Below are 129,154 nucleotides of genomic sequence, written 5' to 3'. Positions count from 1 at the left end.
GTGCAAATAACAGTTACAAGACATTAAAATAGAAATAGAATAAAATTAGAATAAAAAGTATTAACATAAGTAGAATTATAAATAAATCAAGTAAAAGATAAAAATAGGAAATAAGATAAATAAAAATATAAAAAATATGTGGATATGATAAGTGAGATAAACTGTAGACTTAAAAATAAGTGGTTAACATAAAATATATATATATGTATATATAAAGAAGTATAATGTGCAAGGTTTATTACAGGTTGTTACGCAGTAACAATAGGAAAGTAAAGTGCAGTGCAATTGCAGTATGTGGATGTTAATGTTAAAAAACCGTATGTTTATGCGTGTGCGGGGTGAAGTGAAGTCACGTGACTGAGTTCAGGAGTCTGATGGCCTGGGGGAAGAAACTCCTCCTGAGTCTTTCAGTCTTTGCCATCAGGCTACGGAAGCGCTTACCAGATGGCAGCAGGGTGAAGTGAGAGTTTGCAGGGTGATTAATGTCTCTGATGATTTTAGTAGCTCTACCTCTGCAGCGTTTGGTGTAGATGTCCTGCAGAGACGGGAGAGCTGAGCCTGAGATGCGCTCGGATAAGCGCACCACTCTTTGCAGGGCTTTGCAGTCGTGACTGGTGCTGTTCCCGTACCACGCTGTGATGCACTGAGTCAGGACACTTTCTATCGCCCCTCGATAGAAAGTTTTCAGGATGGCTGGTGAAACCCTGAATTTCCTCAGCTGGCGCAGGTGGTACAGTCTTTGCCTGGCTTTTTTCACCTGTGTCTGGATGTGTGTAGTCCAGGTCAGATCCTCGGAGATGTTCACTCCCAGGTATTTGAAGCTGCTCACTCTCTCTACCGGTGTCCCGCTGATCATGAGAGGGGAGTATGACCGATGCTGTCTCTTCCTGAAGTCCACAATCAGTTCTTTGGTCTTGCTAACATTCAGAGAGAGACAGTTGTCCTGGCACCATGATGTCAGTTGCTCCACTTCGTCCAAGTATGCCGTCTCATTGTTGTTGGAGATGAGACCCAGGACAACAGTATCATCAGCAAACTTGATGATCGAGGTGGAGCTGTGTGTGGACAAACAGTCATGGGTGTAGAGAGAGTAGAGCAGGGGACTCAGCACACAGCCCTGTGGAGCTCCAACACTCAGGGTGATGGAGGTGGAGGTGAACTGGCCTATTCTCACCGCCTGGGGTCTGCCAGTGAGGAAATCTTCAATCCAGAGGCAGAGAGAAGAATTCAGGCCTAGATCCAGGAGTTTGTGTGTTAGCTTAATGGGAACTATGGTGTTAAAGGCTGAGCTATAGTCAATAAATAGCAGCCTGACATAGTTCCCACTTTTGCTGTCGATGTGAGTGAGGCAGGAGTGAAGGACGTGAGAAATGGCATCTTCAGTCGATCTATTGGGACGATAGGCAAACTGAAGAGGGTCCAAAGTGTCAGGAATGGAGGAGCAAATGTTGTTTTTAATGAGTCTCTCAAAGACCTTCATGACTAAAGATGTGAGAGCCACTGGACGATAGTCATTTAGGCAAGAGGGTTTACTGATCTTAGGTACAGGGATGATGGAGGATCGTTTGAAGGAGGTGGGGACAACAGATGTAGCAAGGGACTCGTTGAATATGGATGTAAAGAGCCCTGCGAGCTGATCAGCACAGGACCGCAGAACACGACCTGAAATACCATCCGGCCCAGCAGCTTTCCTGACATCCACACGTTTGAGTGCCCTCCGAACCTCTTCCTCCGAGACAGAGTTTAGCCACATAGACTGATGTGATCACTGAGTGAAGACAAAAAGTGAACAGTGAAAAAGTGATGAGGATTGAGAAATGTGTCCCAGCAAATGTAAAAAAAATAAATAAAAATAAAACTGTTGACATGTTTTAAATTGTTTTAAAAATTAAATTAAATATATTTTCATCTTATTAGAAGTGATATTTTCTTGGTGTTTAGCCCCACAGCTTTCTGCATATCGCTTTACGTTTTTTTTATTTATTGCATTGGCCAATACTAAATTGATATGTTAAAAACTGTGAATCATTTTTCATTGCTTTCACACAAAATGCATTCAATGACCACATTTTCCAAAATCCACGAACACTTTTGTTATTCGTACCTAACTATCTGCAAAACTATATATTTTTAGCACATTCTTTGAATGCTAACACACTGCTTTCAGAACTGATCAAACACATTCAAGTCAGAACGATGATCAACTCATTTTTGCAGGAATTATACTGAAATATAAAATCTTAAAATCCAAAGGGACCCACTTTATATTAGGTGGCCTTAACTACTATGTACTAACATTTTAATTATCCATTTGATACAATGCACTTATTGTGTACATACATGTCTTTACATTGTACTTACATTTTTAAATATTCCTGCATGTAATTACATCTGTAATTAATTTCTGTAGTTACATTTGTAATTACACTGTTGACACTTCCCTTACATCTAACCCTACCTTTAAACTTACCAATACAAGCACACCTGACCCTACCCGTATCCCACCTCAATATCAGCAAAAGTGTTTTGCAATACAATATGAACACAATAAGTACATTGTACCTATTTAAGTACATAGTAGTTAAGGCCCCCTAATATAAAGTGGGGCCATCTAAAGTCATAATTTATCATTGATTTGGCATAAAATACATTCAATGGCGACATCTTTCGATTTATAAGAATTATTTTCTCACTTCAACACAAACACCACCAAAACGTTATGAACTGTATAGGCCAATTTGAAAAATTTTTGATTCTCTTTTCAAAACTCCCTAACTTATGTTCAAAACTTAACTAAAATTAATTAAAAAAAACAAAACAATTTGCTACATTTCGGCAGTATTACCATATTGAAATATTGGGTGATTCTTTTGAATCCTCAGAATCCTTTTTGGTAGTTTTAGTGCATTTTGAACACTAAAATAACTGCTGTGCCAAGCTGAAATTCAGTTGTGTGAATTTGTGTGAAAAAGTGTGTGAAGAGTTTTAAAAAAGTGACCCAAGTATTGAAAAATGTGTCGTAGGGATTGGAAAAAGTGTACATTGATTTAATTTTCCCAGGTAAATCCCAGCGTTTTCTCTAGTTTGGATGAGAAGTTTGTGTCTGTGACATGGGTCTAACAGCTCTGTAAGGCCTCTTCCTCACCTGTGAGACAATGGCTTTGGCCTTTCCTGTATTCATATGTAAATGGAGTTTGGGGGATGTGTAAGCAAACAGATCTACACTAGGCTAAATACACGCATGAGTTTTTTTAGTTGTCTCTTGTGACTTTCTCACTGCAACCGAACATTACTTTGGAGTTTTTGCAGAAATATCTTTGCCATTGTGCCTGTTATTTCATAAAGAAACCTTACAGCAGCCATTTACAGCAGCCACAGTGCTGTAACACCACAGAATTCTGGGTCTTTGTTTGAGTCTGTTTGACGTCTATCTCTCAGCTACAATCGCTAGGACACCTTTCAAAGCAAAGCAGTTAATTTCACGCTCAAAATGTGCTAAAACTACCAAAACACTTAATTGATGTCTTAAATCAACTCATTCTTCCAGAACACAATGAGGATTCACCCAACATATACACTTTTAACTCATACAACAAAAAACACTAACAACAGTCAGCATTATAGTATATTTTTTTGCTGTTCACTTCAGTTTATGTCACATGGTCCAAGTTTACATTAAAGTACACACGTTTTCTCCTTTTGTAAACAATAGATTATTTTTGTAAAACAATAGATCTAAAGACTGATATTATACAGTGATCTCTTACTAATAGTGATATTACAGGGTTTTTTAAACATCTGCTAGGACACATTTCTGAATACTCATCACTTTTTCAAAACTCTTCACTCAGGGATCACATCAGCCTATGTGGCTAAACTGTGGATCATTTATTTGCTTTGGCACAAAATGCGTTCAATGACGACATCTTTCAATTTACATTCATTCTTTTCTCAATTAGATACAAACGCCAGCAAAACTTTATGAACTATAATGGCTAATTTGAAGGTTCACACTTTCTTTTTTAAACTGTTCAACTTATGTTCAAAATTTTAACACAAAAATAAATAACACAGAAATTTGAAACCCCTCTTTAAATGCTTGCTATGGATGCGAAAAATGCAGAAAACTGAACCTGATCAGATTTTTTTTTATGATGAAGGAAGGAAAGTTTCAGAGGCTGTGTGTAAACGTGCTTGATCTTTTTTTTAACGTGTGAAAATTTTGGTGTGCGAGGATATTTAGTCATTACCATCTATATAAAAGGGGAAAACTTAGGAACAATTTTATACTGTAATGTAAAACATGGACCATGTAACATAAACAATAATGAATAAGCAGTAGAGAGTCAAACTTGAGTCAAACTGTTTTGTAAATAAATTTAATATTTTTTATTTAAATTTAATATACACTGTATAATGATTTTGGAGGTCAAAACTCAGTTGTGTGTTGATTGTTGAGTTGAAAATCTTCGACTAAAGTGTCAATGTTAAAAGACATTCAGTTCACATAATTTAATTGAGACGGATGAAGATTTTCATGCAAGTCACCAAAAAATTTAGTTCTGACCTTCAAAATCTCTACAGTGTGTTTGTGATGGAGAGAAATGGCAAAGCAATCAAACAGGCGTCGTGTTTTACCATCCAACAGGGGACTTAAGTCAATTTAAGGAAATCATGTTCACTGTATAAAGTGTGACCTGCAATTGTTTCCTTAAAGAGTGATTTCTGCTTGATTTAAAACATAAAACACCAATACTTACCATAAAAATACACTATAATAAGATTTTGGAGGTCAAAACTCAGTTGTGTGTTGATTGCTGACTTGAAAATCATCAGTTGGTTAAACAACTAAAGTGTCAATGTTAAAAGTCATTCAGTTCACATAATTTAATTGAGACGGATAAACATTTTAATGCAAGTCACCATAAAATTGAGTTATCTCGATATATACAGTGAATATCTACAGTGTGTTTATGATGGCAAGAAATGACAAATTAAACACACTGGTGTCGTGATTTACTATCTAACAGGGGACAGAGTCATTGTGTTTAAAATAATCATTATTCAAAGAGGATCTGCAATTAATACATTAGAGAAATATTTCTGCTTGATTTAACTCTTAAAACTCAGTTATTGTTATAAAAACTCTAAATCTCTACAGTGTGTTTGAGATGGCAAGAAATGACAAATTAAACACACTGGTGTCGTGATTTACTATCTAACAGGGGACCGAGTCATTGTGTTTAACATAATCATTATTCAAAGATGATCTGCAATTTATACATTATAGAAATATTTCTGCTTGATTTAACTCTTAAAACTCAGTTATTGCTATAAAAACTCTAAATCTCCACAGTGTGTTTGAGATGGCAAGAAATGACAAATTAAACACACTGGTGTCATGATTTACTATCTAACAGGGGACAGAGTCATTCTGTTTAACATAATCATTATTCAAAGATGATCTGCAATTAATACATTAGAGAACTATTTCTGCTTGATTTAACTCTTAAAACTCAGTTATTGCTATAAAAACTCTAAATCTCTACAGTGTGTTTGAGATGGCAAGAAATGACAAATTAAACACACTGTTGTCGTGATTTACTATCTAACAGGGGACAGAGTCATTGTGTTTAACATAATCATTATTCAAAGATGATCTGCAATTAATACATTAGAGAACTATTGCTGCTTGATTTAACTCTTAAAACTCAGTTATTGCTATAAAAACTCTAAATCTCTACAGTGTGTTTGAGATGGCAAGAAATGACAACGCAAACAAACTGGTGTCGTGATTTACTATCTAACAGGGGACCGAGTCATTGTGTTTAACATAATCATTATTCAAAGATGATCTGCAATTAATACATTAGAGAACTATTTCTGCTTGATTTAACTCTTAAAACTCAGTTATTGCTATAAAAACTCTAAATCTCTACAGTGTGTTTATGGCAAGAAATGACAACGCAAACAAACTGGTGTCGTGATTTACTATCTAACAGGGGACAGAGTCATTGTGTTTAACATAATCATTATTAAAGATGATCAGCAATTAATAAATTAGAGAACTATTTCTGCTTGATTTAACTCTTAAAACTCAGTTATTGCTATAAAAACTCTAAATCTCTACAGTGTGTTTATGATGGCAAGAAATGACAAATTAAACACACTGGTGTCGTGATTTACTATCTAACAGGGGACCGAGTCATTGTGTAAATCATAATCATTATTCAAAGAGGATCTGCAATTAGTACATTAGAGAACTATTTCTGCTTGATTTAACTCTTAAAACTCAGTTATTGCTATAAAAACTCTAAATCTCTACAGTGTGTTTGAGATGGCAAGAAATGACAACGCTAACACACTGGTGTCGAGATTTACTATCTAACAGGGGACCGAGTCATTGTGTAAATCATAATCATTATTCAAAGATGATCTGCAATTAATACATTAGAGAAATATTTCTGCTTGATTTAACTCTTAAAACTCAGTTATTGCTATAAAAACTCTAAATCTCCACAGTGTGTTTGAGATGGCAAGAAATGACAAATTAAACACACTTGTGTCGTGATTTACTATCTAACAGGGGACCGAGTCATTGTGTTTAACATAATCATTATTCAAAGATGATCTGCAATTAATACATTAGAGAACTATTTCTGCTTGATTTAACTCTTAAAACTCAGTTATTGCTATAAAAACTCTAAATCTCTACAGTGTGTTTATGATGGCAAGAAATGACAAATTAAACACACTGGTGTCGTGATTTACTATCTAACAGGGGACCGAGTCATTGTGTTTAACATAATCATTATTCAAAGATGATCTGCAATTAATACATTAGAGAACTATTTCTGCTTGATTTAACTCTTAAAACTCAGTTATTGCTATAAAAACTCTAAATCTCTACAGTGTGTTTGAGATGGCAAGAAATGACAACGCTAACACACTGGTGTCGTGATTTACTATCTAACAGGGGACCGAGTCATTGTGTTTAACATAATCATTATTTACTATATAAAGTGATGACCTGTGATTATTACCTTAAAGAACAATTTCTGCTTGTCCAGTCCTATATATATATTTTTTTTTATTGGTGCAAGAAATCAAATCTCACTCTAAAAATCTCAAAAACAAAGGACATTATTTGGGATTTTAGAGAGCAGAAACTATGTTTTATTCAAAAATAAGTCACACATTGAAATACCTTTACTGTAAAAAAATGTGGGTCTCCAATTGAAAATTTTCTGTAAATTGATGCACTTTAATTCAATTAAAATTCAAGAAATTCAATTTGGCCAACTAAAAAATTTAGATGTGATCGGTCACTAGAAAATTTTCAATTGGAGACCTGATTTTTTTTTACAGTGTTGGTGTTCTTGAAAATAAGCTTAAATGAGAGATGTGGGCGGATCATAAACTGTAAGTATGAAGACACAACAGAGAATGAATTTCTTAAAGATAATTCTTAATTTTAAGAATTTTTTAATTTCTTAAATTCTTTTCTGTAATGTCCACAACATGGCTTTTTCTCCGTTGTGTGCTCATTGTGTTCCCTGATGCCTGTGTGAACATTATATAATTATATATATATATTAAATAATGAAGACAGACTTGACTGCCAGCTCTCTTCCCTTTCACACACACAGCTCCATTGCAGGCTATGGAGGTCCCCTGTTGGATAGGTAGACATCGGTCAGGTCCCCTCTTGGCATGTTTAAAAAATAAAAAATAAATGCTTATTTGAAGTTATATTATGAAAAAAGACCTTAAAACAAAATTTTGTATCTAAGTTTTGTTTCTTCAAAATTACTAGAAACACAGGTCCCCTCTTGGTCAGTGTGGAGTGATGGTCCCCTGTTGGTAATATAGACGTGTATGTGTGTGTGTGTGTGTGTGTGGGTAGGTTTAGGGGCAGGGGCAGTGTGTGTGTGTGTGTGTGTGTGTGTGTGTGTGTGATGGGTAGGTTTAGGGGCAGGGGCAGTGTAAGGGGATAGAAAATACGGTTTGTACGGTATAAAAACCATTACGCCTATGGAATGTCCCCACATCTCACAAAAACAAATGTGTGTGTGTGTGAGAGAGATTTAGTGTTTGTTTGATATTTTGCGAGTTCTCTGAGCATTTCCCCTAGACGATTCCTGGGACAGACGGTAGCTGAAGCTCATTAAATATGCAAATATTATCCAATCCTAGCCGTGGGCGTTTACTTTCAAGTCTTCAGTTCGACACGCCCATCAAATCCTAGTGTTTCTCAGAGAGCCTCAAAACCAAGGCAGAAAATAGCCTATTACTTATTCATTATGATGTTTCTGAATGTAAAAAACACATAAACGCCATAAGTTGACCTCAGATATCAGTATAAAAAAATTAAAAAAGCCAGTTCATGACCCCTTTAACTACTCCCCAACACTGATAATAAACTATACATGAAATAAAGCAAACAATTCAGTCAAACATTCAAAGTCAGCGCTAGTCGGCTACAACGGTAACGTAAAGCTAAATAGCCTAAAAATAAAAAAGTAAGGAAACTTCATTATTCGCATCATTCGTGTCCAGTATCAGACCTTCAGACTGTTCTGGCTCGAGTTTCTATATCTTTTCTAACTGATCGGACTTACGCTTTTCCTAAAAATGCTGATTAAAACTCTGAAAAACTCCCATAGACTTTCATTGATGGAATGTTCAGATTTTCAAACTGTCCAACTGTCAAAAATTCAAAACTAAACACTGAAGCCCAGACTCACTCCAACTGACAATCTATGAACTAAACCATAGAGACTCATTAAACTCTCTATCTATCTATCTATCTATCTATCTATCTATCTATCTATCTATCTATCTATCTATCTATCTATCTATCTATCTATCTATCTATCTATCTATCTATCTATCTATCTATCTATCTATCTATCTATCTATCTGTCTATCTATCTATCTATCCATCTATCTAACTCTCTATCTATCTATCTATCTATCTATCTATCTATCTATCTATCTATCTATCTATCTATCTATCTATCTATCTATCTATCTATCATAGCAACCACCCAGAACACCATAGCAACCACCCAGAATACCCTAGCAACAACAGAACATCCTAGCAACTGCATAGCAACCACCCAGAACACCATAGCTACCACACCAAGTGTACCCTAGCAACCACATAGCAAGACCGTAGCAACCACTCAGAATACCCTAGTGTAAGAAATTTGATTCCCTGTGTCTTTGTGTGTTTCAGTCTCTGCTCAGCAATCAGTTACAGCTTCAAGATCTTGGGAGAGTGCAAGTCAACGAACCACACGAATGAAGTCAATATGGTTTATTCAGAATGCAGCTCTCAGAGATACAGCAAAAAAACAGTGATATTTATACCATTCATCCACGCCCTTACAGTTAGGTGTGTGTGTCCGTTATAAGAACAGAAGAGTAGAGATAAGTTCAACGGTTGAACGTCCTTGGTAGTAGCAAAAAATAGGAACAGACTGGTCGCATAGAAATGATAACAGCTAGGTTTGTGCGTTTCTGTACACACGGCCTGATAATGGAATGTGCTTGCGCACACACCAAGAGCTGAGAAAACAGGAGACACCTGTTGCCTTTCTCATGCTCTTTTAAGCTGAAAGCTTAACGTTTAGCAATTGGTTCATAACGATGTGATGGTGTCAAGCTAGAGACAGTAGCGTACACTCGATTCATCAAACATTGCAGTAAGCATGGCCCAAAAATACAGACAGCCAGTAGAATCAGCAATATTGGCATTAACATAGTTACAAATGGCGTGACCCAACCAAATACGGAATGCAGGAAGCCCCAACCCCAATCCTTTTCTCTAGTTTCATCCTCATATAACTTCTTCGCTGTTTTTCTCATCTCTTCCACAGCATGGCCCACAGCTCCTTCAGCTTCATCCTCAGCTGGAACAAAGGTGCAGCACTGATCCCCCACCATGGCACAGACGCCCCCTTTATCAGCCAGGAGCATGTCCAATGCCAGGCGGTTTTGCATGGTCATCAGGCGCAGGGCACCTAGTTCTTTTCTCACCCCGGTCATACCATCAGTGGTGTCATTGACAAACTTTGCCAGTCGATAGTGAAGGACCTCGATGTGAACCCATTGATCTGCAGTTCCCTTTTGGGGGAACATGGAGGTCCACCAACGAGTCCAGTGGGAGGTCAGGCGGTGGTCTTTAGGGACTTCATCCATGGATACGTCCCTTCTCAGTCGACGATGCGTGGGCCTAGGCTGGTTAGTTTGCTGGAATATCTGGATTGGGTAGGATAACTGAAGTGGGGCACACAGACCGGACCAGTTTTCCGGTATATCTTTGAATAGGTCTCCTGGGCCACAATACCACCACCAATCAATGTGTAATCTGAAAGTAATATTACCATATGACTCAAGTACCTTTAATAATGTCTTTTTTATCGTGTTGACGTGTACGGTGGTGGCATTGAAAGAGGTCCAGAGTGGTTGTTCACTGATCACCTCTTTACACATCTCTCACCTAATCCGGCCCCTGGGGTCGGATGGATTGGTGCTAATACCTTGATAACATTTAGTAAATATAAAATTCTTTGGAAAGACGGGCCTGATTTTGATATGTTCAGGTAGGAAGGGGTGTTGGGGCCGGGAGCCATTCTGAGAGTGGTCCCTGCAGCGGGCTCGAGGGAGCCATGCATAATCTCTTCCTCCAGGCCATACGTACACATATGTGCATGAATGATCGTATAAAGATTGGTCTAGCACGGGCATAGAGATACCGATTACAGATGACATTATTTGTTGACATACGTAACATGATTCATCGGTGACGTCTCGAGCGACAGAACTAGCATATTGCCAAAATAAATTATCCGTTGGCTTTACAGCCAAGGTACATGTCATACAGAGAACAATTACATACACATAATACGGCTGCATTCTGAGAGTATGCTTAATATCAATACAACAATAATAACAATACGGAAAATAATGATGATGATGATGCTAAAATGGTACCAAAGCAAAAAATAAAATCAGAAAAGATATTGGTGCTGATGAGTGTTATTTCATGAGCAGCGCTGCGTGTTCAGCTCCTCTGCTATGCGATAACAGACAGTCAGCCAGCAAAGAATCGTGGTCAGTCCCAGTCAGTCCAGGTCACGCACAGCCCCAGCCTCTCCGCCCTTTGACGCAGTAGTGGTTTCTTCAAACCCTACCCAAGTGGCCCCTTGTTCAGGTATTGGACAGCTCTAGTAAACCTAGACAGACATGGTTATTCCCTACAATTATTGCTATTGCATTTCCATTAATGCACACGTCCTGGGACACCTGTAACACACAAAATTAGTTAGCAGTTTGTCCAGGGATTTTTTTCCATTCTCGTAGCATGGATCCACTGTAGAAAAGATTCAGTTAGTGCTGCAGTTCGAGTTACCGCCACAATTTTTGTCGGGGAGCTATACTTTGTAGTTTCAAAAGAATCCCCCATCTTTAAGAATTGTTTGACCATCACTTCGTCCCCAATTTTGAATGGGTGTGTTGGGTCTAATGGTAGTGGTGCAGAACTCGAATGCAGCTTCCTCCAGTTTTCATGGAGTACCTCACATAATAATCTAGCATATTCCCCCAGGGGCACATCACATCCAACACCTCCAAGAATCCCACCTCCTTTCCAGGGGGCGGGGAATGGACGACCCATCACCATTTCATATGGAGATAACCCTTTTAGACCCTTATGGGGTGCCATTCTCATTTCGGCTAGGACAACAGGTAACAATTTTGGCCAGTCACTATGACCAGCTGTGTGCATTGCTTTTCTCAATTTGTCCATTAGCAATTTTGCGATGAAAGCAGGGCCTTTGTCTGAGTCTATGGCGAGTGGTATGCCATATCTAGGTATAATTTCCTACATTAAATGTGTTACAACTGTCTTCGCATCCTCCTTAGCACACGGGAAAGCCTCAATCCACCTTGAAAACTTATCAATGAATACCAATAGGTATTTGTACGGACCTTTCTTAGGTAAATGTGTAAAGTCTACTTGCCATTGTTGTAATGGACTATCAGGTAGCGGTAAAATTTGATGTTTCGCTACTGGTTTCGTAGTTTTATTCATTGCACATGTCACACATCTCCCTAATGTGTCCTGTATTCTTGCTGCCAAATCTTGAATACATAAAAATTTAGACATATCCTCATATACCCCTCTTTGGCCGCGGTGTGTGACACCATGAAACTCCCAAATAAGGAAGTAAGCACATGAGGCTGGCACACAAACGCGGCCATGAGCGTCAATAATAACACCTAACGAATTTTCAACACCACCCATGTAGTCCCAATAAGCCCTGTCAGAGTCAGATGCCGAGGCCTGCATTGCTCTTAAGTCTGTATTTGGTATCATGCCACAGGTAAGGACCTGTGGGTCAGCTGATACAGCAGTTATGTTTAACCATGGAGGCATTTTTCCTGATAAAGCCCCCTCTTTTGCCATTTTGTCAGCTAAGGAGTTGCCTCTGGCTTCCTTCGTGTTATCATAAGAATGAACCTTTGTTCCCCCTTTTGGTCTCATCCAAATTTCGTTTCGCTAATAACAGCTGCCTACCTAATATTTTCAGCCAAATCACCTTTTCCTATTGTCTCATCTGACCAATTGTGTTGAATTTTTAATTCATTCCAACAATTTGTAATTCCTGCTCCCTCTTCTCTTCTCTTTTTTTTTTTTTTTTTTTTTAAACTGCACACCAGTGCAACCTGCCCTATATTTGACGCACCTGTGTCACCTAGTTTTTCTCTCTTTTATTCCTCAGACCTGTATACACCCAAGTATACTTAACCTTAATAACCTGTACACATCCAACACTTTGGTGCATTCTTGATACGCGTTGTCTGTCTTGATAGCAATGCTTCTAATACAATTTATTTATGATCTCTTCACACACACTCAATCACTCGGTTTTATTACATTCACTCTGACCCTCTTAGTTCAAGAGGTCTCATCAATCTCTCTTCCTCTCTGAGCTGCTCGAGTACTGCGTCCGTTCCTACCAGGTCACACTTAAGTGACGGTCCAGAGAAGGTGCGCAGCACTCAAACCTCTCAAATGCGGAATTATACACACACTTTGACACACTTTTGACACACACTGAGATCTTTGACTCCAGACATTTTTATCTTTCATTACGCCGGGGTTTACAGGATAAACAGAGTTTTTATAATACTTTCATCAAACCTGGTCAACTCTTTCCCAACATTGCCAGGTTTGTCGACCTATTTCGTCATTTTAAGTTTAACAACTGACCTGTTTTTGTAAGACCATAAACATTGGTACACAATCCCCCCTCAACCTGATTGTAAGAATTGAAGGGTAGATTTTTGGTATTTCTCTAGGTTTTTAGGAATTTGCAGAGGCGCAGACGTCGACGATTTCGAAACACACACTAAATTAGGCGGTGGAACATAAGGGGGAGGATTTTCCCGTGACAAGGCAAAATCTTCTGACTTATCAGCTGTAGGTTTTTTCTTTTTAAATTTCTCAGGGTTAGGAACAGTCTTTAAGACGGCTTTTGGGACATATGCTCGAGTTTTGTCTCGCCATACATCAGCCATTTTATACCACACGTCATATTCCCCTTTTATGTAGTCATAATCCCAATTTGGGTCGCCCTGTCGCCCATAAATTAGGTCGAACGCACTTCGTAGGAATCCAGGGTCGAAAGTTCCTTCCCTGGGATAACTACGCCATTGTGTACCCTCTGTCCAGCCGGCTAAATTATCCAAATATGGATTTGTGTAATATCCCCAACTATATCTTTCCATCCATCCCTTAGGGATTTCGCTTGGTTCTGGTTCTGGATATGTTTGACCCATTGTCCCAAATTAACTGGCCAGGCACTGACACACACAGTTTACTTAGTCTATAATTGTACGTGTAGAATTTATACAATTTTTCCCTTAAGTTTGAGATACAACCAGAACAGGTAAAAAATTAAATGTATCTCTTACCTGTCTGGATGTATCCCGGACGTAGCCCCCAGAACACTGTAAGAAATTTGATTCCCTGTGTCTTTGTGTGTTTCAGTCTCTGCTCAGCAATCAGTTACAGCTTCAAGATCTTGGGAGAGTGCAAGTCAACGAACCACACGAATGAAGTCAATATGGTTTATTCAGAATGCAGCTCTCAGAGATACAGCAAAAAAACAGTGATATTTATACCATTCATCCACGCCCTTACAGTTAGGTGTGTGTGTCCGTTATAAGAACAGAAGAGTAGAGATAAGTTCAACGGTTGAACGTCCTTGGTAGTAGCAAAAAATAGGAACAGACTGGTCGCATAGAAATGATAACAGCTAGGTTTGTGCGTTTCTGTACACACGGCCTGATAATGGAATGTGCTTGCGCACACACCAAGAGCTGAGAAAACAGGAGACACCTGTTGCCTTTCTCATGCTCAGAAAATGAAGTTTGCAGAAAACGTATACTCAGAATATATACACATATAATCTTTCACCTAGCAACCGCATAGCAACACCCTAGCAACCACCCTGAGTACCCTAGCAACCACATAGCAAGACCTTAGCAACCACCCAAGTACCCTAGCAACCACATAGCAAGACCCTAGCAACCACACAGAGTACCCTAGCAACCACCCCAAATACCTTAGCAACCGCATAGCAACCACCCTAGCAACCACACACACCCCAAGTACCTTAGCAACAGCATAGCAACCACCCTAGCAACCACATAGCAATACCTTATCAACCACCTTGAGTACCTTAGCAACCGTATAGCAACCGCACAGCAACCACCTGAGTACCCTAGCAACCACGTAGCAGGTCTAAACTACTAACTAATACTCAAACTATTTCAAACTTTAAACTTTTCAAACTATGTCAAACTTTAAACTATTTCAAACTTTTTCAAACTTTCTGGTCTGTCTTTTTCAAGCCAACTTAAAGTTTGTCTCGACTAACTTTTTTATCTAGTTGAATACTGATATTAAACCTGAAGCCTCAATCCATTCTGACAGAAACTGAGAGACCATTGTTATGATAGCAGGATTTATGTTTTATATTTACATTTCTGTTCATATTTCCTCCTGTAATCTGATGTTCTTCTCTTTGCAGCTCCGTTGACTCTAGATCCAAACACAGCAGATCCTCATCTCACACTCTCGTCTGATCTGACCAGTGTGTCGCTCAGTGATGAAGATAAAACACTTCCTGATAATCCAGAGAGGTTTGACTATTATCCATGTGTCCTGGGATCTGAGGGCTTTAACTCAGGAACACACTGCTGGGATGTGGAGGTTGGGGACAATACACGCTGGAGTCTTGGAATAACCACAGCATCAAACCAAAGGAAGGGAGAGGTTTTCTTTAAGTCTAATGTCTGGTGTGTGATGTACATGGACAGCAAATACGGCTCAGAATCCCCAGATCAATCCCTCACTGTCTTTCCTGTTAAAGTGAAGCTTCAGCGTGTGAGAGTTCAGCTGGACTATGGCAGAGGAACAGTGTCATTCTCTGATCCTGTCACTAACACACATTTACTCACATTCAGGACGTCCTTCACAGAGACTGTGTTTCCATTCTTATATAATCACTGCACAACTTCTCCTCTGAGGATCTTACCAGTTAAACTGATCATTACAGCAGAAAATCACAGTTAAATCTGATTCTGCTTCCAGATTAATTCAGTTTTGCAAAAAATGCTTCAATAACACTCTAATCAAAGTGTCTTATTCAATCAATTTTGGCACAAGTGTGTATGTTTGTGGGAATTTTCTCATTTCCTTTGATAAATATGTTTTACACTGGACACAGAAAAGAGTTACACTCATGAACTTAAAGGGCATATTGCAGGTTAATTTCTTTTTTTCAAAATGAATATAACCTTGTATGAAAATACCATATGAAAAATTATGCAGGATTTAAAATGTTTTCAAAAAGACATAAGGGCACAAATTTAGTAGATAAAGTGATTAGTTCATCAGAACAAATTTACAGAATTTGGAAAGATCTTTAGATTGTACAGTGTCTTCACTTTTATCTTTTTACACATTCATTTCCCACATATAATTGAATGAGGAAAGGAAAAACAACAAAAAACAGCCACAACAGACTAGCATGTTGACTATTTGAACTTAAATTTTGCTCTCCTTTCTTTCTGGCCAGCAAATTTCTCAATGACTCTCTGATTAGAGTCAGTCATCTCAGTAGAGTCATGACGTTTGCGTTGTTCAGTCAGATATTTGAGGTCTCTTACCCCCGTTGTTGTCCACAAAACTTCAGTACCGACACTTTGAATAAAAGACAGGGAAAGCAATAAAGGGCATTGCTAACAACACATCCAGCAGCCTCCTCCGTTTCTCATCACAAGCGTGTGGATCTCCGAGTGCAGCTCCTCTGACTCCGGCTGCTGCTGCTGGACCCGTTGGTCCGGTTCGGGATCCCTGTCTTCCCTATTTAATGTATCCCGGTAAATTCCACATCCTTTTCGGGAATTTAACGTAGTTTTTCTTTCTCCCAACTCTGCTTTTCCTCGTTCGATTTGCTGTATGTTTACATTCGCGAGGCCATCAACATGGCCGCCACGTCCCAGAATGCAACGCAACGCCCAAGCCCAATTATTGCAATAAATTGCAAAAAGCTTTCTAATATATGCACGGATTGATTCGGCGCCATCGGCTGGACACTATTCGCTTGTTAGTCAGGGTTCAAAGTCCAAAGGGCGGAAAAATCGACGCTAAAACGCACTCGTCAGTTGCCCGCTAACCTTTTTGTGAATGGATGGATTTGAGAATGCGCTATATGGTTTAGTGCGAATATATTGTCTGACGTGTTTTGGACAGAGTAGACAGCATAGCTTCCAGTTTCTCCCTTGAAATGATAAGTTGTGTAGCCTACATTTTGGAAGTTTTTATTTAGAAAATAAAAAGGTTCTTTCTACACAGTCGAATGGAATACAAAAAATAAAATTGTATTTCCGCCAAAATAAAAGCTCTGTTTAATGTTTGAAAGAAATCAACATTTCTTGTTTTTAAAATAAGTCTCTTCTTCTCACCAAGGCTGCATTTATTTGATTAAAAATACAGTAAAAACAGAAATATTGTAAAATAATCTTATAATGTAAAACAGCTGTTTTCTATGTGAGTGTATAGTAAAGTGTAATTTATTCCTGTGATCAAAGCTACATTTATCATCATGAGGCTACTCCAGTCTTCAGTGTCATATGTTTCTTCACAAATCATTCTAATATGATGATTTGATGCTCAACAAACATCTATGATTATCAGTGTTGAACAATGTTTTTAGGATGTTTTTGAAAGCTTTCTATTTCAGAGAAATGCTGTTCTTTTGAACCTTCTATTCATCAAATAATCCTGGGGAAAAGTGAGCATATTCAGCATAAGAGACTACTTAAAAAAAGTACATATCCCAGTGTAAACAATATTGTAAGACTTACTGTAAGACTTTGAATATTAACGCCTGATCAGTCTTGTGGGTTTGCTACTGTTACAATTAAAAACCGTATAAGGATAAAAACATGACAGGCAGACATGATGTAACCAACACAACTACAACTAATACAACTTATACTGGGTTTGCGAATTATCAAGAATTGACAATAGTCAATCGTATTGGTGGCACAGAGGGGCCCCCAAATAAAATTCTGCTTAGGGCCCCATAAGGGCTTGGGCCGGCCCTGAGCTGAAGTGAAATAAATGCAATATTTGGCAATACACGGATGTTTCAGAGACATTATTGTCATGTTATACTTTATATACTGCTTAATACAGCGTCTGTTTGTACAAGAATAAAGTTCAACATATAAGCCTACACTATCAATGAAGTGCGGTTTACATTTTTAATCAGTTTTATTTTGATAAACATGACAATATATCATCGCGACTACATAAAATGAGGTTTAACCGCTATAGCATTAGTGTATTAGCCGACTGCTCTCGAATCGCTCTCGCTGTACTTTGATGCCATACGTCACAGTCACGTGGCGTCAGCGCTGTCTCAAGTCAGACAACATTTCTAACCAGCATGCACTGCTTCAAGTCAGCCGCCGATCGATCTGCGCATCGCTGCATCAAGTCGAACAAGCCTAACTTCTTCTTGAGAGTGTGTATTCAATGAACACCACATGATACACCACAAATTTGATGAGCACTGCTCACCCAAGAAAAATTAAACATATGAGAAGTGTTTCGCTCACGCATTCAATCAAAGGGATACAGTTTTGACTCATTTTTGTCTGATCTGAAACTAAAGGCAAAAACATGCAACTTCAGCATCTTGACGGAATCAATGATCAGAGATCAAATCGTCTTTGGAATTCATGAGAGAAAGAGAAACTGAGCTGACATTAGACGGTGCAGTCAAGATTTGTCATGCGAGTTAACTTGCTTTATTGCACTCCAGAACTTTCAGTGATGAAGGAAACACTGTTACTGACAGTCCAGTAGTCGGCGCTGTTACCCACAGAATGAAAAGACAGAGTCAAAAGCTGCACCAAAACAGGCACAGATTCATTCAGCTGTAAAAGATGTGGCTTGAAGCATCAACCTAAACAATGCCCAGCATATGGAAAGCAATGTGCAAAATGCAAAGGCATGAACCACTTTGCTAAGCAGTGTTTTTCAAAGAATAAAACAAAGGCATCAACAAGTGTGCATGTTGCTGAAGAGACAGAATTGTCAGACGTGTTCTTTGTGGGCATGATCAATGGTGACACAGAGAGTATACAGCAAGAATATGAAGCAAATGGAAGAAATGACTCTGATGTAAACTGTGTGTCTAAGGACAAATGGATTGTGTCACTACAAGTCAATGGAATCATTGTCCCGCTTAAACTTGATACAGGAGCAAAGGCCAATCTCATAAGCATAAGTGACATAAAGGAAATGAAAATCAAGCCACAGATAAAAAGAAACCCTGTGTCGCTCAAAACCTACAACGGACAGGACATAAAGACTCCAGGTGTGTGCAGACTCAGAGTGTGTGTCAAGAACAAAACTCATCACCTGCTCTTTGTTGTTGTTGTCCCAGATGATCATCAGTCTCTCCTTGGTGACAAAGCCTGCCAGGAATTAGGACTGGTGAAAAGAGTGTATCTCAACAGGAAACTACAAATAACATTGTTTGCAAATTTGGTGATGTTTTCAAAGGACTGGGAGCTCTACCATTCATTTACAAAATTCAGCTCAAAGAAGATGCTCATCCTGTAGTCCACGCTCCAAGAAGGGTTTCCGTGCCACTGAAAGAGAAACTGAAAAAAGAACTTGATAAAAGGACAGCTCTAGGAGTAATTAAGAAAGTGGAGAAGCCTACAGACTGGGTCAATTCAATGGTCTGTGTTAAACAGAAAAATGGTGATCTGAGAGTATGCATGGATCCTCAAGACTTGAATGCAAACATAAAAAGGGAGCTCTACCAGATTCCAAAGCGTGAGGAGATCACAAGTGAAATGACTGGTGCACAGTATTTCAGCAATTTCGATGCTTCACAGGCATTCTGGCAATTGAAGCTTCATGAAGACAGTACAAAATACTGCACGTTCAATACACCATTTGGACGGTATTCATTTCTACGCCTAACCTTAATAGGCCTACGCATAATTTCAGCCTCAGAAATCTTTCATCGTGCCATGGAGCATATCATAGAAGGATTGCAGGGAGTTTGTGCATATGTTGATGACATAGTTCCATGGTTTGGGAATCATTATTGCAGGAACACAATCAGAGACTTTTCCAGCTTCTTCAAAGAGTTCGGAAATATGGACTAAAGTTAAACAGAGCTAAATGTCTGTTTGCTGTCTCTGAAATTACTTTTTTTAGGTGACAAGTTGTCTGGACGTGGTGTTGAACCTGACAAAAGCAAAATTCAGGCAATTCTGCCTATGCCGAGTCCAGTGGACAAAAAAAGTCTGCTGAGGATAATGGGAATGGTAAACTTCATTGGTAAATTCATTCCAAACCTCTCTGCAAAAACTACGAGCCTTAGAGAACTGTTGAATCATAGAAATGAGTTCAAGAGGACAAGTAAACATGAGCAAGAATGGAAATTGCTCAAGTCAACATTGGCAAATTAACCAGTTCTCACCTACTTTGATTCCTCTCATGCCTAGTTCAGACTGCCCGATTTTAGCCCCGATTTTGACTCACCGACAGGTTTTGCGAAATCGCAGAAAAATGGCCAAAATCATAGGCAAATCGGTGCTTGTGCACGTGAGTGACAATCACGCAGTGTGAATTATCAAAGACGCGATCAGAGAGAATCGCAGATGAGTCGCCGATGCCCGCAAGATATTTAACATGCTAAATATCTGGACCTGTCGGCATTTCAAACTCCTGCTGTGTGAAATGAGTTCTGACTGAAAAATACATCGCCAATGACCGACAGTAGGGCTGTGACGGTATGGGATTTTTTCTCACTGCGGTGACGAAGCAAATAATCTCGCGGTTTGGTTTTGTCATGTTCTAACCCTAAGCTAATTGCTATTAGCATGTAGCTATTCACTGCTAGCATGTGTAGCATGTTGAAAGTCCAGTTTGCTAGCATGAGCCAAAAGACCCAACCCCCATGTCTCTATGATGTTCTGATGCAGAGATATAGGTCTTGCTGAACGGTTGCTAGGGTACTCTGTTTGGTTGCTATGGATTGGCTTGGCAGCATCCAACTATAGATAGATAGAGAGTGATAGAGTGATAGATAGATAGAGTGATAGATAGAGTTGACAGAGTGATAGAGAGTGATTGTAAATATTAATAATTAACTATTAATTAGGCTAAACTTAAACAACCTTTTTTAAAATGCAATATAAAGAGCTAGCCTAGTAAGTGCTCGGCTGTTTGGCCGCTTAAGTGAACCGGCAAGTCTAAATCTAAGTCTTATCTTATCTTGATCATGTAAATGGGAAGCAGAAATTCAGAGCATTGATTGGCGTTTCCATATAAGTTTTGTTCAGTTATTCACAGGATTTTCAATTTTGTTATTTCGTTTCGTATTCGCCTTAAAACCCGCATCGGTTCGTGGGCGGGGCGGTTGACGGAAGTGGGGGTGTGTGTACTTTTATTTACTTTTGTTTTATACAAAATATTCAATCAACTATCACAAACTATGCATCATTTGAAAGCTAAAATACTCAAGATTCATGTTCTGAACTTGTTTTTGCAATAAATACACCAGAGAGGAAAGGGTTAAATGAAACGCTAAAGGACCGTCCATGTAAACATTAGCAAAATATTAGCGTTACTCATCTTTCATCTCCTGTCGTTCAGATCAGATCGGACGAATCCAATAAACACCCGCATACATCTCTGTGTAAGAGTCCACTCTTCAAAATGCATCCCACTTTTTAATCCAAAACAACGAAAAAATAGGGAAAAAACTAAAAATCCTCCGTTGTTTGCAAGAGAGTTTTGAGTTAGCGTGATCAATCATGTCCATTTTCAATGAAATATCGATTCTAATCCTTTTCTGGCAAACTCCCCCTGCTAGAAGAGCTTCTCCCACGTATTTTAAACCCTCCCTCGTCTCTCTCCTTCAATCAGAGACTCTTCTGGGATGCATCATATAGAGGAAGTGCCTTACAGGCTTGGTGAGCTGTCAATCATTGCGCCCATGGTTTTCGTTGGATAAAGGCACTCGGTGCCCAGCCAATGCCTTTCCAACAAAGGTTTGATTGATGGACTTAGTAACCAATCAAAAGGCATTATCTTGCGCAGTTTGCGTAAGTAGGCTTTGGTGAATACTGTTTGCGCGCTGGCTGCGCATTCTCCATGGCGCAACTGCAGTGGAGCGCGCAGTCTCTCACTGACGCTTCCCATCAGCTAAATGAGTTTTTTACACTTTGTAATCTCTGTAAATAGTTGCTTTAGTTTTTCAGTAACTGTTTATCCATTATAATTAGTAGTATATTGCAGTTTATTGCAGATTTATTTGAATGAAAAACTACTCTTTACAATTTGCAAATGTTCTGAAATAAATGGCCTTTTTGAAATGACGCCTAGACTTTTCTTGACATAAAAGCTCACAGAATCATGACATGAGCATGACATGATTAGACATTCAGTTTTATATTTAAGTTATTTTCAGGCTCTTAACATTAAATTATAATATTTTTTTCCCTAAGTGAAAACAAAAAACAAAAAACGTGAGTCACTTACATGTATATTTACATGTATATTACTCTGTTCCCATATTACTTTGAGTTATTATGACTCTTGGGTAGCAATATTTCAAGTGTCTAGTTTAAAATAAGACCAGGTTTATGAATATAGACCATAGGGTTTAAGAGCTGCAGACATTTTCATTTGGGTATATCGTTTTCAAAGAATTCTCAAAAATGGGGCGCTTGTTAAGAGGTTAAAAAAAAATCGAATTATTAACATAGGCTAGGCCGAATAGACATATTAACAACAATAATATTAAATAAAATTTATTTATATAACTTTGTTGTTTTTTCGATATCTTTTGAGTTTAATAGGAATAATGGAACAGTTTTTGTCATTGTTTGCAACCCATTTTTTGTAGAATAAATTATTCAAAGTTTCAACAAGTTGCGTTTGGACGAGTGTGTTTATATCCACAGACTTTTACCTGAAAAACAATGTCTAAAGAAATAAGAATCGAAGTTTAGCACAACTCACCAGAACTAAGCAATGTTAGGGCAGGTTGAGCTCGACTTTGTTCTTTCTGCAGCTTTCTCTTCTTTTCTCAACGGTACGGAATGGCGCCATTTCTTCAGCCAAATAGCGAGTCATGAATAATGTCGTCTGGTGCTAGTGCCGTCAACTATTGCCTAAACCGCATAAGAGAAGGATCGCCACTTGCAATTAAAATCTAACTCCAATTCTTTACGTTATGCTTTTGTCTTTTATGCCTGTGTTTGTATGTATTTAATTTAACATTATGTGTAAACATCACACGTAGCCTAGGGATGCTCATTCGGTTAATTTTCCCGACCGACAACCGCTGCTCATTATCCGATTATTAACCGTTAACTGATAAGAATTGGCATTAAATAAATATACAATTAATGAATGTCTGTGACCCGTTAAAAAGACGGGTGTATTTACTGTGCAAACAGCAGCATAGGCTACAGAACAGACTGAACAACAGAACCTGGATTCACATGTTCACGCACCTGCAGCGTTTCTGACAACAGAAATATTAATAAAAAGCATAAAATAAATAGGCATACACTAAATATTTTTTAGACATATCTAAATTTTGACAAAACGAAAATACACTGAATCCGTTTGAAGCTTTGAAGAACCGGAATAGTTTTTTTCCGTCAAATAAAAATAGCAGGCCTACCTCAATCCTCACCTTGTATGGTTTTTATTTTTTAAAAGTAGCATGTCTAAGTGATGTGGGTTAGTCTGGAGCACAGCCTGTTGACAGTTAGACCCGCGGCAGAAAACAGCCTCTCAAGCCTTGCTTACTTTCGTCTCGCTCCGCAGCGCAGGCGCCTTCTCTGAGAAAAATCTTACTTTCGGTTAACGTTAAACTGTCAATATGAGCATCCCTAATCACAAATACTGAAACCTAGCAGTTAATTAATAATAGGCTAATCAGACACACACACACAATAAATCCCCAATATGTTTAATGGACTGTCCCTCCCTTGCTCAGAAAGGTTTTGTTTTCTCCAGAAGCCCTTGAACATATAAAGAGCTCACGGAATACACTAAATTATAAGCAAAGATTATTGTGTTTATAGTTCATATCAAACACTATATATGCACTCCTGTAACTTTCACCACAGAAAAAAAATAAAAAAATTGGGTGATGACCTCACACCGCGGTAGGCATCTCATTCCCGCAATATTGTGGTGATGCGGTTATCATCACACCCCTAACCGACAGCCAATGAGAGAGCAAGATACAGGGCAGCTGGAGGTTCAGGGAGGAGTTATAGACCATAATATCAGTATTTAATAGATATATTTACAATTATATTAAACAGAAACAAAGCACAAACATTTGCTTTACCAGCCGCAACAGTAGCACATTGCAAAATGATTTATGTACCTCCAACTCAATCATTGCTCCCTGTGTCTCCCCAACCATTTCCTCCTCCATAATCTTTTTTCTTTTTCTCCTTTTTGCTGCAAATCAGCGCACAGACAATTTGGATCGCAAGTTTCTGCACTGCAGTCTATATTTTTAATAACAATTCCTGTCTCGCGTGAGAACTCCAGTCTGACGCACTTGTGATCTTGCGCTGTTTCCTTCTCACTTCTTGTGTGTGTTTTGTTGTGAAACGTAATTTGCGGACGGGACAGAGCTGTCTGCGATTCTTCCTCTTGTACAGTCATGCAGTGTGAAACTCCCTGTGGCCGATCCATCGGTCAGTGTGAACACAGCAGAGACTGAATGCTGGCCCAGATAGTCATACAGTGTGAAAAGAGCAGTGATCCAACGAGTTTGAAAACCGTGCAGCCTGAACTAGGCATAAGAGTATCAAAATCTCCACGGACGCATCAAAGGATGGTCTCTAGGCGCAGTCTTACTAAAGCAGATGCTGACGGCTGGAAACCGATAGCCTATGCCTCTAGGACGATGACGCAAACTCAATGCAGATATGCTCAGATCGAAAAAGAATGCCTTGGGCTCGTCTTCGGATTTGAGAAATTTCATGACTATGTCTATGGCTTACCATCGTTCACAGCAGAACCGGAACATAAGACTTTAACCTTATCAGAAAAAATCTGAATGAGATGTCTCCACGCATTCAGCATCTAATGATGAGACTGCAACGGTATGACTTTGAATTAGTCTATACTCCAGGAAAATACATAGTCCTAGCAGATGCATTATCTCGAGCAACACTAACATGCAAATCCACAGATGTGAGTTCCACGGAAGATGATGTGAAAGTGTTTAGTGCCCACATGGCTTTTCTAAGAGGGTCCGATTTAAGAACATCCACATCCAGAGCAGAATTAAAGAAACAAAATTCAGCCACAAATTCACTTTCATTCTGTGAGAACTTGAAAAGTGTCCATGATTTGAAGAGTGATCTGTAAAAGAGACTCAGTCCAGACAAATCCAGTTTGTTAAAGGATTAGTTCACTTTTAAATAAACTTTTGCTGATAATTTCCTCACCCCATGTCATCCAAGATGTCCATGTCTTTCTATCTGCAGTCGAAAAGAAATTAAGGTTTTGGATGAAAACAGTCCAGGGGTTTTCTCCATATAATGGACTTCAATGGGCTCCAAACGGTTCAAGGTCCAAATGACAGTTTCAGTGCAGCTTCAAAGGGCTTTAAACGACACCAGACGATGAATAAGGGTCTTATCTACACTGTTAGACATTTCTGTAATTTGTACAGTTAATTACTATATATCACCCAGTATAATACTGTAAATTCTCTTTACAGTAAATAACTGTAATTCCCGTTGCATCATGGGTATTTTCTATGACGTCAAACACCAAATACAGTGATTTCCTGTATTTTTAAAAAATAAAGTATAATACTGTATTTACCACAACGGCCTATTTGGCACAATTGGGATCGACAGGATTTGCTTGAGATTTATATTAGGAACCATCAGTGCAGCGTTGAAAGTTTCACCCGAGGAGAGAGCTCACGGTTCCAGAGAACATGAGCTGTGTCCGGACACCCTGCGAAGATTTTTTCATCCCCCGTGAGAACGGCAAACAAGCAAGGTAAGTGGGATTTGTACTATCCGCGGTTGTCTGCACCCCAATTTTAGCTTGTCAGCATTGGTGCTAAAAACTGAGGTAAACCTAACGTTTTATGAATTTATTGAATTAACGTTAGATTAGGAACCGGTGCAGCGTTGTAAGTTTTGCCCGAGGAGAGAGCTCACAGTCCGGACAACATACTTTACATAACGTTAGGTTATCATTTGCTTAAACGTTGCTGCTAAAACTGAGGTAAACCTAACGTTTTATTTAAAAAATATGAGTATATTGAATTAGATTAGGAACCAGTGCAGCCAGCGTCGTGTGTAACGTTACTGCCCGAGGAGAGAGCTCACGGCCCGGACAACATACTTTATAACGTTAGGTTATCATTTGCTTAAACTTTGCTGCTAAAAACTGAGGTAAACCTAACGTTTTATTAAAAAAAAAATGAGTTTATTGAATTAGATTAGGAACCAGTGCAGCGAGCGTCGTAAGTTTTGCCCGAGGAGAGAGCTCTCGGCCCGGACAACATACTTTACATAACGTTAGGTTATCATTTGCTTCAGCTTTGGTACTAAAACTGAGGTAACATAAACCTAACGTTTTATTTTTAAAAAGACTTAACGTTAGTGAGTTTATTGAATTAACTTTACCAATACAATGAAGATTTTGCGTACATTAGGACGACGTTAGTTAGTAAATTAACGTTGGCCACTAGTTGCAAAAAATAATGTCGTTAACAAGCAAAGTTTACATTTGGATTGACATTATTTATTTTACACTTTAGATATGAATACCAGGAGCCTGCCTGTGCTGTGCGACACTGGAACTCATACAACGGTAAGTAACGTTACTCCTCTTTGTTTCTCCACATATTACTGATAATTCAAAGTTTTTCTTGTATGTTTTAGTCGGGACTGTTTAACTGAATCACAAAATTATTTAGTTTTTCCACCTCTTTTTAGCTGTAACTAGCCATGTACCATGTTTTTTTTCATAAATTATATTATACTAAAATAATCCAAAACTGTGTTTGTCCAGGATTGACAGATTATAATTTTATTTTCTGGAATTTAAGCAGTCCTGGACAATTTTTGGATGATTTTGGCAGATGAAATATAATTTATGAAAAAAACATGGCAAAACTTTAGAATAATGTTGCTCAAGTGCAAACCTGAATACATTTCTGAACACAAAAGAAGATGAAGAATGTTTGTAACCTAACAGATTGAGGCACCATTCACTTCTATAGTAATTTTTTCCTACTATGGAAGTGAATGGTGCCTCAAAATTGTCTGGTTACAAACATTCTTTAAAAGGTTTAGAACTACAGGGCGAGTAAAATGACAGAATTTACTTTTTTTTTTTTTTTGTGAACTATCCGTTTAATGACAGACCATTATTCTAAAGTGTTACCAAAAACATTTAAAGCAAAGGCACTAAGGGTGATGAAATTTAAAATATCTTTATTCTCTTAATTTTCTCTTGCTTTAAGTTTTTTTCGTGAGGAAAAACCCAGAGGTGGGAACAAGATGCACCACCAAAACCAGAGTGAGTTGGAAGACCGGGGAAGTTGTTAACAGGAAGACAACTGTAATCAACAACAGAGTGTCATCCTTCCTTCGCCACCTAATGGAGTTTGAATGGAAAAACTTGGACTAGGTGAGACACTTTTTTAATAGGATATGTAATGTACACAGACACTTACGCTGCATTCACACAGGGCGTCATGCCGGTTAGAAATTTTGTCTGACCTGACACAGCGCCGACGCCACGTGACAGTGACGTATGGCATCAAAGCACCGCAAGAGCAATTCGAGAGCAGTCGGCTAATACAGCCGGTGCAGTTTCTCTAGAGCGACTGCACAGACTTTGATGACGACACAGCTGTTCCACGATTGGCCAGATTCTCCGCATGACAGCGATCACGTGTGTTTCGTGTTTATTCTAAAACCTTCAGTTCCTCTAATGTGCACAAATCTCTTTTTTATAACAGTTAAACCTCTTTTCATGTAGTTGCGATGTTATATTGTCATGTTTATCAAAATAAAACAGATGAAAAATGTAGACCCCCACTTCATTGATAGTTTAGGCTTGTATGTTAACTTTATTCTTGTACAAACACACGCTGTATTAATCAGTGCATAAAGTATTACATGACAAATAATGTCTCTGAAACATCTGTGTATTGACAAATATTGCATTTATTTCACTTCAGCTAATAAAGTGTGCAAACACCGCGCGAGCGTCACTGCGGGAAGCAGAAAGTGTCCGACTTCACGTCTGTGTTTGCAGCTCCTCCGCCTGCACGCGGCTACTCTCGCCGATTGGTTGCATCCAGCCGCAGCTGATGTCCAACACACCTTTCAACTTCTGCCGCTTGCAACGTGAGTGAAGCTTTGCGACGGAACCCACAATTCAGTTCAGCAAAGCATGACGTCAACCATTCAAAGTAAATGAGAAGCGTTAACGCCGGCGCCCCGTGTGAATGCAGCATTAAGTTTGAGGATACCTTACTAAAGCTAATGCAGTATACATGTAATCCATCCTGCAATAAAAGGTTACATTGTTGTTTTTGATTAAATAGTTTGTGAAATCACGTTGAGGTGATTCAGTAATATTACTTTTTTGGAGCATATAGTTTGTGCTGCTGCTACTATTATGTACTAACAGTTTTCTTTAGTTTTTTACTCAATATCAATTTTGTTAAGCTAAATAACAGACACCTCTCTAATATGCAATCAGGTTCAGCATTACTACAAAGTACATTCTTCAAAATATTCATTACATTGAATCACCAGCTAAAACAAAAACTGAACATTTCATTTCACATCTTCATGAAGGCATTGCAGGACTGGATTAGACTAGACAGCATACGTTGAGCTAGGTGCACCTCAAAGTGTTAACTGTCTATAAAATAGTATTTTACCATTATGATGAATTGTAATGGGATTATTATTTTTTATTAAATTCCAACAGTGTAAAAAGTTTGTGTATACTCAAATTATATGACTAACTTCATATCATTCTTATCTAGAGGGACTTCTTGCCATAATGGAGCAGAATCCTGGTTCCTGTTTGGAATCATCCAATGTGGAAGATGGCACAGATCGGTACAGACATGAAACTTGTGTTTGTGTTTGTGTTGTGTTGTGATAACTTGTTTCAGAATTAATTTGCTCTTTGTTTATATTTTATTCATGTATATGTGTATTTTGCACCAAAGTTACAGTATTCTTCAACCAACTATTTACAGTATTCTACCAACTATTTTCTGCAGAGTTTTTAAAATTGTAGCTCAAACAATAGTGTGGGGTGCTAGCAAGGTCATGGGTTCAATTCCCAGGGAAAGCAAGAACTGACAAAATGTAAAATGTGTATCTTGAATGCAATGCAAGTCGTCTGCCAAATGCATAAATGTAAATTTAAATAATAAGTGATATTGAATGCAATCTGATTACTTTTATACATGATTTTCTGAAAATAAGATTTGATTCGAGGATGTTTTAAAGTGAACTTTTTCCACACATTTAAATGTTTAAGTTAAAGCACTTAAAATGTTTTAAATAAAGAATTTTATATTTCATAATAATTGTCTGTTTGGATTACTTCTGTGGGATAGATTAATGTAAGAATTAATGTAATTCAGTAAGTATTAATGATTGAATAGGATTAGGATTAATGCACTGTTAACCAAGGTTTACAGTAACGGTACTGTATTACAAAATTACAGTAACATGTAGTTACTGTAAACTGAAATGCGGTTCTTGTACTGTAAATCTCAAATACAGTAACTTACTGTTGCCAGTAAGTTACTGTAAAATCTCTTATAAATGTCTAACAGTGTAGCCAAACCATCAGTTTCTGCGAGAAACCCAGCAGTATTTATGCTATTATTTTACCTCTTAACAGGAGAAACGCGATCATCTCTGAGCTCCGCCATAACTTCCGGGGAGTGAGGTCAAAATAGATCAAAGGTGCAAAGGTGAACTTTTATAATACAAGTTTGAAGAGGCGACCTCATTAAACACAATACAACAATCCTCAATAGAGTCAGAGTTCATAACACAACACCTGTAAGTGGACACACATGATTTCTCCACAGGGTATGAAAGGGAAACGTTGAAAGAATAAGCAGAGTTAACAAGGTAATGAGACAGCTGAATATAATCAAGCATAATGAGTCCAGGCAGTGGGTTATGGGTAATGTAGTCCATGATAAGATAGCACAAGAGTCGGGAGGAGAGCCCCCTAGTGGAGATCATGAGCACTCCAGCTGGAGGAGGAGACAGTCTTATAGTGACACACTAGCAGTTCATCAAAGGACTGTCAGTTTTGTTTTTGGTATCAAATTATGCCAATGTACATGTTTATGTGACTTAAAGTTATGAACAGTCTTAAAGAAAAAAAAAAGACTAACTTATGACTAGTTTTAGTGGTTTATGTAACCGGCCCCAGAAGGTCCAAAAGTTCACCAGAAATACTGCCCTCTTATAAAACAATCAGGAAGTAACTAGTCTTTTATTTCTACCTTTCATTTTTACTGAAAGCTAAAACGAGTCAGTGTTGTGAAGAACAGAGGAGGACATTATATTAGGATTATTGTGTGTTTCTGAATTAGATTTTTTGTAATGGTTATTTACTTTTCAAAGCAAAGTTTAGAAAGTGAAAGCGAATTGTAGATTATTGGATCTTTTACAAGACAAGGAAATGGATTCAAAATCTGTTGAAGTTCCTACTTGTCCTATTTGCTATGAAATCTTCAAGATTCCTGTTTTTTTGTCCTGTAGTCACAGTATTTGTAAAGAGTGTCTACAACAGTTCTGGAAAACTAAGGAAACTCAGGAGTGTCCCGTCTGCAGGAGAAGATCCTCAAAAGGTCAACCGCCAGTTAATCTAGAGTTAAAAAACTTGTGTGATTCATTGATAAAGGAGAGAAAAGAGAGGCGTTCATCAGAGTCTGAGGAGATCTGCAGTTTACACAGTGAGAAACTCAAACTCTTCTGTCTGGAGGACAAACAGCCTGTGTGTTTAGTGTGCAGAGACTCAGAGAAACACACCAAACACACATTCAGACCCATCAGTGAAGTGGTTTCATCTCACAAGGTAAGACAAATGTCTCTCATTTCATGTGCTAAATACAGTGATAAACACACAGTACTATTTGTGTGTACAATAGACTAGTAGCCTATTTACTTTTGCTGAGACTAAATCTCCATGACTTACTACTGATATAAAACTCTCCACTAAGCTTCAACTGCTCTGATGTTCATATCCTGAATGTAACAGCATTGGCACAAAACATGTCGGGAAAAAATAGATGGGTTATTAATATATTTTCAATAATAATATGTGATTCATTACAAGACACACCAAAAGTGTTTGATACTAACATACACTATTTTGCCAAAAGTATTGCGACGCTCCTCCAAATCACTGAGTTCAGGTGTTCAATCCCTTCATGGCCACAGGTGAATAACTCAAGCTCTAGGCCTGCAGACGCTTCTACACACATTAGTGAGAGAATGGGCCGCTCTCAGGAGTGTGTGTGTGTGTGTGTGTGTGTGTGTGTTCGCTTCTACACACATTAGTGAGAGAATGGGCCGCTCTCAGGAGTGTGTGTGTGTGCGTGTTTGCTTCTACACACATTAGTGAGAGAATGGGCCGCTCTCAGGAGTGTGTGTGTGTGTGTGTGTGTGTTTGCTTCTACACACATTAGTGAGAGAATGGGCCGCTCTCAGGAGTGTGTGTGTGTGTGTGTTCGCTTCTACACACATTAGTGAGAGAATGGGCCGCTCTCAGGTGTGTGTGTGTGTGTGTGTGTGTGTGTGTGTGTGTTCGCTTCTACACACATTAGTGAGAGAATGGGCCGCTCTCAGGAGTGTGTGTGTGTGTGTGTGTGTGTGTTCGCTTCTACACACATTAGTGAGAGAATGGGCCGCTCTCAGGAGCTCAGAGAACTCAAGCGTGGGGCTGTGATCGGTGGACACTTGTGCAATAAGTCCATTCAGGAAATTTCCTCACTACTAAATATTCCACGCTCAACTGTTAGTGGGATTATAACAAAGTGGAAGCAATTCAGCCACGAAGTGATAGTAAAATCATAGAGCGGGGTCAGCGCATGCTGAGGGTCACAGAAGTCACCAACTTTCTGCAGAGTCAAGAGCTCCAGACCTCCAAACTCCTGTGTGTCCTTCAGATGAGCTCAAGAACAGTGTGTAGAGCTTCAGGGAATGGGTTTCCATGGCCGAGCAGCTCATCCAAGCCTTACATCACCAAGTGCAATGCAAATCGTGGGATGCAGTGGGGTAAAGCGCGCCGCCACTGGACTCTAGAGCAGTGGAGACGTGTTCTCTGAGTGACCAATCACGCTTCTCTGTCTGACAATCCCATGGACGAGTCTGGGTTTGGTGGTTGCCAGGAGAACGGGACTTGCCTGACTGCATTGTGCCAAAGTGTAAAGTTTGGTGGAGGGGGAATTATGGGGTAGGGTTGTTTTTCAGGAGTTGTGCTTCGCCCCTTTGTTCCAGTGAAAGGAACTCTTAATGCTTCAGCATACCAAGACATTTTGGACAATTTCATGCACCCAACTTTGTGGGAACAGTTTGGGACGGCCCCTTCCTGTCCCAACATGACTGACCAGTGCACAAAGCGTCGCTCCATAAAGACATGATGAGTGAGTTTGGTGTGGAGGAACTGGACTGGCCTGCACAGAGTCCTGACCTCAACCTGATTGAACAGCTTTGGGATGAATTAGAGCGGAGACTGAGAGCCAGGCCTTCTCGTCCAACATCAGTGCCTGACCTCACAAATGCGCTTCTAGAAGAATCCCCATAAACACACTCCTAAACCTTGAGGAAAGCCTTCCCAGAAAAGCTGAAGCCTACGGATTAAGAATGGGATGTCATTAAAGTTCATGTGCATGTAAAGGCAGGCGTCCCAACACTTTTGGCAATATAGTGAACTTTCACTTCCTGTATTTGCATTTGATCAACCACAAATTTACAACTGCATGGATATAATAATTAAGAATTGGCCATTGCAAAAATCACATTTGTTTGGTAAAAACATGATTTCTTGATGTTCATCATATGTTCAATATATGTCCTGCTATTTTCAGGCACAAATGCTTCTGAGATTAACACATTCAGCATAAAAATATTAATATAACAATAAACACATCCAGACACACAATGTTTAAACCTCTTATAGCTTCATAAATTTCACAGATTTTCATCTTAACCTGTAGGAGGAATTTAATACAGCGCTGACGTCCTTTTATACAAGGTTCTATATAAAAAAACTTCATTAAATCAGTAAATGCCAATCATATTTCAAGATTTTTCTTCCAATCAGAAGAACCATAATTTCAACCATACAGTCATTCAAATGCTAAATGTGAAATTTAAAATGTTTAATGTATAGCATCTTAAAAAAAAATATTAAAAAGATACATATAATGTCAATAAAAGGCATGTTATTAGGCTAAAATAAAATGTAAAAGGCCAAATAAAGGCATGCATTTTACTTAATAAAATGTAATACTATCTCCATGAACAATATGTGGTGATCTACACTATATTTACTTGCATGTATTAAACATTTTTATACATGAAAAATCTTCCATGAACACTTTATTCACCCCATTCATTGAAACAGTCAGTTTTAGAAAAGAAGTTTACAATTCTGACTTGTTTCCTAACAGGAAAACACAGACAGGGAGTTACAAGAGCAGCGGCGCGTGGCACGCGAGCGAGAGAATGTGCAAAAGCGGCGTTCCCTGGCTCTGTGCACCGGCCTGGAAGCGGAGCGCGAATCGGACGAGCTGGAGTACGCGCTACAGAGGAGCTTAAGCTACACGGGCAGCCGCCGCAGCCTCCGCAGACTCTCTCAGTACTTCCTCCGCTCCAGTGAGAGGAACATCACACCTGACGTCCAACAGCAACCAAACTCAGCCCTCAGCAGAGACTCCGCGCTCACCAGACATTCACTGCATAAGAACGATGAGGACGAGCTCAAACAGGCTCCGTGTTTAAGCCTTCATGGAGATGCAATGGACTCCCCGAACACCATGAGAAGCAACTGTAGGCTGAACACAAGGACAGTCCCCAGAGATGACGCTTTTGTTGCTTTGGGACAAACAAGTATCGCGTCACATCAGCAGGGGGCAGTGAATGTCTTGCCGCTCACAGGACTATCCCCTAACAATGTTTTGAAAGTTGAGAAGCTGGTTCAAGACGCCTCTGAAAGGCTGACGCAGATGCCAGACGCCCCGGCGGATGCTGAGAAGAAGGATTGTGTAAGTGGCAAAGCGTCCCAAAGAGGAGCGGCACCACAGACGAACACTTCTTCATGGGTAAAAGCGACCCCGCCTGCTGAATCTAGTCCCCTTCTCTCTCAGGAGCCGTGCGGCGTCATTTACCCGCGCGTCGGAGAGACGCTGGAGTGCCACACACTAGTGAAGGGCCTGCGCTCCTACGAGAGTCTTTCGCCAACCGCGACACGACCAGCGACCAATCACTGCTCCAAGTGGAAGAAAGAGCGGGAAGCCGAGGAGCGAGATGGCGCAGGCTCGCCCCATGCGAAGGACGATTCGCGTCTGCTAAAGTCGCCCACGCGCGGACAGAGCAAAAGACATCTGGTACCCCGAGGAGCGCCGTCTAACTATAGCGGGATCCCAAGGGTGCCCACGAAGGCAGAGCCGACCCCGGCCGATAGCTTGTCAGCTAGTCGCGTATCGCGCACATCGCTAATGTCTCGCTTCACCAGTGTCCAAAATGAACTCAAGCGCAATAGCGGCGCGCGGCAGAAGGTAAACGCCCCGTCTGAAGCGGGGAAGCCGAAGGGTCACGCTCCGGAGAGGTCGAGGCAGGACGAGGACAAGCGGCGCGAGCAGTTTGTGAGGGGATCGCCACTTCGCGTGTCCAAACGGCTAGCGCCCAACTCCCCGGCTCCACACCCCATACACAGTCCCACCGCGGCTACGACCGCTAAGACAATCCGCACGGCCATCATAAGTGCAGCCAAAGCTAAGACAAGCAAGACCCCCGGCTCCAGAATCCCAGGCCCGAAGATTCCCAGACCCGCCGCCCAACCCATGTGGAGATAACACCCGGTTTCTTGAGCTCTCTTCGTGAGGCTCTACATAAAGGCGCCATTGATTCGGAGTGGACAGTCCACAGGCGCTGTAATGGATCCAAGAGGAGTGACCGCTACTTTCAGGTCACTGTGAGTTTCGCCTCTCGTTTCAGGACTGTCTCTACCTCTGAGTGCTCTGTGCAGGGAACAGCACACATCGTGAGCTCCTGCCAGAGCCGCCTTTCAAAACGTGTGTTTTGTTTGCAACGTTAGACTGTCGAAGCGAATCGAGCTGGCCGCAGTAAACAAACACTCATGTGACCTCTGGTCCGGTTGGTTTTAACTCACCCGTTGATTCAGGACAGATTGACTTGCAGGTACAAAATGAGTAGGCAAAACTAATATGTAATAATTCAAGATCCCAAAGCCTGTGTGATGAGGAGTTTTGTACATGTTGAGTTTCTTCGATGCACTTTACAGATGAGCGAGATCCAATGCTGGCAGGTCTCTGTGTTATTCTGCTGTACATGCGTATGTGTGTGTGTGTGTGTCAAATGTTAAATTAACAGAATCAAAAACCTTTGTAATATTTGTATTTGTAAATAAGAATTTTGAAATAAAGGATGAATTGACTGTTCAGATATTGTTTCAATTCTGACTTTTCTTGTGAAAAAAAAAAACTCGCAATTATACAAATTTTGGAATAAACCCTGAATTACCATGTTGTTAAGATTAAAATCTTTTCATGTTTTGGTAGCATGAGTTAAAACTGAGTTGCTGGCATGTTTTAACATGTTGTCAGCATGGTTTAGCATGTTGCTAGCATGTTTTAACTTGTTAGCAAGAATTAACACATTTCTAGCATTTTTTGCTAACATGATTTATCATGTTTACATTATTAACACATTGCTAGCATGTTTTAACACATTGCTAACATGTTGTTAGCATGATTAGCATGCTTCTAACATGATTTAACATGTTGCTTGTATGGTTAGTATGTTTCTTACATGGTTCCGCATGATTTAGCACATTGCTATTATACTGTTAACATGCTTCTAACATGATTTAACATGATTAGTATGTTTATGTGATTCCGCATGATTTAGCACATTGCTAGTACATTTAGCACATTGCTAGCAAGAATTAACACATTGCTAGCATACTGTTAGCATGATTAGCATGCTTCTAACATGATTTAACATGTTGTTTGCATGATTTAGCATGATTAGTATGTTTCTTTCGTGTTTCTGCATGATTTAGCACATTGCTAGTAAATTTAGCACATTTCTATCATGTTTTAACACATTTCTAGCATTCTGTTAGCATGATTAGCATGCTTCTAACATGATTTAACATGTTGCTTGCATGATTTAGTATGTTTCTTGCGTGATTACGCATGATTTAACACATTGCTAGTACATTTAGCACATTGCTAGCAAGAATTAACACATTGCTAGCATACTGTTAGCGTGATTAGCATGCTTCTAACATGATTTAACATGTTGCTTGCATGATTTAGCATGATTAGTATGTTTCTTACATGATTCTGCATGATTTAGCACGTTGCTAGTACATTTAGCACATTGCTAGCAAGAATTAACACATTGCTAGCATACTGTTAGCGTGATTAGAATGCTTCTAACATGATTTAACATGTTGATTGCATGATTTAGCATGATTAGTATGTTTCTTACATGATTCTGCATGATTTAGCACGTTGCTAGTACATTTAGCACATTGCTTGCATGTTTCTAACATTTCTATGATAGCCGTCAGGCTTTGATAATGATAGACAGATTAAGTACTCTAGTCTTGTTGTTCAAAAGTTTTGACCCCCTCAATGAAAGTCTGAGACTTAGTTTTGATCGTCTGTTTAACGAAAATCGTAGCAGTTAGAAAAGATACAGCGACCCGAGTCAGAGCAGGTTGTAGAGTTAAAGCTCTAGGAGAGACTGTTGCTAAGAATAATTATAATGAGCTTAAATAATAGATCAGTGTGCTGGCTTTGTCAAGCCCATAACTCTTTGCAGTGTAAATATCATCAATCCGTAATAAAACACTGATTTTGTGGTTTCATATAGACCCCTTCAATGTTTGTAAATATCGTTGGATGCGCGCGCAGCATGGGGTCAGAAAAAATGACGGGGCTAATAGACCGGCATATTGTGTCAAGCTATGCACAGTCTTTGACGCCACAGGACCGGGAACAATACTATGGAAAACTTGTTTTAGCTAATGGCGATTGTCTGCCTGATCCCGAGCTCCTAACAGAATGGGTTGACAACGTTAGCAAGTGGCCAGATATTAACTGGCCCGCGATATACTGCTATCTGGTGGACAAGCCGAGTGTTTACACGCGCGAAAAACTAAGAGCCTACAAATCCCTAGACGCTTATAATTACGTAGTCTGTGGGCAAAAGAAAAGAAAGAATTGCACACATTGATTACAAAGCTATGATTTGATTAATGTTGTCATAGTTAAAGTGCTAATGTAACAATAGTCTGCTAAGTATGTAGCATGCCACAGGTCACAATTATTACCAGATATCAGACTTCACCAAACTATTAAATCAGTCTACAGTTTACAGAAAACATTTTGTTTACTTAACACGGCTTAACTCTACCGTTGTTGTCACAATGTTGGCGCTAGCCTGCGGCTAACTGCTAGCAGCTGGCAAACTTACGTCTTACGGTCCATGACATTAACAAAACTATTAACCTGCATAACTTAACGTTATAGGCTAGTGTACAGAAAACTATTCATAAAATCTAGGCTTTTGAGTTTAATCTAATAGAAAGGGATAGGATACTTTACCTGATATGAAGTGAGCACTACAAACACGAGCCTCTTTGATCGTAGCATTGTCCCAATCTGCCCGTTTAATAGCTTGCAGCCACAGAAGTCGTCTATTTTTTTGAAATGGATGAGATCCTGCAGGAATCCTGAAAAATTTGACTCCACAACTGGTACGATTTTCGCAGTTCACGACGCAACAAGTAGGCATTTTTTCTTGACGAGAAATTAACTGGTTGACACACACTTCAATGGGACGGAATTAACTTTCTGACCCCGACATGCGCAGTGCGAACTGCGAATTTTCCCGTGACGTCACCCGTGAAGGGGTCTATTGGGGGTAATATGGCAGCCATGTTTGTTTCTCGACTCACTCTATCAGTGACTGTAAGGTCAGGGTGGGCGAGTGAAGCAGAAGGTCCCGACCCCTCCTCTTATGGCAGTGCTCATTAACAGCTCATTGTTTCGTGGCCCTCGCTGCACTCAAGGCCCCCGTCCCCTCATCCGCATCTCTTGACACAGTCACTCCCAACTTGTAAACGTTGCTATGGTGATGCTTCAGGCATGGTCAAGAATCCACAGCGGAACAGTGGGAGACGGAACGGGGGAAGATGCTAGTCTCAGTGGGAAAGATCCTTTTACAGGACACAATGACGCCGGGACGCTTGGGAAAGGCAATAAAGTGCGTCTGTATGTGCTCACATGTCATTCAGCGCGTCGCTGGTTTGATTCAGGCTCGTCAATGACATCATTATTCTGTGGGAAATGTAATGACGCTTCTGGAAAAGTCACGACTTGGACACAAAAGGCCTGCTAGAGGCTTTCGACGCCTCTGAACTCTGAATTTTGATTCATATGTGCGAACAAGTTCTCGCTTAAATGTCAAAACTGAAGCGTGTCCAACTTATTGGCTGGTTTTCTCTAATGTGGAAGGTAAAGACAGATGCACTGCATTGTGGGATTCAGAATTAGACCCAGTGTATTGTGTATACTGCACATTAAAATACATCTAGGTATATTTTTCCAGCATTAAACGTGAATAAATTGCTCAGTCTAGGCCTACAATATATTCTGTAGATAGTGTTCTGAATTTTTGGGCATCTCTTTTTTTTTTTGAGTCATTATTAAATCTGTTATTTCAAACAAGATTTTTTGTTGTCCATTGAAAAGATATTAGAAATATTTCATTTTATTTTTAACCCTTTAAGACCTAAGGGTATTTTTACAATTAATTTTCCGCCTGGTGTTATTTACTAAAAAAGCTTGTAAAACATCAACCCTGTTGTGCACAGACAATTGACACACCTCTTTTTTTTCAAGACAAGTTGCTCTGTCAGTATATTTGTGTTGCATTGATGTCACCTGAATGTAAAATAAGTTATGGGACCATAAAGACAAATGAAAACATAAAACGGAAATTGAATCACTCAAATATTTATTGAAAACACACACAAATAAATAAAAGCTAAGCATATTTCCTCTGGAAAACAGTTTGTTCAAGTCTTTAGAGTCCTGGAACTCAGGAATAAACATGATAACTTATACAGAACCAAAACTATTTACATTTTTCCAAAAAAAGTCCAGGCGCTTTTGGCCTCTTTGGATTTTGGATATTTACTGGTGCCAAGCCTCAAAACAGCTCCTTTCAGGAACTTCTCCTCAAACTTTCTTCTCAAACTTTTTCCTCAAACTTTGTCCACAAAACTACTAAAAACTGCAGCGCGTCTCTCTCTCTATCTCCTCAACACTAGCCGTGCGTCTCTCTCTCTCCACAATAACAGAGCTGTGGTTCATGCGTAATGACGCACACCAACGTGGATGACGGATCAGCCTGTCATTGGTCAAACCCTCATCCAAAATGGCAGCTAGCATCGCGCTAGCGGCAAAAATGACGGAAAATTTATAAATTATGGACATCAAGTGGATATATCTTGGATGTAAGCGTTTTGATTTATTGCTGAACAACTCCAAAAAGATGCACATGTTCCAGGCTGGATAGAAAACCTTCTGTAAAGGCTACAAAGACACCAAAGACACCCCCGTGATGGCTAGCTCGTTAGCTTTCTGCTGGAAAAAACGGTAAGAAAATCGATAAAAGTTTCATGAAATAATATAGATATTTATCGGAGGTGCCGTGTGACGTCGTGGGCAATGCCGTCGGGCTCTGAGGGTTAAAACACGTTGCTACCTAAACAAACATGTTCACTCACAAAAAAAAAGTACAAAATTGTATCTTTTAAGGTATGAGTGGCCGTCACTGGGGTGGGACCCTCAAGGCTATATTTTTGTACCTCTAATTCAGGGGTAGGCAAGTTCGGTCCTAGAGAGCTGATGTCCTGCAGAGTTTAGCTCCTACTAAGCCACCACAGTATAAACTCATGGCTCCCAGCATGCATTGCAGCATTAAGTATGTCACCATTGTTGAGATTCATATGCTGATTCTTGATATCTGTGTGCGTCTAAACTTTTCCCCAAGAATTCAGAATGTCTGATCCGTGGCAACAAAGTATTGTTGGTGAATATTATTTATTAATATTATTAGTCAGTGATGACTTTAGTCAAACATTTTTCTTCCTGACAATTTTTTTTTATAGCTTCTTCTGATTTTAACAGATTATGTGTTTTGTTAACACTATCAAAAACCACAAACTCACATGAAAAGCCAAGAGTTAAACTGGCCAACTAAATGCAACACTGATCTCCATAATGGTGACCAAACAATAAAAAAAAACATCTAGACCTCTGTTAATTCTCAATAAGATCTTCTATAGACGTCTGTCAGGGTTGGAGTCAAACTCTGCAGGACAGCGGCTCTCTAGGACTGAACTTGACCTGCTCTAAGTGAGGAAACAATGGTATAACTGTACCCTAAGGACCAATTGTGTACCTTTTTAAAGGTACGGTTATTCGTTTTGTATCTTCACAAGCACTGGACATAAGGTCCTAGTGCAACTTTCAAAGCACCCATAAAGACCCCTGTGATACAGCGCCTCTAACTGGACCAACAGTGCAATGGGTGTTATTGTCATATCTGTCAAATACATTGGTCCATAACCTAAATATACTACAGTAAAACTGTCTGGAATTTAGCAAATGGGCCAACAATATGACGGCTATTGCCAGACTGAGTCCATAACTTCAACATGGTACAGTAACCAACAACGCAATGGCTCTTTGAAGTCAATTTAATTCATACATTCATGTGTAAAATGCTGTTCACGATACATATTTCATGTTTCTGTGTAACAAAACCACAATAGCATTTTATGAGATGATCTCAGAAAGTTGTAAAATAGTACAAATTATAGTATTTAAAAATATCATATATGCATTTAAATCAAATTAGTGTGCATTTTAAAGCAATGATAACATGGTCATTTTGTATAATCATCCATATTTGCTGTTCAGGAGTCCTCATAAGAGGCTGAATCCATAATCTCTAGTTACCTTGTGGTATTAAAATGTGTAATAATTGTTTAAATTATTTTCTTATTCAATTGATGTATTAATGCATTCAAAGGATGAAGTGCAATAATTAAAGAATGATGTAGCCTAATTATATTTGCAGTCATTTCTGTGTTTTACCTTTCAAAATAGTTTATTATTGACAGTAGTAACAGGGTCCCTAAAAAGTGTGAATAAGAGAAAAACCACATGGTCCCTACACTGAGCTGAGGACATGTACAATAATTAAAGTATACTGTAATCATATTTGATGTGTCTTTGTCTATTGTCAGAATAAAAGAATAGACACAAAAGCAACACAATCCTTTAAAAACGCATGAAGATGGGATCATGCTGAATATCTGGATTGTATTAGAGAGGTAGCTCTACTATAAAGGGCTCATGTCCACTTTGACGAACACTATGTGCGATTCGGATTTGTTCGGACCGCTCTGTCTCTGAATCATCTGAAGCGATTTCTCTGTCAGTTACAACAAATAGAGAACAAATAGCACAGTTTTCAGTTCTTTCACTAGTTTACTCTGAGCTACGCAGCACGGCCAGTGGATAAAGCACAAGCTTAGGAGTTGTGTTTACTCCCAGACCCGGACACCATTATTAAACCGCGCTGTCACATCCAGTGGGAAGCTTCTATTATTCTAAAGGGTTTTAATTACTGTACAAAACATATCACCAAAACCAAAACTATGGAATGAATTAATAATAAATTGGTGACCAATGACAAACGAGGCCTCGGTTTGTGAGTAATACGTCATTGGTTCGGTCTGAGTGACGCTTCGGGTTTGAAACTCGCGCCACCTTGTGGCGTTTCAGAGAAGTGTCTGGAGTAGAAGAAGTGTGAGTGTCAGAGTCAGAGAGTTGGGTCATTGTTTGTTGTAACACTGCATTTCTGAGCATTCTCCCTGGTTTCTTGTCTCTTGGGTTTGGATTTCTTGCCTGTTCCGTGGATTACCCTTTTGCCTGTCTCTCCTGCCTTGTTTGCCTGTTTGGACTGATTACCTGAGTATGACCTGTTGCCTGTTTTGCTTACGATTGTAGATTACCCTTCATTAAAGCTGCATTTTGATTCTCAACCTTCTGTCTCAGAGCAATTCTGTTACAGTTAACAAGGTAATGAGACAGCTGAATGTAATCAAGCATAATGAGTCCAGGCAGTGGGTTATGGGTAATGTAGTCCATGATAAGATAGCACAAGAGTCGGGAGGAGAGCCCCCTAGTGGAGATCATGAGCACTGCAGCTGGAGGAGGAGACAGTCTTATAGTCTGACACACTAGCAGTTCATCAAAGGACAATCGGTTTTGTTTTGTTTTTTGTATCAAATTATGCCAATGTACATGTTTATGTGACTGGCTTAAAGTTATGAACAGTTATAAAGAAGAAGAAGAAAAAAAAGACTAGCTTGTGACTAGTTTTAGTGGTTTATGTAACCCCAGAAACTCCACCCTCTTACAAAACCTATCAGGAAGTGACTAGTCATATTATTTCTACCTTTCACTTTTACTGAAAGCTAAAACGAGTCAGTGTTGAGAAGAACAGAGGAGGACATTATATTAGGACTTTTGTGTATTTATGAATTTACCCAGATTAGATTGCGATTGTAATAGTTGTTAACTTTTCAAAGCAAAGTTTAGAAAGTGAAAGTGAATTGTAGATTATTGGATCTTTTACAAGACGAGGAAATGGATTCAAAATCTGTTGAAGTTCCTACTTGTCCTATTTGCTATGAAATCTTCAAGGTTCCAGTTTTTCTGTCCTGCAGTCACAGTATTTGTAAAGAGTGTCTCCAACAGTTCTGGAAAACTAAGGAAATTCAGGAGTGTCCCGTCTGCAGGAGAAGATCCTCAAAACTTGATCCTCCAGTTAATCTAGAGTTAAAAAACTTGTGTGATTCATTGATAAAGGAGAGAAATGAGAGGCGTTCATCAGAGTCTGAGGAGATCTGCAGTTTACACAGTGAGAAACTCAAACTCTTCTGTCTGGAGGACAAACAGCCTGTGTGTGTAGTGTGCATAGTCTCAAAACAACATGACAATCATAAATTCAGACCCATCAGTGAAGTGGTTTCATCTTACAAGGTAAGACAAACGTCTCTCATTTCATGTGCTAAATACAGTGATAAACACACAGTACTATTTGTGTGTACAATAGACTAGTAGCCTATTTACTTTTGCTCAGACTAAATCTCCATGACTTACTACTGATATAAAACTCTCCACTAAGCTTCAACTGCTCTGATGTTCATATCCTGAATGTAACAGCATTGGCACAAAACATTTTGGGAAAAATAGATGTCATGAGTTATTAATATTTTTTTCAATAATAATATGTGATTTATTACAAGACACACCAAAAGTGTTTGATACTAACATACACTATATTGCCAAAAGTATTGTGCCGTCCCTCAAAATCACTGAGTTCAGGTGTTCAATCCCTTCATGGCCACAGGTGAATAACTCAAGCTCTAGGCCTGCAGACGCTTCTACACACATTAGTGAGAGAATGGGCCGCTCTCAGGAGTGTGTGTGTGTGTGTGTGTGTGTTCGCTTCTACACACATTAGTGAGAGAATGGGCCGCTCTCAGGAGTGTGTGTGTGTGTGTGTGTTCGCTTCTACACACATTAGTGAGAGAATGGGCCGCTCTCAGGAGTGTGTGTGTGTGTGTGTGTGTGTGTGTGTGTTCGCTTCTACACACATTAGTGAGAGAATGGGCCGCTCTCAGGAGTGTGTGTGTGTGTGTGTGTTCGCTTCTACACACATTAGTGAGAGAATGGGCCGCTCTCAGGAGTGTGTGTGTGTGTGTGTGTTCGCTTCTACACACATTAGTGAGAGAATGGGCCGCTCTCAGGAGTGTGTGTGTGTGTGTGTGTGTGTGTTCGCTTCTACACACATTAGTGAGAGAATGGGCCGCTCTCAGGAGTGTGTGTGTGTGTGTGTGTGTGTGTGTTCGCTTCTACACACATTAGTGAGAGAATGGGCCGCTCTCAGGAGTGTGTGTGTGTGTGTGTGTGTGTTCGCTTCTACACACATTAGTGAGAGAATGGGCCGCTCTCAGGAGTGTGTGTGTGTGTGTGTGTGTGTGTGTTCGCTTCTACACACATTAGTGAGAGAATGGGCCGCTCTCAGGAGTGTGTGTGTGTGTGTGTGTGTGTGTGTTCGCTTCTACACACATTAGTGAGAGAATGGGCCGCTCTCAGGAGCTCAGAGAACTCAAGTGTGGGGCCGTGATCGGTGGACACCTGTGCAATAAGTCCATTCGGGACATTTCCTCAATACTAAATATTCCACGCTCAACTGTTAGTGGTGTTATAACAAAGTGGAAACAATTGGGAACAACAGCAACTCAGCCACAAAGAGCGGGGTCAGCACATGCTGAGGGTCACAGAAGTCGCCAACTCTCTGCAGAGTCAAGAGCTCCAGACCTCCAAACTCCTGTGGCCTTCAGATGAGCTCAAGAACAGTGTGTAGAGCTTCAGGGAATGGGTTTCCATGGCCGAGCAGCTCATCCAAGCCTTACATCACCAAGTGCAATGCAAAGCGTGGGATGCAGTGGGGTAAAGCGAGCCGCCACTGGACTCTAGAGCAGTGGAGACGTGTTCTCTGAGTGACCAATCACGCTTCTCTGTCTGACAATCCCATGGGCGAGTCTGGGTTTGGCGGTTGCCAGGAGAACGGTACTTGCCTGACTGCACTGTGCCAAGTGTAAAGTTTGGTGGAGTGGGGATTATGGTGTGGGGTTGTTTTCCAGGGGTTGGGCTTGGCCCCTTAGTTCCAGTTAAAGGAACTTTTAATTCTTTACCATACCAAGACATTTTGGACAATTTCATGCTCCCAACTTTGTTGGACCAATTTGGGGACGGCCCCTTCCTGTCCCAGCATGACTGACCAGTGCACAAAGCGTCTCCATAAAGACATGATGAGGAGTTTGGTGTGGAGGAACTGGACTGGCCTGCACAGAGTCCTGACCTCAACCCGATAGAACAGCTTTGGGATGAATTAGAGCGGAGACTGAGAGCCAGGCCTTCTCGTCCAACATCAGTGCCTGACCTCACAAATGCGCTTCTAGAAGAATCCCCATAAACACACTCCTAAACCTTGAGGAAAGCCAGAAGAGCTGAAGCCTACGGATTAAGAATGGGATGTCATTAAAGTTCATGTGCATGTAAAGTCAGGCGTCCCAACACTTTTGGCAATATAGTGAACTTTCACTTCCTGTATTTGCATTTGATCAACCACAAATTTACAACTGCATGGATATAATAATTAAGAATTGGCCATTGCAAAAACCACATTTGTTTGATGAAAACATGATTTCTTGATGTTCATCATATGTTCAATATATGTCCTGCCATTTTCAGGCACAAATGCTTCTGAAATTAACACATTCATCATAAAAATATGAATATAACAATAAACACATCCAGACACACAATGTTTAAACCTCTTATAGCTTCACAAGTTTCACAGATTTTCATCTTAACCTGTAGGAGGAATTTAATACAGCGCTGACGTCCTTACAAAACAAGCTCAAACATGGAGAAGAAATGAAAGGAAAGTGTGATAAAACAATCCAACACATCGAGGTGAGGATGTGTAAAGAGTTAAACACTCAACATTCACACACACAGTTTATTATTGACATTAGTGGAGTGTGTGTTCACACAGAGCTGACTGAAGTGAATGTGATGTGATTTCAGTCTCAAGCTGAGCACACAGAGCGTCAGATTAAAGAAGAGTTTGAGAAGCTTCATCAGTTTCTCAGAGACGAAGAAGAAGCTACAATCACTGCACTGAGGGAGGAAGAGGAGCAGAAGAAGCAGATGATGAAGGAGAAGCTGGAGGAGATGAACACACACATCTCAGCTCTTTCACACACAATCAGAGACATGGAGGAGATGATGAAAGCCAATGACGTCTCGTTTCTAAAGGTGACCAATCAATCTGGCTTCATTCTTTGAGCAGAAAACAACTTGAGACTCACTGACAATGAGAGTGTTTGATAAGATATTAACATGTTTTCAAACTCTATATTTTCCAGAACTTTAGCGTCTCAATGGAAAGGTGAGTGAGCTGCTCGTATCTCTTCTCTCAGTGGATCTGAACTCAAATTCACTGCAGTTCTGACTCCTGAATGTTCCTCCAGAGTCCAGATCTCACAGCCGGATCCACGGATGAGTTCTGGAGCTTTGATTGATGTGTCCCGTTACCTGGGTAACCTGCCGTTCAGAGTCTGGAAGAAGATGCTGGAAACTGTCCAACACAGTGAGTCTCAGCAGATCTGACACCAGCGCAAAACATCCTTCAGATAGAAACACACACAACATTAACATCTGAGAGAAATATATTTAATAATCTCTTGAATTTGTGAGTGAATCTGAACTGTATTTCAGAAGATCATCAGATCATACAGTGAACTCATAATGACTACAGAAGTCTGTTCCTCATGGTCTCTGCTTATGTATTAGGATACAATAGTGTTTATTAAGTTGGCCTGGAAGAGCCATTTAATTAAAGTTAATCGGCCAATCCGATTAAACTTAATATTATTATTATTATTTTTCTTACTCTAAATTTCTGACTCTAATGGTGCGTTCACACCGGACGCGAATGACGTGATTCGCTCGAGTGATTTACATGTTAAGTCAATGCAAAGACGCGAATAGACATTCTGCGGTGCGATTCGCGCGAATGAGGCGGCGTGAATTGAGCGTTTGACGCGTGAATGGCACGAATCGCCCAAGTTGAAAAATCAGAACTTTGGCGGATATTCGCTCCGCGTTAGCCAATCAGGAGCTTGCTCTAGTAGTGACAACAATGAGGAGAAAATCTGTATATTAAAGGATTAGTTCACTTTTAAATAAACTTTTGCTGATAATTTACTCACCCCCATGTCATCCAAGATGTCCATGTCTTTCTTTCTGCAGTCGAAAAGAAATTAAGGTTTTGGATAAAAACAGTCCAGGGGTTTCCTCCATATAATGGACTTCAATGGGCTCCAAACGGTTCAAGGTCCAAATGACAGTTTCAGTGCAGCTTCAAAGGGCTTTAAACGACACCAGATGATGAATAAGGGTCTTATCTAGCCAAACCATCAGTTTCTGCGAGAAACCCAGCAGTATTTATGCTATTATATTAGCTCTTAACAGATGAACATGATCATCTCTGAGTTCCGTCATTACTTCCGCTAAGTGAGGTCAAATACGATCGTGGTCATAGATATATCGATTGTAGATGCCTCATTCTACTGATCTGTGCAGGCGCTAATGAGGCATCTACGTATACATCTATGACCACGATTGTATTTGACCTCACTTTGCGGAAGTAATGGCTGAGCTCAGAGATGATCACGTTCGTCTGTTAAGAGGTAAAATGATAGCATAAATACTGCTGGGTTTCTCGCAGAAACGCCAGATCACATGTTCAAATAGGCGCTCTCTTTATAAATAAACCACAGATTTGAGCTTTAAACAACTACATTATCGCCTGAAAAAGTCTTAAAACTAAATTTTGTCACACGTTAACAGTAGATTTCAACAAAAAAGACGTGTAAACACAGCCCATGTCAGCCATTTCTCAACGAGACGAGCCGCTGGCTGAAGCTCCGCCCATGAGGCGAATTCACGTCTGTTGTGAAGTGAATGTCACACGAATGAAGCGAGTAAACTCAAAATGTTCAAGCGTCCAACTTTACGCGAATTATTCGCGTCATTCGCGTCCAGTATCAGACCTTCAGACGGTTCTGGCTTGAGTTGCTATATCTTTTCTAACTGATCGGACTTACGCTTTTCCTGAAAATGCTGATTAAAACTCGGAAAAACTCCCATAGACTTTCATTGACGGAATGTTCAGATTTTCAAACTGTCCAACTGTCAAAAATTCAAATCTAAACACTGAAGCCCAGACTTACTCCAACTGACATTCAATGAACTAAACCATAGAGACTCATTAAACTCTCTATCTATCTATCTATCTATCTATCTATCTATCTATCTATCTATCTATCTATCTATCTATCTATCTATCTATCTATCTATCTATCTATCTATCTATCTATCTATCTATCTATCTATCTATCTATCTATCTATCATAGCAACCACCCAGAACACCGTAGCAACCACCCAGAATACCCTAGCAACCACAGAACATCCTAGCAACTGCATAGCAACCACCCAGAACACCAAAGCTACCACACCAAGTGTACCTTAGCAACCACATAGCAAGACCGTAGCAACCACTCAGAATACCCTAGCAACCGCATAGCAACACCCTAGCAACCACCCTGAGTACCCTAGCAACCACATAGCAAGACCTTAGCAACCAATCAAGTACCCTAGCAACCACATAGCAAGACCCTAGCAACCACACAGAGTACCCTAGCAACCACATAGCAACCACCCCAAATACCATAGCAACCGCATAGCAACCACCCTAGCAACCACACACACCCCAAGTACCTTAACAACCGCATAGCAACCACCCTAGCAACCACATAGCAAGACCTTATCAACCACCCTGAGTACCTTAGCAACCGCATAGCAACCGCACAGCAACCACCTGAGTACCCTAGCAACCACATAGCAGGTCTAAACTACTAACTAAAACTCAAACTATTTCAAACTTTAAAATTTTCAAACTATTTCAAACTTTAAACTATTTCAAACTTTTTCAAACTTTCTGGTCTGTCTTTTTTTCAAGCCAACTTAAAGTTTGTCTCGACAAACTTTTTTATCTAGTTGAATACCGATATTAAACCTGAAGCCTCAATCCATTCTGACAGAAACTGAGAGACCATTGATATGATTTATGATCTCTTTCAACAAAGTCTTTATATGTGTTTTATATTTACATTTCTGATCATATTTCCTCCTGTAATCTGATGTTCTTCTCTTTGCAGCTCCGTTGACTCTAGATCCAAACACAGCAGATCCTCGTCTCACACTCTCGTCTGATCTGACCAGTGTGTCGCTCAGTGATGAAGATAAAACACTTCCTGATAATCCAGAGAGGTTTGACAGGTGTGCATGTGTCCTGGGATCTGAGGGCTTTAACTCAGGAACACACTGCTGGGATGTGGAGGTTGGGGACAATACAGGCTGGAGTCTTGGAATAACCACAGCATCAAACCAAAGGAAGGGAGGGGTTTTCTTTAACTCTAATGTCTGGCGTGTGCAGTACTGGAACAGCGAATACAGCTCAAAATCCCCAGATCAACCCTTCACTCTCATTACTGTTAAAGTGAAGCTTCAGCGTGTGAGAGTTCAGCTGGACTATGACAGAGGAACAGTGTCATTCTCTGATCCTGTCACTAACAGACATTTACGCACATTCAGGACGTCCTTCACAGAGACTGTGTTTCCATTCTTATATAATCGCTGCACAACTTCTCCTCTGAGGATCTTACCAGTTAAACTGATCATTACAGCAGAAAATCACAGTTAAATCTGATTCTGCTTCCAGATTAATTCAGTTTTGCAAATTATGCTTCAATAACACTCTAATCAAAGTGTCTTATTCAATCAATTTTGGCACAAGTGTGTATTTTTGTATTTTCTCATTTCCTTTGATAAATATGTTTTACACTGGATACAGAAAAGAGTTACACTCATGAACTTAAAGGGCATATTGCAGGTTAATTTCTTTTTTTCAAGATGAATATAACCTTGTATGAAAATACCATATGAAAATTTATGCAGGATTTAAAATGTTTTCAAAAAGACATAAGGGCACAAATTTAGTAGATAAAGTGATTAGTTCATCAGAACAAATTTACAGAATTTGGAAAGATCTTTAGATTGTACAGTGTCTTCACTTTTATCTTTTTACACATTCATTTCCCACATATAATTGAATGAGGAAAGGAAAAACAACAAAAAACAGCCACAACAGACTAGCATGTTGACTATTTGAACTTAAATTTTGCTCTCCTTTCTCTCTGGCCAGCAAATTTCTCAATGACTCTCTGATTAGAGTCAGTCATCTCAGTAGAGTCATGACGTTTGCGTTGTTCAGTCAGATATTTGAGGTCTCTTACCCCCGTTGTTGTCCACAAAACTTCAGTACCGACACTTTGAATAAAAGACAGGGAAAGCAATAAAGGGCATTGCTAACAACACATCCAGCAGCCTCCTCCGTTTCTCATCACAAGCGTGTGGATCTCCGAGTGCAGCTCCTCTGACTCCGGCTGCTGCTGCTGGACCCGTTGGTCCGGTTCGGGATCCCTGTCTTCCCTATTTAATGTATCCCGGTAAATTCCACATCCTTTTCGGGAATTTAACGTAGTTTTTCTTTCTCCCAACTCTGCTTTTCCTCGTTCGATTTGCTGTATGTTTACATTCGCGAGGCCATCAACATGGCCGCCACGTCCCAGAATGCAACGCAATGCCCAAGCCCAATTATTGCAATAAATTGCAAAAAGTTTTCTAATATATGCACGGATTGATTCGGCGCCATCGGCTGGACACTATTCGCTTGTTAGTCAGGGTTCAAAGTCCAAAGGGCGGAAAAATCGACGCTAAAACGTACTCGTCAGTTGCCCGCTAACCTTTTTGTGAATGGATGGATTTGAGAATGCGCTATATGCTTTAGTGCGAATATATTGTCTGACGTGTTTTGGACAGAGTAGACAGCATAGCTTCCAGTTTCTCCCTTGAAATGATAAGTTGTGTAGCCTACATTTTGGAAGTTTTTATTTAGAAAATAAAAAGGTTCTTTCTACACAGTCGAATGGAATACAAAAAATAAAATTTTATTTCCGCCAAAATAAAAGCTCTGTTTAATGTTTGAAAGAAAACAACATTTCTTGTTTTTAAAATAAGTCTCTTCTTCTCACCAAGGCTGCATTTATTTGATTAAAAATACAGTAAAAACAGAAATATTGTAAAATAATATTATAATGTAAAACAGCTGTTTTCTATGTGAGTGTATAGTAAAGTGTAATTTATTCCTGTGATCAAAGCTACATTTATCATCATGAGGCTACTCCAGTCTTCAGTGTCATATGATTCTTCACAAATCATTCTAATATGATGATTTGATGCTCAACAAACATCTATGATTATCAGTGTTGAACAATGTTTTTAGGATTTTTTTGTAAAGCTTTCTATTTCAGAGAAATGCTGTTCTTTTGAACCTTCTATTCATCAAATAATCCTGGGGAAAAGTGAGCATATTCAGCATAAGAGACTACTTAAAAAAAGGACATATCCCAGTGTAAACAATATTGTAAGACTTACTGTAATACTTTGAATATTAACGCCTGATCAGTCTTGTGGGTTTGCTACTGTTACAATTAAAAACCGTATAAGGATAAAAACATGACAGGCAGACATGATGTAACCAACACAACTACAACTAATACAATTTATACTGGGTTTGCGAATTATCAAGAATTTACAATAGTCAATCGTATTGGTGGCACAGAGGGGCCCCCAAATAAAATTCTGCTTAGGGCCCCATAAGGGCTTGGGCCGGCCCTGAGCTGAAGTGAAATAAATGCAATATTTGGCAATACACGGATGTTTCAGAGACATTATTGTCATGTTATACTTTATATACTGCTTAATACAGCGTCTGTTTGTACAAGAATAAAGTTCAACATATAAGCCTACACTATCAATGAAGTGCGGTCTACATTTTTAATCAGTTTTATTTTGATAAACATGACAATATATCATCGCGACTACATAAAAAAAGGTTTTACCGTTATAGCATTAGTGTATTAGCCGACTGCTCTCGAATCGCTCTCGCTGTACTTTGATGCCATACGTCACAAGTCACGTGGCGTCAGCGCTGTCTCAAGTCAGACAACATTTCTAACCAGCATGCACTGCTTCAAGTCAGCCGCCGATCGATCTGCGCATCGCTGCATCAAGTCGAACAAGCCTAACTTCTTCTTGCGAGTGTGTATTCAATGAACACCACATGGTACACCACAAATTTGATGAGCACTGCTCACCCAAGAAAAATGAAACATATGAGAAGTGTTTCGCTCACGCATTCAATCACAGGGATACAGTTTTGACTCATTTTTGTCTGATCTGAAACTAAAGGCAAAAACATGCAACTTCAGCATCTTGACGGAATCAATGATCAGAGATCAAATCGTCTTTGGAATTCATGAGAGAAAGAGAAACTGAGCTGACATTAGACAGTTCAGTCAAGATTTGTCATGCGAGCTAACTTGCTTTATTGCACTCTAGAACTTTCAGTGATGAAGGAAACACTGTTACTGACAGTCCAGTAGTCGGCGCTGTTACCCACAAAATGAAAAGACAGAGTCAAAAGCTGCACCAAAACAGGCACAGATTCATTCAGCTGTAGAAGATGTGGCTTGAAGCATCAACCTAAACAATGCCCAGCATATGGAAAGCAATGTGCAAAATGCAAAGGCATGAACCACTTTGCTAAGCAGTGTTTTTCAAAGAATAAAACAAAGGCATCAACAAGTGTGCATGTTGTTGAAGAGACAGAATTGTCAGACGCGTTCTTTGTGGGCATGATCAATGGTGACACAGAAAGTATTCAGCAAGAATATGAAGCAAATGGAAGAAATGACTCTGATGTAAACTGTGTGTCTAAGGACAAATGGATTGTGTCACTACAAGTCAATGGAATCATTGTCCCGCTTAAACTTGATACAGGAGCAAAGGCCAATCTCATAAGCATATGTGGCATAAAGGAAATGAAAATCAAGCCACAGATAAAAAGAAACCCTGTGTCGCTCAAAACCTACAACGGACAGGACATAAAGACTCCAGGTGTGTGCAGACTCAGAGTGTGTGTCAAGAACAAAACTCATCACCTGCTCTTTGTTGTTGTTGTCCCAGATGATCATCAGTCTCTCCTTGGTGACAAAGCCTGCCAGGAATTAGGACTGGTGAAAAGAGTGTATCTCAACAGGAAACTACAAATAACATTGTTTGCAAATTTGGTGATGTTTTCAAAGGACTGGGAGCTCTACCATTCATTTACAAAATTCAGCTCAAAGAAGATGCTCACCCTGTAGTCCACGCTCCAAGAAGGGTTTCCGCGCCACTGAAAGAGAAACTGAAAAAAGAACTTGATAAAAGGACAGCTCTAGGAGTAATTAAGAAAGTGGAGAAGCCTACAGACTGGGTCAATTCAATGGTCTGTGTTAAACAGAAAAATGGTGATCTGAGAGTATGCATGGATCCTCAAGACTTGAATGCAAACATAAAAAGGGAGCACTACCAGATTCCAAAGCGTGAGGAGATCACAAGTGAAATGACTGGTGCACAGTACTTCAGCAATTTGGATGCTTCACAGGCATTCTGGCAATTGAAGCTTCATGAAGACAGTACAAAATACTGCACGTTCAATACACCATTTGGACGGTATTCATTTCTACGCCTGCCCTTTGGCATAATGTCAGCCTCAGAAATCTTTCATCGTGCCATGGAGCATATCATAGAAGGACTGGAGGGAGTTCGTGCATATGTTGATGACATAGTTCCATGGTTTGGGGATCATCATTGCAGGAACACAATCAGAGACTTTTCCAGCTTCTTCAAAGAGTTCGGAAATATGGACTAAAGTTAAACAGAGCTAAATGTCTGTTTGCTGTCTCTGAAATTACTTTTTTTAGGTGACAAGTTGTCTGGACGTGGTGTTGAACCTGACAAAAGCAAAATTCAGGCAATTCTGCCTATGCCGAGTCCAGTGGACAAAAAAAGTCTGCTGAGGATAATGGGAATGGTAAACTTCATTGGTAAATTCATTCCAAACCTCTCTGCAAAAACTACGAGCCTTAGAGAACTGTTGAATCATAGAAATGAGTTCAAGAGGACAAGTAAACATGAGCAAGAATGGAAATTGCTCAAGTCAACATTGGCAAATGAACCAGTTCTCACCTACTTTGATTCCTCTCATGCCTAGTTCAGACTGCCCGATTTTAGCCCCGATTTTGACTCACCGACAGGTTTTGCGAAATCGCAGAAAAATGGCCAAAATCATAGGCAAATCGGTGCTCGTGCACGTGAGTGACAATCACGCAGTGTGAATTATCAAAGACGCGATCAGAGAGAATCGCAGATGAGTCGCCGATGCCCGCAAGATATTTAACATGCTAAATATCTGGACCTGTCGGCATTTCAAACTCCTGCTGTGTGAAATGAGTTCTGACTGAAAAATACATCGCCAATGACCGACAGTAGGGCTGTGACGGTATGGGATTTTTTCTCACTGCGGTGACGAAGCAAATAATCTCGCGGTTTGGTTTTGTCATGTTCTAACCCTAAGCTAATTGCTATTAGCATGTGGCTACTCACTGCTAGCATGTGTAGCATGTTGAAAGTCCAGTTTGCTAGCATGAGCCAAAAGACCCAACCCCCATGTCTCTATGATGTTCTGATGCAGAGATATAGGTCTTGCTGAACGGTTGCTAGGGTACTCTGTTTGGTTGCTATGGATTGGCTTGGCAGCATCCAACTATAGATAGATAGAGAGTGATAGAGTGATAGATAGATAGAGTGATAGATAGAGTTGACAGAGTGATAGAGAGTGATTGTAAATATTAATAATTAACTATTAATTAGGCTAAACTTAAACAACCTTTTTTAAAATGCAATATAAAGAGCTAGCCTAGTAAGTGCTCGGCTGTTTGGCCGCTTAAGTGAACCGGCAAGTCTAAATCTAAGTCTTATCTTATCTTGATCATGTAAATGGGAAGCAGAAATTCAGAGCATTGATTGGCGTTTCCATATAAGTTTTGTTCAGTTATTCACAGGATTTTCAATTTTGTTATTTCGTTTCGTATTCGCCTTAAAACCCGCATCGGTTCGTGGGCGGGGCGGTTGACGGAAGTGGGGGTGTGTGTACTTTTATTTACTTTTGTTTTATACAAAATATTCAATCAACTATCACAAACTATGCATCATTTGAAAGCTAAAATACTCAAGATTCATGTTCTGAACTTGTTTTTGCAATAAATACACCAGAGAGGAAAGGGTTAAATGAAACGCTAAAGGACCGTCCATGTAAACATTAGCAAAATATTAGCGTTACTCATCTTTCATCTCCTGTCGTTCAGATCAGATCGGACGAATCCAATAAACACCCGAATACATCTCTGTGTAAGAGTCCACTCTTCAAAATGCATCCCACTTTTTAATCCAAAACAACGAAAAAATAGGGAAAAAACTAAAAATCCTCCGTTGTTTGCAAGAGAGTTTTGAGTTAGCGTGATCAATCATGTCCATTTTCAATGAAATATCGATTCTAATCCTTTTCTGGCAAACTCCCCCTGCTAGAATAGCTTCTCCCACGTATTTTAAACCCTCCCTCGTCTCTCTCCTTCAATCAGAGACTCTCCTGTGATGCATCATATAGAGGAAGTGCCTTACAGGCTTGGTGAGCTGTCAATCATTGCGCCCATGGTTTTCGTTGGATAAAGGCACTCGGTGCCCAGCCAATGCCTTTCCAACAAAGGTTTGATTGATGGACTTAGTAACCAATCAAAAGGCATTATCTTGCGCAGTTTGCGTAAGTAGGCTTTGGTGAATACTGTTTGCGCGCTGGCTGCGCGTTCTCCATGGCGCAACTGCAGTGGAGCGCGCAGTCTCTCACTGACGCTTCCCATCAGCTAAATGAGTTTTTTACACTTTGTAATCTCTGTAAATAGTTGCTTTAGTTTTTCAGTAACTGTTTATCCATTATAATTAGTAGTATATTGCAGTTTATTGCAGATTTATTTGAATGAAAAACTACTCTTTACAATTTGCAAATGTTCTGAAATAAATGGCCTTTTTGAAATGACGCCTAGACTTTTCTTGACATAAAAGCTCACAGAATCATGACATGAGCATGACATGATTAGACATTCAGTTTTATATTTAAGTTATTTTCAGGCTCTTAACATTAAATTATAATATTTTTTTCCCTAAGTGAAAACAAAAAACAAAAAACGTGAGTCACTTACATGTATATTTACATGTATATTACTCTGTTCCCATATTACTTTGAGTTATTATGACTCTTGGGTAGCAATATTTCAAGTGTCTAGTTTAAAATAAGACCAGGTTTATGAATATAGACCATAGGGTTTAAGAGCTGCAGACATTTTCATTTGGGTATATCGTTTTCAAAGAATTCTCAAAAATGGGGCGCTTGTTAAGAGGTTAAAAAAAAATCGAATTATTAACATAGGCTAGGCCGAATAGACATATTAACAACAATAATATTAAATAAAATTTATTTATATAACTTTGTTGTTTTTTCGATATCTTTTGAGTTTAATAGGAATAATGGAACAGTTTTTGTCATTGTTTGCAACCCATTTTTTGTAGAATAAATTATTCAAAGTTTCAGCAAGTTGCGTTTGGACGAGTGTGTTTATATCCACAGACTTTTACCTGAAAAACAATGTCTAAAGAAATAAGAATCGAAGTTTAGCACAACTCATCAGAACTAAGCAATGTTAGGGCAGGTTGAGCTCGACTTTGTTCTTTCTGCAGCTTTCTCTTCTTTTCTCAACGGTACGGAATGGCGCCATTTCTTCAACCAAATAGCGAGTCATGAATAATGTCGTCTGGTGCTAGTGCCGTCAACTATTGCCTAAACCGCATAAGAGAAGGATCGCCACTTGCAATTAAAATCTAACTCCAATTCTTTACATTATGCTTTTGTCTTTTATGCCTGTGTTTGTATGTATTTAATTTAACATTATGTGTAAACATCACACGTAGCCTAGGGATGCTCATTCGGTTAATTTTCCCGACCGACAACCGCTGCTCATTATCCGATTATTAACCGTTGACTGATAAGAATTGGCATTAAATAAATATACAATTAATGAATGTCTGTGACCCGTTAAAAAGACGGGTGTATTTACTGTGCAAACAGCAGCATAGGCTACAGAACAGACTGAACAACAGAACCTGGATTCACATGTCCACGCACCTGCAGCGTTTCTGACAACAGAAATATTAATAAAAAGCATAAAATAAATAGGCATACACTAAATATTTTTTAGACATATCTAAATTTTGACAAAACGAAAATACACTGAATCCGTTTGAAGCTTTGAAGAACCGGATTGTTTTTTTCCGTCAAATAAAAATAGCAGGCCTACCTCAATCCTCACCTTGTATGGTTTTTATTTTTTAAAAGTAACATGTCTAAGTGATGTGGGTTAGTCTGGAGCACAGCCTGTTGACAGTTAGACCCGCGGCAGAAAACAGCCTCTCAAGCCTTGCTTACTTTCGTCTCGCTCCGCAGCGCAGGCGCCTTCTCTGAGAAAAATCTTACTTTCGGTTAACGGTTAAACTGTCAATATGAGCATCCCTAATCACAAATACTGAAACCTAGCAGTTAATTAATAATAGGCTAATCAGACACACACACACACAATAAATCCCCAATGTGTTTAATGGACTGTCCCTCCCTTGCTCAGAAAGGTTTTGTTTTCTCCAGAAGCCCTTGAACATATAAAGAGCTCACGGAATACAGTAAATTATAAGCAAAGATTATTGTGTTTATAGTTCATATCAAACACTATATATGCACTCCTGTAACTTTCACCACAGAAAAAAAATAAAAAAATTGGGTGATGACCTCACACCGCGGTAGGCATCTCATTACCGCAATATTGTGGTGATGCGGTTATCATCACACCCCTAACCGACAGCCAATGAGAGAGCAAGATACAGGGCAGCTGGAGGTTCAGGGAGGAGTTATAGACCATAATATCAGTATTTAATAGATATATTTACAATTATATTAAACAGAAACAAAGCACAAACATTTGCTTTACCAGCCGCAACAGTAGCACATTGCAAAATGATTTATTTACCTCCAACTCAATCATTGCTCCCTGTGTCTCCCCAACCATTTCCTCCTCCATAATCTTTTTTCTTTTTCTCCTTTTTGCTGCAAATCAACGCACAGACAATTTGGATCACAAGTTTCTGCACTGCAGTCTATATTTTTAATAACAATTACAGTCTCACGTGAGAACTCCAGTCTGACGCTCGTGTGATCTTGCGCTGTTTCCTTCTCACTTCTTGTGTGTGTTTTGTTGTGAAACGTAATTTGCGGACGGGACAGAGCTGTCTGCGATTCTTCCTCTTGTACAGTCATGCAGTGTGAAACTCCCTGTGGCTGATCCGTCAGTCAGTGTGAACACAGCAGAGACTGAATGCTGGCCCAGATAGTCATACAGTGTGAAAAGAGCAGTGATCCAACGAGTTTGAAAATCGTGCAGCCTGAACTAGGCATAAGAGTATCAAAATCTCCACGGACGCATCAAAGGATGGTCTCTAGGCGCAGTCTTACTAAAGCAGATGCTGACGGCTGGAAACCGATAGCCTATGCCTCTAGGACGATGACGCAAACTCAATGCAGATATGCTCAGATCGAAAAAGAATGCCTTGGGCTCGTCTTCGGATTTGAGAAATTTCATGTCTATGTCTATGGCTTACCATCGTTCACAGCAGAACCGGATCATAAGACTTTAACCTTATCAGAAAAAATCTGAAAGAGATGTCTCCACGCATTCAGCATCTAATGATGAGACTGCAATGGTATGACTTTGAATTAGTCTATTCTCCAGGAAAATACATAGTCCTAGCAGATGCATTATCTCGAGCAACACTAACATGCAAATCCACAGATGTGAGTTCCACGGAAGATGATGTGAAAGTGTTTAGTGCCCACATGGCTTTTCTAAGAGGGTGCGATTTAAGAACATCCACATCCAGAGCAGAATTAAAGAAACAAAATTCAGCCACAAATTCACTTTCATTCTGTGAGAACTTGAAAAGTGTCCATGATTTGAAGAGTGATCTGTAAAAGAGACTCAGTCCAGACAAATCCAGTTTGTTAAAGGATTAGTTCACTTTTAAATAAACTTTTGCTGATAATTTACTCACCCCCATGTCATCCAAGATGTCCATGTCTTTCTATCTGCAGTCGAAAAGAAATTAATGTTTTGGATGAAAACAGTCCAGGGGTTTTCTCCATATAATGGACTTCAATGGGCCCCAAACGGTTCAAGGTCCAAATGACAGTTTCAGTGCAGCTTCAAAGGGCTTTAAACGACACCAGACGATGAATAAGGGTCTTATCTAGCCAAACCATCAGTTTCTGCGAGAAACCCAGCAGTATTTATGCTATTATTTTACCTCTTAACAGGAGAAACGCGATCATCTCTGAGCTCCGCCATAACTTCCGGGGAGTGAGGTCAAAATAGATCAAAGGTGCAAAGGTGAACTTTTATAATACAAGTTTGAAGAGGCGACCTCATTAAACACAATACAACAATCCTCAATAGTGTCAGAGTTCATATCACGACACCTGCGAGTGGACACACATGATTTCTCCACAGGGTATGAAAGGGAAACGTTGAAAGAATACGCAGAGTTAACAAGGTAATGAGACAGCTGAATATAATCAAGCATAATGAGTCCAGGCAGTGGGTTATGGGTAATGTAGTCCATGATAAGATAGCACAAGAGTCGGGAGGAGAGCCCCCTAGTGGAGATCATGAGCACTCCAGCTGGAGGAGGAGACAGTCTTATAGTCTGACACACTAGCAGTTCATCAAAGGACTGTCAGTTTTGGTTTTGGTATCAAATTATGCCAATGTACATGTTTATGTGACTTAAAGTTATGAACAGTCTTAAAGAAAAGAAAAAGAAGACTAACTTGTGACTAGTTTTAGTGGTTTATGTAACCCCAGAAACTCCACCCTCTTACAAAACCTATCAGGAAGTGACTATTCATATTATTTCTTACTTTCACTTTTACTGAAAGTAAAAACGAGTCAGTTGTGAAGAACAGAGGAGGACATTATATTAATATTCTTGCACATTTCTGAATTAGATTTTGATTGTATTGGTTATTTACTTTTCAAAGCAAAGTTTAGAAAGTGAAAGTGAATTGTAGATTATTGGATCTTTTACAAGACGAGGAAATGGATTCAAAATCTGTTGAAGTTCCTACTTGTCCTGTTTGCTATGAAATCTTCAAGGTTCCTGTTTTTCTGTCCTGTAGTCACAGTATTTGTAAAGAGTGTCTCCAACAGTTCTGGAAAACTAAGGAAACTCAGGAGTGTCCCGTCTGCAGGAGAAGATCCTCAAAACTTGATCCTCCAGTTAATCTAGAGTTAAAAAACTTGTGTGATTCATTGATAAAGGAGAGAAATGAGAGGCGTTCATCAGAGTCTGAGGAGATCTGCAGTTTACACAGTGAGAAACTCAAACTCTTCTGTCTGGAGGACAAACAGCCTGTGTGTTTAGTGTGCAGAGACTCAGAGAAACACACCAAACACACATTCAGACCCATCAGTGAAGTGGTTTCATCTCACAAGGTAAGACAAATGTCTCTCATTTCATGTGCTAAATACAGTGATAAACACACAGTACTATTTGTGTGTACAATAGACTAGTAGCCTATTTACTTTTGCTCAGACTAAATCTCCATGACTTACTACTGATATTAAACTCTCCACTAAGCTTCAACTGCTCTGATGTTCATATCCTGAATGTAACAGCATTGGCACAAAACATGTTTGGAAAAAATAGATGTCATGAGTTATTAATATTTTTTCAATAATAATATGTGATTTATTACAAGACACACCAAAAGTGTTTGACACTAACAGACACTATATTGCCAAAAGTATTGAGCCGCCCCTCCAAATCACTGAGTTCAGGTGTTCAATCCCTTCATGGCCACAGGTGTATAACTCAAGCTCTAGGCCTGCAGACGCTTCTACACACATTAGTGAGAGAATGGGCCGCTCTCAGGAGTGTGTGTGTGTGTGTGTGTGTGTGTGTGTGTGTGTGTGTGTGTGTACTTGTCTACCTATCTAACAGGGGACCTTGGTGTCGTAACACACTCACTAACAGGGGACCTCTGAGCCAAGAGGGGACATTTTTCAGGTCCCCTGTTGGTCATGCTTTGAATCATGTTAAAATCAAGTAAAAACACTAAAAAAACACTATGGTGTTTACAGCTTTGGGATGAATTAGAGCGGAGACTGAGAGCCAGGCCTTCTCGTCCAACATCAGTGCCTGACCTGCGCTTCTAGAAGAATCCCCATAAACACACTCCTAAACCTTGAGGAAAGCCAGAAGAGCTGAAGCTGTTAGAGTTTAATGAGAATGTTAGAGCTGCACCAACCCAATATTAAACCCTACGGATTAAGAATGGGATGGCGTTAAAGTTCATGTGCATGTAAAGGCAGGCATCCCAAAACTTTTGGCAATATAGTGAACTTTCACTTCCTGTATTTGCATTTGATCAACCACAAATTTACAACTGCATGGATATAATAATAAAGAATTGGCCAATGCAAAAACCACATTTGTTTGATGAAAACATGATTTCTTGATGTTCATCATATGTTCAATATATATCCTGCCATTTGCAGGCACAAATGCTTCTGAAATTAACACATTCATCATAAAAATATTTATATAACAATAAAAACATCCTCACACACAATGTTTAAACCTCTTATAGCTTCACAAGTTTCACAGATTTTCATCTTAACCTGTAGGAGGAATTTAATACAGCGCTGACGTCCTTACAAAACAAGCTCAAACATGGAGAAGAAATGAAAGGAAAGTGTGATAAAACAATCCAACACATCGAGGTGAGGATGTGTAAAGAGTTAAACACTCAACATTCACACACACAGTTTATCATTGACATTAGTGGAGTGTGTGTTCACACAGAGCTGACTGAAGTGAATGTGATGTGATTTCAGTCTCAAGCTGAGCACACAGAGCGTCAGATTAAAGAAGAGTTTGAGAAGCTTCATCAGTTTCTCAGAGACGAAGAAGAAGCTACAATCACTGCACTGAGGGAGGAAGAGGAGCAGAAGAAGCAGATGATGAAGGAGAAGCTGGAGGAGATGAACACACACATCTCAGCTCTTTCACACACAATCAGAGACATGGAGGAGATGATGAAAGCCAATGACGTCTCGTTTCTAAAGGTGACCAATCAATCTGGCTTCATTCTTTGAGCAGAAAACAACTTGAGACTCACTGACAATGAGAGTGTTTGATAAGATATTAACATGTTTTCAAACTCTATATTTTCCAGAACTTTAGCGTCTCAATGGAAAGGTGAGTGAGCTGCTCGTATCTCTTCTCTCAGTGGATCTGAACTCAAATTCACTGCAGTTCTGACTCCTGAATGTTCCTCCAGAGTCCAGATCTCACAGCCGGATCCACGGATGAGTTCTGGAGCTTTGATTGATGTGTCCCGTTACCTGGGTAACCTGCCGTTCAGAGTCTGGAAGAAGATGCTGGAAACTGTCCAACACAGTGAGTCTCAGCAGATCTGACACCAGCGCAAAACATCCTTCAGAGAGAAACACACACAACATTAACATCTGAGAGAAATATATTTAATAATCTCTTGAATTTGTGAGTGAATCTGAACTGTATTTCAGAAGATCATCAGATCATACAGTGAACTCATAATGACTACAGAAGTCTGTTCCTCATGGTCTCTGCTTATGTATTAGGATACAATAGTGTTTATTAAGTTGGCCTGGAAGAGCCATTTAATTAAATTTAATCGGCCAATCCGATTAAACGTAATATTATTATTATTATTTTTCTTACTCTAAATTTCTGACTCTAATGCTGCGTTCACACCGGACGCGAATGATGTGATTCGCTCGAGTGATTTACATGTTAAGTCAATGCAAAGACGCGAATAGACATTCTGCGGTGCGATTCGTGCGAATGAGGCGGCGCGAATTGAGCGTTTGACGCGTGAATGGCGCGAATCGCCCAAGTTGAAAAATCTGAACTTTGGCGGATATTCGCGCCACGTTAGCCAATCAGGAGCTAGCTCTAGTAGTGACAACAATGAGGAGAAAATCTGTATATTAAAAGATTAGTTCACTTTAAAATAAACTTTTGCTGATAATTTACTCACCCCCATGTCATCCAAGATGTCCATGTCTTTCTTTCTGCAGTCGAAAAGAAATTAAGGTTTTGGATGAAAACAGTCCAGGGGTTTCCTCCATATAATGGACTTCAATGGGCTCCAAACGGTTCAAGGTTCAAATGACAGTTTCAGTGCAGCTTTAAACGATATCAGACGATGAATAAGTGTCTTATCTAGCCAAACGATCAGTTTCTGCGAGAAACCCAGCAGTATTTATGCTATTATTTTACCTCTTATCAGACGAACGTGATCATCTCTGAGCTCCGCCATAACTTCCGCAAAGTGAGGTCAAATACGATCGTGGTCATAGATATATCGATAGTAGATGCCTCATTCTACTGGACCGTGCAGGCGCTAATGAGGCATCTACGTATACTTCTATGACCACGCTCGTATTTGGACCGTTTGGAGCCCATTGAAGTCCATTATATGGAGGAAACCCCTGGAATGTTTTCATCCAAAACCTTAATTTCTTTTCGACTGCAGAAAGAAAGACATGGACATCTTGGATGACATGGGGGTGAGGAAATTATCAGCAAAAGTTTATTTAAAAGTGAACTAATCCTTTAATATCTGGTTCAGACAATATAATTATCACTGTGATAACATGAAATTACATGAAATACAAACCAGTCTCTTTTCGTTAAATGCAATGTATGATCAATAATACAAAAGTAGAAGTAAAAGGTATAATAAGCAGTGTTGGGGAAGCTACTCTGAAACAGTAGTTTGACAAGCTACAAGCTACTTAAACATGAAAGTAGTTCAACTACAGCCAAGCTACCCTTCTGAAAAAGTAGTTAGATACACTACAAGTTACTACCAAAATGTAGCTAGCTACATCGAAACTACTTTTATTTATTTTTTATTTTTTTACAATTAAATGCATATTTACAAATAACTGAATAATCGTTAATGAAGAATGTTTTAAGTTAAATGTTTGGGGTTTAAAACAATGCAATACAATTATGATAAGAGTAAAGTTTTATTTTGTAAACTATCCAAATATACAATACTCAAATGTAGTCTATGGGCCCTATCTTGCACCCAGCGCAATTGACTTTGTACACCGACGCATGTGTCATTCCTATTTTGCACCCGCGCAAAGCGCGCTTTTCCCTCCACAGAAGCACGTCGCTAAACTAGTGAATGAACTTGCGCTCCCTTGGCGGTTCAGCGCAAAAAAGGAGGCGTGTTCCGGCGCAAACAATCCCTGGTGCTATTTTGCTGTTCCATTAAACAATTGCGCCACTGACCAGAAAAAAACCTAGTCTAAAGTCAGTGGCGCGTTGCGCGTTGTTCATTATGCTATTTTAAGGGCGCATGCTTGACCATAATGTATAGCGTGCACAACGCGCATACACTTTGCTCATGTAATCTACACAGATGCAACAGTTATTTTTGCAAATCATAAATTGTTACACTAAAAAATATTAACACATGAGATGACGGAAATCATTGTGGTGTGCCACGAAGATGTGAAAAAATAGGCATAAATCTAGCTTACAAATTATTCAGGCTAATTGTAGTCTAATAATTAAGGAGACCTGTTTGCCCAATAGTGGCAACTTCTGGCAAGACATATATGTATATAAGGACATCTATCAAATTGGTTTGTCCGTCAAGAACCAGGAAAAAAAAATCGTTGAGGGTGGACGCAGCGATGTCCTCTGCTGGCGTCAGGTCCTGAGTAGAGGCAGATCCACCTCCCGTTACACGGCGTGCCCGATTGATGCTGGCAAGCTTGGACTTCCCTCGTCTTCTGATGTCATTGTAGCGCTTGCGGCACTGGTGCGACGTCCTGGGGATGCCAGCTGATGAAACAATTGTGGCTATTTCCTCCCACGCCTGTTTAACCGACGCTATTTTGGGTGGGTTTCTCCCATCCCCAAACAACACAACTTCTCTGTCTTTCACTGCTCTTACAAGCACATCAGTCTCCTCGGCTGTGAACCGCTCCTGGCGTGCGCCTGGTAAATACGCCATAATAATAGCAATTCATAATGGAACTTGCGCACCTGCTTTTACAGGGAATGTTGGATGACGCTCTGATTGGTTTATTCACGTTACGCCCAAACCACACCTATGAATAATGAAGCTACTTCAGACCAACCCATTTTAGATTTGCGCCGGGCGCAAGAGCCATTTATCCCGCCGGGAAAATAGCAACAGCGCCGAGACCCGCCCACAAAGTTACTTGCGCTTCGCGCTTTGACACTTGCGTTTCAGATCGTTAAAATAGGGCCCTATATCTCAAACTGACTGTCAAGTGCAAAATCGCTACAAATGTCATGTCCCATCAATGCAGGAACAAAATATAAGCAACTTTGATACACAGGAGTAGACAAAAATGCATATATATATATGTATATATATAGCAGGATAATCAATTCAATGCATTGCAGGCTCGTCAAAACACAAAACGTAATGTAGCTTTTGGTCGCGCTACACCGCTACTTGCTGGAAAAAGTAGTTAGCAACTGGAAAAGCTACAGTGTTTTAAAAGCAACTGAGCTACTGACAAGCTACTGAAAAATGTTGTTAAGTGTTGGGGTAACAGCTTAGGACCCCGGACCAGTAGTGAAAAATGAAGACCAGGAGTCAGGAGTCAGATGAATTAAAGAAAATTTACTGAACAGTTATACTGTTTTCAAGGTCTAGACACGTCATTACTGCCATGTGGAATGATTCTGATTGGTTCTAACAACCTGCAATGTAAGCAACTTTCCACACGTAGACAGATAGAAGCATATATCTCTAAAAATGCGTAGACTTGATGTCGCCCAGGCCCAGATTAGTCTCCAGTGACCTCGGAGGTCACAGAAAAGCGTCTAAAGGTCTGGCATCGCCTGCAGGAAGGCCCATATCCAATACTGGATCTGCACAAATCATACAACGCACACACACAATACTCCAGAGAATACCAGTTTCCACCAAGGTCGGGACATCTTAACTAACTATCAACAAAGCTGAATCTGCAAAACATGCTGATACTAACTCTACTTCAGAAGTGACTTTATTCTATTCTATAAAGAAAGAAGATATATCAAAGAGGTACATTTTTCCCTGAGTCCCCAAAGAATCCCACAGATGTTACAGGGATGACCCCGGGGGGGGGGGGGGGGGGGGGGGGGGGGGGGGGTTCACCTCAGGAAGACATATAGTTAACACATGCTGATCTCGTTTGACTCCCTGGAGTGTTATTACTACACCAAGGGCATCTGCCTGCCAGCACGTCTTGACACAGACATCAGAGCAGCACCTCAACAATAGGAATTCAAAAGCACAGCAAAAACACTTCAATCATCAAAATCACTCATTGAATACAGAGAGGATTAAATATAAAGAGGTTATGTGTGAATTGATTTAGTAAATGTAGGAAATGGTTATAAATTGATTATCATTATTTCTTATTTTGATATTAGATCATAAAATCATTCTTGAAGGATATGTGTCTGATGAAGAGACAAGTGATGTTTGGCTTGACCCTTGACCCTTCATAAGTTAGTAGCTTAGCTACTTGTAGTTAAAGGGGTGATGAATTGAGAAATCAACTTTCCCTTGAGCTTTTGATATATAAGAGGTCATGGCAAATATAAGAATATCCTGTAAGTTTCAGAGCTGAAAACTTTCTTGTTAGTCAAAGAAAAGCTTTTATAGACACCAGACCCTGAAAACGATCTTGAGCTTCACCTTTACGTCATCGCACGACGAAACACCGCCTCTACAGAATAATAAGCAGGTGTAATTCAGTAGCCCCGCCCACCGACTCATGGAGCTGGTCGGATTGTGCTAACCAGCAGCAATAAACATGCAGAGGATATCACGATATTGCGCTATTCCTGGTTGTGGAAGAACACAGTCGCTGCATAAGCTTCCCTCGGATCCTAATATTAGGAATATGTGGTTGAACTTTATTTTTAATGAAGTTCCAGCTCACGTGGGGATTTGCAGACATATTGAGATTGAAACACAATGCTGTGCCCTCTATATTGGATCCGAATGGTGCAGCACACTTATGTGAGTAAAACATGTTTTTTATACGTGATAGTATTGCATTGTTACAGATCGTTTGATATGTGTACGATTGTGTATTGATTATGTGTAGAGAGACTTGTTGTAACATTATGTGTGTCTCTGCGCGAGTGTGTGTGTCTCCGCGCGAGTGTGTGTCTGTGTGTGTCTCCGCGCAAGTGTGTGTGTGTCTCCGCGCAAGTGTGTGTATCTGTGTGTCTCCGCGCGAGTGTGTGTGTCTCCGCGCGAGTGTGTGTGTATGTGTCTCCACACGAGTGTGTGTGTATGTGTCTCCACACGAGTGTGTGTGTGTCTCCATGCGAGTGTGAGTGTGTGTCTCCGCCCGAGTGTGTGTGTGTGTGTGTGTGTGTCTCCGTGCGAGTGTGTGTCTCCGCCCGAGTGTGTGTGTGTGTGTGTGTGTGTCTCCGTGCGAGTGTGTGTCTCCGTGCGAGTGTGTGTCTCCCCACGTGAGAGTGGGCATGTTTTTGTGAAATATCAGGACAAAAATGTGTATAATGACATAGGTATTACAAAAAGAGGGTGAAATATGAGGACGTTCCCCATGTCCTCACTTTTCAAAATGCTTATAAATCACACAGAACACGTTTTTTTTCACAGAAAGTGAACTGCACAGTCTCCTGTGAGGGGTAGGTTTAGGGGCAGTGTGTGTGTGTGTGTGTGTGTGTGTGATGGGTAGGTTTAGGGGCAGGGGCAGTGTGTGTGTGTGTGTGTGTGTGTGTGTGATGGGTAGGTTTAGGGGCAGGGGCAGTGTGTGTGTGTGTGTGTGTGTGATGGGTAGGTTTAGGGGCAGGGGCAGTGTTTGTGTGTGTGTGTGTGTGTGTGTGTGTGTGTGTGTGTGATGGGTAGGTTTAGGGGCAGGGGCAGTGTGTGTGTGTGTGTGTGTGTGTGTGTGTGTGTGATGGGTAGGTTTAGGGGCAGGGGCAGTGTGTGTGTGTGTGTGTGTGTGTGATGGGTAGGTTTAGGGGCAGGGGCAGTGTGTGTGTGTGTGTGTGTGTGTGTGTGTGTGTGTGTGTGTGTGAGAGATTTAGTGTTTGTTTGATATTTTGCGAGTTCTCTGAGCATTTCCCCTAGACGATTCCTGGGACAGACGGTAGCTGAAGCTCATTAAATATGCAAATATTATCCAATCCTAGCCGTGGGCGTTTACTTTCAAGTCTTCAGTTCGACACGCCCATCAAATCCTAGTGTTTCTCAGAGAGCCTCAAAACCAAGGCAGAAAATAGCCTATTACTTATTCATTATGATGTTTCTGAATGTAAAAACCACATACACGCCATAAGTTGACCTCAGATAACAGTATAAAAAAATTTAAAAAGCCAGTTCATGACCCCTTTAACTACTCCCCTACACTGATAATAAACTATACATGAAATAAAGCAAACAATTCAGTCAAACATTCAAAGTCAGCGCTAGTCGGCTACAACGGTAACGTAAAGTTAAATAGCCTAAAAATAAAAAAGTAAGGAAACTTCATTATTCGCGTCATTCGCGTCCAGTATCAGACCTTCAGACGGTTCTGGCTTGAGTTGCTATATCTTTTCTAACTGATCGGACTTACGCTTTTCCTAAAAATGCTGATTAAAACTCTGAAAAACTCCCATAGACTTTCATTGATGGAATGTTCAGATTTTCAAACTGTCCAACTGTCAAAAATTCAAAACTAAACACTGAAGCCCAGACTCACTCAAACTGACAATCTATGAACTAAACCATAGAGACTCATTAAACTATCTATCTATCTATCTATCTATCTATCTATCTATCTATCTATCTATCTATCTATCTATCTATCTATCTATCTATCTATCTATCTATCATAGCAACCACCCAGAACACCATAGCAACCACCCAGAATACCCTAGCAACCACAGAACATCCTAGCAACTGCATAGCAACCACCCAGAACACCATAGCTACCACACCAAGTGTACCCTAGCAACCACATAGCAAGACCGTAGCAACCACTCAGAATACCCTAGCAACCGCATAGCAACACCCTAGCAACCACCCTGAGTACCCTAGCAACCACATAGCAAGACCTTAGCAACCACCCAAGTACCCTAGCAACCACATAGCAAGACCCTAGCAACCACACAGAGTACCCTAGCAACCACCCCAAATACCTTAGCAACCGCATAGCAACCACCCTAGCAACCACACACACCCCAAGTACCTTAGCAAAAGCATAGCAACCACCCTAGCAACCACATAGCAATACCTTATCAACCACCTTGAGTACCTTAGCAACCGTATAGCAACCGCACAGCAACCACCTGAGTACCCTAGCAACCACGTAGCAGGTCAAGAATCGTCATCCCTGCCTCCCTCGAGCACAGAGTGTTACAGCTAGCCCATGAAGGACACCAGGGCATTGTAAAGACTAAGACACTGCTCAGGTCAAAGGTCTGGTTTCCTAACATAGACCAGAAAGCAGAACTAACGGTCAAGAACTGTTTAGCATGTCAAGCCAACACGCCTATAACACAGTCCGAGCCACTGAGAATGTCTGAGTTGCCAGAAGCCCCCTGGTATAACATCAGTGCAGATTTCTACGGGCCACTTCCAACTGGAGAATATCTATTAGTTGTCATAGATGAATATTCTCGCTACCCAGTTGTTGAAATTGTAAGATCTGTCTCAGCCAACACAGTCATCCCAATCATCGACAAAGTGTTCTCGATGTTTGGAATTCCCAGAGTTCTAAAAACAGACAACGGGCCCCCTTTTAACAGTGACCAGTTTTCCAAGTTTGCAGGCCATCTAGGTTTCCACCATCGGAAAATAACACCTCTCTGGCCTCGAGCAAATGCAACAGCAGAACGTTTCATGCGCACGCTTGGAAAAGCAATCCGTGTGGCGGAGACGCAGAACACCCCGTGGAAACAGAGACTCAACACGTTTCTCCGTGAGTATCGCGCCACACCACACAGCACCACAGAAGTGTCACCTGCTGAATTGTTGTTTAAGCGTAAAATTCATACCAAGATCCCGGTGATCACCACAACCTGCGAATGCAACAATGATCACATCATCAGGGAGCGGGACACTAATGCAAAAGCAAAGCTGAAATCCAATTCGGACGCGCGCCATCGTGCTAAGCCAATCACATTCACCCCTGGTGACAAGGTACTCTACCAACAACCCAAGCACAACAAACTCACTACCCCATACAACATCAAGCCATACGCTGTGGCAGAGGTCAATGGCTCCATGGTCACAGCAACCCGAGATGGACATTCCATAACAAGGAATTCGTCTTTCTTCAAAAAAATTATCTCCAAGACAAAAGATGTGCCCACAACTCTGGATGAGGAGGATGAGAGAATTGTTGATAATGAGGACGTTGTTGCTGTGAAACCAAGGTATCCTTTTCGAGTTAACCGCCAGCGTCCATCATACCTCAAAGACTATGAGCTTGAGTGAAGAATGTTTACACCCAATATAGCAATAGATGAGTCTAAAGGTTTCTGAATGACTGTTCTGTCTAAAAGACTAACCTAAAGGTTCCCAAAGGACTGTTCTTTCTCTTTTTCAAAACTATTTGCACAATGCATAATAATGTACTTCAGTGATTATGAAGTACTGTTGCACTTTGATACTATTCATTCTAAGCACACTTGATAAATTACTTGAATGTGTTTGTTCTAGCACAGGTTTGAATTATATGTTTACATTTGTACTGCCAAGCTACGTACAAGTAATGTTGTTGTTACAGAAGACAAGTAAGTAAGTCACATATGTCCAAAGTAGTGGATTTAGTTGTTAAAAAAAAAAAAGGAGTGATGTAGTGTTTAGGATATGAGGTTTACGACAGTGATGTTTTACGTTATGACGCACGGGGGTACGCCTGCCGTATTACGGTGTGTAAACAAGAGTACACTAGCATTAAGCCCACGAGGGTTGACGGCTGTCTGTGTAATAACTGTCTGATATCACAGTAAAGCATACTGAATGCACACGTCTGGTTTTCTTGTCAAATACTCAAACGAGAACATCACAAAAGGTGATTTAAGCAATTTTGAGCGTGGCATGGTTGTTGGTGCCAGACGGGCCGGTCTGAGTATTTCACAATCTGCTCAGTTACTAGGATTTTCATGCACAACCATTTCTAGGGTTACAAAGAATGGTGTGAAAAGGGAAAAACATCCAGTATGCGGCAGTCCTGTGGGCGAAAATGCCTTATTGATGCTAGAGGTCAGAGGAGAATGGGCCGACTGATTCAAGCTGATAGAAGAGCAACTTTGACTGAAATAACCACTAGTTACAACCGAGGTATGCAGCAAAGCATTTGTGAAGCCACAACAGGCACAACCTTGAGGCGGATGGGCTACAACAGCAGAAGACCCCACCGGGTACCACTCATCTCCACTACAAATAGGAAAAAGAGGCTACAATTTGCACGAGCTCACCAAAATTGGACAGTTGAAGACTGGAAAAATGTTGCCTGGTCTGATGAGTCTCGATTTCTGTTGAGACATTCAGATGGTAGAGTCAGAATTTGGCGTAAACAGAATGAGGACATGGATCCATCATGTCTTGTTACCACTGTGCAGGCTGGTGGTGGTGGTGTAATGGTGTGGGGGATGTTTTCTTGGCACACTTTAGGCCCCTTAGTGCCAATTGGGCATGGTTTAAATGCCACGGCCTACCTGAGCATTGTTTCTGACCATGTCCATCCCTTTATGACCACCATGTACCTATCCTCTGATGGCTACTTCCAGCAGGATAATGCACCTTGTCACAAAGCTCAAATCATTTCAAATTGGTTTCTTGAACATGACAATGAGTTCACTGAACTAAAATGGCCCCCACAGTCACCAGATCTCAACCCAATAGAGCATCTTTGGGATGTGGTGGAAACGGGAGCTTCGTGCCCTGGATGTGCATCCCACAAATCTCCATCAACTGCAAGATGCTATCTTATCAAAATGAGCCAACATTTCTAAAGAATGCTTTCAGCACCGTGTTGAATCAATGCCATGTAGAATTAAGGCAATTCTGAAGGCGAAAGGGGGTCAAACACAGTATTAGTATGGTGTTCCTAATAATCCTTTCGGAGAGTGTATTTTGAAGTAAAATATAGTAAAATTGAATAGATTTTCAAACCACATATGATTGTAGCTCGAAACGGATTTGTAAAAATCTAATTTCATGTGATTTTTGGCTGTTCAGGCTAAATATGATCAAATTTCAATGGGATTTGGACTGACAGTCTTAACGTAGAACGTAATCTCACTGAAAATATGAAATCTGAAGAGCCTCTTCTCAATATTATGAATTCATCTTTTACTCTAGGTCATGTCCCATGACCATTCAAGATGGCAGTTATTAAACCTCTCATTGAGAAACCACAACTAGATCCAAATAAATTAGCAAATTACAGACCTATTTCAAATCTTCCATTTCTGTCTACAATACTAGAAAAAATTGTGTCTGCTCAATTATGCTCTTACTTACAAGAAAACGATATCTATGAAACATTTCAGTCTGGATTCAGACCCCATCATAGCACAGAAACTGCACACGTTAAAAATCCCAAATGACTTACTCTTAGCTGCTGACGAAGGCTGTATCTCAATACTAGTTTTACTTGATCTTAGTGCTGCATTCGACACCACAGATCATAAAATACTCTTAGATCGTCTACAAAATTACACTGGTATTCAGGGACAGGCATTAAAGTGGTTTAGATCATATCTATCAGAGTGTTACCAATTTGTCTATTTAAACAGGGAACTATCTAAGATAACGTCGGTAAATTATGGAGTGCCGCAAGGATCTGTGTTAGGCCCTCTGCTATTCTCAATATATATGCTGCCACTTGGTAATATTATAAGAAAACATGGAATTAGTTTCCACTGTTATGCCGATGATACTCAGTTATATATTTCAGCACGACCAGATGAAATCTCTAAATTATCCAAGCTAACAGAGTGTGTTAAAGATATAAAATATTGGGTGACCTGTAATTTTCTCCAACTAAATTCAGATAAGACTGAGGTATTATTTATTGGACCAACAACCTGTACACATAATCTCTTAGATTATAACTCGCATTTAGAAGGATGTACTGTTACTTCATCTGCTACAGTTAAAGACCTGGGTGTTATATTGGACAGCAACTTGTCTTTTGAAAATCATATTTCAAATACTACAAAAACAGCCTTCTTCCACATCAGAAACATGACTAAGCTACGAAACATGCTATCTGTCTCTGATGCAGAAAAGTTAGTTCATGCATTCATGACCTCTAGACTAGATTACTGTAATGCACTACTAGCTGGCTGTTCTGCGTCATCAATAAACAACCTACAATTAGTCCAAAATGCAGCTGCTAGAGTTCTTACTAGGTCAAGAAAATATGATCACATAACACCAATTCTAGCATCTCTAAGTATTGCTACTGAACTATAAGGCCTTAAACGGTTTAGCTCCTGTGTATTTAACTGATCTTCTATCACCTTATAACCCATCACGATCTTTAAGATCACTAAACTCTGGGCTTCTGGTAGTACTGAGGATATCTAAGTCCATTAAAGGAGGAAGAACGTTTTCATATTTGGCATATTTATACAGGGACCGGACAGCCCTTAGCAAAGGACCCCGGACCCCATACTCCCCGAGCACCCTCCACAGGATGCCGCGAGGGACACAGTCGAATGCCTTCTCCAAATACACAAAACACATGTGGACTGGTTGGGCAAACTCCCATGAACCCTCCAGCACCCTGTAGAGGGTATAGAGCTGGTCCAGTGTACCACGGCCCGGACGAAAACCAGACTGTTCCTCCTGAATCCGAGGTTCTACTATCGGCCGTATTCTCCTCTCCAGTACCCTGGCATAGACTTTCCCGGGGAGGCTGAGAAGTGTGATCCCCCTGTAGTTGGAACACACCCTCCGGTCCCCCTTCTTAAAAAGAGGGACCACCACCCCGGTCTGCCATCCCAGAGGCAGTGTCCCCGACCGCCACGCGATGCTGCAGAGGCGTGTCAGCCAAGACAGCCCCACAACATCCAGAGACTTGAGGTACTCAGGGCGGATCTCATCCACCCCCGGTGCCTTGCCACCGAGGAGTTTCTTGACCACCTCGGTGACTTCAGCCCGGGTGATGAACGAGTCCTCCTCTGAGCCCCCAGCCTCTGCTTCCTTAATGGAAGGCGTGATGGCGGGATTGAGGAGATCCTCAAAGTATTCCTTCCACCGTCCGACGATATCCCCAGTCGAGGTCAACAGATGCCCATCGCCACTGTAAACAGCGTTGGCAGGGCACTGCTTCCCCCTCCTGAGGCGCCGGACGGTTTGCCAGAATCTCTTCGAGGCCAGCCGATAGTCCTTTTCCATGGCCTCACCGAACTCCTCCCAGGCCCGAGTTTTTGCCTCCACAACCACCCGGGCTGCAGTCCGCTTGGCCTGCCGGTACATGTCAGCTGCCTCAGGAGTCCCACAATTTTTGAATTATTTTGAATTAAAAACAGCAATTAATAACTCAAAGAGTACCACACCAGGTAAAGATATGTAAGTTATAGAATCTTAAAGAAATTATCACCAAAAGCATTAGAAGCATTATTGGACTTATATAATTATATATGGAATGAGGGTATCCTTCCTAAGCAATGGAAAACGGCAATTGTGCTCCCTCCAGCTAAGCTTGGGAAAGATATAACACAATCTAGTAGTTATAGACCCATCGCTCTTACCTCTACACTATGTAAAGTAATGGACAAAATGATTGTGAGGCGACTGAATTACATTTTAGAGAAAAGGGATTTGTCAAAGTGGTTTTAGGAAAAGTAGGTCTACAGAAGATGCTTTGGTATTGTTTGAAATGAAGTTAAAAAAGCTTTTGTAATGAAAGAGTACATGATTGCAGTCTTCTTTGACATAGAAAAGGCTTATGACACTTTGTGGGGGAAGGTTTGCTAATTAAACTGAATAAAATTGGAATAGGTGGCAAATTTTATAATTGGGTTTTAGATTTTTTTATTTGAACGCACTTTTCAGGTGAAAATTGGGGAAGAATTATCAGCTCCTTATAACATGGAACTCCACAGGGTAGTGCAATTAGCCCATTATTGTTTAATTTAATGAACAATGATGTTTTTGATAAAGTTAAAAAACCAGGAATAGGATTAGCTCTTTATGCAGATGACGGAGCATTATGGAAGAGAGGCCGCAATATTAAAAATGTGGTTAAAGGCATTCATGAGTCAATGAAAGAAGTGGTAGAACGGTCATTGGATTGGGGTCTAAAGTTTTCAGTCTCAAAAACACAATACATGTTATTCGCAAAGAACGAGGAATGAACATTTAGATCTGAAGTTTTATGATTGAATCAAAGTGTAAAAAGATCTTAAATTGCATGCGTACGGTTGCTAGTCACAATTGACCTATCGGTAAGCCCCGCCCCCCTTAGTTACTGTTGCTAACTCGGACAAACAAACAGAGTTGCATACAGTCTTCCAATGACAGCTGTCAGTGTGAAACCCTTATCCCGAGATGTTTTTGGACACAGAATGTAGCGGACCAATGATGGCCAAACTTAACTGATGGTTTATGAAGTTTATTACATCGTTTTTCACTCCAGAAAAAATCACAGTGTGCATTAACGTCTCTCTGTTGCATTATCATTAACATACACAGCAAATTACACAAAAACACTCATACAACTACTACCAGTAAACAAACATATACAGACCGTATGCCTTTTCGGGGGTATATAATAAACTGTAAACTTTGTATCTGAAAACAACTTTGATAAACTGCTAGCTCTCCCTTTCACTACCCATATCGCTCCGTATAATAGCCATCAAAATAGGAGTTCCTCCTTAGTAATACAGATAATGCAGACCTTAAACATATATCAACTTAAAGAAAGAAATATAAAAAATATATACAAAAACAAATTAGATGATACATCACAATAACGTCTGTGACACAGAAGGACCACCTCTCGTCGAGGAGCATTCAAGTGGGACTTAAATATATATAAGATTTTGGTTTCACTTTATTTTGATGGTCCCTTTAACACATTCTGTTGACTATAAATAACATTGCACCTACATGTCTACTAATTCTCATTAGAGTGTTAGTAGAGTATTAGTAGACTGGTAGGGTTAGGGTTAGAATAAGTTGACATGTACTTGCAAAGTTACTTATAGTCAGTAGAATGTCTGTTGGAGGACCATCACAATAAAGAGTTAGCAGACATTAAGCAGACAGTCTACTGATAATCTAATGACAGTTAGTTGACATGTAGTTGCAAATTTACTTATAGTCAACATAATGTTCAAAAGGGACCATCAAAAAAAAGTGTTACCAAGATTTTAAACTAAATATGGTGAGAGATTAAATTTGGAAGCAAGGGTAAGGTTTACAGATCACAATGCAAATGAGAGAAGCCTCGTGTTACGGTTGTCACGATCACAGATGACAACATCCACTGTTCATGTACTGCAGGGTAAAATTAAATTAATTTACATTTAACCAGCTTAATATGGAGAGGCACTGAAATGTAGACCTCGTTTATGTGTTTTTGACCTACAGTGTTAATGTTACATGGCGTGAGAACCAGAGGCGTAGCAAGCTTTTCAAAAGTGTGGGGGATGGATGTGGTTTGTTTGTTAACAATAAAAACGATGAATACAATGACAGAAGGGTACAAAAGGTATAACATACAAGATATATAATATATATATTATACATACCTCGGTTTTTTTATCCACGGTGTTCGGTTGGGTTCTGATGGCTAGTCACATCAGTTTTTTGCTATTCTATTCTTAGGCGACGGGAACAGAAAGAGGTTAAGGAGAAAAAAAATGCAAATGTTTTATTTTGCTTAAAAGACTTGTAAAACCTTACTTAAACTTAAAACTTTACTTAAAAAACTTGTACACATTCCTAGTGTATAGTATAATATAAAATAAATATATATATAAAGATTTACACTGGCAGCTCAGAGCAGTACAGCAGCATTTAAGTATGAAATTTTATGAATAAATGTAAAAATAAAACACTACATAGACTTCACTATAAAATATACTTTGATTCTTATTAAAGCTACTGTATTAATATGTTTCAGTCAAGAACAGAGAGTGTCAGGGTTCTGTCACTTCTGTCTAGTTTACTCTTGGTTTGTGACAGAGCCCTGACACTCCTGTATTGTTTGTCTTGTCTTGTGTGAGCGCGCAGCTTTGAGCATGCTCGAGCTGCGTGCTCTTCTGTCCTTGTGTTTTGTGTGCGGGCGTGGTGTTCGGATCCCAGCACTTCGGTCTAGTTTGGGTTTCAGTTTTGTGTTGGGATTCGGACATGCATGCTCCGCGTGTTTGTTTTGTCACTCTGTCTTGTCACGTGAGCGTGTGCTCTTCTGTCTGTGTAGCACACGGTTCATGTTTACATCGGCCGTGTGCTTTCATGTTATGTTTTGTCTTATGTTGTGTAGCACGTGGTTGGTGTTTTTCACTGGCTACGTGCTACGTCTTGTTCATGTCATGTTTGGTGTGAGCACATGTCTTGTCAAGTGTTTCTTTGTGCCATGTGCTCGTGTCTATTGTCTAACCCCGCCCACCTTGTTTCCTGATTATTGGTTCATTTGCCCCACCTGTCTTCCCTCGTTACCCTCTTTTGTTTGTTCCCTATTTAATCTCCTTGTGTTTGCAGTCCAGTGCGGAATCGTCGTCTTTACCTCATGTTTCCCTGCTTCCTGCTCAAGTCAAGTCAGTTTTTCCCGCTCGGGGTAGTTTTGTTTCATCTTGTTTTATTTTGTTATTTTCAATAAAAAGCCCATTCCTCTGCGCTCCTTTCCCTTCACCAACCCTGACAGAGAGTGCTTGTCTATATCTTTTGTAGTTTTATTAACATTAAAGTAGGAAATAATATGGAAGTCAATGGCTAACATCAACTGTTTGGTATTCAACTGTCTGTGTTCAACAGAATAAATTAATACAGGTTTGGAAAAACATTAGATGAGTAAATAACGACAGAATTTTAGAGGTGAACTGTCCCTTTAAGGACCGCGCGTTCACTATAGGCTGCGCTGCTGTCAATTTAAGACGTGCATCTAATATACAGACACACACAAATTTACTTTCACTTTACACATAACCGACTGTGTTTATGTTAACCTTGTGTGTATTTGACTGTATTAGCACAGTAAGACGACTACTTAGTCCAGTAATCAAGTTAAGTGCGCGCGTTCTGCGCGTTAAAACGGTGCATAAGCACGCGAATAACCGGCAAGGCTTTAAAACGCATGCAAATAATGAACTTTAGTGATTGTGAATAACTATAGTGTTCTTTGAGTATAACTCTCTGACACCAGCATTGCAAGCGTGTATAGGGATTGGATATTTGCTCATATCAGCGCATAGACTTGCAGGCACACTGCAAAAACAAAACAAACAAAAAAACAACGCAATTCACAAGCGCGTATTGAACCGTGAATGCCATACCGAACAGTTTAATATTATAATGAGAATTGTGGCATCCCTAAAGCGTTTGTGCAAAACTGCAGGAAAACTGCCGAAAAAGTGTGGGTGTTGAACCCTCTCACCGGGAAAATCCCCCACGGGTGCGACGCCCCTGGTGAGAACAGTTAGTTATATTGGTTTGTATGTTAGCAGGGACTCACTAACTTTAATCGTAACTTAATGAGAGTATGACAAACAGAAAATCCTCTCAGGAGACCTGGAATTAGTGTTACAGTACCTCAGACACATCGTTTGACCATTTTTGTAGCATAAACACCATGAAAAAACGATGAGAGCTTTGGATTTTCCAAAGTTTCTCTATGGCGCTGAAAAGATGTCCGAGTTCCAGTCTCAGCACAACTGATTCTCAACTGCAATTGGCTCATCTGCGTTTGAGGGGCGGGGCTTACCGATAGGTCAATTGGGGAGCTAGCCGTAGTGCATTGTTGTGCATGTATCAAGCATTGATTCGTTCTTGCTTTGATTATGGATGTATTGTATATGGTTCGGCAACCAAGTCTTTACTGAAAATGTTTTATATAATTCAATCCAAAGCACTAAGAATATGTTGTGGAGCAGTTAAAACATCTCCTGTAGGTGCAATTGGGGTAGAATGGGAGAGATGCCTCTAGATATTAGAAGGGAAAAACTGGCAATTACATACTGGGAAAATCTTCAACAATCAGCAAATAATCACCTTACTCGCAAAGTATTGGCGGAGTGCTGGGAATACTCATATGATGGAGGACACAGTTTTGGATGGAGAGCCGAGTATGCGGTAAGACAATAAGATCTTCTGTCCCAATATAGCACTTACTGATTCTCCACCATGGGAAGTCCCTGAACCGCTTGTAGATTTGAGCTTATACTAGACAAGTCCAAAGACGAGTACATGGGAAATGAGGTTAATGCTTTTTTAAAGAACACATTTTATTCAGTATTACAAATATTTACAGATGGTTCTAAGGAACCTGTCAGTCAAAAGGTTGGATTAGGTGTATATATTCCACAATTTAAAACAGATTAGTTTGAGGTTGACTGATGTCCGTGTACACTGCAGAGTTAACAGCTATAATAATAGGACTACAGTGGGTCGAACAAGTCAGACCAAATAAAGTAGTAATATGTTCAGATTCATCTTCAGCTTTAATTAGTATAGTACATGCAAGATCAGACAGAGAAGATTTATTAATGGAAGTATATTTATCATTATACAGACTGAAAGAGGCTGGAATAGTGGTGTATTTCTGTTGGGTACCAGCACATGCTGAGGTATCTGGTAATGAAGTTGATGATAAACTAGCAAAAAAAAAAAGCACTAGACAAGACGAGGGGGGTGGATGTTAAAGTATCTATGGGGGAAAAGAGGCAAAAATCGATTTTAAAGATAAATTTAATGAATAAGTGGCAGATTAGATGGGACAGTAGTAGCACAGGGAGATGGTGTTATAGTATCACACAGACAGTAGGGAGGATACATTGCCAGGGAGGAAATAGGAAAGAAGAAGTATTGCTCTCTAGGTTAAGACTAGGACATACAGGGTTAAAATCAACACTGGCAATTATGGGGTTACATGAAAATGGATTATGCAATGTGTGTGGTGTGATTGTATGTCCTGTATTATTTGTGTGTGGGATGTATTATTCAGTCATTTGAAGAATGGAGAAGATAGGATGAAGAATGAAGATATTTTAGGAAAAGGTTTAATGGACAGACAGATATATATAGCACTAATTATGTTTATATATGATTCAGGTTTGGGATTTAGAATATAATGTGTGTGAAGCGTTGAACCCGCCATGGAGGCTGAGTGTGGACGGAGAAGCTGAACACACAGCGCCGGATGAAGCTCAATGAGACCTCTATTGGGGTATGATGAATAATGGTGATGTATGTGGGATGATAGAGTAAGGTTCAACAAGGAAGTATAGATAGATTGTCAATGGTCCATTTGTGAGAAGGAAGATGAAACAGTTTTAAACTTCAGACTTATCACACAAGGTTAATTTGCCATCCAGCACAGTAGGTGGCGATAATGCTCCTTAGGAGTTAATCGCCATTAAACAAGAAGAAGAAGAAGAAGAAGAGGACAGGTTTGAAACCATAACCATCATTGCGTCCCAATTCGCATACTATCCGTTCTAAATAGTATTCGAAAAAAGAATTAGTATGTCCCAAATCGTAGCATGTTGAAAAGAGTATTCCAAAGATTCCCGGATGGTCTACTATTTCCGGTCAGATCGATGCGCACTCTAATGGCTGATATTGCCCAAAACCAATTGCGAGATGGACGAGGATTCGATTAGAACTACAAACGTGGATAAAAAGTGTTAAAAAACTACAAACATGACGGTTACGCAAGTCTGACGTTTAAGTAGAGAGGGTTAGATAAAGGGGCTTGAGTGAGCAGTTATCAGTATTTAACCTGACAAAAAGATATTTATTCAATGTTAGCCACATTATATTTCACCTGCAGCAGCATTGAGAACTTTTGTAATGATACGTTTGGCCATTAACTTTGCAAACACATGAGAGGCGTCTCTGCATTAAAGACCCACGCATGGCAAATCAACGTGCGACTACATTTCTCTCCGATACGGTAGGAAATTAAATTGAATGTGGAGGATTTGAACTGTGACGATAATTGACAGGGCAGTTTAAACGGTGACGGGACTCACGTAACTAAGCAACAGAGTCCGATAAAGATGACAAAATAGTATGTCCCAAAGCTTGCACACTCTTCTCGTACACACTCAAAAGTATCTACTTTTTCTTCACAAAAAGAATACATATTTTTAGGACGTAGTATAAGTAGGCGAATTGTGACGCAGCACATAGCTGTGTCTCATTTAATTTAATTTTGAAGGCTGCATCCTCTGGAGGACACATCCTGTGAAGGATGCGGTATACGGAGTGTCCTTAATCAGAATTAAATGAGACGTCCTTCATAGGACACACAGGCAGGAAGTATCACGTTGCTATGCCAACACGTTCACAGTGGCGTTGCGCTCTCACACCAGTTATATGAATGAAAATTATTTATAACTTGAAAATGACTATAAAATGTTTCTTGCCTTGACAGCAAAGTACTGTTCTAAACATTTAAAAATCACTAAACACTTGTAATCCTGTTTACCATAACTATCCATTTGAGGTGATACAGCTTAAAAAACTAAAACAAGCTTTAAACTACTTAAGTTTAAACACCACATTTTCGCTTGTATACATCCGGCAGATATACATGCTTTGGGTAACGCAAAGCATGTATTTTCTTTGCGTAACCCACAATAACGCAAAGAATTGTGGGTTATCTGCAGCAGCGAAGGATACACCTCATGCACACTCCAAATTCCTGAAAAGAAGGGCGCATTTGAAGGTCGCATTCGGAGTGTCCTACTTACTTTTCTGAAATGAAACAGCCTTGATGACGCATGCAGCCTTCGGATGCGACCTCTGGAGGAAGCAACCTTTCAAAATGAGACACAGATCATGTATTTTACAACACATCCGCTTGTGTTTCTTATTAATAGGGGTCATTTTTTAGGATTCTTTAGCTAACTGAAGTCTCTGAGATCCTGACACCTTGCACTTCTGGAGACTCCAGTTAGGTTGCAGTTCAGGAAAATGGTGGGCGCTGGAGACTAAAGGGTTTCTGAAGGTTTCACACTTAATTCTTCACCTTAATTCTTAATTATTTTGCAGGTAACGTGTGTTGTTTCTTCGTAACAAGTGCGAAGGTGAACTTTCATTATACAAGTTGGAAGAGGCGACCTCATTAAACACAATACAACAATCCTCAATAGTTCCAGAGTTCATAGCACGACACCTGCGAGTGGACACACATGATTTCTCCACAGGGTATGAAATAGACATGTTAAAAGCATAGGCAGAGTTAACAAGGTAATGAGACAGCTGAATATAATCAAGCATAAAGAGTCCAGGCAGTGGGTTATGGGTAATGTAGTCCCTGATAAGATAGCACAAGAGTCGGGAGGAGAGCCCCCTAGTGGAGATCATGAGCACTCCAGCTGGAGGAGGAGACAGTCTTATAGTATGACACACTAGCAGTTCATCAAAGGAGTTTTATTTAAAAAAAAATGTTTTAATCAAATTATGCCAATGTACATGTTTATGTAACTGACTTAAAGTTATGAACAGTCTTAAAGAAAATAAACATGACTAACTTGTGACTAGTTTTAGTGGTTTATGTAACCCCAGAAACAACACCCTCTTACAAAACCGTTATCAGGAAGTGACTAGTCTTATTATTTCTTACTTTCACTTTTACTGAAAGCTAAAACGAGTCAGTGTTGTGAAGAACAGAGGAGGACACATTATATTAGGATTATTGTGTATTTCTGAATTCGATTTTTTTTGTAATTATTAACTTTTCAAACCAAAGTTCAGAAAGTGAAAGTAAATTGTAGATTATTGGATCTTTTACAAGACGAGGAAATGTATTCAAAATATGCGGAAGAGCTTTCTTGTCCTGTTTGCTGTGAAATCTTCAAGGTTCCTGTTTTTCTGTCCTGTAGTCACAGTATTTGTAAAGAGTGTCTACAACAGTTCTGGAAAACTAGAAAATCTCAGGAGTGTCCCGTCTGCAGGAAAAGATCCTCAAGAGGTGAACCGCCAGTTAATCTCTCCTTAAAAAACTTGTGTGATTCATTGATAAAGGAGAGAAATGAGAGGCGTTCATCAGAGTCTGAGGAGATCTGCAGTTTACACAGTAAGAAACTCAAACTCTTCTGTCTGGAGGATAAACAGCCTGTGTGTTTAGTGTGCATAGTCTCAGAGAAACACACCAAACACACATTCAGACCCTTCAGTGAAGTGGTTTCATCTTACAAGGTAAGACAAATGTCTCTAATTTCATGTGCTAAATACAGTGATAAACACACAGTACTATTTGTGTAGTAGCCTATTTACTTTTACTCAAATTTACTAAAATCTCCATGACTTACTACTAATATAAAACTCTCCACTAAGCTTCAACTGCTCTGATGTTAATTTCCTGAATGTAAAAGCATTTGCACAAAACATGTTAGGAAAAAATTGATTAATCATTTTTCAATAATAATATGTGATTTATTACAAGACACACCAAAAGTGTTTGATACTAACATACACTATATTGCCAAAAGTATTGTGCCGCCCCTCCAAATCACTGAGTTCAGGTGTTCAATCCCTTCATGGCCACAGGTGAATAACTCAAGCTCTAGGCCTGCAGACGCTTCTACACACATTAGTGAGAGAATGGGCCGCTCTCAGGAGTGTGTGTGTGTGTGTGTGTTCGCTTCTACACACATTAGTGAGAGAATGGGCCGCTCTCAGGAGTGTGTGTGTATGTGTGTGTGTGTGTGTGTGTGTTCGCTTCTACACACATTAGTGAGAGAATGGGCCGCTCTCAGGAGTGTGTGTGTGTGTGTGTGTGTGTGTGTTCGCTTCTACACACATTAGTGAGAGAATGGGCCGCTCTCAGGAGCTCAGAGAACTCAAGCGTGGGGCCGTGATCGGTGGACACCTGTGCAATAAGTCCATTCGGGACATTTCCTCACTACTAAATATTCCACGCTCAACTGTTAGTGGTGTTATAACAAAGTGGAAGCAATTGGGAACAACAGCAACTCAGCCATGAAGTGAAATCACAGAGCGGGGTCAGCGCATGCTGAGGGTCACAGAAGTCGCCAACTTTCTGCAGAGTCAAGAGCTCCAGACCTCCAAACTTCTGTGGCCTTCAGATGAGCTCAAGAACAGTGTGTAGAGCTTCATGGAATGGGTTTCCATGGCCGAGCAGCTCATCCAAGCCTTACATCACCAAGTGCAATGCAAAGCGTGGGATGCAGTGGGGTAAAGCGTGCCGCCACTGGACTCTAGAGCAGTGGAGACGTGTTCTCTGAGTGACCAATCACGCTTCTCTGTCTGGCAATCCCATGGGCGAGTCTGGGTTTGGCGGTTGCCAGGATAAACGGGACTTCCCTGACTGCATTGTGCCAAGTGTAAAATTTTGTGGAGGGGGGATTATGGGGTGGGGTTGTTTTTCAGGGGTTGGGCTTGGCCTCTTAAATCCCTTAACTCTTAATGCTTCAGCATACCAAGAAATTTTGGACAATTTCATGCTCCCAACTTTGTTGGACCAATTTGGGGACGGCCACTTCCTGTCCCAGCATGACTGACCAGTGCACAAAGCGTCTCCATAAAGACATGGATGAGGAGTTTGGTGTGGAGGAACTGGACTGGCCTGCACAGAGTCCTGACCTCAAACCGATTGAACAGCTTTGGGATGAATTAGAGCGGAGACTGAGAGCCAGGCCTTCTCGTCCAACATCAGTGCCTGACCTCACAAATGCGCTTCTAGAAGAATCCCCATAAACACACTCCTAAACCTTGAGGAAAGCCAGAAGAGCTGAAGCTGTTAGAGCTGCAAAGGGAGGACCGACTCCATATTAAACCCAATGGATTAAGAATGGGATGCCATTAAAGCTCATGTGCACGTAAAGGCAGGCATCCCAACACTTTTGGCAATGTAGTGTACTTTCAAATTTAATCACAAATTTACAACTGCATGGATATAATAATTAATAATCGGCCATTGCAAAAACCACATTTTATTTGGTGAAAACATGATTTCTTGATGTTCATCATTCGCCAATAAAAAAATGTAAAATGTATGTCCTGCCATTTTCCCAGCACAAATGCTTCTGAGATTGAGACATTCAGCATACAAATATTAATATAACAATAAAAAACATCCAAACACACAATAGCCACGTTTTCGATTGGAAAGACAGCTTCTTTGTTTGCGAGTAGCACGTGGAACCGCCACAACTCATTATAGCCGTGCAAGGGACTTTGGGTACTCGGTGTGTTTCGACAGCAGGAACCAGGGTCTAAAGTTCTGGGTAAAAATTCCCCCCTCAAAACGGCCCTGCTCGCGAGGTTGTACTTTTTCAAAGTTCAGGAACTTTTCGGGGGTGGGACTTGGGCGCTGAACATGCTGATTGGTTGAGCTCACGCTGTCAGGACTCCTGGGTGATCATGTGTGTGTGTATGTTGTCTTACCTGTTGGTGGTGGTTCCTCACGGGTTCACTGGCTCCTCCCGCTCGTTTCAGTAATTGTTCACCTGTCGTGTCTCATCAGCTGTTCTCTTTTTATAGCACTCTGTCCTGTCTCTCGTCGCGTGCTCATTGTCTTGGTTGGTCTCAGTCATGCTGTCCTAGTCCAGTCGGTTCATCTTGCTGTTCCTCTCCAGTTCCTCAGGTTCGGTCGCAGGTATCTGGAGGCTCGTCTTAGCCCAGAGTTCACACGCCTGTGGATATCGTGAACTTGACCTCGAGTGAACTATGTTCTGTTTTCCTGGTATTACTGGTGCGCTTTGTTTTTAGGCGAGATCCAGTATCGTCCAGGTTCCGGTGAGCTTCCCTTTCTGTCGGGAGTTGTTTTCCCTTCTGTCCAGTGTTCAGACATTTTCGTCAGTCATCTGCCATGTGAGGATTTCTTCCCGGTCACCGACCAGAGTGGATTACCTCGTGGAACACCGCATGTGGTCTCTGTTCAGTGGACTGTGACTTTTGTGCTTCATCTGACCCTCTCTTACCTCCTTATAAATAAACATTGTTAACTTGCATTTGGCTCCGAGACTCCTTGTGACAGAATGAGCACGGCAACAATGGAGTCAGCGAGTTCGGAGGGTTCGGATTCGGTGTACGCCGCACTTCATCAGCAGGAAGCCATTGAACAGCATTCATCTCTGTTGAGTAAAGCTTCCAGAGATTTTCGTGTCCTGTCTGAACGATTCACGGAGCTCAGCACCTGGGTAGACCAGATTGGTTCCCAGGTCGATGAGCGTTTTCCGTCTGCACCTGTTGATAAGGTACCTGCAGACCGTGAGCCACACGCGGCGACACCTCCGTCCTTCGACGGCGATCCCAACTCATGCCGGGCCTTCTTGCAGCAGTGTTCCCTTGTCTTTGCCCTTCAACCACGGCGGTTCGCCGCTTCATCATCCAAGGTGGCGTATGTTTTGACACTACTCACCGGAAGGGCGAGACAGTGGGGAATGGCTGTATGGGGAGCCAGGGCTCCGTGCACGGCTTCGTTTGAGGCTCTTGAAACGGAGATGTTGAGTTTGTTTGATCGCTCGGTTCGTGGGGACATGGCAGCAGCCGAGCTAGTGAGACTGCTGCAACGGACTATCGACTACCGTCACGGATTATGCCATCGCGTTCAAGACGCTAGCCATCACCTGCGGCTGGAATGACGCTGCATTACGGGCTCAGTTTCTCGAGGGTCTCAACCCTGAGATTCAGGATGAGATCGCTGCACGGGATCCGCCGACATCGCTAGAGACGGCGATCGACCTGGCGTTGAGGATCGAGACCCGCCACCGTCAACGTGACATCCGCCGGTCGTTTCGTCATCGTGCCGTCTCTGAACAGGAGGAATTCACCGCATCTTCTCTCCAAACGGAGGAACCCATAGAACTGGGAAAGCTCCGTCTGACCGCCACCGAAAGACATCGTCGTCTGGCCTGTGGTTTGTGTCTATATTGCGGTAAGGCGGGGCATATTGCCGTCGCGTGTCCGATAAAGAGAGACTGCCCGCCGATGACTTTGAGAGTTTCGGTGGGCGTGTCGTCATTGAAGTCTCCCGTGAGCTGTACTACACTCCCAGTAATCATAAACTATAAACAGTCTTTTCATTCACAGGCGTTGCTGGATTCTGGTGCGGAGGCGAGTTTTCTGGATGCCGGTGTGGCCGAATCATGGAATATTCCTTTAATTCCTCTGTCGTCTTCCCTCTCCGCATGGACTTTAAAGGGACAGCATATGGCTGTTATCACCCATCGCACTCCCCCTGTGAGTTTGTTTGTTTCTGGCAATCATCGTGAGGAGATCGAATTCTATCTATTAGAACATTCCCAATCGCCGGTCATCTTAGGGCATGATTGGTTGACCAAACATAATCCTCACGTTGATTGGCAGAACGGTGTTGTTTTATCGTGGAAGTCTTCGTGTCATGTTTCATGTCTCGGTCCTGCTCCTTCTCCTGTTGTGTGTTCTACTTTTCAGGTCCCGGATGTTGATCTCTCGGGAGTTCCGGCGGAGTACTCTGATCTGTGTCGGGTGTTCAGTAGGGCCCGGGCTACTTCCCTGCCTCCTCACCGGTCGTATGATTGTGAAATCAAACTTCTCTCAGACACTTCTCCGCCTAAGGGTCGCATATTTTCCCTTTCTAAACCAGAGAGAGAGGCTATGGATAAGTACATTAATGAGTCTCTTAATGCCAGTCTCATTCGCCGCTCCTCGTCTCCAGCTGGCGCTGGATTTTTCTTTGTTAAGAAGAAAGACGGGTCCCTTCGTCCGTGCATTGATTACAGAGGGCTGAATGACATTACTGTTAAGAATAAATACCCCTTGCCTTTAATGTCTTCAGCGTTCGAGTTACTTCAGGGAGCGCACGTGTTTACCAAGTTAGATCTGCGCAACGCTTATCACTTGGTACGTATCAAAGAGGGCGATGAGTGGAAGACAGCCTTTAATACACCATCAGGGCACTGGGAATACTGCGTTCTTCCGTTCGGTCTTTGTAACGCACCGGCTGTCTTCCAAACCATGGTCAATGAAGTGCTGGGTAACATGATTAACAAGTTTGTCTTTTGTGTATCTCGATGACATTCTCATCTTTTCTCCCTCTATGCAGATACACACCCAGCATGTTCGCCAGGTTTTACAACGGCTGTTAGAGAATCAGCTCTTTGTTAAGGCGGAGAAGTGTGAGTTCCACAAGGAGTCGGTTTCGTTTCTGGGTTTTGTCATAGCCGAGGGAGAGATTCGTCCCGATCCCGCTAAAGTTAAAGCGGTCGCCGAATGGCCAGTGCCCGACACTCGTAAAGAGCTTCAGCGATTTCTGGGCTTCGCCAACTTTTATCGGCGTTTCATCAGAAACTTTGGTCAGATCGCTAAACCTCTTACCGCTCTTACTTCCTCTAAAGTGTGTTTCCGTTGGAATACTGAAGCTCAGGAGGCCTTTGATGAATTAAAGTCCCGTTTCATCTCTGCACCTGTTCTTTCTATTCCCGATGCGGCGAAACAATTTATAGTGGAGGTGGATGCATCTGATGTCGGGGTTGGCGCCGTTTTATCTCAGCGATCCTCTGTTGACGGGAAAGTGCATCCGTGCGCTTTTTTCTCTCATCGGTTAAACCCAGCGGAGCGGAATTACGACATAGGTAATCGGGAGCTGCTGGCGGTTAGACTCGCTCTGGGTGAGTGAGTAACGCTCGAATGGTAACGCTCGTATTAGCCACTGGTTGGAGGGAACCTCGGAACCCTTTCTGGTCTGGACGGATCATAAGAATCTGGAATATATCCGTTCAGCCAGAAGATTAACATCTAGACAGGCTCGCTGGGCACTTTTCTTCGAGCGTTTTAACTTTACCCTCTCGTACCGGCCGGGGTCTAAAAACACTAAACCCGACGCTCTCTCCCGTCTGTTCGAGGGTTCCGGGTCGGAGCGGACCGAAACTATTCTCCCGGAGGGAAGGGTGGTCGGTGCCCTCGTGTGGGGAATCGAACAGCGGGTGAGAGAGGCCGGCCGAGAGGGGGAAGTTCCAGAGGGGTGTCCGGCGGGTCGTCTATGGGTTCCTGAGCGCTTGCGTTCCGATGTCATCCGGTGGGGTCACGAATCCAAGTTTGTCGGCCATCCAGGAATTCGGAGAACGTTGGCTGCCATCCGTCAACGTTTTTGGTGGTCTTCTATGACTTCGGAAGTCAGACAGTTCGTATTAGCCTGTTCAGTCTGTGCTTGTAATAAAGCATCTAATCAACCTCCCGCTGGTCTGCTTAAATCTTTGCCCGTCCCCTCCCGCCCCTGGTCTCATATAGCCCTTGATTTTGTCACCGGCTTACCGGCGTCGAATGGTAACACTGTCGTATTGACTGTGGTGGATCGTTTTTCTAAAGCGGTTCATTTTATTCCCCTGCCTAAACTTCCTTCTGCCAAGGAGATGGCTCAGGTTTTGATTGATCACGTCTTTCGGTTACACGGTATTCCGACTGATGTTGTTTCAGATAGGGGTCCTCAGTTCATCTCTCGTTTTTGGCAGGAGTTTTGTAGACAGATCGGCGCTACTGCCAGCTTGTCTTCTGGTTATCATCCGCAGACCAATGGGCAATGCGAACGGGCTAATCAGGATCTCGGTCGAACGCTTCGCTGTCTGTCGTCTAAATATCCGAATTCTTGGTGCCAACAGCTTCCTTGGGTCGAGTATTCTCATAATTCTCTTCCCGTCGCATCCACTAATTTGTCTCCATTCGAATTATCTGTCGGATATCAACCTCCCCTTTTCCCATCACAGGAGCCCGACGCAGCGGTTCCGTCTGCTTTAGCTTTCGTACGCAGGTGCAGACGCACTTGGAGGAAAGCTAAATCACTCTTATTACAAAGCTCCAGACGAACCAAAGCTGCGGCTGACCGTCACCGGCGACCTCCACCCCGTTATGTGTGTGGACAAAAGGTATGGCTTTCCACCAAGGATCTGCCTCTCCGTGAGCCTTCTCGTAAGCTGGCTCCTCGTTTCATTGGGCCATACAGTATATCTAAGGTCATTAATCCGGTAGCGGTCAAGCTTAAGTTACCTCCTATTCTTGGTCGGGTTCACCCAGTTTTTCATGTATCCAGGGTTAAACCTGTGATTTTTGCCCGGAACAATCCCCCTGTCTCTGCCCCTAAACCCCCCGCCCCTCGTCTAGTGGATGGTGCTCCTGCCTATACTGTTAGGAGATTACTAGATTCTCGTCGCAGGGGCAGAGGTTTTCAGTATTTAGTGGACTGGGAGGGTTACGGTCCGGAGGAGAGGTCCTGGGTTCCGGCCCGGGATATACTGGACCCTGGTCTGATCGAGGATCTCCGTCGGCGACAGGGTGAGTCTCCTCCATGCCCGTCCGGTGCCGGTCATGGGGGGGGGATACTGTCAGGACTCCTGGGTGATCATGTGTGTGTGTATGTTGTCTTACCTGTTGGTGGTGGTTCCTCACGGGTTCACTGGCTCCTCCCGCTCGTTTCAGTAATTGTTCACCTGTCGTGTCTCATCAGCTGTTCTCTTTTTATAGCACTCTGTCCTGTCTCTCGTCGCTTGCTCATTGTCTTGGTTGGTCTCAGTCATGCTGTCCTAGTCCAGTCGGTTCATCTTGCTGTTCCTCTCCAGTTCCTCAGGTTCGGTCGCAGGCATCTGGAGGCTCGTCTTAGCCCAGAGTTCACACGCCTGTGGATATCGTGAACTTGACCTCGAGTGAACTATGTTCTGTTTTCCTGGTATTACTGGTGCGCTTTGTTTTTAGGCGAGATCCAGTATCGTCCAGGTTCCGGTGAGCTTCCCTTTCTGTCGGGAGTTGTTTTCCCTTCTGTCCAGTGTTCAGAGATTTTCGTCAGTCATCTGCCGTGTGAGGATTTCTTCCCGGTCACCGACCAGAGTGGATTACCTCGTGGAACACCGCGTGTGGTCTCTGTTCAGTGGACTGTGACTTTTGTGCTTCATCTGACCCTCTCTTACCTCCTTATAAATAAACATTGTTAACTTGCATTTGGCTCCGAGACTCCTTGTGACAGACGCAGCATTTTATTTCAAATGTTTAAATCTCTTATAGCTTCATAAATTTCACAGATTTTCATCTTAACCTGTAGGAGGAATTTAATACAGCGCTGACGTCCTTACAAAACAAGCTCAAACATGGAGAAGAAATGAAAGCAAAGTATGATAAAACAATCCAACACATCGAGGTGAGGATGTGTAAAGAGTTAAACACTCAACATTCACACACACAGTTTATTATTGACATTAGTGGAGTGTGTGTTCACACAGAGCTGACTGAAGTGAATGTGATGTGATTTCAGTCTCAAGCTGAGCACACAGAGCGTCAGATTAAAGAAGAGTTTGAGAAGCTTCATCAGTTTCTCAGAGACAAAGAAGAAGCTACAATCACTGCACTGAGGGAGGAAGAGGAGCAGAAGAAGCAGATGATGAAGGAGAAGCTGGAGGAGATGAACACACACATCTCAGCTCTTTCACACACAATCAGAGACATGGAGGAGATGATGAAAGCCAATGACGTCTCGTTTCTAAAGGTGACCAATCAATCTGGCTTCATTCTTTGAGCAGAAAACAACTTGAGACTCACTGACAATGAGAGTGTTTGATAAGATATTAACATGTTTTCAAACTCTATATTTTCCAGAACTTTAGCGTCTCAATGGAAAGGTGAGTGAGCTGCTCGTATCTCTTCTCTCAGTGGATCTGAACTCAAATTCACTGCAGTTCTGACTCCTGAATGTTCCTCCAGAGTCCAGATCTCACAGCCGGATCCACGGATGAGTTCTGGAGCTTTGATTGATGTGTCCCGTTACCTGGGTAACCTGCCGTTCAGAGTCTGGAAGAAGATGCTGGAAACTGTCCAACACAGTGAGTCTCAGCAGATCTGACACCAGCGCAAAACATCCTTCTGATAGAAACACACACAACATTAACATCTGAGAGAAATATATTTAATAATCTCTTGAATTTGTGAGTGAATCTGAACTGTATTTCAGAAGATCATCAGATCATACAGTGAACTCATAATGACTACAGAAGTCTGTTCCTCATGGTCTCTGCTTATGTATTAGGATACAATAGTGTTTATTAAGTTGGCCTGGAAGAGCCAACTTACTGAAATCCTATTAAACTTAATATTATTATTATTATTTTTCTTACTCTAAATTTCGGACTCTAATGGTGTGTTCACACCGGACGTGAATGACGCGATTTGCGCGAGTGATTTACATGTTAAGTCAATGCAAAGACACGAATAGACATTCTGCTGTGTGATTCGCACGAATGAGGCAGCGCGAATTGAGCATTTGACGCGTGATTCGTGTCATTCTGAACTTTGGTGGATATTCGCGCCACGTTAGCCAATCAGGAGCTTGCTCTAGTAGTGACAACAATGAGGAGCAAATCTGTATATTAAAGGATTAGTTCACTTTTAAATAAACTTTTGCTGATAATTTCCTCACCCCCATGTCATCCAAGATGTCCATGTCTTTCTTTCTGCAGTCGAAAAGAAATTAAGCTTTTGGATGAAAACATTCCAGGGGTTTTCTCCATATAATGGACTTCAATGGGCTCCAAACGGTCCAAGGTCCAAATGACAGTTTCAGTGCAGCTTCAAAGGGCTTTAAACGACACCAGATGATGAATGAGGGTCTTATCTAGCGAAACCATCACTTTCTGTGAGAAACCCAGCAGTATTTATGCTATTATTTTACCTCTTATCAGACAAACGTGATCATCTCTGAGCTCCGCCATTACTTCCGCTAAGTGAGGTCAAATACGATCGTAGTCATAGATATATCGATAGTAGATGCCTCATTCTACTGATCTGTGCAGGTGCTAATGAGGCATCTACGTATACTTCTATGACCACGCTCGTATTTGGACCGTTTGGAGCCCATTGAAGTCCATTATATGGAGGAAACCCCTGGAATGTTTTCATCCAAAACCTTAATTTCTTTTCGACTGCAGAAAGAAAGACATGGAAATCTTGGATGACATGGGGGTGAGTAAATAATCAACAAAAGTTTATTTAAAAGTGAACTAATCCTTTAATATCTGGTTCAGACAATATAATTATCACTGTGATAACATGAAATTACATGAAACACAACCCAGTCTCTTTTCGTTAAATGCAATGTATGATCAATAATACAAAAGTAGAAGTAAAAGGTATAATAAGCAGTGTTGGGGAAGCTACTCTGAAACAGTAGTTTGACAAGCTACAAGCTACTTAAACATGAAAGTAGTTCAACTACAGCCAAGCTACCCTTCTGAAAAAGTAGTTAGATACACTACAAGTTACTACCAAAATGTAGCTAGCTACATCGAAACTACTTTTATTTATTTTATTTTTTTTTACAATTAAATGCATATTTACAAATAACTGAATAATCGTTAATGAAGAATGTTTTAAGTTAAATGTTTGGGGTTTAAAACAACACAATGCAATACAATTATGATAAGAGTAAAGTTTTATTTTGTAAACTATCCAAATATACAATACTCAAATGTCATTTCCCATCAATGCAAGAACAAAATATAAGCAACTTTGACACACAGGAGTAGACAAAAATGCATATATATATATATATATATATATATATATATATATATATATATATATATATATATATATATATATATATATATATATATATATAGCAGGATAATCAATTTAAAAAGGCTATTATTCACCTGTATGTGCTTGAAGTCTTCGACGCAGACAGCGTTTTAATCTTTTGTTTGTATAAATCAAGTGTGACCTTTACTAGTCGATTTGTGTGAAGTTATCAACCCACTCCTGTACGTCCTTTACATAATCATCAGACGATCTCTTCTCTGTGAACCGTAAAGCCGCAAGATGCGCAATGAAATAAAGATAGTAGTAACGTGCGATTTTAGTATGTGATCAAATAAGAAGAAAACACTGCGCTGCTTCAATGCATTGCAGGCTCGTCAAAACACAAAACGTAATGTAACTTTTGGTCGCGCTACACCGTTAGCTACTGGAAAAGCTACATTGTTTTAAAAGCAACTGAGCTACTGACAAGCTACTGAAAAATTTAGTTAAGTTAGTAGCTTAGCTACTTGTAGTTAAAGGGGTGATGAATTGAGAAATCAACTTTCCCTTGAGCTTTTGATATATAAGAGGTCATGGCAAATATAAGAATATCCTGTAAGTTTCAGAGCTGAAAACTTTCTTGTTAGTCAAAGAAAAGCTTTTATAGACACCAGACCCTGAAAACGATCTTGTGCTTCACCTTTACGTCATCGCACGACGAAACACCGCCTCTACAGAATAATAAGCAGGTGTAATTCAGTAGCCCCGCCCACCGACTCATGGAGCTGGTCGGATTGTGCTAACCAGCAGCAATAAACATGCAGAGGATATCACGATATTGCGCTATTCCTGGTTGTGGAAGAACACAGTCGCTGCATAAGCTTCCCTCGGATCCTAATATTAGGATTATGAGGTTGAACTTTATTTTTAATGAAGTTCCAGCTCACGTGGGGATTTGCAGACATATTGAGATTGAAACACAATGCTGTGCCTTCTATATTGGATCCGAATGGTGCAGCACACTTATGTGAGTAAAACATGTTTTTTATACGTGATAGTATTGCATTGTTACAGATCGTTTGATATGTGTACGATTGTGTAGTGATAATGTGTAGAGAGACTTGTTGTAACATTGTGTGTCTCCGCGCGAGTGTGTGTGTCTCCGCGCGAGTGTCTGTCTGTGTGTGTGTCTCCGCGCAAGTGTGTGTGTGTGTGTGTGTGTCTCCGCGCAAGTGTGTGTATCTGTGTGTCTCCGCGCGAGTGTGTGTGTCTCTGCGCGAGTGTGTGTGTATGTGTCTCCACGTGAGTGTGTGTGTGTCTCCACACGAGTGTGAGTGTGTGTCTCCGCCCGAGTGTGTGTGTGTGTGTGTGTGTGTGAGTGTGTCTCCGTGCGAGTGTGTGTCTCCGCCCGAGTGTGTGTGTGTGTGTGTATGTATGTGTGTGTGTCTCCGTGCGAGTGTGTGTCTCCGCCTGAGTGTGTGTGTGTGTGTGTGTGTGTGTGTGTGTGTGTGTGTGTGTGTGTGTGTCTCCCCACGTGAGAGTGGGCATGTTTTTGTGAAATATCAGGACAAAAATGTGTATAATGACATGGGTATGACAGGTATTACAAAAAGAGGGTGAAATATGAGGACGTTCCCCATGTCCTCACTTTTCAAAATGCTTATAAATCACACAGAACAAGTTTTTTTTCACAGAAAGTAAACTGCACAGTCTCCTGTGAGGGGTAGGTTTAGGGGCAGTGTGTGTGTGTGTGTGTGTGTGTGTGTGATGGGTAGGTTTAGGGGCAGGGGCAGTGTGTGTGTGTGTGTGTGTGTGTGTGTGTGTGTGTGTGTGTGTGTGTGTGTGTGTGTGTGTGTGTGTGTGTGTGTGATGTGTAGGTTTAGGGGCAGGGGCAGTGTGTGTGTGTGTGTGTGTGTGTGTGTGTGTGTGTGTGTGTGTGTGTGTGTGTGTGTGATGGGTAGGTTTAGGGGCAGGGGCAGGGGCAGTGTTTGTGTGTGTGTGATGGGTAGGTTTAGGGGCAGGGGCAGTGTGTGTGTGTGTGTGTGATGGGTTGGTTTAGGGGCAGGGGCAGTGTGTGTGTGGGTGTGTGTGTGTGTGTGTGTGTGTGTGTGTGTGTGTGTGTGTGTGTGTGTGTGTGTGTGTGTGTGTGTGTGTGTGTGTGTGTGTGATGGGTAGGTTTAGGGGCAGGGGCAGTGTGTGTGTGTGTGTGTGTGTGTGTGTGATGGGTAGGTTTAGGGGCAGGGGCAGTGTGTGTGTGTGTGTGTGATCGGTAGGTTTAGGGGCAGGGGCAGTGTAAGGGGATAGAAAATACGGTTTGTACGGTATAAAAACCATTACGCCTATGGAATGTCCCCACATCTCACAAAAACAAATGTGTGTGTGTGTGTGTGTGTGTGAGAGATTTAGTGTTTGTTTGATATTTTGCGAGTTCTGTGAGCATTTCCCCTAGACGATTCCTGGAACAGACGGTAGCTGAAGCTCATTAAATATGCAAATATTATCCAATCCTAGTCGTGGGCGTTTACTTCCAAGTCTTCAGTTCGACACGCCCATCAAATCCTAGTGTTTCTCAGAGAGCCTCAAAACCAAGGAAGAAAATAGCCTGTAACTGCCTCACATGTTTTAGTTAAGTTTGTTACTGTTTTTGATTCCTACCTGAGCATAATAGGAGATTATAGGCGGAACTAATTAGCGCCGATCTTGTGTTCCGCACGTAATTAGAAGCAACACAATCCCTGAAGTGAAGCACTAAAAGCATAGCATGGCAAGAGCTCTCTAAGTTAAGTAAATATTAAGAATATAAACATATCTGCACGTATATTATCTAAGAAGAAAGAAGACAAGGAAGAAGACTTTAAGTTTAGCCCCTCTTATGTAGAAAGCAGCCTACGAGGTATGTTTATTTTGTATCCGGTTTCTGTGATATATTTCATGTGTATAGCTTGTGTTAACTAAGTGTGTAACTATAGTGGCATAATCTGAATTCAAGACATACATGCATTTTATTTATAGTATCCTTTTATTTTTGCTCCTTTTTCACCCAGTTCTCACGGGTGGACATGATATGCTGTAAAAATAAAACCCTGTTTTTTAAACAAGACCTCGTGCTTCGTGTTGACTACTAGAGGGAGCTACAGTGAGAACTCGACGGCATCAGAGAGCGCGAATCGTGGATGGGCCGAGACATCTCCACATTGCAGCGCGCGCCGTCATTCCAGCCATCACATCAGCATAAGAAGACGCGGTGTCCACGTGATCAGGTTCCCTAACGCAAATTAAGCTGCAACTTTAGAGACATTGAGCGTGTTGCACAAAGGACTGAGACACTTATTTGCATTTCAAATAACAAGTTAATGTTGTTTTGTTTACTTACCTTTTCAAATATAAGTTCATTGATATTGCTACTGTGTTGATTTACTGATGAGTATGCAGTAAATATTACTAAGAACTATTAGTACTAAGAGTAAGGCAGAATTGGTCATATTTAGGCATTTAAAGGTGAATGGTTATTACTTAATATGGTACATGTACAAGTTTAACTAAGTTCATTTATTTATTTATTTATTTTACTTGTGGTGAGCTAAGTTTAAATAAGACCATATATAGCTATAACAAGTTATCAGGCAAGACCATTGCTACATAGATTGCAAAGTAAGTGTTATCTAACTGTTATACTAGTCTTTGAGTACAGTTATTATTTTGGAATAATCAGGTTAAATTAACTGCAGAGAGTAATTTTTGTACAAAAGAGTGCAAGTAGTTAAAGGCTGAGTATTCATATATCAGATTAAAATACCTACTCAATTGAGTTTAGGCTATGTTGAACCTAACTTAGATTATTGTAAACAAAGTAATTACTCAACTAAGGCAAGTTTAGATTTAAATCAAACTTAGTAAATTAAGTAAATGTCAGAGTTTGAGTATTTTCTTGAGAGTGACAAAGAGGGTGCAGGTGAAGACGCGCAACAGCACTGCGCAGGCATGCAACCACAAGCTGCTGAAGGTACAGGAGATGATAACCACACTTCCTCACGAGAGCCTTAAAGAAGCCAAAGAGTCCGCAAGTTTACGGAAAAGGGCCAAGAACTGCATGATGAGCAAGTAAGAAAATTTGCACACCGTTTCAGTGTGAGCTACGAGAGGTGGAAGGCTATCACTAAAGACGCCAAACAAACGCTGCGTGGACAATGCTCAAACAACCTGCTGCATGACCACATCACCAAGATTAGCAACGTCTCAGATAATCAAAAAGTTGCTTATGAAGATTTAAGGCACATTGACATTCCCGACCAAGACACACGTCGCAGAGTAGACACCTGTGAAGCAGTAACAAGAACAATCATCCAAACTGCAAGGACACTTCTAGACACAAGAGGGGATGAAGAACAAAGGGTGAAAACAATAGAGTCTGTAATTAAAGCAGCGGCCTCAGACAGGGTAAGCGTCAACTCTCACCGCACCAAGTCGTCTGCTCATTCTCGAGCTAGCTCAAGAATAACATCCCGCTCAAGCCAGTCTTCTGCAAGACAAGATGCTGCTGCTGAAGTTGCTGCCAATGAAGCCACTTTAAAGGTACTGCTAGAGCAAGAACGTCATATCGAAGAACTTGAAAGACTTGAAACTGAAGCAGCCAATTTACGAGCCAAACAAGAGGCTGAAAATGCAGAAAGACAAAGGGCGCTGGAAGCCAAGCGCAGACAACTACAAAGACTGGAGACAATTAAGAAGCTAAAGGCTGCTAAGGTGAGACAGCAAGTATATGATCGAAGTGAATGCTCAGATGAAGAAATATTTGAGCTGCTCCATCAATTTGTCCCTCTAAAGGAGAATGAGGAAGTCAAGCATGAAAGTAGCCTATCGCAGCATCGCTCCCCACCTCTACCTCTGACACAATCAAGACAAGAAGACAATACTGCAGCTCTTGTCAGAGCATTCGCAGAGTCAATGCGAGTCGTCTTCCAGTACCTGAACCAACAATGTTCAACGGCGACCCACTCAGATTCAATGACTGGAAAGTCTCCTTTCAGACACTTATTGACAGGAAAAACATACCAGCTGAAGAAAAAATATACTATCTGCGAAAGTATGTGGGTGGACCAGCAAAAAGGGCCATTGAAAGCTACTTCCTGCTTGGCACAGAGTCAGCCTATTGTGCAGCATGGACCATCCTAGAAGAGAGATATGGCAATCCATTCCTTATTGCCAAGGCCTTCAGAGATAAGCTCGATACATGGCCCAAGATAAGCTCCAAAGGGAGTGTGGAGCTTCAAGAACTCGCTGACTTCCTTCGCAGCTGTGAGGCGGCCATGTTTCAGATCAGAGGTCTTGAAGTACTCAACGACTGCCACGAAAACCAAAAAATACTCTCTAACTTTCAGACTGGCTGACCTTAAGATGGAATAGGAAGGTGATAGAAGTGGAAGAACAAAGTCACACGTTCCCAAGCTTTAGCCAGTTTGTCAAGTTTATCACACGTGAAGCAAAAATTGCCTGCAACCCAATGACATCCCTCCACGCTCTAAAACCAAGTGAAAGTGAGAAGATCAAGGTTTCAAAAACCAGAGGTCATGGAGCAAAGGTATTGGCTACTAACTCAGACGTCAAAGCTGTTACCACAAGCTGTGTCTTCTGTGAAAAGGCAGGTCATAGTTTACACAAGTGTCGCAAATTTATGGATGAGATGATTTCAGAGCGAGTCAAGTTTGTTCAAGAGAAGAAATTGTGTTTCGGCTGTCTGAAGTTTGGCCATTGCTCAAAGGACTGTGAAAACAGAAACATCTGCGATATGTGTGAAAGGAGACATCCATCTTGCCTCCATGATATTCGCACAAAGGAAGAAAGGATGTCAACGTGGCCTAGTGGAGCAGGGGACCGTGACAAGTCAAGGGAAAGGAAAATGGATCGGCCACAAGATAAAGCAGCAAGATCGTCACGTGAGGCAACATCCAACAGAGTTATACAGAATGTTAAAGACACTCATACATCAACAATCATTCCAGTGTGGTTGTCAGTCACAAGTGAGCCAGATCGTGAAGTTCTTGTATATGCACTCCTCGATACACAGAGCGACACGACATTCATCCTGGAAGAAACGGCAAAGGCTCTCCACACAAGGAATGAACCAGTTCAGCTTAAGCTCTCCACAATGGCTTCAAGAAACACAGTCGTGTCCTGCCGGAAACTGACTGGACTGCAAGTGAGAGGATTCTACTCAGACAAGATAATTCCTCTGCCAGTGGCCTACTCGAGAGAATTCATCCCTGCAAACAGAGATCATATTCCCACACCAGAGACTGCAAAGGCATGGCCACACCTTGAACATATTGCAGATGAGATTGCTCCTCAGCAAAGCTGTGATGTGGGCCTGCTAATCGGCTACAACTGTCCTCAAGCGCTTGTCCCAAGGCAAGTGGTGTCTGGTAAAGAAAATCAGCCCTTTGCACAGAGAACAGACCTGGGCTGGAGTGTAGTCGGCTATGGCAACCCATGTCTCGACTATGGAGATGAAATTGGAGTAAGTCATCAGGTTATCGTGAAACAAGTGATTCCTGGCCTCCAGTCCCCTTTAAACCTCACAAGCGAAGTGCACTATGTCTGTAGAACTCAGGTCAAGGAGGTAGTCTCACCCACAGACATCATCAAAGTGCTGGAATCTGACTTTGTCGAAAGGTCTTTGGAGGACAGGCACATCTCTCAAGAGGATCTCCGATTCCTGTCAAAGATGGAAAGAGGCATCAGACGCAAGGACAATGGTCATTATGAGATGCCGCTGCCATTCAAAAATGAAAGGCCCAACTTACCAGATAACATGGTATGCGCCATCCACCGTCTCAGATGTTTAGAACGGAAGCTGAAAAGAAACAAACAGTATTACAAAGACTACAAGACCTTCATGGATGAGATCATAACACGTGGAGACGCAGAAAGGGTCCCAGAAGAAGACATCAACAAAGCTTCAGCATGGTACATCCCACATCATGGGGTGTATCATCCCCAAAAGCCTGGGAAGATACGTGTTGTCTTCGATTGCTCGGCAAGATTTCAAGAAACATCCTTAAATGACCATCTCCTGACCGGTCCAGAGCTGACAAACACCTTGGTGGGAGTTCTGTGTCGTTTTCGAAGAGGTCCAGTGGCAATCATGTGTGACATAGAACGCATGTTCCACCAGTTCCACGTTAAAGCAGAAGACCAGGATTACCTAAGATTCCTGTGGTAGGAGAATGGAAATCTTGAAGCCAAACCATCCATCTATCGGATGAAGGTCCACTTGTTTGGTGCCGCTTCATCACCTGGCTGCGCTAACTATGGACTCAAGCACCTCGCAGCCAAAGGACAAGGACACTTCAATGAAGCCACCATCAAGTTCATTCAGAAGAACTTCTATGTTGATGACGGCTTGTCGAGTTTAGAGTCTGAAACCCAAGCTATCCAGTTAGTGAAGGAGGCAAGAGAGCTCTGCAACACAGGCAAACTCCGGCTACACAAGTTCATCTCCAACAGCAAGAAAGTCCTAGCCACAATTCCTAAGGAAGAATGTGCTGAAGCCGCCCAAGACCTGGACATGGCCCTGGGGGAACTACACGTGGAAAGAGCACTCGGCATACAGTGGTGCGTGGCTTCTGATGAGTTCCAGTTTCGAGTGATAGTCAAAGAAAATCCACTTACCCGAAGAGGAGTCTTGTCCACGGTTGCTTCAGTATATGATCCACTCGGATTTGTGGCACCGTTCATCTTGGTAGGAAAGCAGATCCTACAGCAGATGTGTCGTGACAAGCTCAGTTGGGATGACGTCTTACCTGATGATCTTCGACACCTGTGGGAGTTTTGGCTCCAAGACCTGCAAAACTTGGCTAGTGTGAAGATCCAGAGATGCTACATTCCATCAAACTTTAGGGTTCAGAGTTACGAGCTCCATCATTTCTCTGACGCCAGCGTTTCAGGGTATGGCGAGTGTTCGTACCTCCGGGCAGTCAGTGCATCAGGTGAAGTCCACTGCTCTTTGGTAATGGGGAAGTCAAGAGTAGCCCCAGTTAAGGTTACCACCATACCAAGACTTGAGCTGTCAGCAGCAGTCGTAGCTATCCGCACCAGTGACATGCTCAAAAGGGAACTGGAAATAGATGGCCTACAAGAATTCTTCTGGACAGATTCGAAGGTTGTTCTTGGATACATCAGTAATGAAGCCAGGAGATTTCATGTGTTCGTAGCAAACCGTGTGGAACGCATCAAGCAAAGTACAGAGTCTGCACAATGGAGGTATGTGGCTTCTGAAGAGAATCCAGCAGATCAAGCCTCAAGAGGTCTTGCAGCAGGACTACTTGTAGCTTCTAACTGGTTCACAGGCCCAGACTTTCTTTGGCAGAAAGAGTTACCCAGCGGAGTAGTCAAGGTGGGAGAGATTGCAAGTAGTGATCCAGAGATCAAGAAAGTCCAGGCTCATGACACCCAGACAAAGGAAATAAGGTCACTGTTAGATCGCCTACAACGGTTCTCTGACTGGTCAAGAATGGTGAAAGCTATAGCCAGACTCAAGCGGCGTGCAAAGGAAGCGAAAGGCCTCAAGCAAAGGTCCTGTGAAAGCACCAGTTTAGAGGAAAGGAGAGAAGCAGAGCTCAGCATAATCAAGATGAGCCAACAAGCAACCCTCTCTCAAGAAATACAGGACATCCAGCGTCATAAGAACACACAAATCAAAGACAAGGCCAACAAATTACACAAGTTATGTCCATTCCTGGATGACCAAGGTATCCTGGGAGGCCGCTTAACTCGCGCGGCTCTACATCCACATGTGAAACATCCAGCTATCCTCCCTAGAGACAGTCACGTGTCGGCATTACTCTTCAAGCACTATCATGAGAGAGTGCACCATCAAGGACGGGGAATGACCATGAATGAGCTCCGATCCAATGGCAAATGGATCCTGGGATGCAGCAATGCAGTGTCATCCCACATTTACAAGTGTACAACGTGCAGGAAGTTCAGAAGATGCACAGAACAACAAAAGATGGCAAATCTCCCGGAAGAGCGAATGGAAACAGCCCCTCCATTTACTTACTGTGGGATGGACTGCTTCGGGCCATTCTACGTCAAGGAAGGAAGGAAAGAGTTAAAGCGTTATGGACTGTTACTTACCTGCATGTGTTCCAGAGCAGTACACATTGAAATGCTCGATGATTTGACCACAGATGCCTTCATCAACGCGCTGCGTTCATTCATCGCTATTCGTGGAACAGTACGGCAAATAAGATGTGATCAAGGGACAAACTTTGTTGGCGCTAGGCGGGAGTTTATTGAAGTATTAAAGGAGATGGATCAAGAGGAACTCAAAGAACTGAGATGTGAGTTCATCATGAACACCCCGGCTTCAAGTCATATGGGTGGCGTCTGGGAAAGACAAATTCGCACTATCAGAAGTGTCTTGATGTCCATTCTAGAACAGTCAGCCAGACAACTTGACTGCTCCTCACTACGAACGTTCCTATATGAAGTCATGGCTGTTGTAAATAGCAGACCTCTGACCACTGATTATCTGAACGACCCATCCGGTCCAGAGCCCTTGACACCAAACCACATCCTGACCATGAAATCTACGATCATCTCTCCACCTCCTGGAAGGTTCGTCAGGGAAGATGTGTACCTCCGCAAGAGATGGCGCAGAGTTCAACTCTTAGCCAACAACTTTTGGACACGGTGGAAGAAGGAATACCTTCTCAATCTCCAACACAGACAGAAGTGGATCAAAGACCGCAGAAACGCTAAGGTCAACGATATTGTTATTTTGCAAGATGATGCTACACCACGAAATCAGTGGAAGTTAGCAAAGGTTATTGAAGTGTACCCAGGAAAGGACGGAAGAGTGAGAAGACTCAAGTTGCTTATCAGCGATTCAACTCTGGATGGAAGAGGAAAGCGCATCTCTAAACCTGTTCATTTGGAGAGGCCCATCCATAAGACAGTTACATTGTTGGAAGCAGACTGAAAACTCCTGCATCCTCTAGTTACTCTTTCCACCAGTTCTTAAGTTGAGCCATAAGTAAATAGTTAGTACTTTAAAATTAACATTATATGCAATTTATATGCAGTATGTTTGTCTCTTTAAGCTGTTCTGAGAAATCACTTGTGATTTGGTGGGAGTGTAACTGCCTCACATGTTTTAGTTAAGTTTGTTACTGTTTTTGATTCCTACCTGAGAATAATAGGAGATTATAGGCGGAACTAATTAGCGCCGATCTTGTGTTCCGCACGTAATTAGAAGCAACACAATCCCTGAAGTGAAGCGCTAAAAGCATAGCATGGCAAGAGCTCTCTAAGTTAAGTAAATATTAAGAATATAAACATATCTGCACATATATTATCTAAGAAGAAAGAAGACAAGGAAGAAGACTTTAAGTTTAGCCCCTCTTATGTAGAAAGCAGCCTACGAGGTATGTTTATTTTGTATCCGGTTTCTGTGATATATTTCTTGTGTATAGCTTGTGTTAACTAAGTGTGTAACTATAGTGGCATAATCTGAATTCAAGACATACATGCATTTTATTTATAGTATCCTTTTATTTTTGCTCCTTTTTCACCCAGTTCTCACGGGTGGACATGATATGCTGTAAAAATAAAACCCTGTTTTTTAAACAAGACCTCGTGCTTCGTGTTGACTACTAGAGGGAGCTACATAGCCTATTACTTATTCATTATGATGTTTCTGAATGTAAAAACCACATAAACGCCATAAGTTGACCTCAGATAACAGTATAAAAAAATTAAAAAAGCCAGTTCATGACCCCTTTAACTACTCCCCTACACTGATAATAAACTATACATGAAATAAAGCAAACAATTCAGTCAAACATTCAAAGTCAGCGCTAGTCGGCTACAACGGTAACTTAAAGTTAAATAGCCTAAAAATAAAAAAGTAATGAAACTTCACTTTGCCCTCAGCCTAAACGATTTGCCAGGGAACAAATTATAGATCCATGAGAGCAAAAATCGGCCGTTACATCATCACAAGACGAATTATATCTGGAGCCGCCACAGAGACATCAGAGCAGCGGCAGAAGAACTGGCTGAGGAAAAGCTGCTCTGTTGTGAAGTGAATGTCACGTGAATGAAGCGAGTAAACTCCAAATGTTCAAGCGTCCAACTTCGCACGAATTATTCGCGTCATTCGCGTCCAGTATCAGACCTTCAGACGGTTCTGGCTTGAGTTGCTATATCTTTTCTAACTGATCGGACTTACGCTTTTCCTAAAAATGCTGATTAAAACTCGGAAAAACTCCCATAGACTTTCATTGACGGAATGTTCCGATTTTCAAACTGTCCAACTGTCAAAAATTCAAATCTAAACACTGAAGCCCAGACTCACTTAAACTGACATTCTATGAACTAAACCATAGAGACTCATTAAACTCTATCTATCTATCTATCTATCTATCTATCTATCTATCTATCTATCTATCTATCTATCTATCTATCTATCTATCTATCATAGCAACCACCCAGAACACCGTAGAAACCACCCAGAATACCCTAGCAACCACAGAACATCCTAGCAACTGCATAGCAACCACCCAGAACACCATAGCTACCACACCAAGTGTACCCTAGCAACCACATAGCAAGACCGTAGCAACCACTCAGAATACCCTAGCAACCGCATAGCAACACCCTAGCAACCACCCTGAGTACCCTAGCAACCACATAGCAAGAACTTAGCAACCACCCAAGTACCCTAGCAACCACATAGCAAGACCCTAGCAACCACACAGAGTACCCTAGCAACCACATAGCAACCACCCCAAATACCTTAGCAACCGCATAGCAACCACCCTAGCAACCACACACACCCCAAGTACCTTAGCAACCGCATAGCAACCACCCTAGCAACCACATAGCAAGACCTTATCAACCACCCTGAGTACCTTAGCAACCGCATAGCAACCGCACAGCAACCACCTGAGTACCCTAGCAACCACATAGCAGGTCTAAACTACTAACTAAAACTCAAACTATTTCAAACTTTAAACTATTTCAAACTTTCTGTCTTTTTCAAGCCAACTTAAAGTTTGTCTCGACTAACTTTTTTATCTAGTTGAATACTGATATTAAACCTGAAGCCTCAATCCATTCTGACAGAAACTGAGAGACCATTGTTATCATAGCAGGATTTATGATCTCTTTCAACAAAGTCTTTATATGTGTTTTATATTGACATTTCTGATCATATTTCCTCCTGTAATCTGATGTTCTTCTCTTTGCAGCTCCGTTGACTCTAGATCCAAACACAGCAAATCCTTATCTCACACTCTCGTCTGATCTGACCAGTGTGTCGGTCAGTGATGAAGATAAAACACTTCCTGATAATCCAGAGAGGTTTGAGTATCCATGTGTCCTGGGATCTGAGGGCTTTAACTCAGGAACACACTGCTGGGATGTGGAGGTTGGTGACAGTACAGACTGGAGTCTTGGAATAACCACAGCATCAAACCAAAGGAAGGGACGGGTTTTCTTTAAGTCTAATGTCTGGCGTGTGCTGTACTGGAACAGGAAATACGGCTCACAATCCCCAGATCAACCCCTCACTCTCATTACTGTTAAAGTGAAGCTTCAGCGTGTGAGAGTTCAGCTGGACTATGACAGAGGAACAGTGTCATTCTCTGATCCTGTCACTAACACACATTTACTCACATTCAGGACGTCCTTCACAGAGACTGTGTTTCCATTCTTATGTAATTACTGCAAAACTTCTCCTCTGAGGATCTTACCAGTGAAACTGATCATTACAGCAGAAAATCACAGTTAAATCTGATTCTGCTTCCAGATTAATTCAGTTTGGCAAATTATGCTTCAATAACACTGTAATCAAAGTGTCTTATTCAATCAATTTTGGCACAAGTGTGTATTTTTGTTGGTATTTTCTAATTTCCTTTGATAAATATGTTTTACACTGGATACAGAAAAGAGTTACACTCATGAACTTAAAGGGCATATTGCAGGTTAATTTCTTTTTTTCAAAATGAATATAACCTTGTATGAAAATACCATATGAAAAATTTATGCAGGATTTAAAATGTTTTCAAAAAGACATAAGGGCACAAATTTAGTAGATAAAGTGATTAGTTCATCAGAACAAATTTACAGAATTTGGAAAGATCTTTAGATTGTACAGTGTCTTCACTTTTATCTTTTTACACATTCATTTCCCACATATAATTGAATGAGGAAAGGAAAAACAACAAAAAACAGCCACAACAGACTAGCATGTTGACTATTTGAACTTAAATTTTGCTCTCCTTTCTTTCTGGCCAGCAAATTTCTCAATGACTCTCTGATTAGAGTCAGTCATCTCAGTAGAGTCATGACGTTTGCGTTGTTCAGTCAGATATTTGAGGTCTCTTACCCCTGTTGTTGTCCACAAAACTTCAGTACCGACACTTTGAATAAAAGACAGGGAAAGCAATAAAGGGCATTGCTAACAACACATCCAGCAGCCTCCTCCGTTTCTCATCACAAGCGTGTGGATCTCTGAGTGCAGCTCCTCTGACTCCGGCTGCTGCTGCTGGACCCGTTGGTCCGGTTCGGGATCCCTGTCTTCCCTATTTAATGTATCCCGGTAAATTCCACATCCTTTTCGGGAATTTAACGTAGTTTTTCTTTCTCCCAACTCTGCTTCTCCTCGTTCGATTTGCTGTATGTTTACATTCGCGAGGCCATCAACATGGCCGCCACATCCCAGAATGCAACGCAACGCCCAAGCCCAATTATTGCAATAAATTGCAAAAAGTTTTCTAATATATGCACGGATTGATTCGGCGCCATCGGCTGGACACTATTCGCTTGTTAGTCAAGGTTCAAAGTCCAAAGGGCGGAAAAATCGACGCTAAAACGCACTCGTCAGTTGCCCGCTAACCTTTTTGTGAATGGATGGATTTGAGAATGCGCTATATGGTTTAGTGCGAATATATTGTCTGACGTGTTTTGGACAGAGTAGACAACATAGCTTCCAGTTTCTCCCTTGAAATGATAAGTTGTGTAGCCTACATTTTGGAAGTTTTTATTTAGAAAATAAAAAGGTTCTTTCTACACAGTCGAATGGAATACAAAAAATAAAATTTTATTTCCGCCAAAATAAAAGCTCTGTTTAATGTTTGAAAGAAATCAACATTTCTTGTTTTTAAAACAAGTCTCTTCTTCTCACCAAGGCTGCATTTATTTGATTAAAAATACAGTAAAAACAGAAATATTGTAAAATAATATTATAATGTAAAACAGCTGTTTTCTATGTGAGTGTATAGTAAAGTGTAATTTATTCCTGTGATCAAAGCTACATTTATCATCATGAGGCTACTCCAGTCTTCAGTGTCATATGATTCTTCACAAATCATTCTAATATGATGATTTGATGCTCAACAAACATCTATGATTATCAGTGTTGAACAATGTTTTTAGGATTTTTTTGTAAAGCTTTCTATTTCAGAGAAATGTTGTTCTTTTGAACCTTCTATTCATCAAATAATCCTGGGGAAAAGTGAGCATATTCAGCATAAGAGACTACTTAAAAAAAGTACATATCCCAGTGTAAACAATATTGTAAGACTTACTGTAAGACTTTGAATATTAACGCCTGATCAGTCTTGTGGGTTTGCTACTGTTACAATTAAAAACCGTATAAGGATAAAAACATGACAGGCAGACATGATGTAACCAACACAACTACAACTAATACAATTTATACTGAGCTTGGGCCGGCCCTGAGCTGAAGTGAAATAAATGCAATATTTGGCAATACACGGATGTTTCAGAGACATTATTGTCATGTTATACTTTATATACTGCTTAATTTTTTTACAGTCTATGGTGCAGACTCAGAGTGTGTGTCAAGAACAAAACTCATCACCTGCTCTTTGTTGTTGTTGTCCCAGATGATCATCAGTCTCTCCTTGGTGACAAAGCCTGCCAGGAATTAGGACTGGTGAAAAGAGTGTATCTCAACAGGAAACTACAAATAACATTGTTTGCAAATTTGGTGATGTTTTCAAAGGACTGGGATGTGATGTATAGATAGATAGATAGATAGATAGATAGATAGATAGATAGATAGATAGATAGATAGATAGATAGATAGATAGATAGATAGATAGATAGATAGATAGATAGATAGAGTGATAGATAGAGTTGACAGAGTGATAGATAGTGATTGTAAATATTAATAATTAACTATTAATTAGGCTAAACTTAAACAACCTTTTTTAAAATGCAATATAAAGAGCTAGCCTAGTAAGTGCTCGGCTGTTTGGCCGCTTAAGTGAACCGGCAAGTCTAAATCTAAGTCTTATCTTATCTTGATCATGTAAATGGGAAGCAGAAATTCAGAGCATTGATTGGCGTTTCCATATAAGTTTTGCCCAGTTATTCACAGGATTTTCAATTTTGTTATTTCGTTTCGTATTCGCCTTAAAAAAAATCGAATTATTAACATAGGCTAGGCCGAATAGACATATTAACAACAATAATATTAAATAAAATTTATTTATATAACTTTGTTGTTTTTTCGATATCTTTTGAGTTTAATAGGAATAATGGAACAGTTTTTGTCATTGTTTGCAACCCATTTTTTGTAGAATAAATTATTCAAAGTTTCAGCAAGTTGCGTTTGGACGAGTGTGTTTATATCCACAGACTTTTACCTGAAAAACAATGTCTAAAGAAATAAGAATCGAAGTTTAGCACAACTCATCAGAACTAAGCAATGTTAGGGCAGGTTGAGCTCGACTTGTTCTTTCTGCAGCTTTCTCTTCTTTTCTCAACGGTACGGAATGGCGCCATTTCTTCAACCAAATAGCGAGTCATGAATAATGTCGTCTGGTGCTAGTGCCATCATCTATTGCCTAAACCGCATAAGAGAAGGATCGCCACTTGCAATTAAAATCTAACTCCAATTCTTTACGTTATGCTTTTGTCTTTTATGCCTGTGTTTGTATGTATTTAATTTAACATTATGTGTAAACATCACACGTAGCCTAGGGATGCTCATTCGGTTAATTTTCCCGACCGACAACCGCTGCTCATTATCCGATTATTAACCGTTGACTGATAAGAATTGGCATTAAATAAATATACAATTAATGAATGTCTGTGACCCGTTAAAAAGACGGGTGTATTTACTGTGCAAACAGCAGCATAGGCTACAGAACAGACTGAACAACAGAACCTGGATTCACATGTCCACGCACTTGCAGCGTTTCTGACAACAGAAATATTAATAAAAAGCATAAAATAAATAGGCATACACTAAATATTTTTTAGATATATTATCTAAATTTTGACAAAACGAAAATACACTGAATCCGTTTGAAGCTTTGAAGAACCGGAATTGTTTTTTTCCGTCAAATAAAAATAGCAGGCCTACCTCAATCCTCACCTTGTATGGTTTTTATTTTTTAAAAGTAACATGTCTAAGTGATGTGGGTTAGTCTGGAGCACAGCCTGTTGACAGTTAGACCCGCGGCAGAAAACAGCCTCTCAAGCCTTGCTTACTTTCGTCTGGCTCCGCAGCGCAGGCGCCTTCTCTGAGAAAAATCTTACTTTCGGTTAACGTTAAACTGTCAATATGAGCATCCCTAATCACAAATACTGAAACCTAGCAGTTAATTCATAATAGGCTAATCAGACACACACACACAATAAATCCCCAATGTGTTTAATGGACTGTCCCTCCCTTGCTCAGAAAGGTTTTGTTTTCTCCAGAAGCCCTTGAACATATAAAGAGCTCACGGAATACAGTAAATTATAAGCAAAGATTATTGTGTTTATAGTTCATATCAAACACTATATATGCACTCCTGTAACTTTCACCACAGCAAACCTCACACCGTGGTAGGCATCTCATTACCGCAATATTGTGGTGATGCGGTTATCATCACACCCCTAACCGACAGCCAATGAGAGAGCAAGATACAGGGCAGCTGGAGGTTCAGGGAGGAGTTATAGACCATAATATCAGTATTTAATAGATATATTTACAATTATATTAAACAGAAACAAAGCACAAACATTTGCTTTACCAGCCGCAACAGTAGCACATTGCAAAATGATTTATGTACCTCCAACTCAATCATTGCTCCCTGTGTCTACCCAACCATTTCCTCCTCCATAATCTTTTTTCTTTTTCTCCTTTTTGCTGCAAATCAGCGCACAGACAATTTGGATCGCAAGTTTCTGCACTGCAGTCTTTCTTTTTAATAACAATTACAGTCTCACGTGAGAACTCCAGTCTGACACTCGTGTGATCTTGCGCTGTTTCCTTCTCACTTCTTGTGTGTGTTTTGTTGTGAAACATAATCTGCGGACGGGACAGAGCTGTCGGCGATTCTTCCTCTTGTACAGTCATGCAGTGTGAAACTCCCTGTAGCCGATCCATCGGTCAGTGTGAACACAGCAGAGACTGAATGCTGGCCCAGATAGTCATACAGTGTGAAAAGAGCAGTGATCCAACGAGTTTGAAAATCGTGCAGCCTGAACTAGGCATAAGAGTACCAAAATCTCCACGGATGCGTCAAAGGATGGTCTCTAGGCGCAGTCTTACGAAAGCAGATGCTGACGGCTGGAAACCGATTGCCTATTCCTCTAGGATGATGACGCAATCTGAATGCAGATATGCTCAGATCGAAAAAGAATGCCTTGGGCTCATCTTCGGATTTGAGAAATTTCATGACTATGTCTATGGCTTACCATCGTTCACAGCAGAACAGGATCATAAGCCTTTAACTGCGATTATCAGAAAAAAATCTGAATTGTCCATTTTTTTGTCCAAAAGAGATGTCTCCAAGCATTCAGCGTCTAATGAGGAGACTGCAATGGTATGACTTTGAATTAGTCTATACTCCAGGAAAATACATAATGCATCTGCTAGGACTATCTCGAGCAACACTAACATGCAAATGTCACAGGTCGGGGCGGGCCAAGCCAGACTGCACCCACCCCTGAAAAACCCGGGAACCACCTCGAGGAACGTGTCAAGGACCAGACAGACAAGGGAATAAAATAATACAGTTTTTTTTATTATATTAAAAGATTGGTAAATTAGAGAAGTCCTAATTAAAATCTTCTTCTTGCCGCCAGGACAGTTCAGGAGTCCGTAGACCTCCTGGGACAGGAGGGGAGGAACGATCGTGACGGACCGGAGGCTCGAAGGGGAATCAGGGGGGAATCCCCGCGCCGTCCAGGTAGGTCACTGGGTAAGTACTCCTCTACGGGACTCAAGAGGGGAGGTCGTGGTCATACGAACCCCATTCAGACTGGAACCAGGTAAGTATGCAGATGCGGAGGCGAAGCGAGTCAATGGTGTTACTCCGGAGGGAGGTACTCAGATGTGGGGGCAAGCGAGCCACTGGAACAATACAGCAAGGTTTAACTGTCCAACAGTATATGGAACATTCAACCGAATTACCTCTCTCTTCTTCTGAACAGGGTAAAGGCTTCCAATAAGGGCGTGTGGGGACCACCAGGCGGGAAGGACACTTTGGGGCGAAACGCTCCACTTCAGCTGAGCTCTGGAACAGTACAACAAGGTCTCAACGGTTCAACAGTATGTGAAGCTTTCCAACTGATATACCTTCTCTTCTTCTGAACAGGGTAAAGGCTTCCAATAGGGGTGTGTGGAGACCACCAGGCGGGGAGGGCACTTTGAGCGGGACGCTCACTTCGGCTGAGCACTGGAACAGACACAGCACAGTTTCAACAGTACATGATATATGAAGCACTCAGCATTAACGGGGCCGGGTCTTCTCAAAGCAGGAAGTTGGGCGGTTGCTTTATCAAAACCCTTCGTTAGAGACAGCGGGTGGAAGACTGTAGGAGGAGAGTGCACGGCAGACTTCTATTACTTCTCCACACACCAATTTCACTTCACAGCACAAACCGTGTGAATCGTCACTTCAGGCACTGCAATTCCACTCGCACACCGTGCATTCGGGCCAGCACTCACCCACCGGTCTTTTCTCCCACCAGATCGGATCTCGTCCTAGATCAGGGCTTGACTTCGCTCAGGGAAAGCAGAAGAACGGTGCAGCGATCATCACATTCGGCAAGGAGTGGACAGAAGTTAGAGACAGATCATTAATTCACTCGGTGTAATAGTTCACTCGTGCCACACATTTTCCAAACTCTCCACACCACTTCAGTGTTAGTGCATATAAACAACGGATCAAATACTCATCACTTGCGTCTTTCTCACTACTGACGATATTCCTCAAGTCTTCGCTGACAAATCCTTCACTCCTTCCTTTCTCTTCCACAGCTTCAATCTTCCCCACTCCACAGCCCAGCCTCAATAAAAAGAACAACCCGCTGACAAACACAGCATCATACGGGAGGAGATCCACACCATAGTCTGTTTTCTCTCTGTTTTTAAAGCCCCATCTGAATAGGTGTCCCTCTCACAGCGTTCTCTGTAATTGCCCCACACCTGCTGTCACTCAGGCAATCAGCCCCGCTGCCATGGCAACAGATTCACAGTGCATAGAACGGATGTTCACTGGAAAATCCTGAATAACTGCATTCACCAGGATCTTAGTCCCGTTCAGTTTTTGTCACCCCGTGACACAAATCCACAGATGTGAGTTCCACGGAAGATGATGTGAAAGTGTTTAGTGCCCACATGGCTTTTCTAAGAGTGTCCGATTTAAGAACATCCACATCCAGAGCAGAATTAAAGAAACAAAATTCAGCCACAAATTCACTTTCATCCTGTGAGAACTTGAAAAGTGTCCATGATTTGAAGAGTGATCTGTAAAAGAGACTCAGTCCAGACAAATCCAGTTTGTTAAGATTCCTCAGGAACAGGTGACGGTCTAGTCCCATGTTTCCTACTCTTCTCAGGAGAGCACATGCAACTTCAGCCCAGCTCACTTCCACACCATAGAGTAGTCTCTGTGCTGTCTGGATCCTAAAAGCCTTTAGTCTCGATTTAATGTCAATCAGCCCCTGGCCTCCTTCTTGTCTCTGTAAGTATAGCACAGCAGCCTTCAGCCAATGCTGTCCCGACCAGAAGAAGTCTACTAGCCGCTGCTGTATTTCTCTCGCCAGCTTTTCAGGAGGTTCTAGTATTGTAATTTTGAGCCATAATGAAGAAGCAAACCAGATTGTTTCATACCAGAACCCTCCCCCTATAGGACAGCTGGGGTAGGAACCAGTTCCAGCGAGACAACCGAGCACACACTTTCTCCACAAGGCCCTCACAGTTTTTATCCCTATACTCGTCTGTCCCTATGAAAAACCCTAAATATTTAAAACCTGTTCTCCCCCACTGTAGCCCACCAGGAAGTATTGGCCCTTTAGAAACTCTTCCACACCATAAAGCATGACTTTTGCTCCAGTTGACTACAGCTGATGAGGCTTTACCATAACACCCTAAAGCCTCTTTGAGTACCTGAATATCACTTTGCTCTTTGATTATAATTGTGATATCATCAGCAAATGCAGATCATTTAATAAAGCAATTCATGGTATTAACCTGTAAACCCATTACTTCCCTTCTCAGTTTACATCGCAACGGTTCAATTATAATACTATATAATTGTCCTGAAATTGGGCAACCTTGTCTGATACCTCTTCTTATATTTATAGGGATGCTTATCCCACCACCCATTTTAATCATACGTACAAGTTGCTTTAGTATATAGTATATAAGTTTGATCATAGAGATAAATATTTTCCCAAAACCAAAAGCATTAAGGGTGTCAAACAGAAAAACATGATCAACCCTATTGAAAGCCTTTTCTTGACCTAAGGATAAAAGGCCCATATTAAAGGGTTAGTTCACCCAAAAATGAAAATTCTGTCATTAATTACTCACCCTCATGTCGTTGGACACCCGTAAGACCTCCGTTCATATTCGGAACACAAATGGAGATATTTTAGTTGAAAGCTGATGCTGAGAAAGGCTTCAATCAGGCCTCCATTGGCATTCAGTACATTGACACTTCCAAGATCCATGAAAGGCACTTAAAACGTCGTTACAAAGTCTATCTCACCACAGTGGCTCTACAATAATCTTACGATGCGACGACAATAGTTTTTGTGCGCAAAAAAAAATCAAAATAACACCTTTATCCAACTTGTTCTCGACTTCCGTGTATGCCTCCACGACGCATGCGCGAGAATATGACGCAGATCCGGCGTTCGGACATATGACCCAGAAGCGATTTGTTTACGAGCAGAGGAAGACGCGCGTGTCTAAGCTGTTGGATTCTACATTGATCGTGCTTTAGGTCTCGGCGTAGTGCTCAAAATGGAGCTTAAGTGTGTATTTCATGGATTCCCGAACACCGGCGCTACGTCATATTCTCACGCATGCGTCGTGGAGGCACACACGGAAGTCGAGAACAAGTTGGATAAAGGTGTTATTTTGATTTTTTTTTTGCGCACAAAAACTATTGTCGTCGCATTGTATGATTATTGTAGAGCCACTGTGGTGAGATATACTTTGTAACAACGTTTTAAGTGCCTTTCATGGATCTTGGAAGTGTCAATGTACTGAATGCCTGTGTGAAGCCTTTCTCAGCCATCAGCTTTCAACTAAAATATCTTCATTTGTGTTCCGAATATGAACGGAGGTCTGACGGGTGTCCAACGACATGAGGGTGAGTAATTAATGACAGAATTTTCATTTTTGGGTGAACTAACCCTTTAACATCAATTCAATGGGCAAAATCAAAAACATCCCTAATTAAATGAAGATGATCTGTAATTAACTGATTTTTAACACAATATGACTGATCTTTATGTACAATTTCATGCAGGACAATATTTCATCTATTTGCTAAAACCTTCTAAACATTTTTGTAATCTGTACACAAAATTGCAACAGTCCGTCATGAACTGAAAAACACAAAAAGTGCTTGAAATACTAAGTTTGAACATTACCCAGAGCAGCACAAGCTAGAATAGGGAGGAAATAGAGGAAAATAGCAATCTTGTCCATAAAATATGTTTAAAAAAAATCACCATTTTGACAGAAATATACTATCAGAGGCAGGAGGTTTAACAGCAGCGTTCAATGTACTAAACAAAACTCTAGTATTGCAATGGTTATTTTCAATAAGATCAGAACTATATTTGGCCCTCACAGGTTTGACCATTTTCTGATAATTTGACAACAGACCCTTAAAAATATTGTGAGAAATTTGAAGCTTATCCTTCCACCACTCACGCTCTGCACGTCTACACACCCGACGAAGGGCACGGTGGAGTCGTTTAACCATGGTCCTAATGTTGGTTTAACACATCTGGTCTTCAGAGGGGCAATAGAGTCTAAAATATTGGTGCACACAGAGGTAAAAGAAGAGAGCTCATCCACACACAAGTGTGAAGGTGAACTTTCATAATACAAGTTTGAAGAGGCGACCTCATTAAACACAATACAACAATCCTCAATAGTTTTAGAGTTCATAGCCCGACACCTGCGAGTGGACACACATGATTTCTCCACAGGGTATGAAAGAGACATTTTAAAAGCATAAGCAGAGTTAACAAGGTAAGGAGACAGCTGAATATAATCAAGCATAATGAGTCCAGGCAGTGGGTTATGGGTAATGTAGTCCATGATAAGATAGCACAAGAGTCGGGAGGAGAGCCCCCTAGTGGAGATCATGAGCACTCCAGCTGGAGGAGGAGACAGTCTTATAGTATGACACACTAGCAGTTCATCAAAGGACAATCAGTTTAGTTTTTTATATTAAATTATGCCAATGTACATGTTTATGTGACTTAAAGTTATGAACAGTCTTAAAGAAAAAAAAAAGACTAACTTATGACTAGTTTTAGTGGTTTATGTAACCGGCCTCAGAAGGTCCAAAAGTTCACCAGAAATACTGCCCTCTTATAAAACAATCAGGAAGTGACTAGTCTTTTATTTCTACCTTTCATTTGACTGAAAGCTAAAACGAGTCAGTTGTGAAGAACAGAGGAAGACGCTTTATATTAGGATTATTGTGTGTTTCTGAATTAGATTTTTTGTAATGGTTATTTACTTTTCAAAGCAAAGTTTAGAAAGTGAAAGCGAATTGTAGATTATTGGATCTTTTACAAGACAAGGAAATGGATTCAAAATCTGTTGAAGATCCTACTTGTCCTATTTGCTATGAAATCTTCAAGGTTCCTGTTTTTCTGTCCTGTAGTCACAGTATTTGTAAAGAGTGTCTACAACAGTTCTGGAAAACTAAGGAAACTCAGGAGTGTCCCGTCTGCAGGAGAAGATCCTCAAGAGGTCATCCTCCAGTTAATCTAGAGTTAAAAAACTTGTGTGATTCATTGATAAAGGAGAGAAATGAGAGGCGTTCATCAGAGTCTGAGGAGATCTGCAGTTTACACAGTGAGAAACTCAAACTCTTCTGTCTGGAGGACAAACAGCCTGTGTGTTTAGTGTGCAGAGACTCAGAGAAACACACCAAACACACATTCAGACCCTTCAGTGAAGTGGTTTCATCTCACAAGGTAAGACAAATGTCTCTCATTTCATGTGCTAAATACAGTGATAAACACACAGTACTATTTGTGTGTACAATAGACTAGTAGCCTATTTACTTTTGCTCAGACTAAATCTCCATGACTTACTACTGATATAAAACTCTCCACTAAGCTTCAACTGCTCTGATGTTCACATCCTGAATGTAACAGCATTGGCACAAAACATGTTGGGAAAAAATAGATGGGTTATTAATATTTTTTCAATAATAATATGTGATTCATTACAAGACACACCAAAGTGTTTGATACTAACATACACTATATTGCCAAAAGTATTGCGACGCTCCTCCAAATCATTGAGTTCAGGTGTTCAATCCCTTCATGGCCACAGGTGAATAACTCAAGCTCTAGGCCTGCAGACGCTTCTACACACATTAGTGAGAGAATGGGCCGCTCTCAGGAGTGTGTGTGTGTGTGTGTTCGCTTCTACACACATTAGTGAGAGAATGGGCCACTCTCAGGAGTGTGTGTGTGTGTGTGTTCGCTTCTACACACATTAGTGAGAGAATGGGCCGCTCTCAGGAGTGTGTGTGTGTGTGTGTTCGCTTCTACACACATTAGTGAGAGAATGGGCCACTCTCAGGAGTGTGTGTGTGTGTGTGTGTGTGTGTGTTCGCGTCTACACACATTAGTGAGAGAATGGGCCGCTCTCAGGAGCTCAGAGAACTCAAGCGTGGGGCCGTGATCGGTGGACACCTGTGCAATAAGTCCATTCAGGAAATTTCCTCACTGCTAAATATTCCACGCTCAACTGTTAGTGGGATTATAACAAAGTGGAAGCAATTCAGCCACGGAGTGATAGTAAAATCATAGAGCGGGGTCAGCACATGCTGAGGGTCACAGAAGTCACCAACTTTCTGCAGAGTCAAGAGCTCAAGACCTCCAAACTCCTGTGTGTCCTTCAGATGAGCTCAAGAACAGTGTGTAGAGCTTCATGGAATGGGTTTCCATGGCCGAGCAGCTCATCCAAGCCTTACATCACCAAGTGCAATGCAAATCGTGGGATGCAGTGGGGTAAAGTGAGCCGCCACTGGACTCTAGAGCAGTGGAGACGTGTTCTCTGAGTGACCAATCACGCTTCTCTGTCTGACAATCCCATGTACGAGTCTGGATTTGGTGGTTGCCAGGAGAAGGGGACTTGCCTGACTGCATTGTGCCAAAGTGTAAAGTTTGGTGGAGGGGGAATTATGGGGTAGGGTTGTTTTTCAGGAGTTTTGCTTCGCCCCTTTGTTCCAGTGAAAGGAACTCTTAATGCTTCAGCATACCAAGACATTTTGGACAATTTCATGCACCCAACTTTGTGGGAACAGTTTGGGGACGGCCCCTTCCTGTCCCAGCATGACTGACCAGTGCACAAAGCGTCTCCATAAAGACATGATGAGGAGTTTGGTGTGGAGGAACTGGACTGACCTGCACAGAGTCCTGTCCTCAACCCGATAGAACAGCTTTGGGATGAATTAGAGCGGAGACTGAGAGCCAGGCCTTCTCGTCCAACATCAGTGCCTGACCTCACAAATGCGCTTCTAGAAGAATCCCCATAAACACACTCCTAAACCTTGAGGAAAGCCAGAAGAGCTGAAGCTTTTAGAGAATGGTTATTAAGAATGGGATGTCATTAAAGTTCATGTGCATGTAAAGTCAGGCGTCCCAACACTTTTGGCAATATAGTGAACTTTCATTTGCATTTGATCAACCACAAATTTACAACTGCATGGATATAATAATTAAGAATTGGCCATTGCAAAAATCACATTTGTTTGGTAAAAACATGATTTCTTGATGTTCATCATATGTTCAATATATGTCCTGCCATTTTCAGGCACAAATGCTTCTGAGATTAACACATTCAGCATAAAAATATTAATATAACAATAAACACATCCAGACACACAATGTTTAAACCTCTTATAGCTTCATAAGTTTCACAGATTTTCATCTTAACCTGTAGGAGGAATTTAATACAGCGCTGACGTCCTTACAAAACAAGCTCAAACATGGAGAAGAAATGAAAGGAGAGTGTGATAAAACAATCCAACACATCGAGGTGAGGATGTGTAAAGAGTTAAACACTCAACATTCACACACACAGTTTATCATTGACATTAGTGGAGTGTGTGTTCACACAGAGCTGACTGAAGTGAATGTGATGTGATTTCAGTCTCAAGCTGAGCACACAGAGCGTCAGATTAAAGAAGAGTTTGAGAAGCTTCATCAGTTTCTCAGAGACGAAGAAGAAGCTACAATCACTGCACTGAGGGAGGAAGAGGAGCAGAAGAAGCAGATGATGAAGGAGAAGCTGGAGGAGATGAACACACACATCTCAGCTCTTTCACACACAATCAGAGACATGGAGGAGATGATGAAAGCCAATGACGTCTCGTTTCTAAAGGTGAACAATCAATCTGGCTTCATTCTTTGAGCAGAAAACAACTTGAGACTCACTGACAATGAGAGTGTTTGATAAGATATTAACATGTTTTCAAACTCTATATTTTCCAGAACTTTAGCGTCTCAATGGAAAGGTGAGTGAGCTGCTCGTATCTCTTCTCTCAGTGGATCTGAACTCAAATTCACTGCAGTTCTGACTCCTGAATGTTCCTCCAGAGTCCAGATCTCACAGCCGGATCCACGGATGAGTTCTGGAGCTTTGATTGATGTGTCCCGTTACCTGGGTAACCTGCCGTTCAGAGTCTGGAAGAAGATGCTGGAAACTGTCCAACACAGTGAGTCTCAGCAGATCTGACACCAGCGCAAAACATCCTTCAGATACAAACACACACAACATTAACATCTGAGAGAAATATATTTAATAATCTCTTGAATATCTGAGTGAATCTGAACTGTATTTCAGAAGATCATCAGATCATACAGTGAACTCATAATGACTACAGAAGTCTGTTCCTCATGGTCTCTGCTTATGTATTAGGATACAATAGTGTTTATTAAGTTGGCCTGGAAGAGCCATTTAATTAAATTTAATCGGCCAATCCGATTAAACGTAATATTATTATTATTATTTTTCTTACTCTAAATTTCTGACTCTAATGGTGCGTTCACAGCGGACGCGAATGACGCGATTCGCTCGAGTGATTTACATGTTAAGTCAATGCAAAGACGCAAATAGACATTCTGCGGTGCGATTCGCGCGAATGAGGCGGCGAGAATTGAGCGTTTGACGCGTGAATGGCGCGAATCGCCCAAGTTGAAAAATCTGAACTTTGGCGGATATTCGCTCCGCGTTAGCCAATCAGGAGCTAGCTCTAGTGACAACAATGAGGAGAAAATCTGTATATTAAAAGATTAGTTCACTTTTAAATAAACTTTTGCTGATAATTTACTCACCCCCATGTCATCCAAGATGTCCATGTGTTTCTTTCTGCAGTCGAAAAGAAATTAAGGTTTTGGATGAAAACAGTCCAGGGGTTTCCTCCATATAATGCACTTCAATGGGCCCCAAACGGTTCAAGGTCCAAATGACAGTTTCAGTGCAGCTTTAAACGACACCAGACGATGAATAAGGGTCTTATCTAGCCAAACCATCAGTTTCTGCGAGAAACCCAGCAGTATTTATGCTATTATTTTACCTCTTATCAGACGAACGTGATCATCTCTGAGCTCCGCCATAACTTCCGCCAAGTGAGGTCAAATACGATCGTGGTCATAGATATATCGATAGTAGATGCCTCATTGTACTGGACCGTGCAGGCGCTAATGAGGCATCTACGTATACTTCTATGACCACGCTCGTATTTGGACCGTTTGGAGCCCATTGAAGTCCATTATATGGAGAAAACCCCTGGAATGTTTTCATCCAAAACCTTAATTTCTTTTCGACTGCAGAAAGAAAGACATGGACATCTTGGATGACATGGGGGTGAGTAAATTATCAGCAAAAGTTTATTTAAAAGTGAACTAATCCTTTAATATCTGGTTCAGACAATATAATTATCACTGTGATAACATGAAATGACATGAAACACAACCCAGTCTCTTTTTGTTAAATGCAATGTATGATCAATAATACAAAAGTAGAAGTAAAAGGTATAATAAGCAGTGTTGGGGAAGCTACTCTGAAACAGTAGTTTGACAAGCTACAAGCTACTTAAACATGAAAGTAGTTCAACTACAGCCAAGCTACCCTTCTGAAAAAGTAGTTAGATACACTACAAGTTACTACCAAAATGTAACTAGCTACATCGAAACTACTTTTATTTATTTTTTTACAATTAAATGCATATTTGCAAATAACTGAATAATCATTAATGAAGAATGTTTTAAGTTTAATGTTTGGGGTTTAAAACAACACAATGCAATACAATTATGATAAGAGTAAAGTTTTATTTTGTAAACTATCCAAATATACAAAACTCAAATGTAGTCTATATCTCAAACTGACTGTCAAGTGCAAAATCGCTACAAATGTCATGTCCCATCAATGCAGGAACAAAATATAAGCAACTTTAATACACAGGAGTAGACAAAATTGCATATATATATATATAGCAGGATAATCAATTTAAAAAGGCTATTATTCACCTGTATGTGCTCTAAGTCTTCGACGCAGACAGCGTTTTAATCTTTTGTTTGTATAAATCAAGTGTGACCTTTACTAGTCGATTTGTGTGAAGTTATCAACCCACTCCTGTACGTCCTTTACATAATCATCAGACGATCTCTTCTCTGTGAACCGTAAAGCCGCAAGATGTGCAATGAAATAAAGATGGTAGTAACGCGCGATTTTAGTATGTGATCAAATAAGTAGAAAAATGTAGTTAAGTTAGTAGCTTAGCTACTTGTAGTTAACTACTCCCCAACACTGATAATAAACTATACATGAAATAAAGCAAACAATTCAGTCAAACATTCAAAGTCAGCGCTAGTCGGCTACAACGGTAACGTAAAGTTAAATAGCCTAAAAATAAAAAAGTAATGAAACTTCACTTTGCCCTCAGCCTAATCGATTCGCCAGGGAACAAATTATAGATCCATGAGACCAAAGATCGGCCGTTACATCATCACAAGACGAATTATATCTGGAGCCGCCACAGAGTCATCAGAGCAGCGGCAGAAGAACTGGATGAGGAAAAGCTGCTCTGTTGTGAAGTGAATGTCACGCGAATGAAGCGAGTAAACTCAAAATGTTCAAGCGTCCAACTTCGCGCGAATTATTCGCGTCATTCGCGTCCAGTATCAGACCTTCAGACGGTTCTGGCTTGAGTTGCTATATCTTTTCTAACTGATCGGACTTACGCTTTTCCTAAAAATGCTGATTAAAACTCGGAAAAACTCCCATAGACTTTCATTGACGGAATGTTCAGATTTTCAAACTGTCCAACTGTCAAAAATTCTAAACTAAACACTGAAGCCCAGACTCACTCCAACTGACATTCAATGAACTAAACCATAGAGACTCATTAATCTATCTATCTATCTATCTATCTATCTATCTATCTATCTATCTATCTATCTATCTATCTATCTATCTATCTATCTATCTATCTATCTATCTATCTATCTATCATCTATCTATCTATCTATATATCTATCTATCTATCTATCTATCTATCTATCTATCTATCTATCTATCTATCTATCTATCTATCTATCCATCTATCTATCTATCTATATATCTATCATCTATCTATCTATCTATCTATCTATCTATCTATCTATCTATCTATCTATCTATCTATCTATCTATCTATCTATCATCTATCTATCTATCTATCTATCTATCTATCTATCTATCTATCTATCTATCCATCTATCTATATATCTATCATCTATCTATCTATCTATCTATCTATCTATCTATCTATCTATCTATCTATATCTATCTATCTATCTATCTATCTATCTATCTATCTATCTATCTATCTATCTATCTATCTATCTATCATCTATCTATCTATCTATCTATCTATCAATCTATCTATCTATCTATCTATCTATCTATCTATCTATCTATCTATCTATCTATCTATCATCTATCTATCTATCTATATATCTATCATCTATCTATCTATCTATCTTTCTATCTATCTATCTATCTATCTATCTATCTATCTATCTATCTATCTATCTATCTATCTATCTATCTATCTATCCATCTATCTATCTATCTATATATCTATCATCTATCTATCTATCTATCTATCTATCTATCTATCTATCTATCTATCTATCTATCTATCTATCTATCTATCTATCATCTATCTATCTATCTATCTATCTATCTATCATAGCAACCACCCAGAATACCCTAGCAACCACAGAACATCCTAGCAACTGCGTAGCAACCACCCAGAACACCATAGAGGTACCACACCAAGTGTACCCTAGCAACCACATAGCAAGACCGTAGCAACCACTCAGAATACCCTAGCAACCGCATAGCAACACCCTAGCAACCACAGAACATCCTAGCAACTGCATAGCAACCACCCAGAACACCATAGCTACCACACCAAGTGTACCCTAGCAACCACATAGCAAGACCGTAGCAACCACTCAGAATACCCTAGCAACCGCATAGCAACACCCTAGCAACCACCCTGAGTACCCTAGCAACCACATAGCAAGACCTTAGCAACCACCCAAGTACCCTAGCAACCACATAGCAAGACCCTAGCAACCACACAGAGTACCCTAGAAACCACATAGCAACCACCCCAAATACCATAGCAACCGCATAGCAACCACCCTAGCAACCACATACACCCCAAGTACCTTAGCAACCGCATAGCAACCACCCTAGCAACCACCTGAGTACCCTAGCAACCACATAGCAAGACCTTACCAACCACCCCGAGTACCCTAGCAACCGCACAGCAACCACCTGAGTACCCTAGCAACTGCATAGCAGGTCTAAACTACTAACTAAAACTCAAACTATTTCAAACTTTAAACTTTTCTAACTTTTTCAAACTTTCTGGTCCAGCTTTTTCAAGCCAATTAAAGTTTGTCTCGATTAACTTTTTAATCTAGTTGAATACTGATATTAAACCTGAAGCCTCAATCCATTCTGACAGAAACTGAGAGACCATTGTTATGATAGCAGGATTTATGTTTTATATTTACATTTCTGATCATATTTCCTCCTGTAATCTGATGTTCTTCTCTTTGCAGCTCCGTTGACTCTAGATCCAAACACAGCAGCTCCTCGGCTCACACTCTCGTCTGATCTGACCAGTGTGTCGCTCAGTGATGAAGATAAAACACTTCCTGATAATCCAGAGAGGATTGACGGGTTTCCATGTGTCCTGGGATCTGAGGGCTTTAACTCAGGAACACACTGCTGGGATGTGGAGGTTGGTGACAATACACACTGGATTCTTGGAATAACCACAGCATCAAACCAAAGGAAGGGACGGGTTTTCTTTGAGTCTAATGTCTGGTTTGTGCTTTACGGGAACAGCGAATACTTCTCTCAATCCCCAGATCAACCCTTCACTGTCTTTCCTGTTAAAGTGAAGCTTCAGCGTGTGAGAGTTCAGCTGGACTATGACAGAGGAACAGTGTCATTCTCTGATCCTGTCACTAACACACATTTACGCACATTCAGGACGTCCTTCACAGAGACTGTGTTTCCATTCTTATATAATCGCTGCACAACTTCTCCTCTGAGGATCTTACCAGTTAAACTGATCATTACAGCAGAAAATCACAGTTAAATCTGATTCTGCTTCCAGATTAATTCAGTTTTACAAGTTAGAGCAGGGGTGTCCAAACTTTTTTTAAAGGGGGCCGGATTCGATGTTGTGGACATACCCGGGGGCCGGTCCCTTTTCTATTATATATATATATATATATATATATATATATATATATAGATAGATAGATAGATAGATAGATAGATAGATAGATAGATAGATAGATAGATAGATAGATAGATAGATAGATAGATAGATAGATAGATAGATAACAATATCTGTAAAACTTTCATCAACCAAAAAGTTTTAATGGGTAAAATTTTTATATTATTATGGAGTTAGAGCAATTATTAAATTTAAATAAGAATAGAGTTCTATTTAGATCACCACAGGTAAAACCACACTACAAAACATGCTTTTCTGACTTGGTATTTCTGTCTTTTTTCAGTCCAAATATCAAAAAGTTATTAAACCAAGATGCTTTTACTAAGGAAAATTACATATTTTTTCTTGTTTCCTGGGGGGAAAAATAAAAATGAATTGAGTTTTTGCTTGAAACAAACTAAATTATCTGCCAATGGATTAGAAAAATAATCTTCCAAAATCTTCCTTAAAGATTCCAAACAGAAACATTATTTTTCTTACCCCATTGGCAGATATATTTGCTTGTTTTAAACAAAAACTCACTTCAATTAAATTTTATTTTCCAGAAAACAAGAAAAAATATCTAATGTCATTTAACTTATCTCGTAACATCTTGATTTAATAATTTTTAGATATATTTAAACTAGAAACAGGACAAAAATACTAAATGAAAAAATATAAATATAAAATATAATATAAATATATATATATAATGGTATTTAGTCTGTAGACATAATTACAAATGCACAAAACTGCAAGTTTATGATAAAAAAATTGTCTGCAATTTGGCCTTTATTACTCATTTAATACATGTCTACATTACAAATGAAATAAAATTAGATATTAACCTACATTTCTGACAAATTACCACGGTTACAGGTGTTACCACAGTAAATCCATGATAAATTCGAAATGCGAATTGTTGTTTGAAAAGTATTTTGAATCGGCTCAGCTGATTTGCACGTTAGTGTTGTTTATTAACTGGATTTAAATTAAATCAAATCACAGAGAGATTCAGTACCGGAGACCTCAGTGCTGAACTCGAACACTTCTCACGGGCTTCGGAAGGCTGTTTAGTGGGCGCGTGATCGAGACAGTCAGCAGGTAAACACATTTGTTCAGAGTCAGAGCTCGCGAGTTGCGCAGAGCACAAGCAGCGCTGTTCCGCTTTGGGCGCTGTTTCCCTGGCCTAAAGTCTAGTACTGCCACCTTGCGGCGACATCGCGAAACTGCATGATTTGTAAATGATCCGTGGCGGGCCCCATAATACATTTTAATAGACGCGCTGCGGGCCGTTTGAAAATCATCCCCGGGCCGCATTTGGCCCGCGGGCCGGACTCTGGACACCCCTGAGTTAGAGCAAGTTTCTCTAGTTTTGCAAATGATGCTTCAATAATAACACTGTAATCAAAGCGTCTCATTCGTCAATCACACTTACATTTAAAATGTATCCAATAAATCAAGCTCTGGAAACATACAGTATGAATAGCAGCTGTTTATATATTCTTACATAATGTTTGACAGAATAACAAGACAAACTAAATAATTGCAAACCACTATTTAGATCATTTTTTAAATGTTTGAAAATTAACATATGTTTCTCTTTTTTATGGTTTAATTTGGTTAAAGGTTTGTTACAGTGACAGATTTTCATGGATGCACAAAACTGCCTTATGTAACAGAAGCTGAAAAAATATACACTATAAATAATAACAGAAATCACCACACCAGATGAACAATGAAGCACTTCAGTGTATTTTAAGTACAACTGCAGAGATGAATATAAGTCATGATACCATGTGCAAGACAGAATGGCCATTGATGATGTAACAGGACCGTTCTCAGCACCAGAGACTGCAGTGCATGCTGGGATTTGGTGACAGCAACAACATCAACACTGAGACTGAACTGAATAACAAAATGATCTCCTGCAGAGCTGCTTATAGATGAACTGAACTCATTTAATAGTTGATGATCTTCACAGTTATTGAACTGAACTGAATCAACACTGAACTGACTTCAGCTGAACAATGACACTGTTGTCTCTTTACAGCAGAATTGATTTCTGTTTGCATCATTGATCATTATTTTCCTGTTTATCACTGTAAAGCTGCTCAGAAACAATCTGTATATTATAAAGCGCTGTATAAATAAAGGTGACTTGACTTAAAGTCTCAGTGAAAAGGAAATCGTGACAGATCTTTTCTTATGTGTTGTGTTCAAGTGTAACAGATTATCAGAAAAGAAAAATTGTAGGGCAAAAAATGAATGTGTACATGATGAATCGTTCACAATAAGATCTAAGCTTTTACAAGACCGTGAATTTAATTTCAATCCAACTGCTTGGAAATTTCACTTATTTTATTATTATATGTATTGGTCACAATAATCTTGTGTTTAATTTGACAGAAATAAAAGTAGAATTTCAGTAGCTAATTAACTTGTGAGAAAATATATCAACACCAGAAGAGAAACTGTGCTCATTAAACCATTTGATATCACCATCAGTATTTGTGAAATAGTTTTGAGAAATCCCAGCAGTCACAGCACTGGACTCTGAACACAGCAAATAAAGAGCCAATGGGAGCGTCCCACACTTGGTTAGTCAGTTATTAAACTAGTTATGACTTGTGCAGTTGCTCCTGGTTATGATGATACGCTTCTCATATCAAGAGTCAACTGTAGGATTTTCTCCACAAAATGTGTGTGTGTGTGTGTGTGTGTGTGTGTGTGTGTGTGTGTGTGTGTGTGTGTGTGTGTGTGTGTGTGTGTGTGTGTGTGTGTGTGTGTGTGTGTGTGTGTGTCTCCCTCTGCTGGACAGGCCCATGTACTGCAGGAGATGATGCTGTAACTCAGTATTTTCCAAACCTGTTCCTGGAGACACACCAACATTTGTGAACTCTTCCTAATCAAACTCACTGAGGCAACTCATCAGCTCTTTAGTAAACGCTTCAAAGCTGTGTTCAAAATCATGAACTTTTAAAGATGGGTTAGGGTTAGGATTGTTTTTACTGCTAAGACAAAAGCTGAGATCCAACCCCCTGCAATAGCACAATAAAACTCACTAATCTGGAGGGAAGATCTCACAGAAAGACTGTGGGACATCATCAGCCTGCCCAAACCTTCTCCCCTCTCCCTCGCCCGACTCCCTGCCCCCTGATTCAAGACACGGAAGCTGTAAAACCACAGATGATGTATCTTGTGAATCTATTGTTTTTTCCCTTTTATGTTTGGTATCTTTTTAAAGGTCTCAGTGCGATTGGCAAAATGATCTTAACTTCACTGCAGTCACTGGTAGGATGAGGAAGATTGAAACTTATGTTAAAACTAAATGTTAATGTTAACTCAAATGTTAATCTTGATTTATCTTGTATTATTCTGAAATCATTATTCTAGTATAGATTGATGTGGAGTCCTTTATTTCTGCAAATCTCTGTCAGGATAGATCATACCGAGGACCCAATGGATGGAGCATGGGGCACACCATTAGGGCCGATCCGATTTCTGACTATCACTGTAATAGTTGCAGCTTTCGTGTATATTCCTAAAAATGACATGTGCCATGTACAAGCATGGGCAGGGCCGTCGCTAGTTGGGTGAAAGGTGTGACAATTATAGGGGCCCCCACTGCCCAGGGGCCCTACTAAATTCAGTAGTTATGCTATATATTCCTCTACTCTTATGAATCATTATAATATATACATTTGTATGCCTGATTGTTCAATGAAAACCCCAAAACATGCAATTTAGTTAAACAAGTTTTCCGAAACTCCTCTCACCCCCCCTCCCTAAGAATGGTTTAGTCTGATGGTTATTAATTATTTCAGCTTAATCAGCGGAAAACAGCAGAGAGACCCAATAAAACCACAAGTCCCACCCCAGCTAGTAAACAGAAAAAACAATCACAGTTGAGGCTGCTCCGAGAACAGTTGAAGTTAGAAGCAAACTTACAGTGGAAGTGAAACTGACTGAAAATGTAAAGAAAAAAATCTGTGTATCAGTAACGTCATGAAAAGGAAAGGGAGGCCAGGAAAATTGGAAAAGTCTATCAAAACGTTCTTTAACAAGACAAGTCGGTGTGATGGGATGCCGTGCACCGATATTTTCTCTGCCAGATTTACTCTGCGGGAATCGGTGCGCACCGCTCGAATGATTACACGCTCAAAGTCCTCGTCTTTTTTGCGCTATTATGTAGTTTTGTTGGTTTGTATAACATGCAGAAATATTTGCATGTCACAAGCATTACAGACCTGCCGGCTGCTGATGT

At 40.8% G+C, this 129,154-nt stretch overlaps 3 protein-coding genes across 5 annotated transcripts; all 3 read left to right on the top strand.

Annotated features, from left to right (window-relative positions):
* The first annotated feature begins 30,192 nt into the window (after positions 1-30,192).
* On the top strand, positions 30,193-51,603 carry LOC307139839 (zinc-binding protein A33-like). 2 transcript variants are annotated; one of them, XM_079838959.1, is made up of 6 exons: positions 30,193-30,760; positions 45,477-45,572; positions 45,687-45,917; positions 46,028-46,050; positions 46,133-46,251; positions 48,885-51,603. In XM_079838959.1, the coding sequence occupies exons 1-6, from the start codon at positions 30,365-30,367 to the stop codon at positions 49,427-49,429; spliced, it is 1,410 nt and encodes a 469-aa protein (XP_079695085.1). In that variant the 5' UTR covers positions 30,193-30,364; the 3' UTR covers positions 49,430-51,603. The 2 variants fall into 2 exon arrangements, with proteins under 2 accessions (XP_079695085.1, XP_079695084.1); XM_079838958.1 differs by lacking the exon at positions 30,193-30,760 and adding an exon at positions 42,213-43,067.
* Positions 51,604-59,727: 8,124 nt separating this feature from the next.
* On the top strand, positions 59,728-108,353 carry LOC307139845 (E3 ubiquitin-protein ligase TRIM35-like). Of its 2 annotated transcripts, none has more exons than XM_079838966.1 (6): positions 59,728-60,314; positions 61,509-61,604; positions 61,719-61,949; positions 62,060-62,082; positions 62,165-62,283; positions 105,826-108,347. In XM_079838966.1, the coding sequence occupies exons 1-6, from the start codon at positions 59,919-59,921 to the stop codon at positions 106,365-106,367; spliced, it is 1,407 nt and encodes a 468-aa protein (XP_079695092.1). In that variant the 5' UTR covers positions 59,728-59,918; the 3' UTR covers positions 106,368-108,347. The 2 variants fall into 2 exon arrangements, with proteins under 2 accessions (XP_079695092.1, XP_079695091.1); XM_079838965.1 differs by lacking the exons at positions 59,728-60,314; positions 61,509-61,604; positions 61,719-61,949; positions 62,060-62,082; positions 62,165-62,283 and adding exons at positions 82,648-83,269; positions 91,104-91,199; positions 91,314-91,544; positions 91,655-91,677; positions 91,760-91,878 and having other exon boundaries at positions 105,826-108,353.
* Positions 108,354-116,662: 8,309 nt separating this feature from the next.
* On the top strand, positions 116,663-124,764 carry LOC307139518 (zinc-binding protein A33-like; the record flags this gene model as incomplete). The annotated part of the gene is made up of 6 exons (XM_079838513.1): positions 116,663-117,058; positions 119,040-119,135; positions 119,259-119,381; positions 119,591-119,613; positions 119,696-119,814; positions 124,220-124,764. 6 exons carry the CDS (start codon positions 116,663-116,665, stop codon positions 124,762-124,764), a joined length of 1,302 nt encoding a protein of 433 aa, XP_079694639.1.
* Between the last annotated feature and the right edge of the window lie 4,390 nt (positions 124,765-129,154).

The sequence above is a fragment of the Gobio gobio genome, assembly GCF_949357685.1.
Source record: "Gobio gobio genome assembly, chromosome: 16".
Taxonomy (NCBI): domain Eukaryota; kingdom Metazoa; phylum Chordata; class Actinopteri; order Cypriniformes; family Gobionidae; genus Gobio; species Gobio gobio.
Note: the sequence above shows the minus strand (reverse complement) of the source record. Positions and strands in the feature narration are given on the sequence as shown.

Bases quoted from the DNA above. Each gene is read 5' to 3' on its own strand.
- LOC307139839 (XM_079838959.1), top strand. From the start codon at position 30,365: ATGGATTCAAAATCTGTTGAAGTTCCTACTTGTCCTATTTGCTATGAA. The intron at 45,573-45,686 runs GTGAGGATGTGT...ATGTGATTTCAG, and splicing joins AAACAATCCAACACATCGAG to TCTCAAGCTGAGCACACAGA. The intron at 46,252-48,884 runs GTGAGTCTCAGC...TTCTCTTTGCAG, and splicing joins GCTGGAAACTGTCCAACACA to CTCCGTTGACTCTAGATCCA.
- LOC307139845 (XM_079838965.1), top strand. From the start codon at position 82,874: ATGTATTCAAAATATGCGGAAGAGCTTTCTTGTCCTGTTTGCTGTGAA. The intron at 83,270-91,103 runs GTAAGACAAATG...CTTAACCTGTAG, and splicing joins AAGTGGTTTCATCTTACAAG to GAGGAATTTAATACAGCGCT. The intron at 91,879-105,825 runs GTGAGTCTCAGC...TTCTCTTTGCAG, and splicing joins GCTGGAAACTGTCCAACACA to CTCCGTTGACTCTAGATCCA.